General features: G+C 39.5%; 2 protein-coding genes, 1 long non-coding RNA gene and 2 other non-coding genes across 5 annotated transcripts; 4 read left to right on the forward strand and 1 right to left on the reverse strand.

Annotated features, from left to right (window-relative positions):
• Window positions 1-14911: 14911 nt before the first annotated feature.
• Window positions 14912-14984, forward strand: trnav-aac (transfer RNA valine (anticodon AAC)). Its single transcript has one exon. It is a non-coding gene; the product is annotated as a tRNA-Val (tRNA).
• Window positions 14985-34123: 19139 nt separating this feature from the next.
• Window positions 34124-34196, forward strand: trnak-cuu (transfer RNA lysine (anticodon CUU)). Its single transcript has one exon. It is a non-coding gene; the product is annotated as a tRNA-Lys (tRNA).
• Window positions 34197-34338: 142 nt separating this feature from the next.
• cox10 (cytochrome c oxidase assembly factor heme A:farnesyltransferase COX10) lies at window positions 34339-66901 on the forward strand. The gene is made up of 7 exons (XM_014970982.2): window positions 34339-34465; window positions 37589-37731; window positions 37854-38244; window positions 39403-39527; window positions 60543-60613; window positions 64700-64932; window positions 66026-66901. The coding sequence occupies exons 1-7, from the start codon at window positions 34435-34437 to the stop codon at window positions 66454-66456; spliced, it is 1425 nt and encodes a 474-aa protein (XP_014826468.2). The 5' UTR covers window positions 34339-34434; the 3' UTR covers window positions 66457-66901.
• Window positions 66902-70527: 3626 nt separating this feature from the next.
• On the forward strand, window positions 70528-93780 carry hs3st3b1b (heparan sulfate (glucosamine) 3-O-sulfotransferase 3B1b). Its single transcript, XM_014970983.2, has 2 exons — window positions 70528-71789; window positions 89870-93780. Exons 1-2 carry the CDS (start codon window positions 71263-71265, stop codon window positions 90486-90488), a joined length of 1146 nt encoding a protein of 381 aa, XP_014826469.1. The 5' UTR covers window positions 70528-71262; the 3' UTR covers window positions 90489-93780.
• Window positions 93781-129689: 35909 nt separating this feature from the next.
• On the reverse strand, window positions 129690-131272 carry LOC148153671 (uncharacterized). Its single transcript, XR_015761504.1, has 2 exons — window positions 130936-131272; window positions 129690-130073 (listed from the first exon to the last, which is right to left on the reverse strand). It is a non-coding gene; the product is annotated as an uncharacterized LOC148153671 (long non-coding RNA).
• Window positions 131273-144179: the final 12907 nt, after the last annotated feature.

The raw sequence follows: 144179 nt of genomic DNA on the forward strand, positions 1-144179 counted from the left end.
TGTGTGCTAATCACCATGTTCATCTAAAAATCATCTAGATCATTATCTTTAATAAGAAACCAAACAGGAAATATCTTCTTTGCAAAGTTGTCTGTTATGTGTAGTCAGAAAATTTCCAAATGTAAGAACCTTTACATGCCCAGATATTTAACAAATTAGAATACTCATTGCTTATTTTTCCTCAATCACTATGTAAAAACACACTATATAGATTAATTATGCACAGACTGATGTTGTAAAGCCTCCATGTTTGCTAGCAAAGAGTATTTTCCTCTAACAGGTAATGAAAAGATGACTTTGAATATCAGAATTTTACATGAAACCAATAAAAACATTTCTGATAAAGAAATGCGGGCCTAATGAAAAGTATGTTTCTCACCTGTTTGAAGGTTGTTGTTCAAGCAGGAAGTGTTGCTTGGGTGAGGATTGTTTCGATTGCCCCTGGACTTAACATCATCAAAACCTAATTATGGATAAGCAGAACACGATGGATGTATTACAACAAGTATGAAATTAATATTTATAGGACTGACTTAGAATCAGTCTACATGAAGGTGTTGTATCTAATCATATATTTCTTTATGTGCATTGAACCTGTTTTGTAAAGTGAAGTAAGATGTTATTTGTTGTAAATTAGCTCTCTATATATATATAAAAAAAATGAATTGAAGTTTTTCTCTCATAAAACCAAGATAGTGTGACCCAAAATCCTATACTTTTTTTTTTTTTCACTTCAACTCCTACATGTCAGTCGAGGGTAACGGCAGCTGTCAGTGCACCAGTCATGTGTTTCACAACAGATGACGACCAACGCGACAAGAATGGCTCCAGATGGGCTAGAAAAAACATTCACTCCCAAAACACACATGCATTTTTTTTTTTTTCCTCACGCTGATTAGGTATTTTGCATTTGGTAGCTCGTATCTTCAGAAAGAATGCACACTGCACATGCTGAAGAAAAGACCACAACAAATCCTTTTGTAAAAGGGGTGCTAAAACATTTTTGGGGGGGACTCCTTGTTTGCCTGCTAGTGTGTACATCACACCTATCAAGACCTAGACTCCCAGTTCACAGAGGAATGAGCTGATGGACATGAGCAGAATGGAGGCTAATGGGGATTATCCTCTGAGTGCAGACTGCCAGTCACTGTGTGTTGTGGTGTAACTCTGAGGTGAAGTGAAGAAATAACAACATGTTAGGCCTTCGCTGTTTTTCTGGCAAGTAGAGGCAACACAAATCGCAAATGTTAATCAAAAGGTAGTGCAATATGGGATAGGAAGGGCTCAATGTTCGGCTTCAATCAACAGTCAGAACCTAATTCCTAAGCAGCCTTGCTTTGCATCTCCGAAAGACTTTAAACCCGTCCAGACTAATCATTGCTAAGTCCGTAGCCAGTGTGAAGTGTGTGCCCTTCCCCGTAGTTTTGAATGCAAGGTTGCTGAGATCGCATCAGGTGACAGGCAGTCTGGTGATAAAGCTGCCACCAGACGGGATGAGTCCTATCTCGTCTGCAGGTCTCAGATGCCACACCCGGTTCAAACACAGACTAATACAAACCCTGTGTTTACAGTGCATATTTATGCACACCTGCAGGGGCACACAACATCCTCAGCTGCCACAGGTCTCGCAGCTGATTCGCCATTAAGCCTTTAAAAAAGGGCTGTATGGGAAAAGGATGGGGGAAGGCTTTTATTATAGCGCGGTCAAGTATCGGCTTTAACTGTAGAAATGCCTTTGACTTGTGCTGATGATACGCTGTAACATCTAATTACTTAATCCTTTATTATTCAATAAAGGTATATTGTTTATTCTACAAGGTGTAATCTTTGCTGCTGCATAGTTAAAGACAGTGAAACACATTTAATTTTAAGATGTGACAGTTTTCTCTCTGTATTTTAGTGTTTCGAACGGCGCCACTTCAGCCTTGTGTTGCCTGTCTTGCTGTTGCGTATCTGCCTTTCATTTTAATTGTGTACAAAGTCAAGACACTATCTATAAATCATGGTCTGGTGTTGCTTAGCTACATATTTGTCACTGTAGCGTACACAGTTTGATCCCCAGGAAAGACAGGCTGTCAGAGATTTTTATGATACAGAGAAAAAATCTGCCACAAGAGTGCTGCAGCTCTAGTTTATGTATCCTGCATGCATGTGCCACTGCCTTGAAACCAATGCAACTGCAACTTAAAAATTTGCAGCAATAAACAAATAACTTTACTCAATCTCTCTGCTGTTTGCACTAATGAAGATTCACTCACCAACTGCGGGGCAGAAGCTTCGCACTGAAAGTCAAACTGACAACTTGACCTAGTTTCTGAATATTCAGCCACTGAATATTTGACCAGTAACACAGGATAATTCAAATTTAATTCCCAGACACTCAGTTAATCCTGAGATATATTTAATGAATCAGACAGTAATGATTCAGACAGTATAATCTGCCAACACGTCCGGACACACTAAGTGTTCCACACCATTGATTCCGATACAGACGCACTATTCAGATTAGACCTATCATCAAGCACAATGCATGTCTTCAAACGGGACTTGATGTTTTACAAAATCAGCTTCGTTTCATCATGTTGGATCCATGTGAAACAAATTCTTTTTAACACACCAGGATACATGACTCAATAGAAAACAGTGTGGCAGCAGCTACAACGGCTCATTTGGGAGGATGGATACATTCCTGCACGCACACAATGATGGGCTTGCATTGTTGTTCTTGGATTTTTTAAAATATATTGTTTTGTCAATTAATCAGCGAGACATTGTGAATAAGTTAGTGGTTGTGCATTTCTCCAAAGTAAAATCATTTTTGCTGCGCATACAAGTGAAAAAAAAACAGTTGTGTGTAAAAACAATTGTTGCGTGTGACCAGTTTTGGTGGTCGCATACATGTGCAACCACCATCTATGCGACCACATAGTAATTTTCATTTAAAAAGGATTAATGGCAGAACTCCTAGTAGCTTTGTTATGGACAGGAGCACAGCTAAACAGAGAAGCTCCTTCAATAACTGTCATAGGAAAATACGTGATGGGATGAGGGACAGAAAGAGATACGAGAGTAAAGTGGTTGAAAATGTTTGTTTTTTTAGCTACTTGGTGCATGTAAACTGTATCGGTCCTACGATGGACGGACGGACGGATGAATATGGCTAAAATAATTCCTAAGCAGCCTTGCTATTCGCCTTCCTTTTGGAACAGTTCAAGTTCAGCTTTAGACTTGCATTTGGACAGTTTCGAACTAGAGTTCATACGTGGATAAGTGGATTAAAACAGATTTTGAAAACTGACTTGACACTTAATAAAACACCAACTACTTCCAGCCTTGGTCTGGACATTGAAAATCCATGCAGCTGAACAGCATCTTCCCTGACATGATATCCCCAGAGATGAGAGTAATTCCTCAAGAGCTCCCTTCTGACCAATTCATTTTATCTCTCCCGTGAGTAAAAGCTCGTTGGATGTTTGCACTTGTCCAGTTTCTATTACCTTGAGTCTCTTCCCACGATGGACAGACACTATCATTTGTACCATCAGTGCAAATTAAGCTAGTAAAAAGGATAAGGACGGTAACGGTGAAACTGATCTTGATGTTGAAAGTGTTGTGATTAATATATATTCTAAAAGATTAAACTTCGTCTTTTGGATGAAATATACTTTAAGGCATGTTTGTGTGACATGATTGAGATGAGTCAAGTTGAATATCTTGTTTTTCTCATTGACTTTGCTTTCACTGTGCCTTCTTGATTTATTTGAATCAGTCTTACTTAAATCAGCCTTTATTACTCAGACGAGCGTGCAGCAGCGCCGACAGATGGAATGCTTCCAAACGCTCCAAAATACTAACTTCTAGACACGTCGGCTCTCCCTAAACAAACGCAAAGGCTTTTGCGTTCGGGCGGCCTTGTGTCATGCACAGCTAGAACTCGTCAATGTCATGCCAAACCGCCTCTCCTCTCCTCCTCTCCCTTCTTGTCTCCTCTTAAGGACCTAATTACAAGCCACATATCAAGGCATAACTTTGATCCGGAGACACTTTCCATGCCAAACCGGCATATTGAGCCCACTAATCCCTGACATGCTAAATGAGTACCTGCTGTGCTAACCTTTGATCTGCCGGGGTCAGGACACGCACCGGTCCAATTACACTGAAACTTTTATGAGAGGGCAACAACGTGCTCTTTCAGAACCACTCGGACTTAAGCTTTTCTTATTACAATGTGAGACTTCTTCCTCAGACAGCTCACCAAAGTTTTGGGGATTAGGCTTTGCAAGTGAAAATTGAGTCGCTCAGTTTTTATTAATGTAAAGACACATTTTGGCTTGTTACAGGGTTTAATTCTAACCCCTGGTCCTTGCGGACCCTAAAAAAACTCACCACAGCCCTGTGCTCAGATTTCCAACATGCTGTTACACTATTGCTTGAGAAGTTGTTGAAGGTAATTTCCATAAAGTGTCTGTGATACCTGGTGTGCTGAAAATCTTTGCACATTTTTCATGTTACAATACTCAAGTAATCAAAAGTTCAAAGGCTCTAGACTAAAAAAAAAAAAAAAAGTAATGCATTATGCCTTTCAAAAGTATTCACATTCCAGATGTTCCTCACATTACAGACACTAATCTCAATGCTTTCTGATGGGATATTATGTAAAAGACCAACATAAAGTGATGCATAACTGATCCCATAGTCCCAAAAGCATAGTGAGAATAGACTGATAGAAGGTGTGTGTGTGTGTGGTAGTGGTGGTGGAGGGGAAGTGGAGGGAGAGGGGCAGCATATGCATTACGGTTCATTATTGAGTGTCAAAAATAGAGACAAACCAATTCTACAAAGAAATCTCCTCATCTGCTCTGTTCGCTGAATTAAGCCACAACTGGCCAAACTAAAAGTGATAAAAAAAGGAAGCTGAGAAGATCCAAGGAACCAATTTCATTTTAAAACTCAATCCGGCACTGTGTGGGATTTGCATAGCTAATTAGATGCTGTCTTGTCTTTTTTTTCCTTCTTCTTTTCCTCCGTCTCCTCCTCTGAGCTCATCTTTGTAATGACAGCACAGGGAGGCTGAGCCCCATCGCAAAGACCTCTGAACGGAGCTTTTCAGGCTAAATCAAACACCATGTTTCTAATGTAAACCATTTTGTAGCTCGTCACCGAACCTCAGTGTCAGCTCAGGCTCTGGTGGTTTTATGTTTTAACTTCAGAGCTGTCACAGCTGGCCTACTTTACAGCTAAGACATGCTGTTGTCCTTTCGGTTGTATTCCGCTTCTGCGTTGGCCGCCATAAGGATTAGTGGTGTATGTTACTCTAGATTAAGCTATTTAATTTTCACTTCAGTAACTGGAAAAAACATCACAAATTGGACATTAGATTTCAATTGAACAGGGTGTGTTTCTGGAAGCATTTACTCTTTTTTTTTTTTTTTTTTTTTAATGCCACTTTCATTTTTATTATTTCGTGGTTTTCTTTTCATGTTTCTCTGTTTTACTCTAACGAGTTTTGTCTTCTCAGTTTTTTCGAAACCATTGTTTTTTTTTATTTTTTATGTGTGTATGTAAAAAGCTTTCAGGACTGCAATGTTGCAAAGATGTGGACCGCAGAACCGTCCTGGGCTATCTGATCACACTAAGTACAGATATAAACACTTTCAGGATGATTTACTCAGACCGAGTTCAGAGGTGGTCTGGGATGCTTTTATCCACTTCTGTTTATTAGTCTCAATGCAAACTCTCCTGGGTTACTTTTAAAGAACACCTAATTACCCCACGGGTCTCCACATGTTCTAATAAACTACTAATGAAAATTTTTGCCTACGAAAACAATGTTTTTTGGATTTACACGGATACGTCGTTTATCATTTGTCTGGCAGAGTTTTTCTGCGGTGTGTCGATTTTGATTGTTTTGGTACTGGCTGTGTTTTCTGTGGTAACGGTAATATACAATATCTTGTTTTAATCACATAAGAACAATTAACTTTTAATGGACAGCTAGAGGCAACCCATAGATCTTCAAGTAGTCTTAAAGAGATACAGTTCATGTGACCTGAAATGAGGGTAGAATTTTGAACAGAGTAGAATTATAAAATACAGCCCGTGCCTTCCAAATACTTAAAAGTTACCCGTCTTGAACTCCCACATTACTATTTAGAGAACAAAGTAACCCGTCAGTTTACCTGCAAATCCCAACAAAACATGCACGTTCCTGGAAAAATCACCAGCATGTTCTGGGAAAGTAACTTTTCTAACTCAGGAAAACAGGTCTGTTCATTCCAGAGGAGTAACCTGCAAGTCCTAGAAAAGCAATCTGTACATTTTTGGAACGTTCACCTACACATTCTGGGTACGTTCCTGTTTCTAATCAGAGTGGCAACAGAAAAAAGGGGCCAGGCAGCATGATGATAAAACCGCACTGCCCTACAATCATGTCTGAGACGGAGAAGTCAAATGGGCACCACTCCATGTCTGGCATTTTACTTCTGCAAAGCTTTACACCTAATTACCCCTAAATGCTCTTTGGAGCGACTCTCATAATCATAATAGAAATAATAACAGTCTGATGCATAATGTAAATGATGACAGGGAAAAAAACAATATTTGGGACTGAGCAGAAACGGATAATGGGAGTTCAGGAGTTCACCGGGAGCATTAGAAAATAAAAATGTCTGCGTGCTTACGCTGCAACTGCCATTCCACATGAGCAATGGCTTCCCTATTGATTCCCAATACTGTATGCTGGTGTAATGATATTTTAATGATTCCCCAATCGGATAAAGACAAATGTTTACCCCGATCTGGCCCTCCATGTTCACTAAAATCAGAACCGTGGCTCCTTCGTCATCGCTGCAGTTAATGCAAACTGAATCTGCTTTATTCTGTTCTTCCATTGCGGTGTGGCTTCCTTGTCTCCGTGTCTGCCTCTGATCTCCGTCTCCCAATCTGTTTCCACTGCCAATCTTTCCCATGCTTTTTAACTCCCCTCTGATTCTCTTGTGTCTCTCACACGCTTTGCGCTGTGTGTTTTCTTAATCATCTGTAAATTAGTCCCCCGCCGGCGATAAAAATCCTCAAATCCCTTCTGCTTCCATCGAATGGGGCCTGAGTAAGTGCCGCTGGAAAACCGGGACTTTGACACTGTAATTTATTTTCCCCGCGCGAGAGGAAAATATACTCGGTTTCTGTTTGTGGATGTGTTAAAGGCCTGCAATGCAGAGGTTGTAAACCCCCTCCTCGGTGCCGTTAATTTCAAGTTCAACAAGGCCTCTTGTAGCCGACTGCGCGTCCGTTTCGCTACAAGTGCGTGAACTTTGTGGAGCGGCTCCATGCTGCTCGCTCGTGTCTGTGTGGGCCTCCCCAGCTCTCACTCTCACATATCATTCAGTGGTTGTTCCACGAGGCAGGAGTGAATCACTGGTGCTTTTAATCAGACTGAAGCAGCACAGGCTAACCCTTATAAATGACGGGCAGGAACTTTGCTCAACTCTTCTCACCGTTCCTCTCCCATCTGTCTCCTTCCTTTGCTCTCTCTGTCTCCTTTAAAAGACTCTTTATCTTCACTGCTTTCCCACTATCACTTTTCCTCCTCCTCCTCCTCCGCTATCTTACTTTCTCTCACTCATTATCTCTCAGTGTCCTTGACTGCTGCACTTCTCCTGTAAACAAGTCAGGGAGTCGCATTTTGGCATTCTCGAAACAGCACTGGATTTGATTTTTACAACCCAATTAAAGTGGAGCCATAAATTTATGTGTCCGGAGAACATTTCTTCTTCTCCTTTTTTACTCAGTGGGGCACCTCTGACAAGGTTTAGCCCTCCCCTGAGTCGTGAACTAATACGAGAACAGGGGTGCTTTAAAGGAAGTAAAGCTAAAAGCAAGAGACCTCTCTGGAGTGTTTACAGAGAGGAGACGCCACTCTGGGTGTCCTATCTCTGTTTGGAATGCCAGCACACACACACACACACACACACACACACACACACACACACGCACACACACGCACACACACACACACACACATGCTAATCATTCATCCCCACTGCAGCCGCTCTCCTGCTTTCACGCACACTAGCACACAAACACAAAAAGTGACAGACATGAGTGGATATTATGCTAAACCTGTCTCTAAATCGGCAATATTTGATTAATCAGGGAAAAGAATCAATAGTAGAATATCCTCCATTCCACTAGTGTCCCATTAATCTGAGAGTAGATTAAAATGTCACACAAAGTGCCGGCCGGGAGGCTCGACGGAGCTGTTTTTCATGCATCTCGGACAGTAATTGCACGTGCTAATCAATCAAAAGTAAGTGCACAAGTGTCATTTTTCCATTACAAAGACAACAGCTTTACAGGGGAAAATATGTGCTAATGACTTAACAATAACTGCATGCAGATGCTTGGAGGCGTTGGTAGTCAGTGTGTAGAAAGCTTTACATTTAACAAAACTGGATTTCATGGGGACGGGGTTCACAAGCTCCACCTACAATATTTCAAACAGTTTTTTAAAATATCTTTTTTTTTTTCACTCTTTTTAAAATATCTGCATCCACCACGTTGGTAGATTTCAAATAAAAATATGCCACAATACATGATATAGCTGCTGATTACAGTAAGATTGAAAAGATGCATCACAAAGCTGGAACAAATTTCCATAAAACTGCAAAACAGCCGAAACACAGAGTTCTTTTAAATCAAGAGATCATTTTGTAGCATTATAAATGAAACATTAATCAACAGTCTGGTGTGTAAGGATGGCACTTGACAAAATGTAATGCTTCGGCTCTTGACTGTGTGTTCTATGACTTTGTATTTTTGCGTTTTTATGATGTAAAGAACTCCGATCTGCCTTGTTGCTGAAACGTGCTATAAAAATAAACTTGATTGATCGATTGAAATATGGTGAGAATCCGCAGAGTACAGAGTTAAATGTCACTAGACAGAACCAGGACTGCGGAATCAAGAAATCCCCCAAACAGAGCCAGACCGTCAACATCAAGTGGGCAAAAAGATCTCAAAATGCAACACATAGTGCCACACTCTACAGGAATGTACAAGAAACCAACTGGAGAAAAACGTGAACCAGTGGTGAACCTCTCCACAAGTGACCGGAAGACCAAAGTTACTCGGTACATATTCCAGAAGGTCATAAACGGACGCAGAACAACATCCGAGGCACTGCTGACCTGACTTGGTTTGGTTAAGGTCAATGTTCATGATTCAACAATAAGAGATAAATTGAGCAAAAACAGCAACCATAAGGCAACAGTCCTGCTGACCAAAAGAACAGAAATCCATGTCTCATATTTGCCTAATACCATTTTGGGTCCTCAAGACATTTGGTAAATATTCTATGTACTCACAAGACAAAGGTGATTTTTATTTTAAGTGTATCTGTTCCAGTTGGAGTAAAATAAGAAAAAGAAATTATACCAACAGTCAAACATGACGGATCCTGAAGAAAGTCCAATCATCAGTTTGTCACCATTGTTTTGCATTGTATCTTAATACTGTATCTTAACACAGCGCAAAACAATGTTTAGTGGCACACCAGCTGGTTCACCTCTGAATAATTATAAGTAAGTAAGTAAATAAATGCTTTGGACTGACCTAGTCCAGACTACTACCCAATAAAGACGCTGTGGTATGACGGTAACAATTACATTTCCACATACGGCTAGGTTGCTTTAAGTAGTTTCTCTCTTGGTCAGTAAATGGAATCAACTTTTGAAAGATGCTGCTGTCCGATATCAAAATCTGCCTAAAAATCTGATGCAAAAAGAGAAGGAATCTGTAAGAGGTGGAAGGCTTTTTCCACAGAACATCTAAAAGTAGGCACAATCAGAGAAAAAGAAATCTCTCTTTCATATCCGCAGGGCCTCAGTTTTAAACACAGGCTGGCAATGTTTTCTACTGTTTGGAGTTTATAATGAAACGGGGATTTTTCATTGTGGTTTCACACAGGCTACATTAAATGAATGTGATGGTGCTCATTCCAGCAGGCGGTCTGCTTCTGTAGAGCAAAAACACACAACTGCTCCTAGTCTAAATAGTGCTAAAGTTCCCACATCGGAACATTTTTGGCTGCTTTGTCGGTGATGGAGCTACAGTAAGTGAAAAACGCTGAATGTCAGCGCTGCTCTGGCCCCGGCCAATACTTTATGTCCACGATGTTCCATATATTTCAGCCTTTGCCTAACAAAGGCAGCATTATGCTGCGGTAAGACATTGTTCATCCACAAAGCTGCTTTATGTGATGGCTCCCATATATTATCAACCCCTGTGGAAATGCCCGCAGTAAAGTTGAGGGCATCACACATTAAGGTATAGACGAATCAAAATCCAACGCAGCTCTTAGTGCCAAACTTCTGACAAGTACAGGAGCCTTGAAGGGTCTGCGTGAGCAGCTGCAGTTTCTGTCGCATTACTTCACCTGGTGAGAAAAATTAGAAACGACGATTAGCTAAATAGAGCAAACGTGGCTAGCCATTCGTCATAGTTGCTAAAAATGACCTCAAATACTAAACGATGTGTCTCACTAAGCAAAGAAATTCTCCACCTAGGTCAGTTTTACATGCTCATCAAAACTTTTTCTTTTTTTTCCCCAGACTGACGGCCCTTCGCTGGCCGCCCTCTACGGAGAGGATGATGGGGCTCGGGTCAAAAGGCAAGAGGCGCCAGAGAAGCTCGTGATTACGCAGGTATCCCAACAATGTCCCGCTTTGTCTGCAGCAACAGGCAGTCGAAAGCAAGGAGTCACGAAAAGGTCACTTCGCTGGCATAATTTATTTGATAGATGTCTGTCAAAGTGAGTTTGCTTTCCAAAACTGTCAGGCAACGCTTTTACTTTTCTTGATTACTCATAATATACAAGTCAAAAGGTATTTGGTGTGCTTTCCTAATCCGTTGCTGTCAAACATCAGTTAGGCACTCCATCGATCTGCTCTTTGATTTGTTTTTTCAGCTGCAGCTGCAGAAAATTAGCAGAACCTAAACTACGGGAGAAGAATCCCACCTGTGAGCCTGAGAGTGAGAGGATTAATGAATGGTTGGCTTTAGAAAAAAAAAAAAAGTTCAATGTAGGTATAGGTGCACCAGCCTTGTGAGAATGTGTGAAGATATGAGTAATAATTCACTTTAGGCAGGAGATTACCAGATTTTTTTCGGCATTATACAGAACATGGATAAGCTTTGGATCACTGATGAATAGTTGGAAAGTTGTATGTTTAATTTTTTAGTTTAGCTAAAAACAAAAAAATATATACTTTCTTGTTAATTTGATAAGTAGGGCTTGCAGTTTATCAAAACTAAATGAGTTATCAGAGATTTACATGAAATTAATCGGTGGTTTTATTTATTTCTACTTATTTTTTTCTTTATTTCCTGACTGGTTCTTTTTAGGAGATCTTGTAGGCCAATATTTTTTTTTACACTTTTTGGGGCATGCCTAAAATCTATATTTAACTACCATCATGTCAGGATCCTAACCGGATAACCAGTTAATGCAGTACCTTGTTGAATCAGCACTCCAGCCTCCTGTATTGTCTTTCAAGGCTGGAAAGTCCAACACCCTCATACTCTACTCTGTGTTGGTTTTCACATACAATCTAAGTGAAATGCACTAAAATGTGAGGCTACAAGGTGACAACACCAGAAAAGGTTTAAAGCGACTGCATTACGGCTCGTGTTCAGTAAAGGTCATGCATCGTTTTTAATTCCGCACATCTTGCATATCTTTCTAGAGAGAACACACAACCCTTGCAAATCCTTCGGATGTGGCAGTTCTTGATGGAAAGAAAGAAAGAAAAAAAAACACTCTACTTTTAACACCACACCCCACTGAGAACAATTTCCACATTGACATGTCCTCTACGAAGGCGAAAGAGAATTGATCGGCACTTCTTCTGCTCACTTCCTTCTGTCCCTTTTGTCGCAGCCCCTCCCCGTGCTGTTTTGCTTAGAAATGCAGCAAAATGATGATTAATGTCTTTACTCTAATTAATATACAGCTGTGGAGTGGAAACAACAGACTAATCCCTATAGAGGGATCCGAAAGTTAGGCTGTGTGTCCGTGTGTGTGTGTGTGTGTGCGTGTGTGTGGATGCGGACGAGGGATTCGGGGGTAGTTGTGTGAGGCAGACAGGTGGTGCTGATGGGGCTCCGCGATTCACTTTGCTCCTTATTTGCATACATATGACAACCATCTGTGCTAATAGGCCTCTGTGATGTCTCTATTAGACTCAATGCCACACCGTTTTGCCTGAGGACCAAAGCGTTTTACCAACACTGTGCTCGTGTCCATCGGCTGGATGCAGCATGGATGGCAGCTGATGCCATCTCATCAGTGGCAGTGGGCTGGGAATATTCTAATTAGGCACAACACAACTGTCCTTGTGGAAAGGAAATGAGAGAAACGGTTGCTTACAGTAAATTGCTAGTAAAAAGAAAAAAAAAGTAAATGTAGGCAATGTTGTGAACACCTCTTGAAATTGCTTTTCAACATATAATATAATATAATCATTGTACAATACTACCCCTTTAGCTCTTTAGATTCTAAAGCTTTGAGCATTTTTGAGGTGAAGAATGCATTCTTTTTCTTACTTTAAGGCACATGTGTCAAACTCAAGGCCCGCGGACCACATGTGGCCCGCCATGTCATTTTATGTGGCCCGCCCCAGCATTTTATAGGCCGATGATTGACTTAAAATAGGTTTTGAGCACGAATTGACTACAAACTACATCTCCCACAATACATTCCAATTGTTACCAGCCAAACATTACGGCTTCTCGCCACTAGAGAGCAGCAGAGTCACCTCAAGCTGCTTATTGATTTTCCCAGCGAATAAGACTGAGACATCGACAAGCTAACATCAAAACGTCCAAGAAAAGAAAAATCGATTTACAAGTAAGACTGTGAATGAAGATGTGTGTGAGTTGGTGTCAGGGTGGCAGGTGGCGCTAGACTTTTTTTGTTATCTGTTATCTTGACCGACAACATAAAAAAATAAATAAATAATAAAAAAAAATCGGTCATGTACTATTTTTATCCGTGAAATTACAATCATATTAACATCGGCTATTTAGTCGCATTTTATGCGGTTTAGTTAATATTCACCGTGAATCCAGATCCCATCACAGATTAAGCAGATAAATGTATCTACATTTTTCTCGTAGTGACAAAAAACACTGACTGAGGCCCCGATAACTTTTAATAAATTAAATTAAGCAACTTCACTTAAATTAGCATCACTTCACCCGCTGGGGTCTGAACGCACTTCCTCCTGGTTCCCATCTGCAGAAAAATCTGCGCTAATTCATTAGTCAGTTGGATCTGTCTGATCCAAACAGATCAACTGAACTCTGTGAGTGTTTTACCCTGCGCGGTCCGGTGTGCGCTTTTACCAGGATTATTTATTTATTTATTTATTTATTTTGCGTGGTTTTCGCTTCTCCGAAGCGACAGATGTTACGTCTGCAGCTCCTCCAGAGCGCCGCTCTCCTGGGTAACGAGCACCAAGAAGGCTCCATTTGTTAAATCCGCTGGATGAGTTACTTCCAGCGGTTTCTTTCTAATTCCGCAGTGGTTGAGCAGCGGACTGCGCATGTAACAGTCTAATTAACTTTTGCATTGTCATTTATTTCCTCAAGATAAACTACCGGCTCCTCAAATGGATTAACACAATGTTGCGCATTCTCTTTAGTTTTCTGTGGTCTGTAATGGAGACTTGAATTTAACGCGCCATTTCAACAAAAGGTTTGTAATGCACTTCCTAACCATTTTTTATTTGTAAGTATTGACTGAACAGACAGAAACAGTTACCATTATACATTTTGAAGTGTTGATTTTATTTTTGAACCATTTTTTTAATTTTGAAGTGTTGATATTATTTTTGAAACCTTATTTATTGTAAAGTGTTGATTTTATTTTTGAACCCTTATTTATTTTGAAGTGTTGATTTTATTTTTGAACCATTTGTTAATTGTGAAGTGTTGATTTTATTTTTGAACCCTTATTTATTTTGAAGTGTTGATTGTCTGAAAGACGTTACACATGAATTGCCCCATACAGGGTTTGAACCGCTGACCTCAGCATTGCCAGCACGGTGCTCTAACCTGCTGAGCTAACTCACCTACCTTACAAACTGTTGAGTTTCCATGGATTTAAGAAGAACTTACATGATCTTACCACGATGAAGATTTGATAAAAGTGCTTATATTCTAATGTTTTTCAAAACAACATACATAATATTTTATTTTCCAGAGATTTTGTATTTTTAAGTGTTGATATTATTTTTGAACTATTTTTGAACCATTTTCAATTTTCAAGTGTTGATTGTATTTCACAGATATTTTTTATTTTAATGTGTTAATTTTATTTTTGAACCATTTTTTATTTGTAAGTATTGATTTTATTTTTTAGCCATTTAGCCAAGTCTCTGCAGAACCATTTGTCTCTGCTAATGACATCTTTAATACAATTTGTTGATCCCAGGCTTAGTTTTGGACTGTAATGTGAAATTAGGCACAAGTATAAGTCTGACAGTTTGTTCACCAAGTTACTGTGCTCTCTGAGAGGATCTGTGGTATTTGACATCGTTCCATGCTCGTTATTAGTCTATAACAAAATGTGGATCATCTACCAGGAACACTGCAAAGATCCTGAGTTTCTGTAGTGTAGTGGTTATCACGTTTGCTTTACATGCAAAAGGTCTCTGGTTCGAAACCAGACAGACAAAGATTTTGCATGTTCTATTCATCACAGGTGTTTACTAAAGGTCAACAAGGGTTCTGTGGTGTCATGGTCTGTACTCTGAATCCAGGCATCTGAGTGCAAACCTCAGTTGAAATTTTCATGTTGCATCTCACATCATCAACTTTGGAACCTCAAACTGAAACAAACAAGAGAAGTTCAGTTCCTGTAGTGTAGTGGTTATCACATTTGCTTAACATGCAAAAGGTCTCTGGTTCAAAACCAGACAGAAATGGTTTTTGTAGGTTATGCATCTCTTGGGGTGCAGTGAGACAACAAGAGCCTTCCTCTTTCGTGATGGTTCATTTGCCAGTCGGCTTCTTTGAAATCGAAGCTACTTTACTTCAATTACCAATTGGCAGTTCTATGGCGTAATGCACATGTGTCAAACTCATGGCCCCCCAGCATTTTATAGGCCATGGGAACTCAAATGCAATATATAAAACTTCAATACATAAAATCAGTTATTTAACAATATGAGGTGTTTAATTTATTTTTAACATTGTATTTTCATACATTTATGTTAGGGCTGCCCAAGTCTAGTTTTCCAGAGCTACCATCTGCAACTTTAGATGCATTCCTTCTCTAACACACCTGGACCATTGACTCATTATAAGCCTCTACAGACCTGAATGAGGGAAGTCAACCGTTTGTCTGGGGTGTTTTAGCAGGGATGCACTCCTGATTTGTACGTCAATGTGGCCCGTTGAGGGGGGCCAATATGCTGAAGTGGCCCTCGGTGAAATTGAGTTTGACACCCCTGCTTTAAGGCAACAGCCATTTCATTATTTCATATTTTCATTTACAGAGAAAAGGGAAGAAAAAACATGAGTGACATGATGATTTTTTTTTTTCATCCTACTCAATCTATCAGATCAGATAAAGCAGAAGTTTAAAGTTTATTTTACATATTTGAGGATGATTTCCCAATTAGATAACAATAGGAATCGTTTTTGCATTATGATGATGAAATAAAACTTTTCAGAAAAAGATCTGGAGCAGTCAGGCTGCTTTCTCTGTCGATTGTTCAAACCATGAAATAGAACTGACGTTTATTATTATTATCATTATTATTACTGAATGTACCATGCAGAAAGCATTCAGTGAAAACAAAAAATCCATCTAAGTTTAGAGAGGCAAATCAAAATGCTGAATGTGTTGTAGAATCCACAATATTCAAAACCATTACATGCTGCACATTTGTAAAACCTTGAACTCAATGTATGACAGACAAACACTGACTGCAGTCCAAGGTATTTACCCACAGAAGAATGACCCAAACATACCATAAAGGTGAGGAAATAAATGGTGCCAAAGCTTTTAACCGAGTAGAAAGACCAGAGGAACAATTCGCCAAGTGATCCTCTTACAGTGAAACCTAATCAGGTTGACAGAAAACATATTACACACTGAACAAGATTAGTGGGGAAGGAGGACCAGCAGACTGGGAGAGGAAAAGAAGAACAGAGTGCCCCATAAGAGAAGAGTGCCAACATCAGCACCGCGTTTCAAAGGAGAATCGAAGCCATTTCTTCGCCCAGGAAGCCTGCAAAGTGGAAGTAACTCAGAAGTGAATCTGCTGGTTGCACAAAAACTCGCTTAACTTTTTGGGCCGCAGAGTTTTTAAGTTTCACACTTTTCTTTGTCCTTGTATTCCACCCAAATAGGAGGAAAAGAAGAGAGTTTCAAACATTGATGTCATGTTAATTATATATTGTTTATTTTTATTCTTAATTACTTTGTGATCGCATCTGCATCCAGGGACTGGAATAACGTCAAACATCAGGTTTTGAAATAATCCCTCTTTTAAAGCATAGATGTTAGCTGATGTCTTTGACATATTTTTCTCATATACATGAACCTGAGAAATTACTAGTGTAACTCAAAATGTTCAAGTTTTACCAAAACATATACATGTTTTGGAGCCGTGCAATTATTAATGCAGACTTGACTGCATGAGTGAAACCGTTTTCCAATCCAATCCAGAGTTTTTCACACTGATTTTTATTGTCAATTTTATTTTATTTTTAATTTTTTAATTAATTTTGGCACTTAAAGGTGACGTTTAGGTCAATGGGAGAATTACTCTCATTATTCTCTATTGTTGGATTTAAAGGCACAGCCACAGCTCCAGCTAACAGGAAGGTGAAATGGCTTCCAAAATCAGTTCATCAAAAACATCCAGTGGTTTTGGGTCTATTTCATATAATAAAGATTCAACCTGCGGTTTTGGAGTACAACCTGGACAGGTTGCAAGTTCATCCAAATGGAGAACTACACATCTATACACACACACACACACACACACGCACGCACATGCACACACACACACTGAGTTGCTAAAGAAAACTGACAAATTAAGCTAACAAGCATGTTTTGGTCTTTGAGGATCCAAAATTAAACCTCATGTCCATACAACAAAATGCTTGCATGTCACTGGTTTTTCAATTTATGACTCCTTGTTGCTGCTGACTAGTTTACCAAAACATGCTAATCTTGGCCACATCCAGCAAATTTACCGTGGGGTTCAGTATATGAAATTCAACATTTAAACTTCAAGTGATTTTTAAGAGTCTTAGTGATAACGTAAAGGCGGGAAGCACTGTGATAAATACCACAGACAATTTCCTTTTCTTGCTTCTTTCTTTATATCTCCTCTCCCCCTCTCCAGCTATTAAGCTCTTCCTCTTTTTGATTAGCAAAAGCCGGCGTGGGTGTGATGAGTTCAGCACAATGGAGCTGTTCCGTCTTGTAATGTTCTTTCTCACAGATTCTTCTTCTTCTTCTTACTTCCTCGGCTATTTGTTTTCCCACCCCACTGCTTGACTCTGACACTTTCCTTTTACCTTCCTCCTCCTCCTTCTCTCTACCTGCTGGCATATTATGTGGGTGTGATTGGTTGGCGAATCTGTTTCCTGGATTCTGCTTGGCACTTTCTCTCTCCTTTTCACCGCTCTTATTCCTTCTCCTCCTCCGGATTAAGGTGGTGGGATGAGCTTTGTCTGCAGCTGCTCCATTGGCCCCCTCCGTTCGTAATTTGCTCCAGACAGCAGACTCCCAAGGCGGTAATGACCTCTGAACAGATGATGATAATAGCAGCCAGACTAAAGACATCTCATGGCTCATCCTCTTCTCATCATTTCCCTCCCCTCTCTTTCTACCCTCATGCAAAAAAAAATCTGAAGTGTTTAAGACTCAGGTGCAAAGAGCAAACGCCATTTCTCCTGGCACATGTTCCTCTTGCAAGATATCGACGCGTGACAAAAAAAAAAAAAAATGAAGCTAGAAAACCGTGCACCCGCTTTTGCCTGGAAGTGTTTTAATCAAACATCGGTCCAACTTCATCTGCGGCTCCTCCCGAGTTGCTGTTGCTTTAAACCTGTTGAATAATGTTTTCTCGACATTTTGTGCCCGACTTCGAATCAATTAGCGGCCGCCTGCAATCGCAGAATGCAGGCGGCCTCCTGGACGCCATCCAAGTCTGTTAACGTGCTCCTGAATAAATAAGAATTACACTTTCTGCTTTTAGTCTATTGCACGGAGCCTTTATTCCCAGCATCATGCACTGAACAGATACAGTTTTCATAGCAAATCCTTTCACCAATCCTTATTTGATTGCATTCATTCTTCGGGTGGGGGTTTGGGGGGTGCGGCCCACATAAATATTTGTTAATTAAATGAATTTAATTGCTTAATTTCTGGCACTGTTGTTTTCCTCTTATTAAGACGGTTCCAGGTTTGAATCTGGAGTCTCTCTGTCTGCATGGTATTTGCGTAAGTGGGGAATATCAGAGTAAAAATTTTTTGTTTGTTTTACATCACAGTAAATTTCTTTCTGGGTACAGAGATGGTACCAGATGGTAGAAGATGGCTGTTAATTGAATGGCACATCCATCCATCCATCCATCCATCCATCCATCCATCCATCCATCCATCCATCCATCCATCCATCCATCCATCCATCCATCAATCAATTTTATTTATGAAGCACCCTTCATAATAAAAGCAGCTCAAAGTGCAAAGTTAAAGACAAACCCACCCAGAATTTTGTTACTCAAAGGTTCATTTTCACTCTCATCTGACTGAAGCTCAAGTTAAAGTTCCTGTAGAATTTTTCAAACTCAGGAAAAAAAAAAAAAATTCTGTGATGGCAAGATTGAAAAGGCTTTCTGTTGACATACCTCAAACACAACTCATCGGCATGTAGATATAGGAGCTAAATGGCTGCTATGGAGACTTGGGGCCCTTGGGATCACACAATATGTTGCAACAGCAGCAAAATATATATATATATATATATATATATTTTTTTTTACTTTCCATGGTGGCAAGATAAACGTAGGTCCTTGCTGCTTTGTCTGTCATACTTTCAGTTTTTTTTTTTTTTTACTTTTAAGTTATTGTTGTGACTACTGAGATGGGTACCTTTAGGTGAATAGCTCTTCACTGTAGGTTTACTTATGTAGATCTCTGTCCTCTTTTTCACTTTAAAGAGTGGCTAAGAGGTGATGGACCATGGTTTATACCATAGTGAACAAGGACACAGGAACGGGTGACCAATCAAGAGTTTATGGATGTACTTAGTAGAAATTTGCAACTCTATTCTAATCTCAAGTTGACGATGTCATCAGAGTGATTTTAAATGACAAAAAAGGTTTTAATTTTAAAGGTTTTTAATCATGAGATTATGCTTTTGCACAGAGATAATTCATTCTTTGCACATCTTTGCTGCAAAACTAAGTTAGCGAGCATCGTGTGTTCATTTTAAATAAGCTTTCTATAAACAGATGAACAAGCTCGCACAGCTACACTCTTGTCGCTGATGACATAAATGACCCCTCCTGCGGGCTAAAGTCTTCTCTTAGTAGCGTCCGTGCTATGAGAGCCCATAATAAACACAACTGCCTGTGTCTCGTTACACCCACGGCTCCGCGGCCAGCTCGGCAGAGCAAGGGCAGCCAAGCACAGGAACTAACAGGGTCATCGTCCTGCAGGAGGACGGCGGCCTCAAACAGCAGGCTAACGGCTGTAATAACGTCTGCTATCAGACGCCACAACCAGCTGCTCAGCCTTCACAGCTGTTCTCTCCCCACAGCAACAACAGTTGCATCTAAGACCTGAGAACTATTTGGTCATATGCTGCACAATCTGGACCGTATATGCATTTGGTCACAAGAGATGCAGAGATGGTGTCAAACGTGGAAGACGTTTCCCAGACGAGACTCGAATTTAACTTTTTGATCTGTGTGGTTAAAAAATAAATAAATAAATAAAAAACAAGAAAATGTAGGTGGTAGCGTCACGGCATGCAGATGTGCTCTTCAGCCGGGACAGAGAAGCTACGAGGAGTTCGAGCTTTTCGTGTATTTTACTTGCAGAAACTTTCAAAAGTTCCACAATCGAATGTTTATTTGCTTTAGTTCTTCACATAAAATCCCAGTAAAGTACAACGGAGTTTGAGGCGCTCACAGACATATCCAACTTGAGTCTGAAACAAAACAACATCATGGCTGGCTGGCAGTGTGGAGAAATAAAAAAAAAGAGCTTCTAAGGCTGAAAAATTCTCAATGAGAAGTCACTGGCTTTGTTTTAGTTTACACATGAGTTCCCAGAGTGAGGAGCGCCTTCACCAGAAAGAAAACAATTGTGTGATTGTGGGGGAATAAAACCATCAACAATATACATGTGGGAAGAAAAGGAGATGGGAAGAAAGGAGACTGTGAGAGTTTTAATGGACACTTTGCAGGTTTTAAAGCGGTTGATGCTTTTTTAGTTGCTAGTTATTTGGATTGGGAGAAAGGAAAAAAAAAAAAGAAGAAAAAAAACGCTGTATATATTTTGGCTCTTTTGAGCTCAAGAGCTCAAGTTCAAGAAAGAGCTCAAGAAATTATCCTTCAGATCAATCGTTCAATATTAACTTAACGTTTTGTTTTGTCTTAAAAGTTTTATTGCTCCAACAATATGCAAGCGAAAATTAGAAAGACTGAAACATAGATAGCACATATTTAACTAATATTTAGATTAATTAGGGAGTTTTACCCCCTTGAGTCATTCAGGGGGACATACTTTATCATTCCAGCCTGTGTCTGTTTACCGAAGGAGACTAAGCGGTTCAAGCTAAAGGGAAAAAAAAAAAAAACTTCTTCTTCCTTGGCTTTTCAGTAGAGTAATTGAGCAATTACGCATGATTGATTGATACAGAGAGGGAGAAGAGGGAAATCTGGCCAGGGTACAATGAAGAAACCCATACAGTAGCTTTAAATAAGGAGAGAAATGGTCAGAGTTACTGAGGCAGCCAGATGCCTGACTGAAGTGTGACTGGGGACAAGCAGCCGCTTCAGCTCAAAGGAGAGATAAGAAAAAAAAAAAAGTGCATCGAAGACTGTGTGGAAGGTCTGTGTGTGTGAATCTGTGCATATAACTTTCCATGAGAGATATGGATGTGTGGGATGGGAAAGAGAAAGCAAGGAGGAGAAGGAGGAGGAGGAGGAGGGCGGGGAAAGGAATTGAAATTTTAATTAGCCTCTGAGTAATAGCAAAGTGGTTTCCAGCCACTCCAGTGTTTTCCCAGGAACATTACAAGTCCGGCGTGGAATCTTGGAAGTTTATTGCAACTTTACAATGTTAAAGTCATGTAAGATCAGATCAAAAAGACACACAAAAACACACTTTCGGTCCCATCTCCGACAGAACGTAAGGTCGTGTCGGGAAATCCCTCCGTTTGGGCCTCAAACGTACACGAGATTATCGGTTAAGATCTCCCCCGAGCCCGTCCTGCACTCATCGCCCCTTCCTGTCCTTTTTTTGCAGCCAATTATAAATACATGTGGGTATTAAGTGTGACACCTGTGTACAAGACAAATCCCCCACACTGGGTTTCGGCCGTTGTTTAACCAGGAGCGGTTTATCTGCTGCTGGTGGCAGCTGCGCTGCGGAGATTTCCAGCAGATCCTCAGCCCACCCAAGCAGAATAATATCTATGTGCTGGCTGCATCTCCACGGACGCAGGGTCTCACACACATGACATGTATATGTACAGTGCCTTACCAGAGTATTCACACTGCTCCAACTTTTCTTTTTTCCGATTTTGTCTCGTCGCAGGCTCAGTATTCAGTCGGTGCCATTGGGACTTTTTGTAATAATACAACAAAAAAACAGTCACTGCCTTCAAAACTCACCTCATTTGTAAACAAGAGCCCATATCTGTATGACTTAATCTCGGTGTAAATACAGCTGGTCTGTGAAGGTCTCTGATTTGTTAGGAGACAAATCAGAGACACCTGGAAGACCACGGAACGCGGCAGACGGCAAAGTAGAGGACGTTTTAGAGAAGTTTAAGGCCGGGTTAGGTTATAAAACCAAAATCACAAGCTGTCCAAAAATGGACACACAACTGCAGGGAAAGCATTAATCGGAAAAGAAGATGAGAGGCCCGTGCTAATCCTGGAGGAACAGAGTACGACAAGTAGCACTTATTTACTCCTTTTAAAGATGTTACCCGTAAACCAAGTGTTTTTTTTATTATTTTTTTATTTTTTACTTTCAGAGGATTGTTACATACAAGAAACTCATAAAAAACAAACAGAAACAGAGCTTTCATTAAAAACTGGCACTAGCAATTAGTGCAGGTTGTATTAGCCAGTGCTGACAAAGATCTTTGTAAATAATTACACTCTGAGCATGCAGCAGCGCTCGTACCGCTCTAAAACGAATGATAAAATGCCCAATAAAAGCGACAGGTACTTGACATAAAGAATGTGTCAACAGCTTTTCTAAGCCTGAATTAAACATGAGAAGAAAGGCTGAGTAATTCATGAGCCGGACGGAACGGCCAGGATGAAACTCGGCAGCATGGCGAAGCGTTTAAAATGCAAGCGATTGCCTTCGAGGATGATCAATATCTGGCGCAGCCACCAGTGGAGGAGACGCACACAAAGAGGTAAATCTTTTTTTTTTTTGCTTATTAACCATTTTTCTCATCTTGTAGAGAAATCATTTCATTGTATATTTGTTTTCGGGTAATGTCATGTTGAGAGATTGTTGCAAAAATACTTCCACATTCAGAATCAAAGTGTACACAAAGATTGAATTTCATACATAAAATCTATCATCTCATTTAACGTTAAACCTGCAGAGTGAGTGGTTTGTGATCTTGATGAGCTTCTAGAAAGAGAAAAAAATATTTCTTATTAATCTATTGGATGTCATACAGAAGATTGTTTTTAATTATTTCAAACTGAGACCAATATATATATATTTTTTTATCAAGGACATAATTTAAGAGATTTCAACTTCTTTATGTTGTGCCAACATAAAGATTTATAGATTAGCTATATGTATTCAAAGATAAATATATATATAACCGGTTTCTAAGGGAAACTTGATAGTCACACAACATAACTGACATACTTGCATCTTGTTTCCATGGGGCAGCAAAGCCAATGGAGCCTCTACTCTTCAATTTTCATGACCAGAAAGGTTAAACAAGACGTTTTTTTAGCTCTAGCGCTGTAGCAGAAGATGATATGGAAAAAAAAGAAATATCACCAGAACAGATCAGATCCTTGAGGACAAAATCACGGTGGCATTAATAGCAAATTAAACACGTTTTCACGCAGCCAAACGAGATGCATACAATTTCCAAAGGATTTCTAGACACGGCAGGCGTCAGACGAAGGAAATGTCGAATTTACGACCAAACAGGCTCATGTGTAGGTATGACTTTTGCAGTTTCCCCATTTTTATTGTGCAATGCACTCGTTGACTGTTAGTGGTATTCCAGCTACTTGACACGCCCATCATTAGGTGTTGGAGGAAACTCGGTGGCCTGGATCACTTTCAGATGGAGGAGTGGAAAGGTTTAGATGAGGACATGCGGAGCTCGGGAGACAATTATGTCTTCGAGAGGAATGACAGTCCACTGAGACTTCATCCCACTCCGGTGTCTTGCTCGCATGAAGTCGTACTGCCTTCAGGGAGGAAGACTTGCTCTAAAGTAAATTAACGGCTTTGCCAGAAGAGCTTTTAGGGATTCGAGTGAACTGTTTACGTGTTTCTCTGATTTAAAGTGTCTGGTTTTCTGCAAATATTTCAAAACTGGGATGATTATTTAGAATTTTTTTTTTCCAGTGGAAGAAATAACCTATTTCAAAAGCAACATAAAAACAGAAACAACCAGTTCGACAAAGATCTGATATTTTACAGAGTAATGTATCTAAAGTATCAGATACATTTCTTCCAACATGAAGAACAAGAGATATCTTAAAATACCCCAACCAAATATTGATGACCAACGTCGATTTGTTCTTCCATTTCCGAAAGTGATGATGTACCGCTAAAATATCCTAAAGATGAAATTACCCACACAGCCATCTAGGTGAAGCAGGAACGGAATACGCACGAAACATTCATCTGTCTGTCTTGACAAGGACTTATCTAATTTATTTTGCTAAATGGCCATGGCGGAGTCCAAATTTTTATCTGCAAATTTAATTTCGTAGAAGGAAAAAAAGGTTTGAAATTAGAATTAAGTCGCTAAATGCAGGCGCTATCAGATTCAGAGGTAATATGTTTAGGCACATTGTAATTTCACAGTGGAGATTATGTTTTCTTAAAGTTATTAAGGAGGTGATGGGGGACTGCCGTGCAGGAGGAAACGCTGTAGATTCATGTTTCCAATTTTAGATAATAGAAGCACAACAGCGGCGCTGTCTTTGAATAGTAATCAGCAGCTCATCATTCCTTCTGTTTTCAGAGTAAAGATTAGGACAGATGTCTGAGATTATTCTTCTTTAAATCCAAAGGTTGAGATGGTAAAACAGGATAATTTCACCTGGAGAAAAGAGGAGAGGAGACGAAGCAGGAATCCATTATGAATCAAAGTCCATTTTTATTCATTAAAATGGCAGCAATGCGAATCGCAGGTGTTCTTCACTGGATGATACATTTCTCAGGACGAGTAACAAAAGCCCCGCAGCCTTTAACGTATCTGTTTCCTGTTCAAATGTGTCCAGCTGGAGTCACGCTGTAAGCACAAACAGGAAGGATTTGAGTCTAACATCTGTTTTTCATAGAGAGGATGAAACCTGCTTTCTATTTAACTCTCTGTCAAATTAGTCCTGCAGTATCCACAAGGTCCTGAAATCTGAATTTGGACGTTTTTCACTGATACCTGAGGCTGCGTATGCGCAACATATTTGTACTATGTTATATCACTTAGCTGGAAATGCACACAGTGTCACAATGTTAGTGTCACCTAACATTCCAAAAGAAAAAAAAAATCAAATCTGCTTTAGGTTGTGATTATGATGTGGAAAAAGTTACATGGATATGAAACTTTCTCATATCCATGTAAAGAATTAAAGAATTACTTTTAAAAACAGTTTCATATTACAGCATTTTATGAGCTCAGTGAAAACTTGAGGCATGAACAGAAAATGTGTAAAAAACGCCTGACAGCATTTACGATATGAGTAGATATACGAATATTTTTGTTTCGTGTTTTGGATGCCTAAAAATGTATTAATATCACAACAGCCTCTATGTCATAAAGCACTGCAGTAATCTTGAGCATGGAACGCCTGTCTGCTCGTCCTGCAATCCTCCTATGGAAGTGATGCCAGATAATGATTATTCCACCTGGCACAAATGTTGGGGGAAAAAAGAAACAAAAAAGAAATAAATCTATGTAATTTGTTATGCAGAAGTAGATTTTGCACGAGCAGAGGGGTATTTTCACCTGAAAGCTGCGACTGTTTGGCTGATGAGCTTTAACGGATATTCTCCACATCGCTGGGGTTTTTCACCTCCTCACAGAGAGACCTGTTTAATATTCCTATGTAGCAGAGTAAACATTTGGCCATAAGGAAGCACTCGATTCAAGCGGGACGGTTCAAGTCAGACACCGGATGAGAAGGGGGACATAAAAGAGGCCCTTCATGAATCCAACAGGCCCCCTGGGTCAAGTTTCAAACAACCCTCCCTCATCTTCCTACACTCTCAAACACACATTCTTCACGTGTACTTTCACTCATCGCACTCCGCAAGCAAGCACAAACAGGCACTTTCACACCAAACAAGTTGCTCTGAGAAACCACCAAAGTGTCTTTATTGTGGCGTTGGGGCCTCATAATGTCAGGAATTCAACCTCCGAGGCTCAGTTAAAAAGAAAAGAAACATGTCGAGGATTGAAACTTCATCTTTCACTTCACATCTGCAAAATACAGTACTACAAATGTCATTGTATTTTATTTGGATTTCATGCGATCGACTCGACGCACTGCGTAACTGCAAAGTAGACGGACAAAGAGGATTTTACAATTACATAATGACATTCATTTATATCGTGCCTCCTTTTCTGTGACACACCTAAATAAAATCTAGTGCAATTAACTGGCTTCAGTCGTTCCCTAAGTGGTAAGTAAAGCTCACTTGTATATAATTTCATAGCAATATTATTTAATTCAGCATCCTTTTTGTGAAGGCCTTCGAGGTTTGTTGTTAGAGAACATTAGTGAACAAACAGATTCATGAAGAACATAAAGAATGCATGAAGAACGTTAAGGCTGTGGTAAGGTTATAAGATAATCTTCCAGAGAACCGTTCTATCCATTATCTGAAAAATGGAAAGAGTATGGCTAGAAATACATGGCCATCCACTTGAGCTGACAGAAAGAGAGCATTAGTCAATGAAGTGGTCCATGGTAACTCTGGAGGAGCTGTAGAGACCCAGAGCTCACATCCAGAGCTCAGGAAAACTAGAAGTCATGTTTTTTTTTTTTTGGCAGAGCCAATGAAGTGTGTGAGCAGTGTTAACCTACAAGCCTGACTCAGTTACACCAGTTCTGCCAGAAGAATTGGGCCTAATTTCTGGCAAACCGTTGTGAAATGCTTTCGGAAGAATAACAGAAATGTTCAAAACAAGTCATACAATTTAAATTCAATTGTACCAAAAAAAAGTTCTATATTGTTGCTAGAATAAAATCCATGTAAAGGCTGACGAGTTGTTAGAGATCTCGTAAGTGGACTTTAGTGCCGCTCCGCCAGCACTAAAGGAAGAGAACAAAAAAAAAAAGAGAACATAAAAGCAGTGCAAGTTCTTCCTTGGTGGCCCATAGTAAGAAGATAATTCTCTTTATGCAAATGTTTTCTGGTTGAAAAGAAAATATTGATCATAGACCAGAAAGCTGTGCTGCCCGGAAATACAGAGGAACAATGAGGAGGCTAGGGTTGCTATAAATGAGAAAAGCGAAATGAATTATGCAAGTCTCTTTTGCACATCCACCTTTTCCTCATTATGTGGAGCCATCTGAGTGGTAATTAAATTCATGCACTGATAGGATTCCCTAGTTTTCTGCCACCATGCTTTTCTTATGTACTTTGTCATTCTGGCACTTTCGAAAAGAGGGAGGGAGAGTCATATTGGTGGTCTGTGGAACATCATATTTTACTTTCCCTCATTTAGTTTTCAAATGAAAAATTAGCAACAACCTTCTTGTTCTGGAGCAACCAGCGTTTTGATACTTCCTTTGCAAATTAGTATTGTATTAAGATTGACTTCCAGGTAAATAATCAATTACGTGACAAGCTGCCTAATTCCTACTTCGGTACAGTACTGGTGTTGTGTCAGGGGTCAAAAGATGAACGAGGCGCCAAGAAATTGCTTCCATTTGGAAGTATATGAAGTCACTACATATTGCAAAAGTAAGTGACAATCTATAGAAAAATAAAAACTCTGAATTACAATACAGTTTTCAAGGAAGAAACATTTTCTTCGAAAGACCACTTCCAATATTGGCTAAAATCTCCTAAACTCTATCAGAAACTCTATCTGATGAAACCAAACCTGAATTTTAGGTTTGATACAAAAACAGTGTACCATGGTAACGGCAGTATGATGAGCTGAGGCCACAAAGTGTAGTTGGACCTGGGGTTTCTTTCAAGTTTGATAGCCTATTACTTTTTACCCAAAACGTTTCAGGGGGCTGATGGAAATTCCAATTTTCTTCATTGGAAGAAAATTAAAATTTTGGAATGCTCTAATAAAAATCCAGAACTTGGTCAAGCAACCAGTGAACACTGAAGTACGCAGACAGATTGCAGTTAGGTTAGGCTTTGATTAACACTCATGCTGGACCAGAATTAGTTTCCCTTTGTAACATGTTACAGATAAGACTGTGTTCTCAACTTTAAATCTTTTGCTTTAAAACTACAAATAAATTAAAATAATGCAAGTTCACTTGAGCTATCTCCCTCCTGTACTTTCCAATCAGTTTGCATACACCGAGTAATAGAAAGCTGTTAATCTGCATCTGATAAAGAAAAAATGCCTCGAAACCCGACATTACTTCTCCAGGGACGAAGAGACAGTCCATCTTGCAAATGGACTTCTTCAGAAGCTTCCTGCCTCTCCCCCTTATCCTCCTCCTCTGTTGGGAGCTACACACGAGGCAGGAAGCTGCCTTTATGAAGACGGTCGTGGATTTATGATGCGGAGGCAAGTGTGACTGAACAAGGTCTTTTTTCCCATCTGTGCTTCAGAGCTGCTGCTCTGCTGAAATTTATGACGAGGATGACATAGCTGATTACTCTTGGTTACTGGAGAGAATTGGACGTAGACCAAGACGTTAAGTGTTTGTGTTTATGAAAAAGCAAATAGAGGCCCCCGTCGCCCGGAATTGTCAGTAGTCCAACTTGGTTTTCATCAAATTCCCAAGACCTTCATCAGCTCTCACAGACAGACTTGTGGGAAGTTGTTGTGGTAAATGAATAACCAAGACGCGTTAGAGACAAAGGAGTTAGGGAATAATAAAATAAGATGAATAAATAACACACCCAGACTGATGGAAAAAACACACGGAGCATTCCTGCCTATGGATGCGAAGACATGAGCGAGACTTTGCTGTGACCCCATAAACAGGATGCACTGTGGAGTTCCACTTATTCCTCTTGACAAATTTGTGGTATCGGCATTAAACTGTGGACAAAATCCTGGAGGAGAGTTGAGCCAAACCAAACAACAGCTACACAAAGGCTGAGGAGATGTTCTAACCTCTCTGACCCTATCTGGAGTGGCCTTCTGTGTTGTGGAGTTACCTAGATAAAGAACATTTCCGTGAGGTGAGCCGCCGTAAACATTGTCTGAGTATTTATTTATTACACTCTCTGCATTAAAAAGCATCTTCAACTTAATTTGAAACTTGGCGGACACAGCTAATTTTTGTTAGTTTATTGTTAAGGGGTAAAAGACCGTATTCATGTCAAGAAAGACAAAAGACAGACCCAGACATTGCTTGACATCAACTTGAAATAAATGTGGTTTTTCACAAACCGCAGGCCTCTCCCAAAGCCTACTTTTAGACCTTTGGGAGGCTTAACGTCCATTCCATGGGCCTCAGTTTCCTCTGCTGTTTGGATGAGATTTTTTTTTGATTGATGAGCCATGGCCAATTAGGAGCTTAGCCACTGAGGCCCACAAAGACATGGGTGATCTCAGACATAAACATGGCTGGCCATAGGGGCTTGGCGATACCTGTTGTCTGTGGAAATCTTTGTAGCAGCTGGGAGAGTCACCAGGTCTTCCCTGGAGGTTTTGAATACTTGGACCAACTCAGAATATCTTCAGAAAACAAGTCAGCCTGCAGTTCTAATACCCAGAAACAAACCATTCCCAGAGAGAAATAACCAAGGGGTGATGTCAGGTTTCTAACACGGTGCCATCCTAGTGGGGGCAGGGAGTGGTGAGCGTCTGCCCCGACTGACACTTTGTGGTTGATGAGCAACAGGGCGCCAGCCAGCGGGCTCGTTAGACAAACTGTGACAACAAGATGTTGGCCTTGAAAATCAATTATAAACAGGAGAGTGTCTCTGCATCTGTTTCTGCTTGGAGTTATGCAGCTCTGTCTGCCCCCGCTCTGTTTTTCCAAGGGTCTGACTCCGCTGCCACTTAGTGGGTCATCCCTGTGGGATTAGTGATGGCACACAAACCTCTGGTACAGTGCTTGTAAATCAGAGCAGATGAAGTGAGGTGATGACAGGTCTAGGAGGCCCCCGTAATTCGCCGACATTTATTGGAGATTCCTGAGAGAATATTGTTTTTATTGTAAGCTCTGAGCACACTCCCCTGTGTGCCAAACATAAAACAAGTTTTTTTTTTCTTTTTGTTTTAAATAAAAGATTAAGCTTTTCTTTAACGGATAAAAGAAAAAAGAAAGACACATTACTGTCTGAAAAATTACCCCCTTTGCTTAACAACCTGAGGTCTCTGACACTTTTAAATAAATAAAGGTTTCATCTGAAATTAGTGACTTATCTTGAGCTGGAACTGGATTTTTTGTCAAAGTGGATAAAGTAATGTAGAGTAGTGTGTTGAGTTTACCTGTTAAACCCCACCATTTCTCTTTTTTTTTTATTTGACAAGACGCACGGCATTTATACGTATTCCCTATGTGCAGATAAGACAATTATGACTCAAATGAAGAACTTGTTTTACAAGTGATAAAATGTCTTGTGCAAATTATGTTTCACAAACTTTTCTTCAGAAAGACAAATGTAAGTCAATGAGGCCAAAGTCCAAAGGGAAAAAAAGACCTTAAACCATGCTAAAGATCTAAAATCTACTGCTCAAGACAGTTCTAAGAGATTCCAAAAAACCCCTTGTTATCTTAAAACAAAGCTCACCTCATCAGCATTTCTTTCTATCACATAGACTCTGGCCATCTCTTCCTGATCCTGCACCAGAAACACTGCATGAAAGTACTGAAAGTCTGCAATCAAGACTATACCAACCTCCCTGACTTACAGTTATGGCAATGTGCTATGCCGGTACTCAACATCTTGAACTCTTTCATGTTTAATCACTTTATCGACAAAAGCTGTAACTTATTTTATTGTGACATGTTCTCGTACTCAGTCTTGTCACCCTAATACCATGAAATATGTGTATTTATTTATCAAAACAATTCTGAGACAAATAGGTTTGAAATAGAAGTAGCATTGGACAAAATGGTGACACATGAATACAAAATGGTAATGCAAATTTGCAAAAGAACCCAATTGATCCTCAACCTTTCCAAGCAGTGAACAACTTTGTCAGTGGCCATAATGTTTTGGCTCATCGCTGTTTTTATTTGCGTACACTTAACCCCAACAACAACAACAAAAAACAACATGGAGACTTTCTGGATGTCAAAGAAGCAACATGAATGCTGTTTAAGGAGGCGAAGTAGACTTAATGGTCTCCCTTAAAAAATGCTACTGTCCCCTGGCTGACATCAGCCGGCTTTTACCCAGATAAACTATGTCATCACGCAGACAATGCAAGCCCTCATTCCTTTTGTTTCTTTGTTGCTCTCCAGAGAGACTGTTTACAGCCATTTCATTTTTTCCTTCAAGATGCAGTGAAAGCAGTGATAAAAGGCCCTCATAGTGAGACCACCACAAGAGGTAGAATAACTATAGAGATCCTTTCAGAGACCCTTTTGGGGCTGAACAGACCCCCACTAACTTCTTCTTTTGCTTTAAGCCCTTCTTGCCCATCTGTTCTCCAGGTTTTGTCTTTTTACCGACCTTATGGCTGGAGGGCATTGAAGGCACGTTCGGCTTTGTGTTTTGTGCAATCTTCAAAACAAGTCAAGCTTCCTGGCTTGACTTGGAAGCTTGAATCCACTTCACCAGTCCAATGAAGTGGTTTCGTTGTCTTTTTTTTTTTTTTCACCTGAAGCTCTCAGCAACAAATTCTAAAACTCCAGCTAACATGCAATTATGCAGTTTCAGGGTATTTGTCCAACCAGCCAGACTAATAATCAAGCAGTCGGGATACAAGAATGATTGGAGTTACTCCCAGGCCAAAACCAATTCACTCTCACTGGCAGGGGATAAGCTTTTCCTCACAGCAACCAGCAAACATTATTCCACTCTGTTCCAGAGTAGCAGTGGCTATCTTCTCCTGAACGTGTATGTTTATTAATGTTAGTCCCAGAAACCAAGCAGGATGTCAATCATCAACAGCAGTAGCCGACAAATTGCTACACAAAAGATTATGGTTTGACTCGGTGCCTTCAGAGCCATTAACTTGGCAGGTCTGGCTATTCAGGAACGTCTATCCTGCTTCCATGGAAAATTAGTTGAACATGGAAAACTGTAGTAGTGTAACACTGCCCACAGATAAATAGTATGGTGTAAAACCAAGCAATAAACCCCCACTTTCAGCCATCAATTGAAAACCAAATGTAAAGAGGTTGACCGGGTCAGTGCAGTACGAAATCTTGTAGGACAGAACATAATGGGTATCCCATGCAATAAAGGTCCTCGCTAATGCCAGATCTGGAATGGCCTAGTGTATTGTCGGCATTCATCATTCTTAATCCTAATAGTGCATGAGGATTAGATTGTGTATTTGTAGCAGGGAAGCAAGGAGGCAAGTGAAAGAACTCAAATAAAACAGAAAAAGCATCATTATATTGTGTTATTTAAAGAAAAGAACTATGTTTTGACATGAGTCAAAATGAGAAAAAAAATACATAAAATTACAGGCAGTGTTGCGCAATTTTATGATCTACAGTCTTCAACTGAAACAAGTACAACTAGACTTGAATGCAGTCATGATGGGCAGGATATAAGTAGGTACTTCTGTTTTTCTCTTTTTTGTACAGTTTTGTAATTTAGTTCTGGTAATTTATTTCATTAGAATAATTTATTCAGTAGACTAGGCCGCTCTCTCTCTCTCTCTCTCTCTCTCTCTCTCTCTCTCTCTCTCTATATATATATATATATATATATATATATATATATATATATATATATATATATATATGAAGACTAATCTTTTACATGTCATCAATAGCCGCGTTAACTCAGTGAAACTTAGAAATGTAGGTTTTAATTTCGTATATGATCCACAGCAAATCCGCCAAGCTACACAGACACGTTGCCATAGCAACTGACAACAATGCCGCTTCATATTTTAGGATTTAACACCAAAAGAACATTCAAGAATTTCGCACACAGAACAGAACATTCAGTATGTTGTTGTAGTACGCTTAGGCTTAATGTTTTATTAATAAATAATTGCTGTGGTAGATTAGCTACCACGTCTACTTTACTGAATTATTTTGACATACAAACTGTAGTCGACAAAACGCACATTTCATTAAAAAACTAAACAAACACACCTTATTGCTGTCTTACCTTTACTTATCAATGATATCCATGCACCCCTAATTCTGCACAAAAATATCCGTTCATCTAAAGCCAAGTCTATCTTCGGCATGTCTTTTCTACTCCGTTTAAGAATCATGAAACTGTCTTGAAGCAAAACCTTCAGCTCCGGTGTTGGTCTTCCTTTAGTTATTATCTCCTGCTTCAATTGAAAATCCACTTTAGAAAACTGTTTAAGTGTAGAAATGTAGTCTTTCATGTTGACATCGGAAGAGAGGAAAAAACAAATATATCGCTGTACTTTACTTATTTACTGTATGGCTAGCTCCATAGCTAACTCACTGTGTCTTACTCTGCAGTTGTGCAGTCACAATATCTGGGATCATGAGCGCCCCCAGCGATGAGGCAAGAGAACTGCCTGCCTCACCTCGAGTCTGTTCTCTGCCGTTTCTGATCGCTCCTCCGCACACAAAACACGATACATACACAGTTGGTGACAAAAAAAAAAAAAACACTGTACATTATAGACATAAGCTAAATTATGGAAAATCAGTCCATATATTAAATGTTTTTTAGCCATTTTATTGCTGGCGTACAGACAGGACGAACTTGCCCCCATAGAATGGCAGCCAGTGCAGTTAGCGAGAGGTTGCGCAATCCCAGGTGAGGCTCAGCTCTCTGCTGCCTCACCGGCTTCGCTTCTGAGCATTTGAATGGAAAATGCGAAAATCCAGCGATTTGTCAGAAGAAATAATCAGAATTGGTTAAGCTAAGTAAAGAATAGGTACTTTATAGTACAAACCACAGGGTGAAAATAGAAATATAAATGGTTTTATTATTTTTTCCATGATGACAGGTGACCGCACGTCCCCTGACCGCAAATGTGTTTTCACTGATATATATATCTTTTTACAAGATACATACTGTAGTTTTAAGCAAGTGGTCGGACTATATTTTATTTAAATATTTAAGATCCAACAAAGCAGGCAGAATCCACTCTTGTGGAAGATTTTCTTTTTAGAAAAACTTTGGAAACCACATTCTATTTTCTTTCCATATTATGCAATATCTACATCCTGGCCATGCAAGGCAATGGCCAGGACATAGAGTACTATTACTACATTCATCAATAATAATAATAAACTTTACATCGGTACCGCAGGCTCACATTTGACGATTGTTTTCGACATTTCGGTCTCCATTTGTGCGATATCATGAGCCCGGCTAGCTCAGTCGGTAGAGCATGAGACTCTTAATCTCAGGGTCGTGGGTTCGAGCCCCACGTTGGGCGCAAGTTTTTCTTCTAGTCCTGAAACATGAGATGCCGTTTAAAAGCCTAACGGGTTTGGTCACTGAACGTGGTATACAGATAGATTTCAGTGAGAAAACACATTTGTCTCTTCTCTTTCGTTTTGCCGTCGTCACTCATTTGCATCCCGGAAGTGCTTCTACATACGTAACGAGGTCAAAATGGCGGCTCACTGCCTGTGAAAGGGTCGAACCTGAAGGCAGCTTTATGATCCTAAGACATGTATAAAACGCCATGCAGCAGACTGACAGGTAAGGGCAGGAGAAAAATGTAATATTCCGTTAGCCAGCTGTTTACCTTTACAGACACATTTTTGTCTTGCACGCTGTTAGCAGCCCGAAAGCTAATGCAGAAGCTAGTTCAGCATGTAGCTTACTGGTTGAGAGTTAGCTTATAAAGGAGTCTACAAGTGACTTTGTCCGGCTGTCTATTATCGGTTTCTATGCAAAAACATGGCTTTCGCTAAAGACCACCATTCTGCTTTAAATGATACTGTTGAATATCGAAATAGTTGCAGAAATAACACAAGGATGCATGCTTCTATTAGCTATAAGACGTAGCTGGGAGACAACAACAAACATACCATAGCAAATGATAGAAGCTGCACAGAGTAACGAACTGGAAATCTATCCCCGTACTCATAATTTCCTAGTAGATTGACAGAAATATGCTTATTAAGCCTTGATTTACTCCTCCTGATATCACAAAATGTAAAACTCATAATATTTGCCCTAATTTGGGCGTTTTGGACACTTGATCTTTGTGACCGACAATCAATTCGCAATTTCTACGACTAAAATTAAATTGTACCATATACTCATAGTCCATCATACGATAATTTCCCAATATGGCTACTAGAAATTGTATCTAGCAACAGGAGGTTTCTTTGAGATATTTTTAGTTTGATTACCTGTCATCAAAGTCTATCATATTTCATAAGTCTCGGGTGGTCCAAACAGGGGATAAGATACGGAAATGGGGTGCTATACAAACTCTCAGGGAAATTAATATGTATTGTTTAATTGTATTAAAAGTTTTCTGTGCCTATTTCATTTGAAATTAAAACCACTTCAAATAATATGAAATGATTGAAAGACTTCAAATGTCTACTTTTGTAACAATTATTTTTCTGGATGTGTAATCGGAAACAATGCAAGTCAATTCAAGCATGTCACTCATGTTATTTTACTGTGTTTTGGTCATTTCTCCATTTTACCATATTAGTACATTGGTTGTTTGATATTCGGCTTCCGGAGTGGACTTTGGGGCATTTTGCCCACCTTTGAGAAATTTTGTGTCCAATTTTGGTGTTGAGGATTTCAAATAATTAATTCTAAAACCTGCTTATTCTTTTTCTGTAAGGGAATGTGTTTAATTTTGTCCAGGACGTGTTATCTACCAGGATACCAGGAGTTATTTTAGGGATGGGTAGGTGTCATAATCTATCATATTTCAGGAGAGATAGCTGGATTTAATGACATTAGAACCATTACAAATGAAAGTAGGGTGTGATATTAGAGTTATATATAGAGTTTAACTGTGTTCTTCCTGGGACTCAAGTATTTCCATTATTACCTACATAATAAATCTAGAAAAATAAAAGAAATACCAAAATACCTAGAGAAATAAATGTAAATATATGGCTTTTGAAAGGTCTGTATGAAATGGAAGTAGGAAGGGAAAAATGCCAAAATGTGACTGCCAATAGGAAGAAGAGTGATAAAGCCAGAGCCTGTTTTTCTTAGTGGTATTTTTTTTAATAAGAAATGGAGATTAATTGGATCAAGTGGATTATATATTACATGCAACTTATTTTACTTAATTTAAGCTTCCTAAAATGTTCTCAACATATTCTATTTATCTTGTTTCTTATGCCTATTTAGGCCAGTTGACTCTTATGAAATATGACTAATTATGACTTCTGATCAAACCAACAAAACTTCTAAGAGACCTCTTGCAGTATTGGTGTCGTATAACTGTACTTTCTTGCATTAGACCAGAGGTTCCCAAACTGTGGGGCGCGACCCACAGTTTGGGAACTGTGGGTCGCGCCATTGTGATAACAATGGCTTATAAAACGGTATAAGCCATTGTTATCACGTTGTAAGCTGTTTTTCCGAGCTGCCTTTAAACACAACATCAGCGCTACGACGCTCGCACTGGGTTTACACCTGTGTGGCAGCGACGGAGACCTGCTGCTGCTGCACTCAGGGGTGTGTTAGAATCATGGCAGCAAACCAGCAAAAACGCAAAGAACTTTTCACAGTTTTTCCTCCAAACTAACTGACTGAGTTGAGTAAAGCTGTTGGATGCAGCAGTGACGTGCGGTGAGATTCATAGCTGGTGAGGCACTGACTTAATCATAATCAGATTTACAAATCTAGACCCCATGCAAGTTATTGTTTACATAAGAAAATTTTGCGCATGCGGACAATGCTGGAGGGCAAAAAGGCTATTCCTTTACATGCCATCCATGGCCACGCTGCCGACGTGGCCAAATTCCGTTAACGCAATCAAACTTGGACGTAGATATTATTAATTCCGTGCTGTGCTCCAGAGCAAAGGGAAAAATCGTTAAAGAACAACTCAAAACCACGTCTCTCTCGCTCTCTGTATCAGAGCAGCTACAAGCACACTCGTTGCCATAGCAACTGACAACAACGCAACAAAAAATAAATACTCAGATATTTCCCACACAAAGAGCAGAACATTCAGTCTGTTGCAGTAGTATGGTTTTAGGCTTAATGATTACTTTGGGATTAGTAATTAGTGATTGCTGTGGTAAGAGGAGAAAACTATAAATATATCGCTGCACTTGACTTTACTGCATGGCTAGCTGCTAGCTCGCTGTTACTGTCTTGATGTCTGGGATCATGAGCGCCCCCTGCCTTGAGGCACTGGGGGCGCTGGGATGCAGGTAATGTTAGCTAAATGATGACTAGCTAATATCAACACAGCACCTTAAGCTTAACAAGTAGCCTCTAGGCTACTGACAATGTTGTCTATGTTCAGCTGCTTCAATTCATTTTGCCCCCAAAATAAGTCGATCACTCCCCACTCCCCCCACCACTCACACACATCATTCAACCAGGTAGCCTCTCCATTTTGGTAATCCACAAGGGAAGCCCAGAGAATGTTTGGAAACTACAGGGGGGGGTCCAGGAGAAAATGTTTGGGAACCACTGCATTAGACTATCAGTAGATAATGTAAGAATTATTTTAATTGTCAGAAGAGGTTCAAAACTTTCCTCACTTAACAAAAATATGCCTGTCAGTTCAATGGAGAACATAATGAAACAAGTGTTTTGGGAATATTTTCTGTCAGGGCTTAGTACTGTGTTAAGGGATTAATTGTGTTTCTTTTTTTCCCACAGGTTTTCTAGGTGTAAGAATAAAAGAGCGATTGGTTCAAATCGCTCCTCGATGTGACCAGACTGCTCGAAGTCTTATTTACCTCCACAAAAGAAATCCCTCAAACTCGCTGACGTATCAGCATCTTAACTTTCTGAAACGACAGGTATCCTCATTGGGCATTACCAACCCTATTTCTAACCCAATGTGTTGTGCCAAAATTTATCAACCCAACAATAAATCTGTAAACCATTTTGTCCCTTTTTGCTCCTCACTTTGTTTTCATAGTATGTTACCAAAACCAGCAGTGGACTTGAGCAGCGCACGGTCCCCAAGCACGACCCGACAGTTGTCGATGAAAGAGATGCCAGCGTTGAAAGACAGGTGGAGAGAATACCGGCGAATAATGCTGAGCTCGCAGCAGTCGCCCCACTGTCGGAGGATGTAACGCGTGAAACACAACCTGAAAACTTCGCTGCAAAGCCTGGTACGCAAAGTGCGACAACTCCAAAAGGTTCTGCGTCCCATTTTGCTGCAACCACAGATGAGCCTCCGCACGTTCAAGTGGAGACGGAGGAGGCGAAGCAGGCCCGTCTCGACAGACAATGGAAGCCGCTGAAAGTCGATGCGGGTGACCTACCAGATGTCTACGCTAGACTTGCTAAAATCAAACTTACAGGTAGAGTACCTTAAACATCACCGTGTTGATATATACATATACATACATCTCTGGTTTCATTGAGTCTTATTGGCTGTTTTATAATTCATCAAAAAGCTGTATGATTGACAAAATCTTTACTTTTCTCATGTAATGACTGTTTACTGCTATCAACCTATACTGGAGTTTCAATTGGTTGCATTTTCACAACCTCAAAAAATATCATATGCTAGTATAATATAAAAATTATTGTTTTTCTCTGGGCTCTGCACTGTGACCATTAAAGACAGTGAACTGTAGTTGTTTGTTAGATTGAAACAGCTTGGATAGCTTATCTTTTTTTTTTTTGCTTCTCAAGTTATACTTGGCAGAAGTAAGCATGGGTCTGCTGTTGGTATCAAGATATACAAAGTTTTAGAAATGCTATAATGTGTCGATATAATGTTTCCATGGTCTACAGTCCTTTTTATGAAAGACCTGAGAAAGTGTGTTGTTATCCATGCTAACCAAATAAATATGCAAAATTAACTGGCTGAGTATGTCAATTAAGAAACTGTATGTTCAACCCACACTGTTCCCATCAGAACTTCTACTGGATACTTAATCTATGGATATGTAGTTTTTCTACATATCTAACAAACTGATTTTGCAGTCTAAAATTTCACTCCCGTTTTGCACTGCCAAATGATGAAGATAAGATAGAGTTGAATATGTTGGGAGATTTCAACCTGAAATATAACCACTGTGCACAGTTTACATATTAGATTATTGATCACACTTTTACCAGTTCATAATTATCATAGTAAAGTTTCCAACACTGTCTAACAAATCGAGCCTTCCATCTGGAAAAGTTTCCAGTTTTCCAAGCAAACCTAATTTTAACATTCAGTATGGCTGCCCCATTTAGTAAATGAGGCAGCCATTTGCTAAATGCACAGTAAAGGTTGCAGGTATGAAAAATGCATTGTTACGTCTGGTGGTTTTTCTCATTAAATCTGTGGCACACTGATATTTCTGCATAGCCTTTATGGATGAAAGTCTTCATTTAGTGTCGGAAAACAAAATGGAGAGAAATAAATGATTACGAGTATACTACTAGCACATAAATTAATTAAACTAAGGAATTATTATTAAGTGATTTTTAACTGGGGGGGTATTTCTTGTTTTGTCTGTTTTCAGCTCTGGTGGCAACAACTGCAGCAGCCGGTTTTGCAATGGCTCCCGTCCCTTTTGATCCCGTCTTGTTTTTCGTGTCTTCTCTGGGAACAGGCCTGGCATCCTGTGCTGCCAATTCCATTAACCAGGTCGGTTGCTTTCATATTGCTACCCAACATTAAGGTTTCTTACAGGCTGTAGACATCTTCTGAAAGTGGCAACTTTGAGGAAATCTTTTGTGATCTTGTCAACTTTTGTCAGGCGTAGACGGATATTTGTTGACCTCCAACTGTTTTGTAATACAAACATAAGGTAGCTGGACGACATGCTTCTACACGCAGCTGTCTTAGAATAATCAATCATTTTCCAGAAACATCTGCAAGAACCATCATCCTCACCTTTTGTTCTCATCCGCTCCACATTTCTATTTAAGCTACACATCTCAAAAATGCATCGAGTTGCCTGCAAGTTGTCATTATTTCTCTCCTGAAAGCTTTTTTTTTTTCATATCTGTAAACAAAGGACCTTTTTTTCTATAGAGGCACTTAGAACGCCCTGAGTCAGTAGAGCCTCCCTCCACTGTCTTGTGTTGACGTCTTACGTCGGAATTTGCTCTGTGATTTGAGAATTTTAGCATAATGGGTGAACTCTTTGCTAGCCCTTGATTGAACTGTGTTTAGTTGTGGTTTTAGCCTGTAATTTTGCAGAGACCTTGATTATACTGTGAGTTGGTGCCCTTAAGGCGAACCTCCACCTGAGCCTTCACCATATGTCTCATCTTCTGTTTAGTAACTAAATAGTTGAGTATCTGTAGAAAATAATGCAAAGACCTTAGACGAGTCACTTATAATTTTTGGAAATGTTTTGACCCAAAAACAGAGCTGGCTGCTTTGCTTTTTTTACGTCTCACACTTAGCAGAAGTGTAAATATTTTTAAGATGTTGGAAAAATGTCCTTGTCTTAACTGAATAGTTAAACCCTGGTAGACGTTTGAACAACCCAAAATAAAAGAAAAACATGTGTGCTATGTTATTTAATCGAGATAGCTTTGCATCTAACAGACCATTGAAGGAATTTCATAAATATCCCCATTTATGCATCAAAGAGTTTCCAGAACCAATCACACTCACTTAATACATGCTAATGCATGCATCGGTTCTAATCCATGGAAATTTAGCTGGTTCCTGCCCTGTTGATGCACATTTCAAATGTTTAACCTACAAATACCTTTCAGATGAGTACAAGCGTTCAGTCTGGAAATGTAGCAGTTAGTCATCCAGCTATTAGAATTAAGACAATTTTCTAATAATTTACTGTAATAATGGGGATGTAAATACATACTGAAAAATCAGAGTTTTTTTTTATCATGACTTAGAATTCCCACCATTTCATTCTTTAAATGAAATGGTACAGCATGCATCTGTTTTGAGTTAAGTGAAATTAAGATAAAAGATGGTATGTTTTTGATGCAGGTAAGGATAAAACCTTGCAATCCTTATCTGCATTTTTCTAAACTGGTCGTCCTTAAAAAGAGTAGAAATTGTACAACAAAGAACCTCCTGTGCATTTCTTTTTACCTTTATTGTGTTGTAGTAGAATGAAATAAAATCATAATTTGCAGCGTATGCCTAAAGAAAAACTGCATTGTACATGAGCATTGTGAGTATTTTTAGGATTTCGTATTTAATTTTGCTCTAACTGGCAATTATGGAATCCTGCATTGTTTCTGTGGATAAATATATACCGAAGTGAAAAGAGATCCTTGTGGAACCTTTGTTTAAAATTTCTCTCTTTTTTTATTTCCACAATTGCCTCTTTGAGTCTTGCTTTAAATTCAGCTTATGGTGCATGATGCCAAGAAGTGTTTTTCTGTGGCAATGTTGTTGGCTTGTGACCCTGAACCTCTACATGAGAGAGAATCTCTCGCAGCTCTTTTCTCCCTTGCTCTCTTTAAGTACAATGTCATCGGAGTCTTAATTGGAAATGGCTGGGGATGGGATGGGGATCGTGCTTTCAGTCTTAATAGCCACCTGTCTTGATGTGGAGCTGACTTTGATGTTGGTTTTCTTCTGGAATCAGGAAAGACAGAATAATATCTTGTTGGCAGAAAAAATGAAATTGCAGTGCCTTGCAAAAGTATTTTCTCATGACCATCTCAATTTTTTCTCACTTGGATTTGACTGGGCCATTTATTCAGCTGAGTATGTTTTGATTGAAACCTGTCTATTGTAACTCTGTCTCTATTGACACCCATTTCGCTTTAAGTGTTAGTTTTTGTCAACATGGTATGTTTGTACTCTGACTGTATTAAAAAAAACTAAGCTTGAAATATCTCAAATTAAAATGCATTTAGAAAAAGAAAAGTGACACCTTTTCTTTCTACTTTACTGTTATAAACTACAGTGTGTTGGTTTGCTCCATTGAAACCCTCCATTGTAATGTGATAATTGTGAAGAAGTCAAGGGGTGTGAATACTTTTGTAATGTGCTTGAACTTAAATTCCTTTTGCACATAGCTATGCATCCGCAAAAGAACAGTTTGTGTTGATTATCTGTTTTATCCTCGACTGTCCACACACAGTCGCAACATTGTGCATTTTTCTAAATTGGTAATCCTAAAAAGAGTAGAAATTGTGCAACTCTAACTTCAGAGCTGCTGCCTTTGGCTTTTTTCCCCTCTCACTCCCTTTCATCCCTAAAATGCCAGCTTTTCAGTGTAAGTTTAGTTTGGGATGATCAAAGACCGTTTTTTTTTCTCTAATACACAGAAAATCAAACAAAAAACCTGACAAATCAGTGCAAAGATCAAGCGAAGATGACTTCCTAAGGATTTGGTGCTCCACGCTAATCCCTTAATGTTCTGCATCCGAAGAGGCAGAGCAGTGTGCGATCTTGTGACCGCACAACTGTCAGATTTCCTCGAGAAACGGAGCGAGGGAGAAATTCATAACGATTCTACTGCGGTAGTCAGAACTTGGGATTCGCTGTGAAAAGCCGAGGCTGCCATTTGTCCCATTGGGAAGCACCCATAGGCCAAAAGGAAATGTTGTGGTTCCTTCTCCAAACATTCATTTATTTTGGAAACTGACCCAAAGGAACTGGAGTATAATAGCCGTGGTATTTTAACCAGAATTCTTTGGGGTTACAGTCAAATTGATTAATAGTCAGAAAGAAAAGCCATATGCAGCAACAAAGCTCAACTTCAGAGTTTATATTTTTGTGAGGAGTAGTTATAATGGGACTTCTAAATTATTTGAAAATAACTAACTTTGTTATTTTTATTTTTTCCCCCCAAGTATTCTATGATCCTAATGATAGCTAAAATGTTTATAGCAAAATCCTCTGCAGGTGTCCCAGCCATTCTCACTTTCAGTCCTGACCTCCACTTCTTCTAACTGGATAATTGGGTCAGATGAAAGTTTGAGGCAGGATGCCTGAAAGACCCCAGGGAGGTCTCAGGGTCCTTGGCACTGTAAACGGGACCTAATGAAGCTTTTGAATGCCGGGCGGGGGGGGGCCGCGGGAGGTGTGTCTTTAGTGTTTTGACAGCATCTGAAGCGTAAGTCACACCACGCTGCTTTGCGTGTTTGTTTAATGAAAATGCAAACAGGCTTGTTTTTGTCTCTTGACTTGTGTCATTTCTGCTGTCGTGACGAAGGCAGCTCGTTTCTGTTGTGTCTTTGTCTCATTTGTGGTGAGCTGTCTGAGGCTGGCACGCACACCGAGCCCCCACACGACTCCCCCTCCTCCTCCCCGCACCCTCAACCCCATCCACTGCTTACCACCTCACGCTGCACCCTGCTGTCTTGTCCTGTGCAGACATGCATTATTTACCGTCTTGCGTGCTTTCGTGTCAGTGCATCTTGGTCGGCCTTTTTGACTGTACGGGTGGGATGATTGAACAGGGACACAGGTTTTACAGACAGCTGTGTGTTACCAGCTGTCTGTAAACTACATGCTTCTTTCACTAATCTTTTTATTTTATTTTATTTTTTTATATGAAAGTTTGATTAATTTAAATACATTTTCATTTCATCCAGACCAACCTGTACTTTATTTATTTTTAGGGGACATTTAGTCGTTTTACTTCTGTTGGAGCAATAGAGGAGCGACTTTTACAGAGAACTAAATTGATCTGTGCAAAAATAATTAAGTGAACTCCACGAACCCAATGTTTTCGACTTAAACCCATCAAAGTCTGACGACAACACAAACTATTCCTCTATGAACTTTCTACAATGTCAGTTTTTTTGATATATATATATATATATATATATATATATATATATGTATATTTTTTTTTTTTTTTTTTTTAAACATGCACATAAAGCAAGATGACTCTTTGAAAATCGCATATGCAAATTTATGGGACTCAACTGTCCCACACTGAAGATCTTTTTAAAGCCAAAGGAGAAAAAAGCAATCCAAAACGGCTAAAGATAAAAATGACTAAAGATGGGGACAGAGGCTTCTCTTCCAGCAGGAAATCAATCCAATTTAACCAGAGCTACAGTGGGATGGTTCAAAATAAAACATATTGATGTCTTAGAATGACCTAGTCAAAGTTGAGACTGCCACTGTATTTTTTTTTCCACCCTTGCTCTTTTTTTGTTTGGAGGTACTATGTTGAAGACAGCACCTCTTGAGAATGTCATAAGTTGTAACAAGAGCCTGTAGCTCCTAAAATCCCACCAACTGTGACACAAAGGACTACAAACTCATCCACCAACACTTTTGCCTGATAAAAGGAACAAACAGATAAAAACCCCAAAAGGAAAGTTATTTGTCGTCCATTGGTTAGTATTGTTGGATATCGTCACAATATTTATGATAATTGTAGAATTACATAGTAACTTAACTATTCTGAACTTCACCTTTTAGCATTTTCGGCGTGATGAATGAATTAGAAACTATTCATTCTTACCTTTTTAATTGTCTGCATTTGCACAGATATTCAATAATGCTTCATATTAATGATAGATTGTTGCTGTAGTTTGCCTCGTAAAGGCCTTGGAGAATGGCTGTGGGGGGGCTTTTTTAAGTTTAAAGGTCAGGCACATCAGAGTGTTCGCCAAATGGCCGGTTTTACATGAAAGGAGATCCCTTCCTTGCTGCAGATGCTGCCCTTAAGATCTTGTTTTCCACCAGCTTAGTTAAAACAAAAGACTGAGTTGATCTTTGACTTTGAGGCTTTGTAGATTTCTGTTTTGATGGTCTCCAGCAAGCTGTTAATTCAGCCTGAGAGAAAAGATGGACATTTGCTTTTTAATTGCCCTGGAAACATGGCAAAAATGACTCTGTGGGTATCACCCAATCAGATTAGGATTAATATTTAACCAGCCAGCCTTGTTTAATAGTTAATTTCTTCAAAGCCTTTTGTTTTTGTTCACTGTGGGATGCCGGTCCATTTCCAAATGTACAAATGAATTTCTTGTAGCCTCAGACGGTTGACAGATGGTTTCCTCTGATACTATCATGAAAGGAGTGATGCGCCTCACATTGTCCCTAACAGAAACTCATAGTTACCCAGGGCAAATATTGTTGCTAAGGAAGTGTTAGGTTTCAATGCCGTAGTGTTGATGACATGCTAGCTTCTAGATATGTTGTTGTTTCTGGAAAATCAAGCAGAATTGTAGCAGGTTAATGGGCCCGCTTCAGATCACAGTTTCAATCTGCAGCCTTTACACGAAACATTGGATGAGGGGGTTGAAGTTGACCCACCCCCTGTTACACCTTTGATCCATTTCTGGAGGTAGTCACAGTGCAATAATGTCCCTGAGGGGAAGATGGGACTGTATAACGAGTGAGATTTAGTGATATGATACAAATCAAGAGGAGATAGAAAACAGTGAATTTACTGACATTCTTATTGCCAAATTGCAACTTTTAATTATGGTATTGTCTCTGTAGGATTTACAGGCTTTTCCTGTGTTTTCCTTAATTTTTATTCAATTTCTCTTTTTTTTTTTTTTTTTTTTACAGAATATTGCATGAAAGCATATTTAGGATAAATTTGTTTCTGCTATCCGACACAATTTATCAATGTTTCTCTACATTATTCTCTTTTTTGTTTTGTTTTAATTTTTTTTTTTTTTTGCATTCTTAGTTTTCAGAACTAAACTTACTATTCTTCATGTTAGAATAGTGTAAAACTGAAACAAGGAAATCAGAGGAAAATAAAGTTAATATGTAAAACTATGAAAACACAAGAAAAGCATTTCATTTCAACAGATTAGGGAAAAATTTTAAATACAATTCACATACTATAAACATTCTGATACTTGCATTGGATTCTTTTTATCAGTTGAATTCTTCAGCTGCATTCACAGTTTTTGCATTTAATCAAATGCAACTTCTTCCAGTCTCCCTGTCACAAGACATGTTGAACTAAATCTCATTATATAAAATCAAATTTCATGTTGCAAATGCTATGTTTGTCATGTCAGTTGATTGGATGAAATTCTCTCAGGAATCAATTTATTTCTTATTAAATACGGTGTTTCGAGTTGTGCTGATAGTCAATCAATAAACTGCTTTAGGCTGTTGGAAGGAAACACATGGTGTATATGCGCTTTGTGTTCCGACTTTTCCTCAAGTCTTGACAAATTAATGTAACGTGACCTTACTTCAAAGGAAGATTTGGGCAGAGAAGAAAACAGTAGTTTTCCTGCAGTTGCCAGCAGTATGTCATCATTCTATTAAGATCACGCCAAAACGACTTACGGTGCTGTCAGGGCCACATCTTGTTGGTGCAAACGTACCTCACCACAACGGTCACAACATGAGTCATGAAACGGGACAGACTGATGGAGAACCATGTGGAGCAACCTCCCTTATTATTAACCTTTACTTTTTTTTTTTTTTTTTTTTTTTTTACAAAACTAAGTGATTATGGGCTTCGTGGCCGTCTAGGGAAGTTGCCGACAGCTTCTAGAGACGAGTCAGAGAGGAGGAAACTACTCAGCAGAAAGCATTCTGGCTCCGGTCCTGCTCTCCAGCCAAGTCTGGGTCTGTGTTTTAGTAATCGCTGATCTCCTTCAAACCGAGCAACAGCAAACCCACTCCATACAAAAATGATGTATTTCATTTTTCTGTCAACAGTGCTGCTTCTGGCAGGATTTAGCAAGATAAAAACACAAAGTGGAAAATAAATCACTACTATAGTACTTCTAATAGCTTTGTCATGGTCTCAACTAGGTCAGCTATTAATTATAATTTCTGTCTTCTATTTGTGGGCTTATTTTATATTGCAAAAAAAATATTTTTCTCAAAAAAAAAAAAACATTTTCTTTAACTTACTACTTTTACAATAGACTTTCGTATTTATGACATTCCTCAAAATAAAATGTAAACAAAAATTTCCAAGTGACCCTTTCATCAAGATAAAAATGAATAAAGTGAAGATGCAAGTTTTGTCAATGATAAAGTTTTTAAAAGTTCAAAAGTAACTAGATTTAATTGTAAATATTTTTGAAGCCTTTAAGATGTGATTTATATTTATTACCTGCATGTGTTATTCATCTATCTGTCAAGTGTAAATCGGATTTATTTAGATAATATAGCTGTACAGTTAAATGTGATTAAATTAGGTCAGTTAAAAATGTATTTGGATAACTTGCGTAATAACACAAAGAAAGGTTATAGACTCACTATTGCAAGGGTTTTATATTTTAAATTAAATATGCTCATTTTGACCACCTACTGACACTAATATATTAAATACAAACAGTCTTTAATATTTTTCTGGCATGGATCTGTTCACCCTAATGATCACAGAGCCCCTATATTTAAACGAGGGTCCTTTGCCTGACATAAAATCTTTGTGTGGTTAAATATTTTTGCAAAGTAGCAAAAGTTTCCTCTTTTTTTTTTTTCTTCTTTCAGCTTTTGTCTGCAAGTATTCAAAACCTGAAGTTGTTTTTGTTTTCCGTCAAGCCCCGTTTCTCCAAATAGCCCATTATGGCATGAGTATACTTCAACTATTCTGACAGTAAAATGAAAAGCTTCTGCTGTGATGCAGAAGATCTTTGCTAACGCTCATGTTAGTCAGATGAGTACACGCTGGGCTGTGATGCGTGGGACGGTTACTGCTGTGAAATCTGAGAGAGAAGTAAAGAGCAAATTTTCGTGGAATGTCCTGCTGTTTTGTGTTGAACTGAGACGTAATGTTTTCTTTTTTCTTTTTTTCTATTCCTGGTTTTCGTTTGTTAAACTTCTTTGGATATGATCACATGTGTAGATGTAATAACAGAGCGCACACTTTGTATTTAAATCTCCGATCCCTTCAAAATGGTAAAAACAACCAAGTGATGTTTAACGGATTGGGTTTTGAAGAATGTATCTGTTTCCCTTAATGAGGCTGGTTAAAGTAAGAGAAGAACATACTTACAGCATTTTCTTGTGACAATTACAGATTTGTTTACATGTTGAGCTTTTTTTTTTCATGAAGCTCAAGTTTTCACCCTCTATTTGAAGGTAACTTAGCCAGAGGAAAGTAGGAACACTCCTTTGTAATGCTGAGATCCGTGGATAATTAACAAAAGCAGCCCTGTTTATGGTGTGCCCATGAGCCAATACTGCATGCTAATTAAATTCAATCTGAGAAGTTTTTGGGGCAAGGGCATTGCTGGAAAACAGAACGATTACCGGCAAGTATTTTCTTTTTCTTTTTTCTCCAAGTTTTGTGTGCGTCATTTATTTTTGTTTTCTGGCTCTGCCTGTTTTTGCTCAAAATCACATTTGGTTGTTTCAAAGGGTTCGACGACTTATTCAGCTTTAGAGGCATCATCCGAAAATGGAAGTCCAAGCTTTATGGTTTAGTTTATTTTCTCCCCCAGAGTCAATTTGTCGTATAGCCGAGCAGACAATTAAATAACGAAAAATAAACTAACACCGCCGTATTTAAGACACTTGATGTACAGATGTGTAATTTTTCAGTTTCTACTTGGGCAAATCAGCCTCATCAGACTGTTGAGGCTGATTTGCACCGCAGGGCATTGCAACTAAGAACAGATAGCAGCAGGATTTCACTGCCATGAAAACATCTGCCTTGTAATTTACTGAAAGTTGCACAGCATTATCTTACATCTTCGGCTAATACAATCCACTTTAATTATTTAGATTGACAAGGGTGATAGTTAGATCCACTACTGAAACATAATATTGGGTTCAAAAGAGCAAGGTAACTGTGGTAATACTTTTGGGTGAGCTAAGAATCCCTCTATTTTTTTGCATGAATAAACAGAGTAACAAGTCCCAAACTGTCCTCTATCCAGGTTTGATTGGTACTTTTATTGCAATTTCCGTGTTTTTCTTGTGGAACTTAAGGTTCATTAGACTGAATCTAAAGTTCATCCTAATGTCAAAAAGAATTGAAAATGCTCCTTCTATGCGTATTAACAAAACTAGGCAAGCTTTTTGAAATCTTGAGATGTATTTTAAATAATCTATTTTCAGTGTAGACTTCTTTAATTTAGTTTTAACTAGTCTAAATAAGTTGCATAATGTAAGACTTATTAGAACCGTGAAATAGCCGAGCTCCTTATTTTTGTTGCTTTGAGCTTGTCCAAAATGCAACAGCTTGTCTTCTAATTCTCATCAGGCAGGTGAACATGCATTACTTCTCTTCTGGCTGCTTTGAATTGTTCTGTTTTGGATTTTTCAGAAAGTCACATTTTCTCGCTGAGTCTGCTTCACATCACATGTTATAAATTGGAGGAATCTTCCTTTTGTAAAATCTTCTGTATCGGCTCGGCATTGTGGAAACATCACATTAACAGCCAGGCGCCTCACATTTAGACCAACTCTCTCTACTGCTGGTTGAGTAATTGTGTCTGCGCTCTCACCGTCTGCACATATCTGAAATTTTAAAAGGTCTGGTCTCCAATGATGGTTATTCAGACTGTATATTTTCTGCTCTTTAACCACCATCATTGTCCTCTGTCCTTCATTATGTAACCAACAAAGCCCATCCTGACGAACTGAAAAATGCCACGGCTGATATTTAGCATACGAAAAAGGTTGTGTTTTGTGTGACCATGGGTGGCCTTTTAGTTTTACTCATAATAGTCTCACTAAACGGAGAAATATCCTTGAGGCTTCAGTTGTTGCGAGGCCTGTTGGCGTGCCAGACCTGATGAATAGTTGGGTAGAAAGAACTCAAAAATATACTCTTGTTCTGAAATTGTTTTTATCAATTTCAATTAGCACCTGTGTTAATATATATATTCTTTAAGCACAAATATTGGGAAAAATATCAGACGTAGGAAAAGACAAAGTCCTCTGTGTTTGAAATGCAAATTTCCTTAATATCATGTTCCTATTTTCTAATATTGCCATAGTATACATTTTTCTGCTTCAAACAATACCGGCAATACTTCAGAGGAATAGATTAGTCCATCTTCCGTTTGTTCTTCTTTCTTGGTGTCTCATTAGGCTTATCCTTTCCACGTGTTGATTCACCTGCTGGTGCTCCGCCTCTCGTTCGACTCACTTAAAGATGGAGCGCTGCTTTGCTGGGTGAGGATCTCTGTCTGACCGAGATTCGCTGCAGACGCTGATGGTAGTTAAAAGGAGTCTGCCAGGCTCTGTCGTGTAGTAACTGCTCATTAGTGCTCAGAGAACAGTTCAAAGTGTGTGTCTCTGGGTGTGTGTAACAAGTGCATATATATTTACTCAGGCGCTGTGGCCTTTTAACTTGCCCCTTTGTGCTGTTTTTTTTTTCTTTCTTCCTTTCTTTTTTTGTCTTTTGATCGAGAGCAAAACATAGGTTCTGTGAAATTACAGTTGTTTTTGCTGTTTATGTCTAAAGCTCAACATTACCTTGCACCTAATAAAGTAATCCTCATTGCACTGGCAACCACTAATGGCATTTCTTTATTTATCTGCTGTCAGCTTTTTTTATTCGATTGTGCTAAACCGCTTATGTTTCCTCAATAAAATGATACATTTTCATTATTCATTTTTACATTATGTTTTGCATTTATTCACAACCACAAAATGAAGACGTTACCAAAGACTAAACACACTTTAAGGTATAAAATGCCGTCTCCTGTATGATAAAAAAAATAAATCACTATTTACATAGTAAAAGTAGTAAATAAATAAGTATATTTTATTTAAAAAATAATAAGGTGTGAATAATTAGTATGAGATGAGACAGAAGTGGACTTATAAACAACTAGAACTTATTTCTGTTATCAATTCAGCTCCAAATGAAAAAAATAATTGTTTCCCTGAAACAAGTAACAATAAGAGCATTATTTATATATATATATATATATATATATATATATATATATATATATATATATATATATATATATATATATTATACACACATACAGTTAATCAGAGTTGCATTTCTTTTACACGAAAGGTTATTGATGAAGCAAGAGATCAAGCAGAAGTTGACTTTATTGACCTCCTGCAACAGGAGGACTAGCCTAAGAAGTCAGTGTAATTCCTTATTCAGCAATAAACTCTGTGTTATTGCCTGCATTCAGTCTCAGTGATAACCACTTGTTTTAAGATATATGGGAAGGAATAGTACAGGGGATGAAAAATCCAGCATCCAACTGCAGCCCGACACAATAAACTGAACAAACTGCTAGAAAAGCATTTCTTCTTTCTAACATCTGACAACAAGGTTACCTACTTTCAAACAAATGTCCCCGTGATTCTTTCCTGGCTCCTGTCACGATGGATATTGATGTAGTGCCAATTCCAAACAAGCACACAAGGAGATCAAAGAAAGTGCCATAAATTCAGTACAGGCTTTTTGTTTTTTATTCCGGATTCTGTTCACACATGAGTTTCACAGCAAGAGACTTGATGCTACTCTCACAGTGTGCAGTGAGAGAGTGAGTTTGTTTCATTTAGGTGGTCAAACATGATGGACATGCTAGTGTAGAAATAGCTATTTTAGATTAAAGCAAATTAAGAATGATTGTTAAGGTTCCCAATATGTGGGTCAGTAAAATCTTCCCTGTATAGATTGCTCCCCAATAAGATATGGCAAAAAATATCCCATGATCATATAATCCTATGATCTTACTGTCATTTCTTGTTTTTATTGAACTGTACATACTGCGTTTGGTCTGTCTTCACTTTTTTCTAAGTTTTAGTTGGGATTTTTCACCAGTCCACTTTAACAGTACACTGTCCAGACACAAAATAAACAAAGTGTCTTGTGGCCCAACCTCTGAGAGTGCATCTTCATTATGGGTAAAGCAAGAAACAATATTTAGGGAGAGCAAACTAAACACTCCACTTTAAACAAACTTTCCACCACCTGACCATCCATCTGGATGCTATTATATTTAGTTATTCACCCTCAAAAACAACTGGTTCTGTGTTTAGGTCATCAATTGAAGTAACCCGACATGAGCTAGCTCTCTATTTATTATTCATTTATTTCTTTGCTTATTTACATTATGCGTATTGGCTCTCATTGTGAAATGATACACATATTTACTCTTCTTTTCTCCCACAAATTGCATGTTAATATGTCCAACTTCCTTAAAAAGCTGCTCTGCCATACACATGTCCCTGGTTTTGTTGTGGGGAAAAAAAAAATTGTTTGAAAGTTTGACTGAAAGCTGTTTTTAATTCTGGCCACCTTAACTAATTAATTAAGTTCATTAGTTAATACAATTTTCACTCACATAAAATCAAGACATTTGATGTTTAGCATGTTTAGCTAACTATATTGCAAACTTTTCTTTTTAAATAACTGATCGAAATACAAACTATATGCATATATAAATTGTGTTCTTTTTATTTTCCGTTTTATTAAAGAAGCATGTTAAAATTATCAGTGGCTAATAAACTGCTCACCAAATCCCGATGACTTTTATCCATAAGTGAAATTTGCTGTTGGGGGATAAATGAGTGACACACAGACTTTAAGAAATCTGTACTCCTTCCTCTGAGGTCCTCATCATTTTTGATTTGATTGGCCTGTTGAATGAGCTTGTCCAAACGAAGGAAAGGTTTTATCCATGGGTCATTGCTTGGAATACAAATCTACCAGAGGTGCTGACGGCTGCTGTCATGTTTTGGTGAACAGCGAAGGACTTCATAGGCATCCTGTCTTTTTTCCCAACGTTGAATTTCTTCCAGATCTTCCAGACTAGCCATATCGGAGCGCTGTTGAGGCTGACTCATACGCATTCCCCTCTGCTTCCAGGCTGCTTGTGGTCAGACACAGCTGCAGATTGAAAATGTAAACACTCACGTTCTCTCAAACATACACATGGCCATGCTCAGGCCTTTGTTTCAACTGTAGAGAGGCTTTCAAACTTCACGTCATGTCAGTCACACCCTCACAGTTATTTGCAAAATGACCCCCTCACGGCGGAAAGGACCGTTTATTTCTCTTTAAACAAGTGACCACACACACAAAGAGGGTGCCTAATTCTACTTGCTCAGCTTTTGCAGATATGTTTTCCTTCAGCTTGTGTGACTGAATAGAAAGCGGTCAACTGTCTGCACAACTAATGGCAATCAGAAATGGCTAAGAAATGGCCTCGTTAGGCCAAAACATTAACTTATCAGACTCAGTCTGGAGATATGGAAGGTCATTCCAAGGATATTAATGCTGTTTGCACAGTTTATATGTTTAGTAGAGTTAAAGTGATTGTCTGAACATGATGCAGCGTCTGATTCAGTGGTAAACGATACCCAGTTCTTTTCTGCAAACATTTACGTGTTTTTTTTTATTCAGTTATTTTGAAAAGGAACAGTGTATGGTCATGAACCTACTTAGACCCTCTTAATCTGCCAGATTTAGCCACCATGCTAAATTTGGTATCAAACCATAAAAGAATGAAATAAAATATACATTATACCAAGGAACCGGCAACCCTCAACCTACTGAAATTGAATCAATTAGGGAAAAAAACGTGCCAAACACAAGTGTAAGCTTTAATAAAGACATAAAATAAAGAACACTGTTAAAGCTGGTGCTAAACTGTAAAATGTAATAGTTTTGATCTGACTTATGAACATTAAGGTTTAGTTCAGAGTAATATCAAGATATGAAAAATCAGTTGGCCGGAGAACCGGTGTGAGAATAAAGATGCTTGTTGGACAACTTTTGCACATGCATCATGAAGCATACATTTTGTTTTTAACTTTTGTGCAGACGTCTGATAAAAAGGTCCTAAAATTAGTGGTCTGGGAACAGAGCCTTGCGGGACCTCTACTGGCAGTCAGTCTGGACAACTCGACCATGATGACAGTATCAAATGCCTCTCCGAGCCTAAAAAGACAGCACAGACACCACTACCCTTATAGAGTAAGGGTTGAATTTTTCCCCACATCTTTTCTACCTTAAATATAGCCAGACGTACCCCCGTTGGTTAATGGCGTGATGTCTCACTTTTATCATTGCGTTCAATGACAGAACCTACTCCACTTCCCAGGCAGCTGCCTTAAAAGAAAATGTTAACTCAGTGTGATTATCTTAACTGTCAACATATTTAGCTTTGTACCTTTTCAGTGAACCTATAATTTTTGCCACTTTGAGTTCGTCTGTTCCTTCCAGTCTAAGGGCAGGCTGTGTGGTTTTAACAGAGCTTTAAAAAAAAACATCAGATTGTGTTAAAGTTATGTCATCCCAATGCAGTGAACAAATGGCTTTAATATCTCGTCAAGCTTTTTTCTTTTGTTTGTAATCCAAGTCTTCCCTCACACCAGGAGGCACTGTGGTCTTGTCATTGTAACGCATAAAGAATAAAAAAAAAAAAAAAGGAATTTAACAGATCAGATCAAAACCATGACCCTAAGCTTTGCCTCACAGCTTGAGACTGAGCTCCACATCAATTGGATACAAATTACTATCATTTAGCTTTTGTTGAAGTTATTAATAGAGATAAAGCTCTTGCTGGCAATCTCTCCTTTGCTCAGGTCAAAATGTTATGAATCCTCTATCATCTTCTCCCTTTTAAGATTTTTTTTTTTTTAATATGGTTGTTTCTTTTAAAACCGCTTTCTAGCACACCTCTGCTTTTCCTTTTCCTTTTCCTGTCAGTATCTCCAAAGGAACAGATTATCTTCAGGGCAGAGGCAAGGCGGCTGTGCTGAGCATTAATTGGCTGATTAACATGAGGACAGTTTAGCACTTCACTGTCCCGCACTCAGCCCATTAATCAGGAGCGAGGCCGTGCCAGCTGAACCGCTGCCAACGCTTCCCGCACAGACCACTTTAAAGAGCGCTAGAAGAGGTTGGGGTTCAACACACAGCTGAAAGCGAGACGTGATCCACTCTTTGGCAAGACAAAGTACTGCACTGTGTAAAACGGGGCCTGTAAAGGAGGAATCAAATGAAAACAGTGTTGTAAAGCAGCAGGATTGTGGAGCTCAGGTGCTTAGAAAAGTGAGAAGAACAAAAAAGAAAGAGTCACTTTTTGAGGTCAGATGTTAAATTTCTTATATTCTAACTCAGAAGGCATTCCCAACTGTGACCTTAAGATGTTTGGATCACATGGTAGTGGGCTACTTGGTTTTGTTTTTTTACTAAACCTCTTTGATTTAGAGTCTTGAATTAGACAGAGAAATGTTCAGCTTTTCATTACTAACCAGATGAGGTTCTCCCCTTTCATTTCATCACACCAGGAGATCACAGAGGGCAACGAGTCCCAAACACATCTGCTGGTTGCCATATGTACCGTTTCAGGCACAGATGGGGGGCTTATCTTTCACCTCTGTTTGTAAATGGCTTGATCTAAGTATTAATATTTCTCTGAGACAGAAATGAAGTGACATAAATTTGATCAGGTCTGTTCCTGGTTTTGTTTAGTCATTCAAAAATCGAGGACATCTCGTTCCCCTGCTTCTGTCTGGGTCACCAATTCCACAAACTTCATTCAGTGCCTTGTAAACATATTCACAGTTCTATCGATTTGTGGTTTTCAAAAGTGTGCTGTAGATTTGGACTTGTCCTCCTCTCCTCTGTTGCTACCTAAATAAAACCTGTTTCCAATTATCTACAAGTGTCAAACAAAATCCCAATGAAATACATTGTTGTTTTGGGTTGCAAGATGGGGGAGGGGGGGGATGTCAAAATGTTCCAGGAGTGTGAATACCTTCAAAGGTACAATAAGTCAACATTCATCTGCTTTGAACTGTCCTCACCTTTCCCGGCTTTCCTGTTTTTTAATAACGCTCATTTCATCACTCGGATATGCACTTCAGTTCATGCTAACAGTTTAATAACTACCTTGAACATCGCAAACATTTTTTTTTGGTGGCATGACTTGCAATCTTGACATTGTTCACATATCTAGAACAGGTTTTCTTTCACTAACCGTTCAGCAGAACATAAATAGCCTTTACCTGTTTAACATTGTTTGTGTATGTGCACCGACTTGCATGTATTATACTTTTGTTTTCTGCTGTTTTTATTTTTTATTTTTCTTACTGTAAAAAAAAAAAACAAAACAGAAAATTGGAGTTCTTGCCAGCACCAGAAATCAGGCTTTCGAGAAAAGCTTTTGCTGCTTGTTTGGATCAGAGGCATTTCACCCGTTTAGCCTTGAAGTGACGCTTTTCAGATCCATTTCTCTTATCCAGTTTTTGGAGACTTGCCTCGCGTGCAACAGAGCACCACTCGCCCCGGTGGATGTTTTGAGTGCGCAAAACAGGTGACTTCCTGACAGGTGATGACTTGTGGTTGTTGGTTTTAGCCCATGCACCTGGGGTTCCCTCAGCAGAGCCACGGAGAGGCAAGCGGTGTTTAGGCCAGCTGATGTTTCTGTGAGTCAAAGGTTTACAGCTGCTTAGCTGGATCTGTTGCCCGGTTCCTGTGTTTAGCTGCACTCTTGCCGCTCAAGTAAACAGTAAAAAGATTGTTGTTACTCCACCGCTCCTTTCTGGCCTCGCCTCACTTCCTCTTTTTTCTTTAATGGTGGGTTTCTCATATTTTAATCAAACATAAATCACTTTGTAGATCCCCCATAAATTATCTCCTGATGCAGAGCTGCTTTATTGTGTTGGAAAAAAAAAAAAAAAAAAACTAGAAAGGCATCCTGCAGTCTGTTGTCAATTTAGACCTGGTGGTTGGCATTGAATCACGCTCCTTCTTTGATAACTCGGAGGATCTGGTAACTTAACACCCCCTCTGCCTCACTCCTTGCTTTGGTCTCCTCTGTTTTCCGTCCTTATCATCTGGCCAATAATTTTCCCTACAATTAGGGGTTTTGTGTGGTCGTTTGTGTTCATAATTGAAAACAGCAGTCATCCCTCCCCAACTTCCGTTTTTTTGTTTTTTGGGGATGTAGATGTTTGACGTTTCAAAAACAATAGACTGGTACTGATTAATTGAGTTTTTAAGAGAATTATAGGGATAATGTTCACCATTATTTTTGGATTAACATAAAGTAAATGATTAATGAACTCTGCTTGTCTTAAAGCAAGCAGTAGCCAATATTCTCAATTAGGTTTGTAATTTAAGCCAAATGACTTCAGGATGAAACAACTAATCTTAAACCTTAAAGTAATTTTTGGCTCAAGATTTCTACATTATCCATCCATATGAAGCCCCTATTAAAATGAGTCTAAGATCTTCAAATCCCTGATAAAACATCAAGTATTTGCGATGTAAAAGATACCACCTTTTAACATACCATATCTTGCATAAGTCAACTAACCAATAAACTGAGGAAAACATGTCGATTAAAAGAAGAGCCTTTTTGGATAAGTGTGTAGATTCATGATACTAACTCGTTTAGTTACAGCCTTCCTAGTTAACATCTGTCTTTTAATTATAGGATATCGGATGATGAAGCTGAAATAAAGTTTAAATGGTCTTGTAAAGATGTCTGAATCCTTTAGTTAAAGCCAAATTTTGCATAGAAGTTACAAAGTAAAGCAGTGAACAAACACAGAAAAAGTTTTAAATGGAAAAAAAAAAACTGACACGGTTGACGCCCGACAAAGAGGCAAACGGCAACACTGAGGGCGCTGCAGAAACGAGGAGTGGTTGTGTTCCACATGTGACAGTAATCTTCTGAATTTTCCTCTTGTTTTAACCACATTCTAAAGTTCGAAGACCGAAGCCTTTTATTCCAAATAAAATATTCAGGCCTGACAAAAACCTCCTAAAGCCGTGTGGGAGAATGTTCGATAACACCAAACCTGCACTGGAAGATTGTAGTGACAGCATCATGCTGTGGCGTCATTTTCTTCTGATGGAGCCGGGGACTGTGTCGAGATAAATGGAAATATGAAAAGCTCCAAATGTCAGTCAGTTTTAGTCTTGAACTGTCTACTAAAAAAATAAAAAAAATAAAAGATTAGGAATTAAAACTTTTGCACTCCTGAACTAAATCGTGCGTGTTATATTGTCTATGAGAGTTTTTACTTGATAAATTTGAAGAACATTTGCAAAGTTCTAAGAGCAGACATGAACAAGTTGTGATTTTCCACCTTATAGATACATGATAGATATTTTTGTGCATTCAATGCAGATTCATTTTATTATCATTCTCTAATGCTCGTTTTTAAAATCAAAATGACGTTTTAAGGGGGGTGCAAACTGTGGGTCCTCTGAAGAGTTTCTAACTGCTTTTATTCAAGAGGAAGTCTTTTAAAGTATTAATGTCACCTCAGCAGGCATTAGAATAATGTCTTTCCGTAGCAATGTCATTGTAAATAAATGTTCTCATGTGGTCTAACATTACTGCTCTAAGTCATACCCGTTGACCTCCATCAGTTAATTACAAAGTCAAGTTATCGCGACTTAAAGCGACTGAAGACCTGCTGCAGCCTCTGGACTTGCCCCTAGTAGTGCCTCTGCATGCACACCAAACACAAGTGGGCCAATTATTTCATTGCCATCACTGTAACACATGGCAGTGCTCTGTGTGTATGTGTGTGTGTGTGTGTGCGCGTGTTTCGGGATGGAGGCTAATCACACTGGTTTAGAGAGCCGCTGATGTGAACCAGATGAGGAACTGTACGGCAACCGGCAGAGCTGTAGGACCAAACCCGAGCGGGGCCGGGCGTTCTGTGAAACGACGGCATGTTGCACCCAGGGGGGCCGACAGAGTGACCCGTGCTCACTTTAAATCATCATCTGACAACAAGCGTGACAACCATCCAAATGATGGCAAACATGTTGATGGGATTTCCCTAAACTGTTTTTTTTTTTTTACTATGCATGAGAACTGTTTTAAACAAGAAATTTTTGCCATTTAAAAAAAAAAAAAAAAAGTTACAATAATGTTTTTGGAAAACCGTGGATCCGTTTTATATGAGCCGGGCTGCAGCAGCAAGCTTGGCCCTAGGCCCTCTTTGAGGCCTGGCTCAGCTCTGCGTGGCTTTTCTCTCGCCTGGCCGCAAAGTGCATTTCTCTCTCATGCGGCCCCTGACCTCTTGACGCATTTCCTGACCCAGGAAATAGAATTAACACCTCAGTCTGGGCTCCGGGGTCCGCCAGCCTCTCAGCCACAGCTGTGCGTCAGACCCTGTGGACTCATACAACGCCGGACCTTGAGAAGAAGAGCTTTTTTGCACTTTCTATTTTTACGTCTGTGTGTACCGTTTAAGACTTTCTGCTGCGCCACCTTCAGCCAAAAAAGGATATTTGACCATTTTTGGTTCTATTGCAAAGTCCCGGTTTTCTTAACATTTTTGTTTTCCAACACTTGTGTCATTTGATTATGTTTAAAGTCAGAAATGTCAATAAATATCTTCCCTAGTGTCATATTAAATCTGACAGATTCATTGCTAGGATATATATTTAACAGGTTAGCTAAACCTCCACTAAACCTCTTCCAAGCATGTACTATCATCCATTTATTTTCTATTTTTTAATCTTATTTCTCTTCTTTTTTCTTTTTTTTTTGCCTTAAATGTTCTACAGCGTTGTGAAAAAGAATTTGCCCCCTTGCTCATTTGTTCTGTTTTTGCTTCTCCGTCACATTTAGACATCTGAGGTCATCAAAAAATTATATCAGAAAAAGATAACTTTGGAAAGTACAAAATTATCATTTTATTCATGAAAGGAAAACTCTTTTAGAAGTCCACGATATGTGGCGTTAACATAACTCAGGATTTCAGATGAACATTGCCACCTCCGAATGAACAAAAAGAACAAATTGAAGGTTTTAGAGTGGCCTACGCAAAGTTTGAACCTACATTTTGGCTCATTCCCAGTTATTTTTTTCAGCATTGGAAGCTATGTCATGCTTCATACAAATACTACATCCACAACATCATAAGGTTCTTAAAAGCTAAACTGTGTGTCAACTGTTGTGGATCCCACCGGGGCCTGAAGTACTGTGTTATCTCAGTGTTTTTTAGAAGAGGAAGTCTGAGGACTCTTTTAAAGTAAAACAAGGGCAAATAGTCTGTTAAATATTTTAGTGAAACTATAAACAGAAGCGACGCATCCCGCAGCTCTGTACTGGCAGCGCTTTATCTGTTTTGTTCATTAGCCGAAGGCCTCAATCGAAGAAGGTGTGTTTCCACACATCCAGAGATTAGCCAGTTCCTGTCTTTAAGCACCCCATATGTTTGCGTTTTAGTCACACATTGCCAGTCTCATGGGAGCTCTTTGAAGCTCACTCCTCCAGAGCAGATCATAAAACAGGCGTATACGTAGTTTTTACAAAGTTGTATCCCAGAACAGTCCTACATCTCCCCGTCCCCCCACCTCCACCACGGCCAACGGCTCACTGCTTCCACCTTGCAACTCAAGTTTATTTACTCATTGGGAGGATCACTTGACTTTGACCATGTTTGACTTTTTAAAAAGCAGACAATTATTTATTTATTTTTTTTCCCCCTGCGTTTCTGTGTGGTACACTAATTGTTGTCATACCAAATCACTGACATTTCTGTACAAAGCAAGTGGAGCAATATCTGTTGCATGCAGACAGAAGTAGAAAAGAAGCCATGGCAGCTGGGTCTTTCCATTCCTGACCTTTATTTGCATCTGTGTGAGGCAAAAAAAAAAAAAAATAAATGTTAGTTCTTTTCCAAGCCACATGTGTATCTTTGCAGGTGTCTTGTATGTAAGAATTCCTAAACAGCCAAAACTGATAAATGCTATAGTACAAAATGCACTTTAGTTGTCCCTCACGTCTTGTACTTTAAGGAGAATAACATTTGTTTATGTGTCTTCATCAATAACATGCCTTTTCGTTCTGTCTGTCACAGTACTTTGAGGTGCCCTTTGACTCCAACATGAACCGAACAAAGAACCGTCCCCTCGTCAGAGGACAGATCAGGTACTTATTTCTCAATTTTTTTCCACATTGGACTTCTGCTTCTTACCTTTATTTCTCGTATTCTCTTAAAATTTACAGGTGTATCTCAATGCATCAAAATTTCATTGGAAAGTTATTTTGTCTCAGTAGTTCAACTCGAGTTAAACTCGGAATGGAATCAGTTTTAGGAGATTTTCCCTGTACTCTGTTGGTGAATTTTACATTTAGCACTTTAGCGCTTTTGATAACTTTGAAAACATTTCGTGCACTTGATTTCCCCTAACTATATATTTTTCCAGATTCATTCAAAAGTGCTAGTTTTCTTGACTGTCTTGTAAGCTTTTAGTTTGAAAAGATCATCTGCATTGAAGTTTTGGTTATCTATTGAAGTAGTTAGACGTTTATATTCAGGCTTCTATTTCGAAGACTATTTACGCAGTAGCTCCTTTTTCTCTCATCATGTTCTCCGTTTTTTCCCCCCCATTAACTTTATTTTAAACAAGAAACAAACAGGAACAAAATAAAACCAAGATACAAACATAAATACAATATTTAGATGCGTTATAGAACATGTCAAATATAATGTCAAAATTAAATTAGTGCTCAAGGGCTGTCGACGGCTAAGAGCAGAAATAATTTGAATTGAATTTAGCGCTTTTAGCAGCAGCTTCTGCTAAATACTGTGTTACTGTAGATCTTTGGCCTGTAAACTAATGTTTATTATCAGTGCTTTAGGATTAACACAACTAACATTTGTTTTATTAGCTTAATTAGCTTACTGCTAATGGAAATACTAAAATTCTGTACCTCAGACAATTAGCATAATGCATCAAACAAATAAAAAAAAGTAAGGATAGCCCACAGAAAAGTTTGTCCTTGTACTGTATTCACTCAATATTTGGTTGGGGCTCCTTTTGCATGAATTACTTCATCGATGCAGTTTGGCATGGAGGCCTGCGGTTGGTATGCATTAAGTCTTGTGTCTTTCGTCATCATCGAGTATAGTTATACATGGTCATTAAAGCAGATACTAGAACTTTTGGCAGTGTGGACTGGCACCAAGTCCTGCAAGAAAAATCATTATTTCCATAAAGCTTGTTAGTAAAGGGAAGCATAAAATGTTCTTCAGTTTCCTAATAGACAGCTGTGCTGACTTTGAACTTGGTTTAAAAAAAAAAATTAAAAATTAAACAGTGAACCAACACCAGCAGAGGACAAACTTTCTTAAATCATCATCATTGTGGAAGCGTCACACTGGCCTAGGACTGCATAATATATTGCAAATTTACTGTTGATGGATTAGTGCACAATATCCATATCTGGAAGAACTAAATCGATGTTAGCTAGTTACTAATGTACAGTACAAAGCATCATAAAAAGCGGTGGGAAAAGGTCAGTTCATTAACAAACTCCAGCTGTCTTGTTCATTGCCAAAACGATGGATGCTGATCAGAAACCACCTTTTCCATAAAACCTTGTTGTTGAGATAGAAATATTGATTTTTTTTTTTTTTTTATTATTGATTATTTCTTTTCTGGTTTTTAGGCTTTAGCTATACACAAGGAATGTGACAGTTGTTGTCGATGCCCCTGATACTTTCAGTCTGTTGTAACTCTTGAATGGGCTTTTGCTCCACAATCCTCTTAAGGCTTGTGGACCGTTTTTACTATCACACTTTTTTCCTTCCACTCAACTTTTTTTATTTTTAAACTTAGCACTCAGTGAAAAAACACTTTATTTTACAATCACATTGTCTTTTACTCTCCTTATGGAGGGTGTCTACGGCTGTCTGCTGGAAAACGGTCAAAATAACATGGGAAAAAAAATCTATTTTCAATTACCTGAAGCAAATTTAAATTTTCGATGATATTCTCTTTTGTACTGAGATGCACCTGTTTAACGGAACACTGTGTAGGAGGCGTAACATGCAGCCTTGTTTGGACTAGGCCACCCAGGTTCTGTTTAGTGTTTGGTGGTGAATTGTGACCAAAATGCGTTTGATGTCTATGTCTGGTGTGTTTGCAGTTAGATTTGCACTGATGACTGATGAATAGCTGTTTGCTGACTTATTAGGGTGTTGTAAGAGGAATAAACAGATGTGAGGAGTTAGTTGTGCCCTAACCCACAACTCTCTTGTTTAGATGTAAGATCACTTTTATAAACCTGTCGTGTTGCCTTTTGCCCACAGATTTTTCCCAGGGACTGGATACATATCAAGTTATATCTAAGCAGCTCATATTTAAGTAATCTGCACAAAAGTCCTAATGGGATATTTTCAGTGCTTACAGGTGGCCATGTAAAATATTTTGTTTGTGTAAACATTTTTCCTTGAACTTTTCTCTAACAAGAGAAGTTATTTATATATCTGTCTGCGAATCTGAGCAATCAGCCTTTCCTCCTTTGTGTCACACATGCAATGATGTGTGAAGACAAGAGAGCATATGGGTTGGCTGACGTTCCTGTCAAACAAGCCATTCTTTCGCCACATTCTATGGGTTTAATCTCAAAGTCAGAAGAAGTGTGGAAATTGCTTCAGCTATCTTGCACATCGGAACAGGCAAGGAAGAAATGTGGGAGAATATTTGTGTTGCGGGACCGTAATTCTCTTTACCGTTGTCTAAGTGATATAGATATGAAACACTACAAATAATTTGGTCTAATCAGATTTTTTTTTTTCTGTAAACAGACATCTGTCCAACAATCCATTCATCCAGCCGTCTGGGCAAAATCAGTGCATCTGGCTTTCTGTCCATGTGCCCATTGATGTCTCAATTTATTGCTAAAAAATTCATTTATTTATTGAGAGTTATTTCTTTCCATCCACCCATTCATCCATCCATCCATCCATTAATTCCACTCTTCTGTCTGAAACATAAACCCTCTTTGTTTTTTCTTCAGTGGCAGGAATATGGGTCATATTTTTATCTTGAAATTTTTCTCAAGCAAAGGAGTCTTAAAATCTTAGTCTGAAGAAACATCCCAGATCTGTTTTACCCTCCATCTTGACTTTAGGCTAACCGTTGCTGTCGGTTTGCTTCTAATCCATCTGTGCTTCTAAACTTAGCCTGCATGGTTTATACTGACCAGTGTTCTCCCACCTTTTTTAATTGCATTATATTTAGTTGCAAGTTTTAGAATTGTTTTGGATGTAGCTTAAGAGCAATTAGCAGCTTTTTGCCACGTAAACATCTTACACGTTTTCCGTGTTCTTGCTTCATGTTTGAATTTCAGGCCTTAATTGGAGCCAAACAAACTTGCCACCACTGCTTCCTCCTGATGTTTTAAATGATGATTTTTTTTTTCTTTTCCGTCTTCTTTTTGCTAAACTGTCAGCATCAGGCAGCAAACCCACCTCTGACCAAGTGACGCACCTCCTTCCCCGACCCCCAGCTGCTGTCAACAGCTCATAGGCAGCCTGAACGGCTCCACCTCAGGCCACATGAAGCAGCCACAACACCACTGATCACATTAATGCTCTTATCTCACTGCGTGGCCACCACACCAAAAATAAAGACCCTGTTTGCTTTTTGAAGAAGAGGCCTGCGTTTGGTCAAGATTTTAATCTCCCCTCTCTGTAATTTACGGATCAGTTGGTGCTGAATTTGAACCAGGCCTTACCATGGCTGCTGCTGACGAGGAGGAGAAGGAGGAGGAGGAGGAAGTTGTCTTCATCCAGCCATCAGGCTGAGCTGCTGCGGTTTTTCTCAGCCCGTTTTGATCTCTGGCACGCTCCTTCATCTCGCCGAGGCCACTTTTTTTTTTTCTTTTTTTTTTTTTTTTATCCCTGATGAGCTCTTATCAGATGAGTTTCCTCTTAAGCTCCCGTTTTGAGACGCAGCCATGCTGGCTCTTGGCCCCTGTGGGTCTGTTTGTGTCGGTGCTAAATTCGTGTGGCTCTCGTCGTCTTATCTTGTGTTTCCACAAGCTTGCGAAACTTTATCATCCTTTAGTTCCCAGGATAGCGATGGGCTCTTCCCTGAGCTCAAATCTTTGTAATTTAACTTTTCTTTTTAAGCTTTTGTCTTGTACGTGTTTATCTCGCTGATTTAACTGATTTGTTTTTCTTTCTTTTCTTTTCTTTTTTTTTTTCTCTTCTGTTCTTATCAGCCCGCTACATGCCGTGTCATTCGCTCTGGCCTGTGGCATTCCTGGAGTTGCTCTTCTCACGCTGGCAGTAAACCCCTTAACAGGCTTCCTGGGCGCCTTCAACATCTTTCTGTACACCTGCTGCTACACGCCGCTCAAGAGGCTCAGCATCGTCAACACCTGGGTGGGAGCGGTGGTCGGAGCAATACCCCCTGTGATGGGTTGGTGCGCTGCCACAGGCAGTCTGGATCCAGGTACGACCGGCACAAGTGTAACGCCTATTCTTTCCCCTCCTGGCTTTTCGAACAGCTCCTTTTCTTTCGAGTTTCATTGCTTTCAGAGACGCATTGATCGCTGGTTTCTCAGCAATGCTGCGAGTGTTCTCGTTTTCTGTCATCGTGTTTAACCAGAGGTTCATTGTGGTTTGAATAAATGGAAGATATGTTACTTCCAGCTAAGAAACGCTTAAGTGTGTCATTTAGAAGACATATCAAATGTGTCATATGTGGTTCAACATCGCTGAGAGACCCGACGGTCAGTTTTGTGCTGCATGTTTACGCTGAGCCTTCATTTTGCTTATGAAGGTTTTAAGGACAAAGAATTTAAATTGAATTTAAACAAAGCAGAATTTTTTATTGTGAAGTCATCTCTTCATTAATTCAAAGATTTATCCTAAAACTGCTTGAAGGGGTGAATTTCTGTAAAATTGACAAGGATTGATTCTTTAGTCCTTCAACCACTCAGCTGCTGTGCAAACCTCTTAGGTTGGACCTAACGCCGCCTTCGAGGACAAAAGCTCCTCCTCCGAACTGCAGTATCCAAGCTTGCTTGATTGTGCAATAAAATGATACTATGTGACTGGAAAACACAGAATACTGCCCCCTTAAAGCAAAGTCAAACATTTACATGATTGGTTCTTGATCTCAGTAGGTTCTGTAGTTCTGTTTGAACCCTCGACAGGATTTGGAAACCAAGTGACTCATTAGACCACACAAATGTTGACATGGTGGGGAGAGCGCGGTGAAAGTTTTCTTAGTTGTCTGTGCTTTTAAACTTCAGATTTCAGTCAAAGTTAACAACATTTACTGTCACCCAGAAGATGTTTCCTGAAAAAAAAAAACCAAAGGGGAAGAGAAACCCAGCGGGGAATTTGCATTTAATGTTTGGGTTTAAAAAGGTCGTCGTACGATGACATTAGTCAGACGTGTGTCTTCTGAAGGCCAAGTGCATTTTATCTTGATACAACATAAAATGATTGCATTGCGACATCTGGTATTCAAAGTTGGACAGTTATTTTATTTGATTTTGAATCCCTTCGTCTTCCCTCCTTGCCCTCCCCCCCACCAGGTGCTTTCGTACTGGGCGGCTTCCTCTACTGCTGGCAGTTCCCGCACTTCAACGCTCTCAGCTGGAACTTGAGGGAAGACTACTCGCGCGGCGGCTATCGCATGATGTCCGTCACTCACCCGGGCATGTGCAAGCGAGTGGCCCTGCGCCACAGCCTCGCCCTGATCCCGCTGACGACGCTAGCGCCCGCGCTGGACATCACCACCTGGAACTTCCCTGTCGTCTCCTTACCCATCAACCTGTACATCAGCTACCTAGCCGCCCGCTTCTACTACCAGGGGGACCGCAACAGCGCCCGCAAGCTCTTCTTCTGCAGCCTGTGGCACCTGCCCATGCTGCTGCTGCTGGCGCTCACCTGTAAGAAGTACAGTCGGAGTCCGGGGGACGCGGCGGCAGCGGCGCCTCTGACCCTCGTACCGTCTGCGAAATAACCGGGACCCTCCTTTTAACCGCAGTACTCCTGGGTGGAGAGATGTTTGCTGACGCACTGCTTTACAGAAAACACACCAAGTTGCAATCTTTTAATTGTGTGTTCTGTAGTTATGTATATTTATTCTTAAAGGGTCCCACCAGTTCTTGTGTCTTATATCTGACTGAGAAATGACTGTACTGTTTACACCGCTCTCACGGAAAGCCTCAGCCTCTGCAGCTCGTTAAGGTGGAAACCATGTTGTCACACAGGGTTTTTAGAAAGTGGTAAAACAGGACAGACGCGATGATGACATGTTACTTGACAGTAAATAAACCTCGTTTTCCTTTGAAACAAAAAAAAATGTGTATGAGGTTTAACTTCATAAACCTGCTTTAAGGGATCATTTATCCCCCTTTGGACAAAAGGGCAGCTATCCTCAACCAATAAATATAGAATGATTGTAACTATGTGCTCTGTGTCATGTGTGATGAACTCCTTGACGTCAAGCATGTAGCACACTCCTATCAAGCGGAAAAACAAAGCAGCTCATTAGGTGACGCTGCCCATTATATTTGGATTCAGGTTTCGGCTGTAAACCCCGATGGATACGCTCAGTTTAAGCTCAAATCGTCCGCTCTATTTAGCGGGCCACCCCTTACACCTGTCATTCAACATGTGCTCCATTTCCACCAAAGTTTTGGGTGTTTGGTTACATTTCCATCGCCGCACTCAGAGCCGCAGACAAGCGCCTCCTTACTCCCCCGTGCCCCCAGCGGTACCGCCACCCTCGCTCCATAAAAACCGGCAGGATTTAGCCTAGGCCGAGAGACGTGAAACGGCTCGATGTCCTCGTAAAGTGTCTGACCGGATGCGGAGTTTCATATCAGAGGGTGGGAGCGGAGCAGGCCCGAGCCAGCTGTTATGGCCGGATAAGAAGTATACGGAGAGGCAGAATGCTGTAGGGCACCTCAAAGGCTCGACGTGATGAGTCCTGACGGGGTTTATAGCGCGCGCGGGGGAATCTCCTTGTTTAGATCTACGTGTTGTGGTGTCGCTGCATATTTCTGGCTTGCACACGGGAGCTCAGAGCCATTCCTTTTGAGAAGTGAAATGTCTCTCCTACGCTGGTGGTAAGGTAAGATTTTAAATGATCAGTAAGAAGATGTCATTTTGAAAGCCTAAACTTCATCGACAACACAAAAATGCTTAAAAAAAAAGGCAACTTTAATGTATTTTTAATCAGTTTTTATAACACAAAGAAGTGAATACGTATGCCATGGGGGGGGGGAAGTGAGTTTAAAATGTTAAATTTATGAAATGCAGTCTCGATTATATGTGGAACATCTATGAGCACAATTAAGTTTTGCCACAGTTTCTCAGTTGAATTTAGGTCTGGACTTTGACTGGTCCATTCTTCCATTTATTAATTGCTTAGTTTACACCATGTAACTGTGACATGATGCTGCCACTACCGTGTTCCACTATGAGGATGGCGTGCTCAGGATGATGTGCAGTGTATGTTTCCTACGGAACTGTTTTATCTAAAGGCCAATAGTTTAGGTTTGGTCTTGCACATGCTTTCACATTTTCGTGAAAGCATGTGCAATATGCAAGTTTGTGGAAAAATTTCCAAGGGATGTGAATATTTTTACAAGCTTCTCAAGGTGAGATAAAAAAAAAAATAAACCGTTTTCCGTCCAATGGGGGAAACTAAGGTGCAACATGAAGAAATATGAAAATAAATTATTCATGTTCATAATAAAAAAAAGTTTTTGTTTTTTTTAAATGATGTTGAAATGAAGAATGATCAGATAAAGCCTTAGTAAATTCATTTGTGCTTTCATGTTAGCTTTAAAATCTTTAAATTGGTTTAGAAGGATTTCAAGCTGAGATATGTAAACTGTATAACTAAACAAAAGCAAAAAAAAAAAAAAAAAGATTTCCAGTATATTTAAAATATTTAATTTGAGTTAAATTTTCTGAATCCTTTAGTCCAAAACAAGCATTGTAGAACTTTATGAATAAAATGTGCAACTGTAAAAGCGACAAATCTGCAGATGTGTGGTAACATCAGCTGAGTTTCCAAACCGGATTGGAGCTTTAGGGAACTAAATAAAGGTGGAATGGTGATGCCATTATAAGGAAATGTTATGTGGCCAAACCACAACATTTCCAGTTCGATTCTTCAGTGCAAATCTTTTATGGCGACACGATGATCAAACCTGGTTTAAAAAACGTTCTGTTCCCACCAGGTTTAATCCCATTATTTCATTTTTAATTTTCCTATAGTGACTCAACAGAAAAGGTTTGACCCAGAAGAAACTATATTAAACAGACAGTGAAAGAAAAACACATTGAATTACTTATTTTCAGTTTGGAGATGGAGTAGAACTTTATTTTATTGAAGGGGTTAGGGGTGATTTCCTGCCACACTTTTCAGATTACATTTGTACAAAAATGCTGAAAGCAATGTGTTCTTTTCCTTCTACTTTCCACAGTTAAACACTGTTGATGTGATGGACCCATACGTCCTAGTTAAATGTTTTATCTTAATGTGTCGTTCTTCTGACTCAATAGTATTTTTTGTTGTTGCTGTTGTTGAGAAAATACACCTGAAATAAGAAAAAAACAATGAACCAGAATAGAAACATATCACACAATTATTCATGACCACAGTTTCAGATCATGCGCTTGCAGACTTATTTTGAAATTTAAAGTCGCATTTTAAATCAGCCACAGGAAACGTTTGCAGCATTGGCGGGTCACTGCTGTTTAATGCACGTTTGTCATGGGAAGTGGTGGTTAGGAACGAGAGTGAGAGAAATGAAGTTTTTACTTTAAAGATGATGATAAATTAATATTAAGTCAGTGCGCCAGGAAATGCAGAAAAGACATTTTAACTTTTAACTCTCAACACCTCTTTCTGTCTTCAGAAACATATAAACAGTGCAACAAATTTCCTGTCACATAAGCGATGTATCGATGTCCTGAAATATAGAAGTTTGGTTTATAAAAGTAAAGTTGGAATGATGACATAACATGAACAAGTAATAGATGTTAATAAAATGTTGTATTTGTCAGGGGCAAAGAAATTGAGACAATTGTCTTCCTTTGCTTTAATCAGCTAATTTTATATGTGTGTTAACTGGTAAATAAATACACTATCAAAAAGAAATGGGGTGTGAAATTTGAGCTGTTACTTTTACTTGTAAAAATAGTTTTTCTGCTTAAATGTACCTCCAGATGTTGGTTCAGTCGATTGCTGTGTACGGTGTGTGACGTCCAGCAGTAGGACGGTGTGGCTCATATTCTCATGTGGATTGTATTATGAATAAATGTAGCAAACGTTGACAATTGTCATTGTGGCCAAGAAGGTTTTTGCACTGGAAGAGAGAGGGGGCGCTTATCCAGCTTTAACTAATTTAGAGTCAAACTTTTTGTACTTGCTCGTTGTGAGGCAGTCATTTCAGAGAGCAGCACGTCCTCTGGTTGTCAGGGGAAAAGGGTTTATATTCCATTTTTTTATTTTATTTTATTTTATTTTTAGATTTTAAACATTTATTGCTATTTCAGACAACTTAATTCGGCTGCTTTGGAGAATCCAGCTGAGGTGTAACACTAGCTCTGTATCCAGAAAACAGGTCTTTTAAACTATTAAACATTTATGTTTTAAATTCACAATTAAAAAGATGATTATGTATTCAGAAATGTTCTTATTCTGTGTATGGACCTCCTGGAGATCATACACATATTTGTTTATTCATTTTTAAAAATACAAATACAAATAAATACTTATTGTCTGTTTCTAAAGTTCAAGTCAACAAAAACAGAACAGTTAGAATCAACTTTATTTTAGTAATTATTTTTAATGAATTATTAGTGACAATAACAATGTAATTTTACTAATTATGTTGAGTAAGTACACTTAAAATAACTAAGTCATCTGAGTTTATTTTAGCTGTTAAGCTTTCTTACGTCTTTATCTGGATAGAAATCTAGATCATTAAATGTTTGCAAATTGGTGAACCAGTTAATAATTCCAAATTATGTTTTTATTAGTGTATAATTAGTGACAGCTGTAGGTAGCGTTTGATTTGCATTCTAAGCATTTGCCTGCTTTTGTTGCTTAAAAAAAAAAAACGGGTTATTTTGTTGTTAGCAAAGCAAAGTCAAACATGTGTAGACAAGTCAAAATAAACTGTTAGGTTTCAGGTCGTCTGAACTCATCTGAACTGCGTGCCTGCGGGGAAACGCGTGAAAAACCTCCGTTTAATTGCCAAATAAGAAAAGTTTTCCAAACTCCCTCTCAGCAGTAGCCCAACACACGCGCACGCACACGCGCCTAATTACCATACCTAGGATCCCACGGCTCAGAAACGCCCCCCCTCCATCCATCCGATTGGTCCTCTTCTGTAAACAAGCGGCTGCATATTTAAGCTCCTCGCTGCTGATTGGCTGAAACCGCCGTCACTCCGGTTTGCGGCTCCTTATAAGGTGAGCGGCTCCGGCAGCTGCTGTCACAAAGCTGATGAGATGAAGCTGCAGCAGCAGCAGCACCGAGGAGCGACGGGCGCAACTCCACAGTTTTAGCCGTAACTATGATCTCCTTCCCGGATGTCTCCATCTCTTCGAGCCCCTTCACTTTAGTTATGTGTTTTTCTTTGTAAACTTTTTTTTTTTTAATTATCATTTTAGTTAGTTTTTTTTTTTTTTTTTTTGGAAGGGGGGGAGCATGTATTTAATTTTGCGGGGATTGCAGAGGTGCCAGAGGGAGTGAGTTTGGGCACTATGCGCCGCTGGGATCTGATTTGCTCCAGGAAGGCTTATGGAATATTGTAGCCCGGTTTTCCACAACCTGCATGCCTTCTGGTCCAGCCCCGTGAAGAAGAAACTTCTCCTGCTCAGCATCATGTTCGTGGTCTGGGTTTACATGCTCTACTCCTGCGTGGGCTACTGCTCCACCATGCCCGGCTTGGTGATGGTGGACACCCCGCGGGGCAAGGAGACCGCTCCGGCGACGGGCAGGCGGTCGGACCTGGTGTCAAGACTGCTGGCCAAGCCTCAGCCCTGGGAGGACGTGGAGAGCGACTACGAGGAGCCGTCCATCAGGACCGCGGCGTCCAGAGACCTGCTGGACGCGGATAGAGACAGAGTTCCGGATCCGAGCGCCATGTCCAGCTTCTCCAACGGCTCCGGGAGCAAGAAGCTGCCGCAGGCGATCATCATCGGGGTGAAGAAAGGAGGCACGCGGGCTCTGCTGGAGTTCCTGCGGGTGCACCCGGACATCAGGGCCGTGGGAGCGGAGCCGCACTTCTTCGACCGCAACTACGAGAACGGACTGGAGTGGTACAGGTAATAATAATGATGATGATAATTTCAAAATTCGTTATTAATTAAGAGATAAAATCTTAAATAGCTTTTGTGGGCTTATAACACTATGGGAAATTTAAGAGATGGAAGACGTTCAGTGGGGGGGAGCTTGTTTCTGTTACTTTTTACGCACAGCCGCATATTTACATCTATCAAGTTTGGCTTAAGAAGGCGCAATTGTAATCTTTATAATAAATAAGACGGAAAATTGAGCGAATGAAACTGGAATTTAATTCCGATCTCGGCATAATAAAATGAGCAGACTTGCGTCAAATGTGACCTCTGTTCCGCTTTAAGCATTTTTAGCCTCATTAGTGAATCGACGCTTAATTTTTCCGGTTCTCGTAAGCATGTAGCTTAGTTATGTTTTTTTAAACATATTTTGACGCTTATATGAAGCTGCTGCAGCCGTCTCGGACGCCAGTTCTGCGATGCGCAGTGATCTCTGTTGGACGCGGCGCAACACTGCACCTCCACCCTCAAGGCGCTTCTGTGTCAACTTTTTTTAATAGTCGAAGGTGTCGCGGCCCAATTCGCTGCACTTCCGCACGCAAAACACCGGGAGGTTGAATAAACGCGAGTTTATGCTGACTAAAGTTTTGGTGTTGCAAACTCGGACCCTGATTCTGCGATACGAAGCGTCATGTTAACTCCAACTTTGCGTTGTTGATTTTTTTTTTTACAATTGGATTGGATCTATACTCATAAATCCTACCGACCTCTTTTGTTCTTTTGGAAATTTCATAAAGTAAATATCAGGCAGATCAGGGCTGATTGAAACTTGTATGAATTATTCATCATTCTAACATCCGTCAGGATCCTTGATTGTAATAAACAAGCTGCTGACAGTAAATTTATCTCTTAATTTATATAATGAACTGGAACAAAAAGTGATTACCCTTTGACATAGGTAGAGCTTTTGAGGAAAAAAAAATGTTTTCTTCACAAACAGAAATCATGAAGTTCATAGAGACTAATTTACATTTAAAACATGCAGTGATTTTTTTATTTATTTTTTTGCTATTGTGAAATATTCTATAGAAACAGTGAAATACCCTGGAATTAACACAATTGCAGTACTTTAATAACAAGTCATGATCTTTTTAAGCTCATGTAGACTTCATTTCTGAATTATGATTTTAAGATAGCTACCACATGGCTCTACCTTGTTTTAAAGAGCTACTACTATCACCAACTCTTTGATAAGTGTCTACATTTTAAATATCTAATATTATGCGAGATTTGAATTGCCGTGCTTCATGAGGGGGAAAAAAACAAACAAATCCAGAACCTACTCACCCCTGAGTTTTGTTTGTGCTCCACAAGACCCTGTCAGGAGAAATGTGTGATATGAACTGAGCTTCCACCGTTGGAGTGAAAAATGTGAATTGCTTTGACTGCAGCAAATGTAAGCTAATGACATGGGTGCCATGCAGTTCATGCTCACTGAGCCAACGGTTTGTTTTGTAGTGTGAGGCAAATGCTCCAGGAAAGCTTCAGGCTGATCTGGTAGAAAGTCATCAAGAAACTATTGCAATTTGGTTTTCTATTGCATAAGCAGCAACTGTAGCCAGATGCCTGTTTATCAGTAAAAAAAAAAAAAAAAAAAATCCAGTTGTAGTTTTTTAGATGAAACCAGATTCGCGTATAAAACCTGCGTTGCATTTGCAATTAGAATCTAAATCACATTTTGGCTAACTTGTGCGTGTGCAGCGTTTCTTGTTCTGAACTTTTTCTAGTACATTTGTGTTGGAGCATGGCCGGCTGCACTTATCGGTACAAAACGGCACCATGCATGAATCTTTAATCTTTACTTATTCCTTTCTTTCTCTTCCTGGAGCTTCCTGTAATTATTTCAAGTGAATCTTTGGGCTGTAATTGTTGAAATTTGATCAGATAATTTTACTGGGGGCAGATGCGTACTGGAACACCCCGGTAAAAAAACACAAAAAATGGGCCCGGCAACGCCTATGTTTTGGGGGGAAGGAGGGGAAATAAAAGAAAAGTTGGTGCGCTCTTTCATCCTTTTCTACTGTTAGTATGTCAGTTGGTTCCAAACAGTGTAAAAAGGGGGATTTAGTGAACAAAAGTGAGGAGACTTTGTAGAATAAAACCCCTTAAACCAACTTTATCCTGTTCATTTACATCATAAAGTGTTAATGTGAGGAGCTGCAGCACTTTCGAGCTTAATTACTGCATTTGTTTGCGCTCAACACAATCAGACGCCATTTGTCTTTAGTAGATTTCACTTATTTGGTCTTTTTTTCCCTATTGTGCACAGGTTTTAAAGCCTAATTAAGGTTAAACTGCGGTTTTTAATCCTCATCAGTTACTTCGACCGTTCGTAAAGCAGCTACTGAAATTACTTGTACATTAAGATCACCTTCTTTTTTTTTTTCTTTTTTTGTCTCCACACGGTTAGGGTTTTGCAGGAATAACGAGAACCACCTCGGAGGTTAATAATGAACAAATGGATGTTTAAATATCCAGAGTATTACGCTTCAACAATGTAGAGAGGGTGGAAAAGTTTCCGAATTAGAACCAAATGTTGGGAGCATTTGAAATGGGGACACCAGTCCCTGGCCTGTGTGATGCTTTGTGCGCCTGCTGTGATACAAACTTTGATTTACTGCCACCAGTTTGAAAGTTTTGGGGACTGTGCAGGCAGGCTGCTATTTTACTGTTTCCACCTACGGAGTTTGCAACTGCATGTGGAAAAGCGTCTCTGCAACGTCTCAGGCCGTGAAATCTAATACTGATCTTAAACTCTGGGAAGAAGTCAGGACTTTAGCTGTTTTTTTTTTTTTTCCCTGGTTGCTTTAATTTGTGTTTTAGATTCTAAGTTTACTATAAGAAAAGTTATTTGAAAAGCATTTGAGTTGAATTGGATGTTTTAAGGAAGATTTTGTTCAAAGCTTCTTCAGTATAATTGAAAGTGAAATCTGTGATGACATGTTTTTTTTTTATTTTCTGGAGAGAAGATGGACAGTGAAAGGAAATCATACTTTATTCATCACCAAGCCCTCCTGAGGGTAATATTAGGATCTGATACTGGAGATGACTTTGGGGAAAGAGATGGAATTTTCCAGACAGAAGGAAAACAGGAAAGAAAAATACAAGAGCTGCATGGCATTGAAATGAAATCTATGGCAATCTGATCATTTGGACAGAGATTGAGACAGTTATTAGTGTATCAGGGGTTGTGCAACTATCCCTCCTCTTGTTTTGTTTGTTCATTTGGACAATCTCCCAACCCGTCCCCTCCCTCCTTTCCGGAGACGCGTTTATAGCTGGAATTCCACAAAGCGAGTGTGAGAGAGGAGGAGGTGGAGATAACAACTCTTATTGTGGATTTCTGATGTCCTCTGACAGTTTTTATTTGTGCCGAAGACAAAAACATGTGATTCATGCGTTTGACCGAGGGGTCCTCATATCAGGAGGTACACATTTTCACTGTGTGGTCAAGCATGAACCGGCCTAAAGGAACACACATACATTTACAAAGAGGCCGTTGGAGCTCAAAGGGTCACAGTGTGAACAGAAACATTGATTCATTAGTTTCTGTTTGCACCTGTTTCACCATTATGCAATATGTTTTTCTTTAGCTAAAACAAATATGTATTCTAAAATAATTTATTGGAAGAACTCTCAAAAATTGTGTGAGATGCAGATAAAAGTTTATTTTATTGAGTTTGGACAGTTAAAACTCCTATTGTCCAAAACACAGTCATAAACAATGATAATTACAAACAATTATAAAGACAAATAAAACATTTATTTCAAAGAGTAGTTAAAGAAAATGTTATCTTGTATTAAACGGTTAATAAATGTATAGTACTTTGAAATCAGTTTGTAACCTAACTTACAAACTGAAATACATGGAGAAATTTGAGGAAATTGTAGTGTAAAGAATATATTTAATTAACACAAAACAAAGACTAATGGAAGTCTACGAATTTGTAAGAGAGCCTAAAAAGTGGAGATGTTTTGATTTGTGGTTTGACAGACGTATCTGTCTTGTGTTTAGGCTATGAAGGAAGATGAACTGCCATACATATCTGCTGCTGTAGGGGGCATAGTTCATCGTTGCAGAATTGACACAACTGAATCTACAAAAAAACTGCAGCATCGACCAATTATAACATAACTTAACCTCATGCTGTGCTATGCGGGGGCTCTGTCTACACTGATAAAGATTCACTCACCTCTCTATACTGAAAACACATGGAGCTTCCAATTTAGAACAGCTTGTTTCTCTCTCACTAATTCAGCTTATAATAATCTATTTGTGTGTGTGTGTGTGTGTGTGTGTGTGTGTGTGTGTGTGTGTGTGTGTGTGTGTGTGTGTGTGTGTGTGTGTGTGTGTGTGTGTGTGTGTGTGTGTGTGTGTGTGTGTGTGTGTGTGTGTGTGGAACATTAACCTCTCTTTCTGAGATGGCCAGTTGATAGTAAAATGTGGAGAGTGGAATTTGCATCCTGATCTGCAAAATCCACCATTTATCCCAATACACATGCGCTATTCAGAGTGGGAGCACATCCCTATGAGCACCAGTATTTCAAACATGACAGGACGCTTCCAGCTAGAGGTGTTTTTTTTTTTGTTTTTTTTTTAATGCTAACATACTCTGCAGGATGCAGAGATGTACTGTAATACCAAAACTGTATTGTGTAAATGTTTCTTTTTTAAAATTTGGCAAATTTTAATGTTAAATGAAAAGGCATGTTGCATATTGTTTGAGAGACAGAGTGGTTTTAAGTCCAACAGAATGAAATTTACAGAATTAATTCTACCGTCGAATCAATCAGCAAAATATTTTTATTCAAATCAGATGAATCAGATTTTTATAAAACATTCAATAAGACTGAAAATGGCGAGAGTTTTCAGATTTGATGCATTAAATTGATATAAAGTAAAAGTGTTTGTATACAGTATATCATTCCTACTTCTGGCTGATCGAATATTAAAACTCCATTTTATTCTTTTGACAGTAATGCCACTCTGAATCATCCTTCCATCACCTGAACCCCCCCCTCACCCCCCAACCAAATAAAAAAAAAAAACAGCTGAAACATTTTTCCAAAGAGTTAATTTTATTTACTCTCACTGACTGCAGGCCCTTGTCTGTCAGCCTGTGGTCTGTGTTGCTCTTTTCATATTCCATTTAGCCATATTGGCTCAGATGGGGCTTTGATATATAACTGCTGCTTTGTGGTCTTGCTGTCGTGTCGTGGGCTCTGGTCTCAGCTCGCAGTCAGGGCCCAGGCTGACGCTCCTCCCTTTAGATTTAAACCAGAAGCCAAGTACATGTTGGGGAGGGAGCGGACGGTCGCATGGACTTGTTTTACACAGTCATTTGTGAAAGTATTCACACTGTATGAGCTTTTTTTTTTTTTTTTTTTTGAATTTGGTCATGTTAAAACCACAAACTTTGTTTGTTTTTTTGTTGGGATTTTAAGTGGTAGGCCAACGCAAAGCAGAGCATAATGAAGGCGAAGGACAAAAACGACATGGGTTTTCAAAATTTTGAAATCTAAAACATTTGTCAGGTCCTTTTTATTCCACTCACCCACAAATAAAAATCCATTGCAACCAATTGCCTGGTAGTAGTCCACTTGGTTGATTATTTAATCTCGGTATGAATTCATCTGCTTGGTGCAAAACCTCAGATGTTTGTTCGAGACAATTAGGGAACAAACGGCAGCATAGGAACCAAGGAAAGCAGCAGACATGGCATGGAGGTTCATCTTACACACAGTCAGAGCTAAACTGGAATGGTTTAGATCAAAGCTTGTTCATTTGTTGGAATGGCCCAGTCAAAGTCCAGACCTAAAGCCAGTTGAGAATCTGTGTCAAGACTTGGGGAAAACTAATTCTGATGGAAAAAAAAAAAAAAAAAAAAAAAACTCACATCTGTTTTCTACTTCGTCAGTATGCATTACCTTGTGCTTAGATGTGACACAAATCTCAATAAGATGCAAAGAAATTTGAAGTCGTGAAGCGACAAAACCTCCGTATGCAGTGTTTGCGCTGCTGAGAAGTTTGTTTTTCACTGGAGCACTTAGTGGTTTGTCAGTCATATGCTGGTTTCTGCTCTGAAACATCACAAGAGTTAATGTTCATGTCTGAGCTGTGCAGCTTCTGTTCCTCACATAATGCGGTTCGAGGCTCCGGCTGTTGTCAGGAGTCTGCTGGGGCTGAATTGGCGCCGTGCTGAGCAGGATGTCTCTCGGGTCTCCCTTTTGTATCTTAGCTGTGATAAAAAAAAAAAAAATAAAAAAAAAACTCTGTGGAGGTAAACAGACCCACAAAGCAGCATCAGCAGAAGCTACTTAAGGTGCTACAAAGGGACAAGTGGAGCATTGTTGGAAAGGAGGGAGAGACACTGTCAGACTCGGTCTGATTGCGGAAGTCTGCGCGGTTTGAGAGCCGTTATCTGTCTCCTCCCTCTCTGATAGTTCTTAAACCGGTGTCGGGTACAGTTCTGGATGGCTGCACGGCCTTTTATCAGCTCGCTGCAGGAGCTCTCCTGTTTCCACGTAGGTGACCCGTCCGCTGTTTTGTTGCCACGCTGACCTCGCCCTGCTTCCTTCCTCTGAATGGCCAAAAAGGCCACCTGGTTCTATAGAGTGTCAGTGAAAGGCATCAAGCCCTGAAGAAGAGAAAGGGGGCTGAAGTGGGGAGGGTGGTGGAACAAAAAGTGTGTATTGCTAGTGTTTTCATACATTGGGGAAATGTTGTGGGGTGGCTTGGACAGGCTCAGCTGTGGAACCACAAATAATCTTCGTCTTCAATCACAAAAGGCTGCAACAGTCAAGACGGCGAACACAAATGTCACAGCGACTCGGCTCCTCGGGGATGAGGGGTATTGATCGGTCAGGCCTGATTGGAGGTGATGTATAGAGATGGGTTAAAGGCTTCGGACTGGGGGTCAGACCCACGACTGCTTGCTGACAGAGGCGGCGTGTTGACCATCTGCAGAGATACAGGAAGCTGCAAATCCCTCCATGGATTTTTTTTTTTTTTGGCAACGTGGTTTTTAAAAGCTTTACGGAATTATGCAAAAAGTTTTAAATCGCCACTGTTCGGAGTCAGACTCAGTCAGACGTGGTCTCAATCAGCGGTTCTCCGGAGGCTCTTTTAAGAGTCCCCAGAAACCCTGAATGAGTATTGATTAAAAACTACTAAGTGCTCAAAATATGTAAAGATTTTACCACACTGACATCACAAACTTCAATGTTCGTTCTGATTTCAGACCAGCACAAAGCAGCCCATAGTTGTGAATTTAAAGAAAAAGCAATTCATGGCTTTTGGATTTTGTGCATTTCAACTGGATATAGGTCTGGAGTTTAACTAGGTTGACCATTTCATTGGAAGTATGGCTGAATGTTTAGGATTCTTTTTCTGCTGGAAGGGAAATCTTTACTCTTGGTTCAATTATTTTGCAGCTTCAGGTTTACTTTTTATCGCCTTGATTTGGCTCCGTCCGTCAACTCTGACCAGCTTCCCAGTCACCGCTGAAGACGAGCGTCATCAGAATACGATGCAGCCACCGTGCCTCTTTGTGTGGTTTGTGCAATCGGCAGGATGTGCGGTGTTTGTTTTTCCACCACACATGGCGTTTTGTAAGCTGTCTAATCTGTGTCCACTATGTGGATTGTTGCAGATTGATCGTGGGACTTTCTTCAAACAGTTGTTTTGTTGTCGCCACTCTTCTGATGCTATATTTATGAAATCCACGACAAATGGTTGTCCTGCTCAGATCCTTCCACCTGAGCTGTGGCTCTCTGCAGCCCCTCCAGGGGCACCATGGGCCTCTTGGCTGTTTCTCTGATTAATGCTCTGCTTGTTTAGCTGGATGACTCTTGTTATTGACTCTTTATCTATGCCCTTTTAATATTTGGATAAGAGATTGAAGTGTGCCCTGTGGGCCTGGCCTGTTGGTTTAGGTGGGCAGCCATGTCTTGGTAATTTTGCGGTTGTGCCAGACTCTTTCTATTTTCAGATGGTGGATTAAACGGCACTCTATGAGATGTTGAAAGCTTGGGAATGTAGTTTTGTAACCCAACCGTGCTTTAAATGTCCTCCCCAAACAGACCTACCCCGTCCTCTTCATAATAATTCCCTATTTTTTTTTTTCCTCTAGTTTGTTCATTATCATATAGAATAAGGGTGAAAATTTAAAAGAAGAATCTCTGCTAAGCGCTGGAGCGGCGAGCGTGTAGGTGCTTCTTCCAGTTGTGGAGAGGAAATCCTGAATCTGGATGATCAGATACTTTAGATCTCAGCTTGTTTCCTGATTCCTGGAACTCCTCGGCTCCTCCAAGACTCAGCCAACCGTACAGCTGACAGCAGGTTCACATTCTCTGCTCAAACCCTCAATAACAACACACACACACACACAAAAGAGAGGTCCAGCTCCCAGTTACTCCCTAAAAAAAAAAAAAAAATCCCTTAAGCCATCCCCTTTATGAAAACTTGCTCTCCACTCTTCCAGCTGTGCACTTGTGCCACTGACGAGCAAGAATAGTGTCACATGTTGCGCTCGGTTTGTCCATTCCTGGGCGGGGCTCGTGGGCAGGCCTCGCTGCTCTCTCTCTCCTTTTCGGTCAGCGCGGAGGCCCTCTTTCCCCGCTGCCTAAGCTGGCATGGCCTATTTAAAAACACACACGGTGACCGGGGGGGTAGAGGAACGGAGAAAAGGCGCTTTTCAAGCCTAAATTACAACCAGTTAATAGTGAAAGGAGAGACCTGTGGAGAGGGAGTGGCAGCACTGGGGTATGTTGTTTCCCCTAAACCCCCTGCTCCTGTTGTTCAGAGAAGACAATGTGGAAATAGGGGAGTTGGGGTGTGTGTGTGTGTGTGTGTGTGTGTGTGTGTGTGTGGGGGGGGGGTGGGGGGGTTGACAGGAAGTTTCACACCTTAAACCTTTCATCGTGCTTAGAAATTTCTCATGTGACAACACGCTTTCTAAAAGCTTCATAAAAGTAGCTTTTTGTGTACAAGCAGCGAACAAGCCGTCCCTCTGTGAAACGTGTGAATCAGGCCCTTTTAATAAGGCGATAATTTGGATGTTGTTAAACATGTCAGAACAGATCCAGACGCCCTCCCTACGGAGCTGTTGGTCATTCGTGGCAGCCAAATAAACACTCACTGGCGCATTAGAGCAGCCCACCTGGAGGAGGAGAGAAAGAAAAACTCGTGCTAAAGATAGCTCGGCAGAGGAAGTCCTCGCTCATGTTCTGGGAAGAGAACCTGCCTAGATGCCACACTTGTCCCAGGTACAAAGTCCCAGAGGTGCCCATTAGAGCGCTGCAGAGCAGGTCTGCCTGTGGGAGAGAGGACATGCACGCCGGGCTCAGGCTGAGGGCGACCGAGGTCCCCTGAGGTTTCCATTAGCCTGGCAGTAAAAGAGCAGAGCTCATTAGAAGCCCCCCCCCCCCCCCCGAGTCACCTCTCCCCGCCTGATTCACACTATCGCTTTCTGCTTTTCCACATAAGAGTCATCGAGTTCCCTCGTAAGCGCTGTAAAAACACTTTGACTTCAGGTCAGACAAGCTGGCTATACGCTCCCTCTTCACGCCAGTTGTTGTGCTGCGAATCGCGCAAGTGGCACAAATAACACGCAGGCAGCATCATATTTGGTAAACGGAGTCAAGTTATTCTATTCAAATACCTCCGATTTCAAAGTCTCACGTACACTCTCGTATTTGTGACAATCGAGTCACCATTTTTAATTTATTTTTATTTTCTTTTGATACCAAAGTATTATCTATATTGGACGGCTGCTGTGCATGGATGGATGGATGGATGGATGGATGGATGGATGGATGGATGGGTAGCCAATTGACAAATTAATGAATGAGTCAGCCGTCCTTTCCATAATTTAATAATACGAAACTGAAACACAAAAACATAACCTAATCAAAAATATGCAGTAAAAAAATACTAGAAGCAACTTAGGCGTAAATCAGAAAAACTCAACACATTGTGTTTCACTGTAGCCAGAAAGATATATTTTTAATGGCTATTGTCAATGCATTACAACAGGTAGGCTGAAATGTAAAGGAAAGCATAGGATTACCAAAGGAATGTGGATGTTTCCCATTTTCCTCTGAATGCAAGCAGGTTAATTGTCAAGACTGGTGCTTTCTGACTCCATGCAGCTAATTACATGTTGGAACGTCAGGCTGTCTTTAGGAATTTGTGAAGCATTAACCTGCAACGACAGCTGCAACGCGAATGGAAGCAAAATAATAACCTCAACACACGGGGAGATGTGAGGGACATACTTTAAAGAGGAAATCCCCCTCTTCCTGACACACACACACACACACACACAGTATGTAGTTCACCTGTCTTCAAAAAAGGTGTGCATGCCGTTACGGCTGACAGCCAATTCAAACAGGATGCAAAGCAGCTCCCTTCACTGCTTCTGTCTCGGCGCGTCTCGGGAGAACGGAGGGGGTGGCGACATGTATGTTCATCTCGAGTCTGTTTCATCTTTTATTCATCTTCACTGCAGAGAGATCAAGGAGTCATGTGCCTCCTGGTGCATGTCAAGTGTCAGGAAATCAGTCAGAATGCTTGATTCTGCCCACACACACAAATGCTACCACGCATAAGTCTTCACCTGGAGCTTCTCGTTCCTGGTTGCCCGTATTGTTTCCTTCTCCCCCCCGCCCCTACCTCCATTCTTTCACTGTCCATCGGTTTTTTTGCATCCCAGCTGTCAGCCACCCCAGTGCTGATGGAGAAGTGGAACCTGTCGGCCATAGAGTCTGGAAAAAGTATTCAGACCTACAGACGTTTTACAAATGTGTTTTATCAGGGTTTTATTTGTTACATCAACACAAAGTTTAATTGTGAAGTGTAAGGAGAATGATTTGTATGTGTGTTTATTTATTTGTATTAATTTACAACAGAAAATTGGAAAAGTGAATCCGGCATCTATATCCATTCCGGTTTAGTCTGACATCCATTAATAAAATCCAGTGGAATTGATTATCTTCAAAAGTCAGATTTAATCCAGCTGTCCTGGATTGGCCTTAAAGGTTTGTCAGATTAGCATCTTGAAGACCAAGGCACACAGCTTGTGGAGTTTAGTGAAGGGTTCAGTTACACACACAAAAAAGTCCCAAAACCTCTAAAAATAATAATAATAAAAAAATAAAAAAAAACAGCATGGCTTGACTGTAAACCTACCAAGACATGGGCATTCCCTGCACTTTACGAAGAAGATATCAAGAAACTACGGCTCAGGTGAAGGAATCGATGGACGGAAAAGCTGTTAGACAAACGCTAAACAGATCTGGGTCTTGTGAAGGAGTGGGAAGATGAACAGCATAAAAAAATAAATTTTTTTTTAGCTACGTTATGCAGGGGTGACATAGCAAATTGATGCAAGAAGGCGCTGTGATCAGCAGGCAGCCAGAGCTACTACGAAATGTGTTCAAATGGAGAAAAATCCTTCCATTTTGCAATTTTACCTTACTTTATGTTGCTCTATTTATATATAACTAGGTAGAAATACTTTTGATTGACATTGTAGCTCTGATCCCTCAGCAACACCGATTGGCGCCAATTACGAGTGCTGAACAAATTGGGTGGTCGGTCTGAAATTTTGCATTGTTTGGTCTCGCATCACGTCGGACAAACTCCAAAGATGTTGTTTGAGTGTCGGCAATGAAATGCACCCGTCATTTATGTTTCAAACCAGCAAAGCTTTTTGGGCAACCGCTTTAAAAGGCAGAAGAGAAAAATGGACGGTACTTGTGAAGGAATGCTCCCCCCGCCCCTCCCCAATTCCCCAGGGGACAGGAGGAGGTACTGCTATTTTCTGCTCGCTGCCATCCCTTTCACCAACTCCTCTGTTTTATTTATGCCACATGGTGGGCTGTCTCACGTCTCTGCAGAGTTATTAACGCTCTGTAATTCCACGCAGGCCCGAAAGATCCTTTATGGCTCTGCACATTCTTGGTTTGCATCCCAAAAGGTGCCAAAGAGCAGCAGATATACTTAAAAACACATTTTGAGAGAGCTCTGTGCAAAATTGAATAATTTGTGCTCGCAGACCGCGATAGTGTCAGAGAGGAATGTCTCGTGCGGCAACAGTTTTCTGTTTATTTCTTTTACTTTGCTATGTCTGATGTTGCCTCCAGAAACCAAGCTGGTTTGATCCCAGAACCAGCCGGGTTGGTGTGTGACCGCAAGCCCTGACTCTCCTTCTCTTGTTGTTGATTCATGGGGCCTGTTACTCACTTTCCCTCCCCTGCTCATATACACACGCACACCCACACGCATTCAGACTGTATGAAGCTCTACTCTGAAGTATCAGACTGCGATTTCCTGATTTCAGTTAAGAAATGACGGATGGACGGTTCGCGTCTGTTTTGTTTACTCCGCGGGTCGGCGGATTCTCATGCCGTTCTGACTTCGTGCAGCTGCAGAACGAGGTTCAGGGGGCTTCTGGGAGCCGCATTCATCAACCCAGATCAGGACTCCAAATCTAAGCCTCGGAGTTTGAGTGTCAAAGTGTCAGCGAGTTTCTTTTTCTATTTTTTTTTTTTTTTTTTTCAGTCTGGGGCCGTTTCCTTCGAACTCCCTTCCTCTTTCCCATCTGATAAAATTGTTATCCATTGAAATTATGCACACACTGTGAAACAAAAGCGTGAACACTACCTGTTCTAACTCCTCACTCCGAGCCAACCCATGTATCGGTGGCCACAGTTGAAAATAGTCAGCGGTAGCTCCAGTCAGCCTGACAGGAACTTTTGACAACAAGTAATCGGAGGAGGAATTTAGCTGTCAGATGGCTCTTCTCACTGTGGCTGGATGATATTTTCTCTCCTATATGCAGCGTCCTGAGTCTGTGATACTACGCCAGCCTGAATTATTAATCCTTTTAGCAGACAGATGACTTGGATGGGGGCTTCTGCGCAGCCACTCTCTTGAGTTTCCAGTGACACCTTTACTCAGTGAGGCCTATAAATTTGAAACCTCGGTCTGATCAGGCTGATGCGTCTGTGGCGTTGCATGGAGGTGCCTCATGTCCATGCAAACAGAGGACAGGCGTATTATATGGCAAGCATAGAGGTAGGCATGCCTCTGCTTTTTGCATCTGCAAACCGCGTCAGAATGAAAAGCACAGGCCCACAGATCTCCTCCATCCATCTCTCTTGCTGAATGCTGCAAGACGCGAGTTTTAAAGAAGGCAAGTCTGGTTCTCCTCAGGGAGGAAATGAAGTGTCAAGAAGCTCTCCGTGGTGACATGCTAACACCTGGGCTCAGCTTCAAGTGCTTGAAACAGAGCAAAGATGAACTGTCCTCATTATTCCTTTAATTTACAGCCAGAGTTGTGCTCTGCAGTTAGATGTGATGTCAGACGCAAAGCGCCGTGAGCCCATATTTCAAAACGCCTGGCTTCTGTGTGCGCTTTCCAAACATTTAGTGAGCAAACGGAATTGTGTGTGGCTTTCATCCGTACGTGTTTTGTTTGTTCGTGCAATGCAGCTCGAATGTTCTCAAGGGTTTTGGAATTCAACATAAGGACACCTATATGTGACCGAGCAAGTTTTGCTCAGGCTGCTTGTCTGTCAGTGACGTGCAACTTTCATTTTTAGGGAATGAAGTTATTTCCTAATAATGCTTCGTTGCTTCATGAGAAGGGCTGAGTTCGGAGAACTGTTGAAAAGAAAGAGCTCCTTTCAGAAATCCTATCCCGATTTCCACCCTCCTCTTCTTCCTGTTTGGGAAGTGCCCCTTTTCTATCGAACTTCAAACCCTGATTCCAAGAGGTCGAGGGAACCTTGTAGATCAATGAAGAGGGCAGAAGGGTGAGGAACATGAGGAAAGTTCAGGACTTTCGACAAAGAACATAGCAACTGCCCGATTTTTCTTTTAGATTTTGTGTATTTTATCCTGAAAGGTTGATTCGGCATCCAGCTAATTTAACCACGCTGTTGTTTTAGGCGACTACACCTCCCACGAGAGTGCAACTCTCACTTCAGGGTTTTCCATTCATAGAAACATCTCCAGGCAACCTTAAGAAGCCCGCGACACTAAAACCGCACCCTCTCTTTGCTCGCAGTAATGAAACACCCTCCGATTTGTCTGCATTTAAATAGACAATCCCTAATTTGAGATTCAAATCATTTTCAACTTCCCTGACATGCGAGACACTTGAAAACATTTTACATTGACGAGAACAATTGTCAAATGGCTTCCTTTCAGAGAATGATGCTGTGACACGGGGAGCTCACTGGCAGCCTGTTATCGTCAAATCAAACATGACAAGTTTGCGGCAGAGGCATCAGACAGAAATAACCCTTTTCCTGCCTCCCGTTTGGCTCCGGCAAGACGACGACTCTTTAAAAAAAAAACAAGGGGCCAAAGGGCCACGTTGATGTCCCCGGTGTGAGGCCGTCATTTCACTGGGCCTCTGTGGATTCTGTCTTATCATCGTGTTTGGTATGCCTTTCAACTTGGAAATACCCTCAGAGAGGCGGTTTGGAGAGGCAAACAATGAGAGAGTTCATAGTAAAGCAAATGAATTGAAGAGGGTGATGGTTATTTACAGAACTACTCTTCCTCAAGCCAGACAGTTGGACCCAGAGGAGTCGTTGTTATCTTAGAGGAGCAGGGTGTTGTTTGCACGGTGATTCTGGCACACGCTTCTCTTAAGAGCTCTCCAAAAGGTTTCTCTCACTTGATTTTGAAGGATGGAGAAGTGGTCCACTCATCCTGCCATCAGCACCCGCACCCCCTCCTCCCCCTCCTCCTCCTCCTCTTCTTCTTCTTCTTCCTCCAACAACTCCTCTTCACCCTGCCCCCATCCCTGCCCCTCTGCCCCTGACCACTGCCCTGCTCACCCCTGCGCTCAGGAACAATGGTTCACTCTGAAAGAAAAGCAGGAAGAAAGAGGATCCCAGTGTCACAGAATTGCCTGTTTGGCGACGGAATCTCTAAAAGCAGCACCTCATAAATCAAAAAAGAACATAATGGTCATTGTTTTGCCAAGAGCTACTTGTTCCTCCGAAATCCACCCCCCCCCCCCCTTTTTTTTTTTTTGGCAGAAAGAGTAAGCAAAGTCAGAGGTTGGGATTTTTTATTAGTGGGGGTCCTTTTCTTGTCGATTTGGCGCTTTTAGGAGTTTCCTTACCACTTTTCTTTCTCTCTTGCTGTCAGACCCTGTCAGACCATCCCCTTGCTTTGTGCTCCTTCAACCCCCCTACCCCTCACCCCCCCCCCCCCCCAACAACTAGATGTTTTTTTTTTTTTTCCCTGACAAAAAAAAAGGCATTCCCTGAGCTTGGATCAGCATAATCTGTCACTTTGCACATTGTAACTCAGGCCTCCTCCCTATCTCCACGCTGCATTGTCGCGTTGAAATCGGATTAAATGGGAAGCCATTTGCCTTCTCTGGTTAGTCGTGGACTCTTTTTGTATGTTGGCACAGGGAATGGCGAAAAGCTTGAAACCGATATCGCCATTGTGCATCAAGAGAACGACAAACAGTCAGGCATGTTTGGGTCGCACTCCTTGATGTGCTGCATAAACAGTTTGAGTCTCGGTCCTGCAGCTTTTTAAAAGCATTTTATTTATTTATTTTTTTATCTGCAAAAATGGGGTGTGCTCCTTCATAAAAAACATGAACCGGATCTGTTTTGATTACAATGGGCTACTAATGAGCCTCTGCATTTGATTTATTCACCCCTCTGATGTGTCAGCAATCAAGATGATGTTATCATAATTAGATCACTGGCGCTGCATTAGGATTACACAAATCTGCCAACACCATTTCCATAAAGCATTTTAATGGCTACCTAGCAATACCTTTGACCCTCCCCATCCCCCCCACTCATAACAGAATCTTTTTCATTGAGATTGTTGCATGCTAATCTTTGCTTTGACAAATGGCTAATGCTGTATGAATTAGCCATTAGCTAGCTGGACACGAACTAAATTTAAGTGTTTTTCATGTGTATTTTGGAGCAGCGGCCCAGGCTCTGGGGACAGATTGCAGGATAGTGGGTGCACATGAAGCCTCCATTTTTCACCTTTCAGTCAACATACATTTTAGGACTACAAAAGGATTAACTGTATTTGTCTCTACAGTGGTGTCAAAACAGTAGAATATGAGCGTTAAAGCCTTGGACAGGATGGAGCAGCAATCTTATCTGTGACCGTGTACAACCCGATGTCGGCGTTTTCTGTTTTCGCTAACATACCATCTTTTTTTTTTGTCCTGCTAATTTTTTTGATTGTTCCTTGTTTTACTTAAAAGTCACAAGAAAGCACTTAAAGAAGCTGATACGTTATTAGTTGTCACCAAGATCAAAAGACCCGCACATGAAGCGTAAAACAAGTTATCTAATCAGCAAATTTGGTCTTCAACAAAATTTGCAACAATAGGTGCTAGCATTAGATAATAAAGTCTTCATCAGCAACCTTTACAAACATTTTCTGGGTTTTATGAGGAGGCTTTAGAGGCCTCTGTCTAAAAAAAAGGATTTTAGAGACTTGTTATGCAACACTCTGGGTACTTTACTGAACTTACCAGGTTACTTTTAGGGAAATTATTGCTCACTCCTTCTGAACTCACTAGGTAAATTCAGAGGTTACTGGAAACTGCCTGTCAATTTCCAGAAGAGTGCCTGGTACGTTTAAGGGAAAGTAATCAAAACACATTGGCCGAGTACGGATGGTAACCAGTAAGGTTGTTAAAGTAACCTTTAAGTTTCCAGAAACTACTCTCTAAGTACCTGTTAAATTTCCCTAAGAGAGTTTCTGCTAGGTTATGGGAAAGTAGCCAGAATGTTCCAAAGAGAAAGCTCTAATTTTAATGAAAGTTCAGGCTTTATTATAGTAGTTTACCACAGTGTTTGTACATTTAGACAAATTTACCACAATACAAAACAAACTATGAGAGAATACACCAAACTAGACCTTGAAAGAGTTTTTTATTATTATTTGTTTGGCCATGTCTTAGAAAAATCAGAGAGCTCATACCTTGAACCATTTTAAAAAAAAAAATAAATAAATAAATGAATCATTCATGCTACATCAAAGTATCTGTTCCTTTCTGGTCTAGTTTATCAAAATGGGAAAAGCAACTTGAGATACAGGACAGCTCTTAACACTGTCATCATATTGAAGCCTCTGCTCTTAGTCACTACTTCTGGCATCCAGTACGGGGAAAAAAAAACAAAAAAAAAACACTTTCGCTTTTCCTTCAAGAGTAGTGTCTTTCAAGTAACACTTCATTATTTCTTCACATTTCAAAGCCTTCCAAAGAAAAAGCCTTCTCATATCAGATAAAATTAAATCCTTTCTTGTGTGTGTATGTGGCAACGCTATTAACTTTCATGGGTTATTTCTTTTTCTTTAAATTATATTTAGTTTTTTTTTTTTTTTCTTTGGTGAGACACAATTGCCTGCAGGCGAGTCAGCAATGCAGATTATCTGGTGTATAATGTGGAGCAAAGCACTTTTGGGCATCTAGTAAATGGATTCCACAAAACTATAATAAGAAGAGAAAAATATTGTCATTCTAATGTTTTTCTTGGTTTAACAAAAATGTATTAGGCACATATAATTAGACACATAATTGTAATTCCTTCGTTTTCTGTTGCTTTCAAAACTGCTAACTCTATCAACTGATCTGCAGTACTTACATATCCTTGTGCTTAGAATATGAATTGGAAATTGACCTAAAAGAAATCGGCATCAACGAGTCAAAACATCTCTACTCTAAAAACGTTGAACTCCAGATTGGCCACGTTCAAAACCTTCCACAGCAGCTTCACTGTGGTTGGTTGTGCTGTAATAACAGGTTTCTGTCTCTTGTCAGAAGCGAGATATCTTATGAGTGACTAAGCTTGTTGATGTTGGAGAGCTGCCTCCACTAATAGGTTTTTAAGCCCTACAACAAGGCTAAACAGGCTCAGTGAGTCATTGATTACAGAACGCGGAGCACTCCATCAAGTTGATTACATTATGCAAGACCTTTCTGAGATTTGTTTCCCCTCTCTAAACATTTTTTTGTGTGCTTTTTCTTCTTCAGGGATCTGATGCCAAAAACCCTGGAGGGCCAGATCACCATGGAGAAAACGCCCAGCTACTTTGTGACCAGAGAGGCCCCCGCGAGGATATCGGCCATGTCCAGGGACACCAAACTGATCGTGGTAGTGAGGGACCCCGTCACCAGGGCCATCTCCGACTACACGCAGACTCTGTCTAAGAAGCCCGATATTCCCTCTTTTGAGAGTCTCACCTTCAAAAACAGGACTACGGGGCTCATTGACACCTCTTGGAGCGCCATCCAGATCGGCATCTACGCCAAACACCTGGACAACTGGCTGCAGTACTTCCCCATGGACCAGATCCTCTTTGTGAGCGGCGAGCGTCTGATCAGCGACCCGGCCGGAGAGCTGGGCCGCGTGCAGGACTTCCTGGGCCTCAAGAGGATCATCACAGACAAACACTTTTACTTCAACCAGACCAAGGGATTCCCATGCCTCAAGAAGGCAGAGGGCAGCAGTAAGCCCCACTGCCTGGGAAAAACCAAAGGGAGAACCCATCCGAACATTGATCCCGAGGTGGTGCAGAGGCTACGGGACTTCTACAGGCCCTTCAACATGAAGTTCTACCAGATGACAGGACATAACTTTGGTTGGGATTGAAGTCAAAAAAGACTTTCTTTTTTTTTTCTTTTTTTTTTTTTCTTATAGGAGTTTTTTTTCTATGTAATTCATTGGCAAAAAAAAGGTGGAGATATTGCTATATATATGTAAAATGTACAGAAATCTATTTTATAATAATTTATTTTTATTTCTAAGCAATTAATTCACTAAGCTGCCTAACCAGATTTGTACATAACATCTGACCCATGTGTTGTTTTAACATTCCTCATCTTAGGTTGGATTTCTCTGGCTCCCCACCTGTAGTCCTGTAAATTCCTGGTGCTGCACAACGCAGTCGATCAGCAACGACTGTAGTCGAAACTGTTTTAGAATAACTACTAAGGTAGAGATGCATCTATCAGTCGGCAGAGGTCAGAATTGCCAGATCGATTCCCTTGATCATCTCTAATCTGCGATCGGCAGGTCAAATACTGAATTTGATTTCTTTTCCCCTTATTAATTAAATGCATCGTCGCTAAGAATTCCCTCTTTTAAAACCCAAAATGCACAAGCAGACTGTGTATTTTGATGCAGTTTTTGTTTTTGTTTTGTTGCCGTTTAAAGATAAAGATTGGAGATACATGGTTTTATCCATGAAATGGGAACATTTTATAATCCCTTTATTTTCTTTTTGTTGGATTCAAAACTGCTACCTCTGTTTTATAACTTTTATGCGTTACAACCCCTTTGAAGAAAAAATCAAGATCAGCACGTCAGATTTAAGTAAATATCAGTATCGGCTTAGAAAAGCGCGATCGGTGCATCTCTATGTAAAAAAAAGCGCCATATTACGGGTACAGAGTGCTCACAGACGTGGAGAGCACCTATTTATGTGCATTCTTAGTTATAGTTGTAAAACTTCATCCTGTCACAATGTGCTTCAGTTCATTCATACAATCCGGTTTTCAGGTTCCTTGCATAGGCCTGAGCAGCAGAACTCATCCTTTTCCACCCGGTAACTGGTTGATCAATAGACCTAATTGATACTCATTGTGTCACTCACGCTTAAAGTATACAGCTGCCCTTTTATTTTCAGTACTCCTGCTGTCTGCTCTAATGAGTGACCCATCCATCAAACAGTAAATCCCATTTCGGACCACGTAAGGCTCCATGTTAACATTATGCTAATCGGGTAAAGGTAGCCGGCAGATCGATCGGGCCTCCCCGTTCACTGCTCCGCTGGCTCAGAGCCAAGCTCCTGCCCTATCTGCTCAGAGCAAAGGTCACGCAAAGTCTCAATCAAATTTCCTTGATTTGTTGAGGAGAGGGAGGCGGGTCAGAGGGAGTGCGTGCCTTTCTTTTCACTGTGAAATGGAAAACCTTTGCAGGTGGCCGGAGATGCATATCTGCGAGAGCTCTAGCATACAGATGGGAGAGATGAGAAACACAAACGCCTCGCTTAAATGCCACTTGTTCCAACAGAAGAAGTCCATGTGGCGTGGTTTTTGGTCGCAGACTAACCAGTTCAAAGGAATAAAAGATTTGTTTTGTTGTTGTGAAGCACTCATGCCCCAACACGAAGAGTCGTGCAGAGTTTCCGTGTCTAACCTGTGATGTCATCACAAAATCCCATTTTCATTCATTCATTCATTCATGGCTTACATCTTCTTGCAGAAGTATTCATACCAGCTTTTTTTTTTTTTTTTAAGTTTTCACATTGCAACCCCAAACTTTTATGTGTTTTTTTATGTGACAGACCAACACAAAGTAGTGGACAATTGTAACTTTCAAAGAAAGATGTGTGATTTTCAAAAGTTTTACAGGTGAAAGTTTGTGAAGTGTGACGTGAATTTGTGCTCAGTCCCTTCTGAGTCAAAAACGTTGTGCAAAAATCTTTTGCTACACATCGAGAGAATGACTTTTACCCACTTCTCATAGCAAAATGACTAAAGTTGCCACCATCGTGTTTCAATGTAGGTATAGTGTGTTCGGTTATGTGCGTTGTTTTATCTCGGCTTCATATAGCCGTTAGCTCGGATACACACGGCACACTTTTCAGATATCTGTAAAATCAATTTTTAGTTATTTTTCAATCATTTAGCAATCATTCACTACTGTTTGTTAGTCTCACACATTAGAAAGTGACGCTAATTATTTTAATGTAACCCAATATTTCAAAGTTCAAAGGGTATAAATACTTTTGCAAGGCACTAAATATACTTTATGCCTTATCCATATGTTATATGTTCACCTTTCACCAACTCATCTCAAATCTCAACTTGTTGCCAAAAAAATCTTTTGAGTTGCTGTCCCGTTTTATACAACTTACTCACTCTCTGCTTTTTTTAAATTATTTTGTTTTTTATCTCCCTTTAGTTTGAGTTTTTGTCTTTCTACTTGAATTATTGATATGCAAGATTGTGAGGATGTAAAGTTACCAGTCTTCGACATTCTGCAGCGAGGGGAATGCTACTATAAGGGCACAGAGTGGCATTTATGTGACCTACTGTGCAAAACTATGCTATGCACGCCTGGTGTAGTAGTCGTTTTTGTAAATGCAGGAATTATAGGAAGGGATTGTCGGCATCCGGAGAGGGTTTTATGTGTTTGCATAGAGCTCAGGCTGAATGTACACAAGCTATACTCACATTAACTTTGAAGGTAATATTGCCACTCCACCGCCCAGTTTATCCAGTTTTTTTTTTTTTTTAACGTTTTGTGCCTCTCTAACCAACACAATTAGCCTGTTTCATTTATTTAAGAAAATGGTCACTAAACTGGTTACTTCCCCTTTTTTTCAGTTGAAACTAGCTGTCTCCACCCAACAGCTGTTAGGAGGGGAATTTTCTTTTTCTTGTACTTTCTTTTGTGTTCACTCTGAATGAGTAATGATACTCCAAGTGAGAATTAGTCTCCACAACCCTTCACTAGTGCAAAGTTTGAGCATAATTATTGATGACTTCTCCTATCAAACCGTCCTGTTCCGGAAGGAAAAGCCAGATATTTTCCTTAAGACTTAAAGGTGTACTGCAGTTAACTCTGGAGGATAAAACCAATGCAGTCATATGTGACCTTCGGCTTGCTGCGTTATGGTTGAGTTTTATTCAACCTGTTCTAAGATCTAAAACTGTTAAAAATGTTTCTTATCTGCATATGATATGATTTAGACTAGCAGATCTGTATGTACAAAAAAAGGAAAGACATGAAATTCAAGTATTTTGTTGTATGTACATCAAAGGAATTAATTTTACACAACAAAAAGCAAAAATGGAACAGATGTTTCTAGATGAATCGATAATGAACATTCATAATATTTCTTTTTATGAAGAAATAAAGTATATATTTTACCAAACTATCATCGAAGTGACTTTTCTTTCCTTCATTTTCCTACAAAATGCAAATAAGTTGAGTGCTGAGTTTTAGCACAGCTTTACCAGAGGTGTCAGTAAATGTGAAAGGTGCTGTTGACGCCAACTATCCCTGAAATTGAAACCGACAATTCTTTGAAAACGTCTAAAAATTTCCCCAAAAAATAAGGGGCATATCAGCAGAATTGGGGTTTTTACCTATGAGAGCCCAAAGTGACAGAAGCACAATGAATCGTAATGCTCTGTAAAAATTACACTCCGGTTAGTTGAGACCGACATTGAACTGCTAGGCTTGCATGCAACACACTATAATTGGTTGAAAGCCAACACTGCACATCACTATGAACATTCCATCCATACAAATACTCTAAACATGGAGCCAGATGCCGCAGCTGCTATGAGGTTCATGTCCAAGAACGTTTGTTTTTGCTTATACAAAACGAGTCCTTTGTTCTTGTAATCAGACACACGCACAGATACGCACGCACGCGCGCGTGCACACACACACACACACATATATATATATGTATAATATATGCACTTTCATATCAGCAATAACAGCTCGCTGTGTTTTTACAGACTTCTTTTGCATTCTGCTCCTAAGGAGCTCCGCACCAGAAGGCCACACCTGGGCATCACCTGTTGACTATTTTCCAGACAGTGGAATGACTTGCATCAAATTCCTTTGGGACCTCTTTAAATTTACTCATAAGCTGCAACCACCGTCTCTCCAAATGTCTCAGACAGCTCTTTTGATCTTACCATGGTGTTTACTCTTTCAGTAGTTGGGAGGCATATGAAGCTAAATGTCTGAGGTTTGAACAGGGCAAACCTCCTTCAAAATGCTAACTAATGATATTCTAACTATGTGCATCGTGACTTAATGCTTAAATTCTGTGTCACCATGAGATAACAGGCAGGTTTATGTTACTTAGTGGTACATTGTCCCTTAAAAGACACAACTAATAAATAAATAACAAATATGATCTAATTTGAATGCCACTGTGCAATTTTAGATATGTTAAAAGTGGGTAACCTGATTTATTACAAAGTAAAAAAAAATAAATAATAAAAGTAATATTAAAACTGACATTAAAAAATACAGTGACAATGGGCTGCATAATTAAAGGATGTATATTTTCATTTTTTTTTTATCAGGGATGGAGGTGAATCCATAAGTAGTTTATACACTTAATTTCAATCGCATGCGCAGTAAAATTTCAATCGCATACGTAGAACTCCCCTCTGCGCATGCGATTGAAATTTCTGCATGAGAAAATATCGTCACAATGTCCACCGCACAGGCCACAAAGCAGCTTCAAGTTGTTTCTTCAGACCGCTACGCTTTCATTGACCATATTCATAAAGGTAGGATGATTTCAGATTTTGCTTTTTGTTGTACGACGACAACATAATATCTGTCAAACACGAAACATTTTTCTCCCAACAATCATACCATTTCGATTAATGAGGGTTCAGTGTCCTAATTAGTGTTATTGGCAACACCTGTTTTACCGGCGTACGCCGTAGGTAAATACGCCGGTAAAACAGGTCAGACACTATAGTTCTCTATCGTGACTGAAACTGACAAAAAAAAAGAAGAAAAAAGCTTTTTTTTTTTTTTTTACAACCTCGGCTTTCCTTCGTGTTTACAACTGTGCTTACCAGTAGTATATTCATATATAAAAAACTAATGGTTTTATTTACACAGCATTACTTCAAAACCTATGCTCTGATGCAGCTTAATACATTTAAATATAATCAAATGGTGAATTTATGTCAGTGCTGCACTTACAAGTCAGTGATGTTTTATACTTGATATTTATTTACATGTTTATAAAAAAAATCAGCTTATTTAATATTTTCTTTCAGTGTTTCTCGCACAATTAGAATATGACATAAAGATTCTTGAGAAAATATGTAAGTAATATGGCATTTAAATGATGCTCAACTGGCACGAAGTGGTCAAAAGGGTTTTTTTTTTAAGTACCCCCTACATCATTCTGCCTCCACCACCAGTCAAACTGCAGATACAAAGCAGAAGCAGGCAATGTTTTTCCAATCTGTTATTCTGTTTTCTCAGCTCCCAGCAGTAGCAATTGGTGCGGTCATTCGCATTTTCATCTGAATGACTGCTGCTTTCTGGCTTTCGCTCATGCAGGGCCGGTCTCTGTTAAATACTCAGGACAGCCCGCACCAAGAAACTTTCCACATTAAAATTCACTAAAACGTCCTTCTTCCTATGATGCATGATATAAACTGAAGCAATTCATCACCACTTATAGATGCATAAGATGCATTTAACTCCTGCCCTGTCCCAAAAAGCAATTGAAGAGGTGTACCTTACAAAGTGTCTGGTGCACCTATTGTTAACACTGCATTTCTTGCTGTTAGATATTTAATTCAGCAGCTCCTTTGTGTATTCTTTTTGTATTGTATTGTTTGCTATCAAAGTCAAATCTTTTGTATTAAGAATACAAAATATATATTTTTTATTATCTATGCAACAAAAACTAAATTGCATTACCTTTTCATTTTATTTATATCTGAAGCTGGACGAGGTCCGTGAGCATCAGTTCATGGATGTCAAAGTTATTTAATAAAAAAAAATGCTTTAAACTAAGAAATTTTAACACTGATTTATGTCTTGATATTTAAAATCATGACTACTCGTAAAGCTGTAAAAATCCTCCCTAAACATGCTTCGTTTGATGGAATAAATGATTTGGGCTAACATTTTGCCTGGCTTCCAAAATGTTTTGGCAAAATGGTTTTGTTTTCCTGTTTACTGTTGAGTAAGTGTGGTCATGGAAGTGGGGGGGTCTGTGTGGCTGACCTTGACCCAGAGCTGTGTGGGAGGTTTGGGCAGCTAGTAGTTGTGGGTCTGCCTGGATGTCAGAAGTGTACATCTCTGGTTCCTCACACCTTCGTTCCCTGTAAAAGCTACCAGTGTTTTTTTTTTTTTTATGGCTCATAATGAAATACCATGGCTGTTTGTTGATGGGGCTCTGAAACACCTTAGTGTATTAACAGGTCTTTCATTCACAGTATCAGAGGTGATGCTGCTACATACCTGCTCACAAACAGAGATGTTAGTTTTGAGTGTTCAGCAGTCTTCTTGGATCAAACATAATTCAACGGATAAAATATCATTTCAAAGCCTTATTGGCTCAGATCAGTTTCAAACAGAGCTCGATCCTATGTGACAATATAACTGTTCTGTTTGTACCAGATATTTCTTGTAATTCCTGACCGAGGCTGGACAAGAAAAGGTTCACAGTGAGGTTCTTGGGTGAAAAGTCCTGCTGGACAAATTAAATAGAGACCCAGCTAGCATTTCCCTAAAAAAACATGATTCCCCCCCCAAAAAAAATATTCTGTGGATGAACATTTCCAAAAGTGGAATTTTTTTGGAAACTATATGTACTGTCACATCTGACATAAAACTAATGCAGCATTGCAGAAAAGAAAAAAAAAGAAAGAAACATACCCGCAGTGTAATGATTCAAGTACGAATCGAACCCAAAACCCAGACCACAACCCAAGGAACAGCTGAAAGATCTTTATTTATATTTCGGTAAATGTGTTAGGTGATCGGCTTCCTGATCAGACTCTACAGAGCAAACAGAGTAGTGAGTGACGGGAATGAAAAGTAATTTTGCCAAGACAAGAATTAGTGGATTAACCATCAGAGGTGGTTTTAGAGGAACTCATCCATGGAGAATTGGACCAAAGTGAATTTCTATTCCTGGAACTGTAGCTGTAGAGGAAAATAAGTTGTCTGTTTATTGGGGATTGGTTCACAATCATGACTGTATGGAGGAGTTAACTCTATAAGCTGCAAACTGAATCACTTTTCAGGGTCCAGTTCTCAGAGGTTGTACAGCAGAGCACACTACAAGTCCACCTCTGAATGGGATAAAAAAAAAAAACAACAAAAACAAACAAAAGCCTGAATGAAGCTTTTGAAATGGCTCGGTCAATATAATACAAATCAGACTGAGGTACTTTGGTGGGATCTAAAATAAGCATTTATGCTCAACTGTCCAGTGTGGATAATGTCCATCAATTCTGCAAGAGTGGTTCAAACTACCGCTGCTGCTTTACAAAGACAAATTGCCTGATAGTACAAATGATGGTAACTGCTCCTCCCTAGAGTGGTAAGTAGGTTTAGGTTACCTTTTCTCTTAGGGCCACGTTGGTATGGTGAGCTTTTTCTTCCTTAAATAAATTATCATTTGTATACTTTTTATTTTTTATTCTGAAACTTGCAAGTGTGACAAAAAAAAAAAAGCAAAAACAAGAAATCAGTAAATTATGTTCCACAGTCCTGTATTTCCACTTTTCAAAGAAGTTCTGATAGGGAAATTGCATGATATTGAGTGATTGGCATGTGACTAATAGCTTTACCCTCATTAGCAGCTTTTTAAAAAAAATATTTTTCGGGGTGATCTAGATTTTTAAAGTTGCCTTTAAATCATTGTTTTCTTTTTGAGGTCTCAGGGGTAAAGATGCTCTATATCTGTCTGCTGGATTGTGCTGATTGTGTGTTCCTGCGAGACTGCCTAACACAAACCCAACAAAGGACCCAGCAGCAGCACACTTCTGAAAACGTAACTTATTCAAATATGGAGGAGTTAAAATGTTGAACCATATCAAATAATGAAGCTAAAATGAAACATATTAAGTTTTAAATTTACTGCAGCAGACTTGGATGGAAAAAAATATATATATCGTTAGATGTAGCTGGATCTGGCCCAAATTGCATTTACTGAACATACTACAAAGACATGTTCCCACTCTCCAAGCCCCAAGGATGATATGGTCTGTAATGAGTGGAACATGGCAGAAATCCCCCTGCATGCATGCTGTTTTCGGTAAATAAATAGGTGGGTAAAATTGAGTTTCTCATCAGTCACACTTTACCCAAAGGGAATAACAAACATTAAAGCAGAGAAGGTTTTCAGGGAATTTCCACTTTATTTTTCTGCCTTCGTCATTCTCATATTTTATGAAACTTAATTTTATGCACACTGGACCAAAAACAAGCGGACATTACATGATTTTAATCCTGTTAGGATGCCAATGTCTGAATAATGTCTGAACTGAAATACAGTTAGTCCCTGTCTAAAACAAAAAAAAAAAAACTCATCGCTGTGTGCCTGGTAAACTGCATGCTACGTTTCTGAACAACTTAACCTCCATTGAAAAGAAAGAAATTAAACATCATTCTGTATTACAGAACAGCTTGTGACAGTGCAAACAGAGCCATTAGGGGATATTACAGAATAGTTAGAACGTGATATTGAAGCCCAACCGTTTTCTCGAATCAAAGACAGGTTCTGACATGCTGTGCTTCGCAGTTGATCACCTAATGTGAACAATTCAGGAACGTCATAATTGCTCAGCTGGAGTACTGACAGACATGCCGGAGAAGAACGCAAACAGGATGTGGCTGGAGCGATGAAAGCGTTTTTAAACAAAAAAAAAACGGCCCAACCCCGGCACGTTGGAGGGACGTGCGTTCTCCTGGAGCGTATCCAGCTTGTTCCCTGAATCAAAGCCACTTGAATTAACTCCTGACTAACCTGATTAACCTGTTCATGGATCCGACAGATGCAGATGCAGAAATGATTTTCTGGGCTTGCAGCCAAGCGTGCCATCTTGAATGAAATGGTTTGTGTAATTAACAGAGAGGCTCGGCAGAATGACAGGGGGTAATTGTTGCGCCTGCAGATGATGTCTTATTGTCATTGAGAGTGCCTCCCGGGCTGTTGAGTACAGGCGGCTGCTGCTTTGGGGTTTGGGATGGGAAGAGACACCTGGCAGCTTTACACGCAAACCCCCTGTTGACTCTCCTCATTCTCTGCCCCCCTCCCTTCCCCGATCCAAACCCCAGCCCTTCCTATCCCTCGACATAACACCTCCGGTGAATTTTGCCGTGTGGTGTGTTTGATCACATTACCTTCAAGATGCTGCAAAGCAGTTGCACAATATCCTTGTCACATCGACTGGAAACATGACGGCGAAGGCTGCAAGGCAAGCATTAAAATTTAACCTGATCTCCACATGGATGAGCCGCAGAAAATGCAAACTCTGTGCATGTCGCCACACACCTCATGCTGTCCATGAGTATCTTTCGGAAATTTAAAAGGAGCAAGTCACTTCTGATTTGTTTTGTTTTCACAAAGTCTCTGAGACTTTCCTTATCAAGAAAGGACTTACTTATCTTTTCTTGATAAGGAAGTTTCTCCTGGGCTTCCTTATCAGTAAGCCATGAAGTCAGAGTTGACCCTGGAACCTAATTGTCAATATGCTTTTTGTGTCAGAAAGTGTGAGTTATAAAGGGGCAAGGACAGGCATTACTCATATTTTCTGCATGCACTGAGGGCTGTTCACCTAAAACATTCTGGTAGTTGTGTCTGTTTGGAAAAAACAACAGATGCATTAACCAATTAACCAAAGGGAGGAATCCTTTAAGTCCTCTGTGATCAATAGCTGTTATAAACTTAGCATCCAACAACATTTGATGCACTTGTGTGGAGCTGATTTTAAAATAAAGCTTGAAGACTTGTGAATTGATGTCAAAACGGGGATAATTTATCTATTTTCTGACAGATTTAAAACTACTGCCTCTAACACGGGATCTGCAGCTCATATTTTTATTTTGTGTCAATTTGCTTAGGTAATATCAGAAGTAAACAGGACTACGGCATTGATAAACAAAACCTGATTTATGCATCTCTCTCTCCCTTGAAGCGGTGCAGTATTAGAAAATCACGTAATGGCATTATTTAAAAAAAAAGATGTTAGTAAAAACAATAAAATATATTTTCTTTATCACTCTATGTCTCATCTGTGTTTCCAACACTCTGAGACCTTTAGCATTTTGGAAACATCTGTATAAGTTGTGTTATATAAGTTGTACTCCAATAAGCTATTTAACATGCAGGTAATCTCAGGAGACTTGGATTAAATGATCCAACTATTATTGCATTTCAAACAAGCCTTAATATGGATAAGAACGCTAAGGCTCTTAATGTTGCACACACTGATGTTATGATTATAAATTTGTGACGCATTGCGCAACCATACTTTTTTATGCGTTCCCTCCCTGGGGGTTCCTAGTTATTGTAACTCCAGTCCTGCAGAAACTACATAGACCTATTTTAAAGTAAACAGCAGTGATGGTAACTGCGAGGGGTAAATCTACAGATGCATTTCCCAAACTGTCAGACGGGAAGGAAGGAAAACATAAAAAGGAGACTTCACACTTCAGAAAGGGCTGTATGGTCTCAGTGGAATTTCCCACAATAAACAAAACCAGAGCAGTGATCTAAAAAAGGACCCACTGTTTCATCATGAATACATTTGAATGAGTGTTTTTGATTACAGGATACCGAGCCTCCAGATTTAGGTTTGACAGTAATGTATATGTTATTTGCAGTATTGGGTCATATAGTTAGTTACTTGGGTAACTTAAAAAAAAAAAAAAAAAATTTACTTGTAGGAGTAGTTTTACTACACCATGCCGTTTACTTTTACCTGAGTAATATTACTGTGAAGTATCGCTATTCTTATTTAAGTACAATTTCTGGCTGATCTACCCATGACGGATAACTCCACTGAATGAAGAAACAACATTTTTAACCAATAAAGCACCAATCACAAACACACACCCTTACTGTTTGAGTGAGACTTTTTTATTTTATTTTATTTTTTACAAAATCTATTTTTTTTTTTTTTGTTTGCTGAGCCTACTGTGCCATTTGGAAGTCAAGTTAGTCGGACAAATTATAACTAAAAGTACCTTACCCTTTTCTATGTTTTATTTTCATAAGTTTTAGTTTAAAAACATCTTTTAGATTTTTTTTCTCCTGTCTGAATTTGTTGTTTTGAAAACATCATTTATTAGCGTTTTGTCTTTAGACTACCAAAATTAGCATTTTTGCCTGACATTTTTAAATAATAAATCATATGTTATGATCAGTTAATCAGCTCCTGTGTAACGTTTTTGCATGGCCACTTTGTACTTTTACTCGTGCAAAACGTATGTCGCTCAAGAAACATACGTTTTTACTTAAGTACAATTTTTGGATACTCTACCCACTTGTGGCTATGTGCCAGAACCAATCTCCTTCCCCTCAATATGTCTAAAACATGCTCCCCTTTGCTTCTCTCCCCTAATCTTCCTCCCCATTCTGCCCCATCCACAGATGAGACAGAAGATAGGACATGCTCAGACAGGCTGCACCCTTAAGATGTTGCAGTGAGAGGAAACGAGGGGAGTGTGTCCTACACCACAGGTATGAAAACAGATTAGCTCCCTCACAGTCGCTGTATTATAGTGGAGAGCTGTACAGTTTTACAGTATGGTAATAAACTAAAAAAAATAAAAAAGAATTGCTATGATTTTGCAAGGCAGGAAAAATGCACTTGATATAATTACTGTGAATCAATATTGAGATTGAAGAACGGACCGGTAGACTGCATCCACGTTACATCATGCTCTCTCTCCTCCTGAAAGCTGACTAATCATTGTTTGGTGTCTGTGCGATTTCAAGGCAGGACCCGTGACAGAAATAGCATGTGGAATACATGTGTAAAACCTCCCTTCTCATCACATGAAGCATACGGTAGCTCTATAGATGTCTCTGTAATGTGCCTTAGACACGACTGTCTGATAAGAAAGGAAGGGGAAGCATGCAAGAGCAAAGTTAGAGTTGTAATCTGATGGACTCCACTGATTAAAGGGGAAGAATAAAATAAGTGTATTGATGCATATCCAAGGGCTGCTTTAATTTTTTTTAATTTGACCTTTATCTATACAGGTCATTTAAGCCCCATCAGTGCACACATATCATGCTGAATGAGATAACTTGACCTGTAAAGGTATTAATTGTTGCAGAAGCGTAACGACTATCATACATTAAACTTCAGCTCTCTGTTGTTGCGTCCTAAATAAACATCCAACATACTTTGAGACATGTTGGCTGTTTTCTCTTTAATAGCTTCTTTAAGAGTTTATATTTGCTTTGATTTTATATTTGAACACTTCACTGATGCTGATAATACCCAACTTTAAGCCTTTTCCCCCTCTGTAATTATCCACACTGAAGAGTGTTATTATTGGAATCTGGTAGATATTGGCTATGATTGGATTTTATTTTCCTGACCAATTGGTCACCAGTTTCTCAAAAAAAAAATGCTAACCATCTGATTTCTCATTCTTAACTCAAACTGCAGTTGATTGTATATATTTCAGTTTTTACTAAAGACACTCATAAATGATTGCACATGCATTTATTTTTCTTCAAAATGTCCTGGCAGCTGTGCTTGCATCATGATCTTCATGCTCAAGTCTTCCAAGTGATTTTATTTTTTTTTTTTCCTACTTTTTCTGTTGACATCGATAGTTGCCGTGACACCAGCCTGACTTCATATTTTTTTTCCCCTTTGCAAGGTGACCAGGGAACAATATCGCCTCACTCTGCTAATGATAGGCTTAACCTGATATTCTTGCCCTATCCACTGTCAACCCTGCTGTGTAATTCATAGGCCAATTGTGTAGCACTTTTCTCATTAATATTAAGTAGCATTCCCTGGCCACTTTGCCTGAAGAAAAAAAATTACATGTCTTGCCGTCTGTTAGTGAAGCATGAGATGTTACATGTGCTGACTTGATTGTCGGACTTTAACTCAAACATTAGTTTTCTAGGGGAGATGAATATGTCTTGGGAAACATTTGTTGCTGCTTTTAAATCTAATTGTTTCTTTGGCTTGAAAGTGAGAAGAAATTGTCAATCTAGAGAATTTTGTCTGGAAATGTTTTCAAATCAACTGGGATTTTACTTGACACAAAGTTTGTTTGTGTTAGGACTACAATTATAAAGGTTCGCATGAGCTTACTTTTACATTTTTGGATGCTGCACAGCCATTATTTGGAGCATTTCAATAACCAATACATCAATACAATCCTTAAATCCAGGTCTTTCATAATTTATATGTTATTAATCCATAACAACAAAATAAAATGCTAAAAACTGCAAAGAAAAATCACAAAAACATCATTCGGTTCGTAATTTTTTTCAATATATTGCAAATATAACAATTTCCTAATATTCTTTTGGAAAGTTGTCAATATAAAGAAGTTGCTCTGAGGCCTGATGAACCACATAAATTGTATTTTGAGTTTTTGCAAAAGTTAGTTTTGCACATACAGCCAAGTTTATAACATGTATCCAAAGCCAAAATAGAAATGTTGTGCGTCTGTCTAATTGATTTTGTGTATTTTTTCGTACATTTTACATCGTTTAGGATGTTTGTACTGTTACCGTTTCTCAATAAAGATCTAAAAAATAAAAAAAAACGTGTACCGCACACGTGGCTCCATTTTGTATGCCAGGTGGCACTACGTGGCACTACGTGGCACAATGTGAATGGTACAGCACACTGTACCCGGAAATAAAGCCTGATGGGATATGCAGTCCTGTGAAAATATCTCACGATATCTTACTCTGTCGACGTGAGAATGGGAGATCCAAACCAGGAAGTGATGGCGCAGATCTAAAAACCATGTAGAGGGATGCCATGTATACATGTGCCAGGCATGTGTGGCTCCTCTGTTTATTATAAATCTTTGAAGTCGTAAGTGCAGCATGCAGCGCTTCTGGGACATGTGGATTGTCGGAAAAGTAAGTATAATTCTTACGGTTTTATATAAAAAAATAAATATTGTTCTACCTTACGTGGTTCGAATTCTACCGGCATTTGAAAAATATGTATGCATCTCGGATCGCCGGTGATCCCGTAGTCCGTTAAAAGACAAGATGATTGCAGAGTTCACATTGCATACTGTCTTCAGTATCTACAAATTTCATATCTCAAAATAAAAGGAAGAAACTTAGCTGAATTACATCCAGCCTTCCTGTTATCTCCTGACAGTCTGTCTCTCTCTTGCCCTATTGCAGTCTCAATGAACCATATTTAAGTAACTGCATTTTCTCTGACTTTATTTTTCTTCTGTATTATGAATCGTATACAAATAGCAGACGGTGTGTAGTTGTTGCTTGTTTTACTGTCATTTATTACATCTCACACAAATAACGCAAGTCAGATAAACATTCTGGTTGACAGCAATTTTCTGGTTGTGTGTCAACTTCACTTGCATCTTTATTATCAAAGCTGCTGTTTGAAAACACCTCAGGGAGCCCGAGGATTAGATGAGACAAATTAATTAATTAGGAAACTCTCAACATACTCTCTTGGAGGAGAGAGAAAGAAATGAAATGGGACAGCATATTAATTATTCAAACTCGTCACATTTACCAGCATTAACTCATGTGACGGGGGCTGACAAGGTTGTGCTGATTAGCTATTTACCTGCTGAACCTGCCTTTAAATTTGACTAAAAAAAAACAAACAATTACACACCCCTACAAAACAAGAGACAAGCAAACAGCCTGGAATCCAGGAACAGTTCTGTTTTAAACTTCTGTAATAAGAGCATGTCGGTTGTCTTTATACGCATCGGATGTCATGTGAATATTTGTTTGCCTGAACACATCACTTGTGAGTGCCACTTTCAATGTGTTGATGGAAGACACGAGCGGGTGCACTGAAGCAGCAGACAGTGCTGTTTGTGTGGCTGGAGTTTGATTACTGCTCCCTCCCCCCCGCTGAGACACTTAAATGCGGTCAGACACATACCGACTGATGGCCATCAATAATGCACACGAAGGAGGATCCAGCAACCTGCGTTAACCAGGAACTCTGCTGTGTCCCTGCTGGAAGATTCCTCAGATTGATGGCTTCAATTTTCTTTCTGATGAGGCAAGGAGAGAAGAAAAAAATCAGACTAGTCTGTGTGGGAAAATTGTAATTTGATCTAATGCTTGATTATTAACATTGGGTGGAAAATTAGTCTTTGTAATGGTTAAAGCATTCACTAACAAATGAGGTAATATCTAACAGTCTATCAGCAGGGGGTCCTCTGCCAGCTGTTGGCATAATAATGTGTTGAAGAGAAAATATACTCAGGATGCCAGGGATAAAGGAAGTCGACTTGGAGAAAATCCCCTAAAATGCTGAGCTTCTGCACATTGTATCTAATAGTTACCATTCTGTCATCAGCCATTAAAGCGTATCCACATTCACACAAAAATGAAATCACTTAAAAGGAGTTTTTAAAAGTCCAAACTGAGAATGTTTGGGAATTTGGGCCTATTCATTTTTTTTTAAAGAAATGTATTATCGTTGACAAAACTAGCTGTTTCCATCTTACATGCGTGCCTTACATCAAAGAAAAATGGCAGCATTGCTGTGTGTGTGTGTGCAAGTGTGCAATTGTGGGCTCATGCGTGCGTGTGCAGTCTTGTGAGCACAGAGCTACGTTTCTTCTTCGCTTAGTCGATGTCTCATTCAAACCTCAGTGGTAAGACTTTGTGCTCTACACTCAATAACTACCACATCAACCAGGAAACCATTGCCCAGCCACTTCCTTGTGTTGGTCCATCACCAGCAGCCCACTCACAGCCTCAGTAAGGCCTTGATGTAATGGACCAGAGCATTCCTGTATTGTGGAGTAGCCAAGGCGGTTTTCTGGGACAAAAGCGGTGGAAGCTCCATGCCTTCCCAGTGATTGCATAAAAATTTGAATGGAGCCTAGCTGAGGCTTTTTCTCTGCAGACTCGTGGACACAATGGCAGTTTGGGTTTGCAGGAAGCAAGATGGTCGGTTAGACAAATGAAAACATCTTCCGCATTGAAGCAATTTCTTCTGCATAATTTCCTCCATTCCCTTATTGACTATTACAGAAATTGCCTGCAACACAACAGCATTTCAGCATCACTTACAGTTTTAGGGTCAATACATTAATGTAATGAATTTATTCATAGCTGTCTCCCAGTCTGGAGCTGGTGGGCATTCTCTTTAATAGTGCTGACATCTGTGTGTGGACATTGCCCTCCGAGCATCGTTTCTCACAAACGGGGACCGGGGATTGTTTCTGTGTATGTGTGCGTGGGTGCGCGTGCGCGTGTGTGTGTGTTTGGTGTTTTTAGTGGTAATGATAAACACAGTCGTGGTGGAATATTTGACTTCATACCATAATACATGAGGTGCACAAGTCATCGAGCAGCCGCCCGGCCGTTCTGAGTCGTACCTGTAGTGTGTTATTCACCATGTGACTTGAGATTCTCCACATGTCACCAACACTTACACATTTCATGCTCCATCAGACACGCACGTAATCTGATGGGGTCAGGTAAATTGAAACATGCAGTGGATTGTATCGGTATGTTTTTTGTTTTTTTTTTTCCACATTTTCCATTCTTTTCTTATTTCCATTCATTAGGAAACAGGATGCAGTGTTTCTAAAAAAAGATGCTTGCAGCCTGTATATGAAGCATAGATAAAAAGCCATTTTTCCTTTCTCTGTACTATGAGTTCCCATTTTGATCAAAAGATGGGAGTTACTCATCGCTCATCTGACTGAAGCTATCCTCTCCACTTTAAACATTCATTTTCTTGTCTTCAGGGCAATGGCTTCCCTTGCACTTGTTCAAAGACAGAAAATCAAATGGGGTTTTGCATTTAATAGTAACTGAATCTCAGAGAATGGAATCATGTACATTTGACAGCTGAAGACATGGAGTAGAAGCAGAGTGGGTGGAAAAAAACTGCATTTTTTTTTTCATTTCTTGCAGAAATTTTCCAGAAGTATTGCATTCAGACGTGAAACCTGGCGAAAAGTTGAACTGTTAAAATACATTGGTGTGAAAAAGTGTTTGCCTCCTTTCCTGATATTGTATTTTCCTTGCATGTTTGTCGCACTTAAGTGTGTCAGAATATGAAACCATTTTAAATATTAGTAAAAGCAAAATACAGTTTTTAAATTAAGGTGTTCATTTTTAGTGGAGAGAAAAAATCCAGATCTTTATGGCTCTGTGTTTAAAAAATATATGTATTCATTGAGATACCAAAGAACTAGAAATGACTTGGTAAAACTTTGAGCACAGAGAGCCATTAAGTGACTGCCAAGGATGAGGAGAGTCAAAGTTAAACTTAATGAGGCAGCTGTCGGCCATTAACCCGATACTGTATACAGTCTTCGATTCATAGTGTTTACAGTTTCCAGACTGGTGGATCTGTTACTTTCTTTCTAATTTGTTACAGAATTTCTTTAGATTTCCAGTTCAAGTTCCAAAATACTTTATTGATCCCAAAGGGAAATTAGATGTTGTAACTCATATGAATTCAAGATTCTTCATATTGCATCCTCTTAATTACCCTAACCACTCATGCAAGACATGTTGTACCGGAAACGTATACAACTTGTTGACCATAAATATATTTATAATGTGTTGACATAAAATAAAACATGTTTTCTCATATGTTAATTTGCAGTACCAGAGTCTGGGTAGTTCACTTTATTAGCTTTTGCCTGTTTAAGTCCACAAAAAACAAACAAAAAAAAAAAAACAGGTTCAAGCTACACAAAGTGTGGACAAACTCACTACACTCCGGTACTCTGAGCATTTCAACTTGTGTTAGTAATAAAATAAAACTTGATTGGAGGAAGTTGCTAAATCTACACTGGAGGAAAAATATAAACAGTATATGCAGATGTGCCATAAAAATAAAAACCAGAAGTAAATGTCCAGGAGCAAACTAGCAAGGGCACTAAGGAGGTAGTCTGTAGGTTGCCACAGCTAAACTCGGCGTCCTTCTTTTTAAGTGCCAATAAAAGCTGGCAGGCTTGTTGGTGATATAATGGCTTTCAAGGAGATGCCCTGCAGAAGTGCAAAGAGGTGAAGAGTCTATAGAAATAGAAAACGTGTTGGTAAACTTTTATTTAGTTGTCGATAGGTGTTTGAGAGTAGAAATGAAATCTGCATTAAAAGAACGGAGAACATCAATGGGGAACAGCGAAATGTTGATATGCATATTTTACAGCTGCTGCAGAGTGCAGGAGGTGCAAGGGTGTGTAAGTGGTGGGAAGACATGGTAGAGGTGCCTTTGATTTCTTTCCAGAGTGAAAAGTAAAAAAAAAAAAAGAAGAAAAACCTTAACAGTGCAATGGGAAATGGGGTTGAGGCTACAGAGGAGAGATCTTCCTTGCTACCATATTCTGTCCATTAGTGTGAGTGGAGCTTTTCAACACCATGGTTACGGCTCTCTTCAAGCTGACTTAACCCTCTTGAATTACGCAAGAGTGGTCCGAAGGCCGCAGGTGGATTTTGAAGATGGAAGTAATGGAGGTTGCCAGTGGTGCCTGGTAATGAGAATCATTACCATCACTGAAGGTGTTATCCGATTCTTATTCACTACCAGGACAGTTTCTTGGGTTTTAAAGAGCAAAATTACCCTGACAGGCAATGAAAGGGCTTTTTTGTTTTTTAATTCCCCCTGATAAGTGAGCGCTTACTATAGTGGCAATAGCAGCACTTAACCTTTAAGAATGGCTGTTGATGAGCTTTCTGTTCATCAACACATTCTTTGACTGAACTTCTTTCATCCGGGAAGAAAATAACTGATAGGAGCTGAAGGCATTAAATGATAGCATAAGGTCCTGAACACCAGGCGTCTTATCAACTCGCTATACCCATTAAAATCATTTAATGGAAAAAAAAAGTGCAGAATTCTCCATAGAAATAATAATAATAAAAAAATCATATAACAAGCCAAATTTATGTTCCACTATAAATTAAGCATTTAGTTTAATTCATCACATTATTTTCCCCTTCAACACCAGTAAAAGTGATTGTCCACTGTTTATTTTGCTCTTTGAAGTCAATTTAATATAAGTAATTGAGTACATGTAAAGTACTAAACCTCAAAGTATTGCTTACAACTTGTGCCAAAATATCTACATCCGCTTATTTGACTGCAGTCAAAGTTTGCAGGTTGTGTAACTGCAGCTATTTACTCAAGTGGAACATTAAACACATAAAGCGGGTCGAAAGCTAATAGCCCTCACATGAACGAGAAGTTTGTTCAAGATCTTTGGAGGTTTGCACAGTTCATGAACGTAGACAGACTTGCATACACTAGAATGTTGTACTTAATTTTCTTTTTTTACAATTATCATTATTTGTAGGCACTTTTTTGTGGAGACAATTACCCTATCTGGGTATTTTGTGCCGGCTTTATTTTGTAAATTGTGAGTTTTTAACCATACTGCTTTGGGACTGGTGTAGATTTCAGGGATTCACAGGTATTGTTGAGGGGAAAAAAAACCCTTCAGACAACCACTTCTAAAGTTTTTACTTATCTATATTGGCGTACATAATTACAGGTCCCACTTTCCCACATGCAGTGCCATTGGTGGCTGATGTGTGGCAGCCAATGGGATGTAACTCAGATGTGCATCAATGGGATCCAGATTGTATTGCAGACCCACCACTTTTCGATCCAGATGAAAGAAATGATGTGTAATTTATTTAAAAATAATCCTGTGTATCAGATGATTGAAATGCTCAGTCTGGTGTTGAGAGTTTTTTTTTTTTTTTTTATTGCCTTCAACTCATTTTGCCATTATTTCTGTGTTTGGTGTAAATCTCCCAATAAGCTTCTCAATTACCTCTCAGTCACTGTGACAGAATAATTGGGTAATGCTGCTGAAATCACAGCTTTGAAGTCCGCGATGTAAGCATCACTCCCACTGCTAGCGACAGGGCGGACTCTTAGGTACTGCTGCAGTGGGACGAGTTGCTGCTCAGCACCTACTGAAAATGTGGCCCGGTTCCTTAGTTAAAAGATACCGTCACATAAAAGCAGCAAATTTAAATAAAAGTTCCAGCATTGAAGATTTTGGTTCTCGTGTCAAACTGTGTCTGCATATAAGATGCTGGAGAAAAAAATAAATAAATAAAAATCTCATTAGGTTTCAAAAAGACATAACGCATACAAAAAGGAGAACCAGACTTCTTACTCCTGAGTCAGCCAAGACACGGTTGTACTTCAGTGTCACTCACTGGCTGTTGGATTTCCACAGGGACTGTCCACACTAAAATACCCACTCCAGTCACATTGTACCCATGCGGTCCATTGCTGCTAAGTCCATATGTAACACAGTGGATCAATGTCAGTGATCTTTCTCTTTCCTGCTCCCCGTGTGTGTTACCTGCACAGTGTGCATACCTGTTTATTTTATGTTCATACAAGTGTGCATGTAAGTGAAAAAAATTATACTTGGCCTGCAAACTGGGCAAGACAAAAAAAAAAAAAAAATCTCTCAGTGAAGGCAGAGTGCCCCTTAGGAGAGAGGGGAAGGACAGGGCTTGACTGTACATTTACAGATGAAAAATTTATGACACTAAATCTAGACAGACTTTTAGTGTCAGTCAGGATTACAGCAGCAGTCTGAATACTCATGAATTTTTAAACTGGGGAGTGAGATCCCTGGTGCTTGGACCAGATAAGAAAAAAGTGTGTGAGAAGAGGAATCGGGTTATAGGTAAATAAACAGATCAATACATGTGAAAGAAAAGGAAATCAGTAGGCTGGAAAGCCAACATCCACTTCTTAAATTGAAACTAAATGCCGCGGCAGTGAGCATGAACCCTGGCTCCTGGATGTCAGTGTCTCTTTGTGTCTGCTCAGCTTTCAGCATAAGAGCTCAGTGTGACAAGACGAGGAACTTGGGAGTGCTTGTGCTTATAAACTGGGGGTTGGGGCTGCCAGAGAAATGCACATCTAATACAGAAACCTTTGCCACAGAGAGCTGCGGTGCCATGACAACCACCAGTTTTACTGTTGTCTAACAACAACAAAATGGGTCAAATGTCAGTCAGCTGCAGAGTTTCATTCACATACTTTAATAAATGTAAGAAAAAAGAATCACACTCATCACACATGAAAAAAAAAACTCAATAAAAGGATAGCAGTGAAAAAAAATATTTACATGCACATTCAGAGAAGAGTATATACCAATTAGCAGCAGGGTCCATTTGCTCACATCAAAACTTTGTGTTGACATTTTTTAAAATATGGTTACAGGTTTCTCCCTCCAATTTAGAAGTATTTTTGTCATGAAAATAACTATAAACTAATACATGTGTGTAGCTTTTGTATAATCTGGTGAAAAACCCTTCATCTTGCAAAAGAATTAGTAAGCCCTGGACTTTTCCCCCTTTTGTCTCATTATAATCGGTCTTTGCATTTTATTGGAATAAAATGCAATAAAATTTGCATTTTCGCATAAGCGAAAAGTGGAAGTAAATCGATCCATGTCTCTTTAAAATTGTGTACAAATTAAAATTCTATTTGTGCATTTGTATTCAGCCCAGCCAGGTCAATACTTTAAAGAGCCACTGTTTGCTGTACATGCAAATATTAAAAATGTTGTCCCGAATTGCTAAATCTAAAGTCCAGCTGGTTGGATCAGCTAAATTCTCAAGTGACATCTCAGATTTTTAACACCCTGAGTATGATTTTACCCAACTCTTCCATCTTATGTCTGGCTGTAATTTATCATTTTTGCCCTGCAGGAAGTTAAACCTCAGTCAGGGTCTCAGGTCTTTTGCAGCATCAACAGGTTTTTGCTCCATTAATTTTGACGTTCTTTTCTCCTTCTATTGGAGAAAAATATCACCGCAGCATGACGGGGCCACCACTGTGTTTCATGATTCCTAAAATGATGATGAGGAATCATCATTTTAGACTTCTAAAATTTTTGTGACAGCTTTTTGAATGTAGGACCTCATCTTTTCTGATAAAATCATGTTGTTCAGTGTTTGCTGTGTCCATTACAAGCTATGTGGCAATATGCCTGCATTTTTTTTTTAAAATTCCAATTCAACAACTGTGTTTTTGCCATTTACCCATAACGTGCAACTCGCAAACAAAAGGCGTCTTGTCAACAGATTTTCCCAAGTGAGCTATTGCCTCCCTACATTTGGGTCAATTAAAACATTACTAATACAGCTAAATAAACACTGGACACCACTCTGCTCTCCGTCAGCTTTTGCTGTGGCAGCCGTCCAGAGCCAGGTGAGATGACACCGCCGTATGTGTCTCACTGTTGGAATGTCAGGGAGAGCACTGTTGACCCAGGCGGAGCTGCCAATCAGTATGTGCACACGTGTGTCAGTGTGTGTTATTGGAACAACAGGGGTGGGATTTTGGTGAGGATTTAGCAGGCTTTGCCCCCATGAGGCTCCGTCTGCTGTTTCCTCGGTGGCAGATGAACTCCAGCAGAGTGTAGACAGGTGCAAGGTCTGGATTACCGTTTTGAGTTGTCCACTGTCTTTACTGTATTTTATTTTCCCTTGCACTCCCTATTTAGAGACTATTTTTCTCCTTTTATCCCTGTTTAAGGGGCTGCTTTTTAGCACAAACTATGTGTTCATACATAACTTGCTATGCATACTTTCAGTATGAGTTAATATAAAAATAATTCAGATTTATTAACCAAATTTCATGTTTGCTATTCCAAAACAGGGAAAGTAAAATACTGACTGAACTGGAAAAGTGCAGCACCTTACAAAACTATTCATACCATTCACATGTTTTTATTTTATCACATTCCAACCATAAACCTGAATTTATATTATTGGGATTTAATGTGGCAGCCAAACACAAAGCGGCACATAATTGTAAAATGAAACAAGAAGAAAGTACAAGTAAAATACTGAAATGTATTTTGTGCAAATACATCACACCTTCTTTATTTCCTAAATAACATCCATGCCTCCAGAACTCATCTGATTATAAGAGTCCAAAACAGGTGAATATATTTACAAGCTACTGCAGCTAATAGCTGAAATTCAATGTGAAATGCTACAGAGCAGCTAGCTTTATAAAACTACTATATTGATGGATATGGTACTTTACTTTTGACTTGTGCTTGTAAAGTCACTTTATTACATTTATAAAATAAGCAGTGTAGCTGCTTTGAGTTTTCCTTGCCCAAGAAAAAATTTAAAGAGTCCAGTCAATGTTGTCACAGGTACACAGGACACTGAAGCACACTTGCCCTTGCAGTATCAGCATGTGCAATGTCAACATCACAAAGGACTACTTTAGATGTATGGCTGTGTAAAATATTCCAAGAGCTACGCATTAGCTCTCTGCATACAAGCAACATTGCTTAGCAAATTGGATGGACTCTTACTGACCATGTCTGTTTTTGATGATGGCGTCCAAGAAAAGCGTCACACAAAAAGTTTTGGGAGCAACATATTGACGAATGACTAGGGGAAGAATGAGAGAAGTAAATATAGGGTTTCAAAACTGACATCGTTGCAATTTTCAACATTTGTATCTTAATTTCACATTTTCTGAAAACATGTATCTATGATGATCACTACCAGGATTTAGCAATTATCACCTGTTGCCTATCAACTCCATATTGACCAACTGACTCTACTGGAGTGAAAGACTTCAAGTCTTTCTTTACATATATGGATGGTGTTGTAGTATCAACTGTTTAACCAAGAAGTTACCCAAATTCAAAGCTCACGGTCAAAGCGGGTGGAATGCTTGGGAGTAATTTAGATCCCAAGCCACACGGCACCAGGTGACACATTTCTAAGATGGATGTGGCACGTCTTTTGCCATCTGCCATGCTGATCTTTAGATAAACTGTCAAGCTGGGTTGGGACTCATGTGCCCCTCTTGGTTTTACCCCTCCTCCTCAGGTGTTTCTTTGTCTTTCCGAGATAGATATTAGATTAGATTTCAGGGTTTATTGTTTGGGTTCGGCACAAGAATCCCCAAATGATCAAGGTCGTGTCAAAAGACCACAGGTCCTCGTCCCTTGTGGCTTGGCATGAAAGGTCAGATGATGCCCATCACTGCGTGCAGTGCACATGCAACACATTCATATGTGCATGTAAATGACTCTTTGTTTTCATAGGATGTGTTGTCTTGTGGATCGTATGTATGTCCCTAGCACAGTTGGCGCCTCCATGCTGTCTCGTGTAAGAGAACATTACCTACTTTCTGACATGTGTTCGTGGATCTAGCCATCTTCACACAGAGCTGTAAGCGAGGCAACTCACATGTTCAACCCGTGCTTATGACAGACTGAGACATGTACTGAAGAGGGAGTGTAAAATAATGCACAACAGCATGTAAATAAGACCAGCGATTTGTAATGTGAATGTGATGTATTTAGAGAGAAGTGTGAAAATACACATTTGTCTCTCTGCTACATTTTATAATAAGCCATTTATCCTATAACCAGAAGGTTGGAGGATTTGGTACCTCTTCCCCCACCAAGACCCTCAATGATATGAGAGATGCAGATCTAATCGGCAACATTTGCATAAATATCAACCTCGGAAAAAAAAATAAAAAATTGGTATGAATCTTAATGCCAAAAATGACTTGTTCAGAAGTATTTTGAATAACAGTCATAAAATCAGATTTAGGTCACACATCTAGAGAATTACAGTCCACAAATGGAAATATTAAGCAAACAAAGGGGATAAAAAAGGTCAAAGTTAAAACATTTGTTTTGGAAGTCCTAAATATTGTAACAATTCATTGATCTAAAAGGAGCATTTGACCACGCTGCAGGACCTGCTCAATAAATCTCTTATCTTCTCCCCAAGGAGAGACTTGGCTTTTGACCCCCTATGATAAGATATAAAGAAAAGATTAATGTTGGAAGTGAATTTTGAAACCCTTAATGCAGGAAAAAGGGAGGTTGTGTGACCCGTTTTGTAAAACTCTACCATTCAGACTTCTCTAAAAAAACAACTTTATTGGCCTTTGAGAGAGTGTTTTTTTTATTCGTTTAACCGTCATCCCAAAATATTTATTACAAAGCAATGATTCTTCACAAAAACAATAGGTTATATAGCTGACTTTGACATGACTAACAAACAAATCAAATTCTTGATTTGTTTTTACAGGTATAGTATTTCAATTTCCCTTGGTTCTATTGACATTTGTTCACAGATGCACATAAAGCCAGTGAAAGAACATAACCACCAGTTTTTTTTAAAAATGTTACATTTTTTAAAATCAGTACACACTGTGTGGAAAGACCACAACAAAAAATTGATCACTTATCATTCAACCCTCTCATCTGTTAAAAAAGGGGGAAAAATTCAAATGTGATCATTTTAGTATGTCTGTCACTATATTTCTGTTTCCTTGGACCATGAGCCAATTATAGGTCAAGTGAAAGCACATAGTCCACTCTGACATCACTTCCATCTGTCTTTTCAAAGCTGAGGGACAGCATGATATTTGACAGCTGTAATTGTTGCATTAGTTGGAAAATTAGTCAATATTTTTGTCTCACATTTGGCCAGTGTGAGAGCTAACGACAATTAAAAATCATATAAAGAAATTGTAAACGCAGAGTTTACTTTATGATCAATTATGCACAATAGTTTGTAACCAAATGCTCTGCTGTTTCATCTTTTTTGATTTGATTCAGGACAGTTTTGTCCTGCTTTAAAAATGAAATTAACATCTCCATAAAGTTTCATATCAAGATGAGGTGCTTCATAGCTTCATGGTAGACATGTGTGCTGATTGTCTTTTAACTTGATAAAACACTGGGATCAACCCCAGCTGTTAACATGGCTCCCGTAAATCATCACCAACAGTGGAAACCATGCTGGACCTCCGAGTAACTTAGATTTTGTGACTCTTCATTCTTCCTCCAGACTCTGGAATTTTGGTTTCCTAATGAAATGCAACATTTTATCTAAACAGATGAGTTTGCGCCACTGAGCAGCTAAACAGTCTTTTTTTCACTAGCCCAGTTAAGTCTTTTGACATGTTATTGGGGGCTTTACAGAAGCATTTCCTGAAAACATGTTCCAGCCATGACCGGGAATTTCTACTGCATTTTTCTCTTCCACTCAACTTTCTACAATATGCTTGGATACAGCAATTTCTACAAGACTAGCTTCTTAAGAAATTACCTTTTGTTAATCACCCCCCTTGTGGAGGGGTGTAAATGACTGACCGCAGGTCACACTCAAGTCTTTATAGGCCATTAGATGGTCATACAGTAACATTTGTAGTAAAATATGTTATGATTTGTCTTATTATCTGACAAACTGATTTTTCTGCCTCTATTAATCATAAACAAGTCTTAAATTGTCAGGATGAAATCCTTGATCTGTGAGAAGTGAATCTATATATCTTGTTTCACTTTTTGAATTTTACAGAAATGAACTGACTATTTGAGAACTTTGTAATTTGTTGGGATTCACATGTTTTCTTCATGGCTTTAGTAAAACGGCCTCTTTCACTTGGCAGGAAAGAAAAAAAAGTTGGGGCCAGTGGAAAAGCTGTTTATTTTCTTTGAAGTGTGTTTTGATGGAGATGCCAGAATCGCTGACAGGGTGTGAGAGTGTAACGTGGGCAGATTGAACCGGGAGAGGAGAAACGAGGGAGAAGTAAACTACAAGCTGGTTGACAGTCCCAGGGCTTCTCCGTCACTTTACAGCCATGTTCAGAGTTAGCTCAGCTGTGCAGCACCCTGCGGAGCCGCACCACTGATGGCAAGTGAGAGAGGTGTTGTCACCTCTTTAAACAGGGGGGCGGGAAGGCATTAGTGGCTGTGGAGAGGTGCGCTGACTGTTCTCTCCATGACAGGAAAAGGAGCAGATAGGAGGTGATGGGAGGTTTTCCTTAAGGACGTCCTATGGTGGGAGTGAAAGGAGGAAGAGGTTTGGGAAATTACATATTACCCAAAGAAGCCCGAGGGTGGTTCACTTTGGGTAAAAGTGTGCACGACAGCTTTCAGCATGGCGAAGCAATGTGAATAAAGTATGGTGCAAGAAGAATAGTCGAGGGAATTTGGGAATTCCATAAACTTGTAAAAGAAGATCCAAAAATAAGAAAAGGAAAAAAGAAGTAGCATTTTAAAACTTTGAGAAATGGAAAGGGGCTAGTGAATGTTTAAAGTTTAGAGGAACGGTGCAAGACGGCGATAAAATTTGGAGATTAAATGCTAAAAATAATACAAAGAAGAATAAAGAATTGAAATGTCAATTGAAACACGAAGCCATCAAAAGAACGTCAAAATGAAGAAAACTGTTTTCTGTTTTGTTTCATGTTTTTGCATGAAAAATGCAGTACAATGGATTGACATCATAAAAATACACTAATAAAAAAAAGACAAGAGCATGAATGACATGAATAAACAAAAGATCCAGAGTTACAGAATGTGTAATAGTTCATAGATTTTACTGGTGATTGAAATATTTAAAAGAACCACTCCAGACTAACTGTAGCTTCATGTTGACCACCGTCTTTGGGACGGGCCACTGCCGAGGTCAGATCAGCATCAATCACTGAAGGGTGACCACACAGATCGGGTCCCGCTCTTTAGACCATCACAATGGGTCCACAAAAGGCTGTGGTCAACCTCTTCTGTCCTAAATGTGGGGGGTTGGGGTCAGACAGTCTGAATGACCACTGGTCAAAAGTGATCTCATCTTTATTGGTCTGCTGGATAATGGACAGTGGCCGGTGACGTTGGGGGTTGTGGGAACTGACTAAGCAGTTGAAGTGATGATGATCTGGATGGATTTATTGACAATGGGTGGAGTAACATATAATCTGTATTCTCGGAGGGCAAATATGTGGCTAAATGCATCACATTTAGAACCATCATCATCATCATCACAATCATCAACAGTAGAACCGTGACTATATGCAGACAGATTATCCAGCTAACCTCTCTGATGGTTTTCAGAACTGAGAACATTGAAGCTTTGTGCTGTGACTACATTTATTTATTTCAACCTAGAATCCATAATGTTGCCAATCGGTCTATGAACCATGATATTTTACCTTTCCAGTGTGTCGGCTCTGAGCAGAGCTTCTGAAACACCTGATAGACCCTTTGCTTCCTCTCTTGGGCATTTTGGTTCTTCCTTTCAGTGTTTATATTTTATGTTTAATCAAACTTATGTTTATCCCGGTGACAAAATTTCCTAAAAGAAATTCTGTAGCTCTCAAGTGAACTTGAGGCATAAAGAATACATTTATATCCTTAATTGAAAGTTTGATCTGAAAGAGACCACTGACTATGTATTACCATTGTTGCCTTTTTATGTACCGGTTCGTACATAACTACATTGGCTTTGCTTGAACGGCGCCTCCTAGGACTGTGGATCTCTTCCACACAGCAATTATTGAAAGCTGCGGTCTTTGACTTTGCATATTTGTCATTTTTGATGAACCATTGTAATTGCAGTCCTAAAAACACAAAAATTCTGGCAGATATTTTACAGTACAGTCTTGTGACGGACTAGGTTGCACCATTATGTCTTTTTCTTTGGTCCCTTCATTGTTCCCTTACCAGTGTATCTTGAGTTACTTTCATGCTGGAAGATTCATCCATGATCCATCTTTAGTTGTCTCATCCTAGATTTTACAGCAAATGACCGATTGTCCCTGGGATGTGGTAAAATCACCTTGTACCCTAAGCAGAAAAACATCCACAAACCATCATTCTTCCGTCATGTGCTGGACAGTTGAATTTTTCCGGTAATAATCATCGTTTGTCTTTTTCCGAGCATGGTGGGCTGATCTGAGCTGCGAAATTGCTCAGTTTCAATCTCAGACCACAGCACTTTCTCCCATGCCTTTTCTTAATCATCTAGATATTAACCAGAAAACCTCAGCAGTTCCTGCCTATAAAAACAGTTGATCAAAAAGTTGACTCGCATTAATAAATGTATTTTTTTTGTCGCTCCTTTAGGAATGCAAAGGCCAGTATATGAATTTATTAAACATATTCAAATATTTTTCAGCCTTTTGTTTTTTATAATTTTGATAATTTTGCTTAGAGATGACAAAAACCCACAATCCAATGTCATAAAACAAAATCATATTTTAAACAAAATGTCAAGCTTCTGAAAAGTATGTTCATTTCTATGCACTCAAAGCTTGGTTAGGTTCTCCTGTTGCTTGAATAAATGCATCAGGAGGCGATTTGCCTGTGGTACTGCTGAACTGTAAAGGAATCCCAGATTGGCCTTATAATGGCCTGCAGGTCATCTTCATTGCTAGCAATCAGTTTTCATGTCGGAAATCCTGTTTTTTTTGCCAACTTGAAATTCCATTTCTGTCACTACTTCCATACTCGCGATCAACACCAGGAGCAGAAATCACATCGTCAACTTCAACCGCCTTTAAGTAATTATGTTTGGATGAAAGACAAGCGCGAAATAAGTAAAGAAATATATAGCGCCAACCCAGTAGATTGCTTTCTTCCCGAGCATGCTTCAGATTTTCCACCTCATTTCACATAATACATCTAAAGGAGGCCACTCCTTTAGATGTAATAGGATGCTGATAGATTGACCTTAATACAAATCTGGCCTTTACCTCAGATCCCATTGCTTCATAACCTCCATTATTTTGTCTTGTGTTTTTGAATTTGTTACAAGAGGAAGTGGGACAGCTGGTGTGTAGTTGCGAGGTCCAAAGTCTCCGTTCCTTTGTTTACCTCTGACAAATACGACAGAGTTTAAATCTAGATACTCACAAATGCTTTCCCTTGGTAAATAATGTCAAAGCATAAACCTATAATTAATACGTCCATACACAGCAGCAAAAAGCATCTACATCAAGGGGCCATATAGAGTTACTGGGCTCTATTACCGAACGTGCATATTGATGGTACTCTTCTCATTCAGGCAGCAAGCTAAAAATACAGGCTAAAGCTTCAGGTTCAGCAGGAGTTCAGCTCAGAAGTTCCCTCTGAGTGTTGCCTTTATCAAGAAGTTAAAATTTTCTTCGCCGTTTGCTTTGATGCATCATCAGCTTATCTGTAGTCAGGCCTGTCACTGCAAATTGTTTGCTTCTCCGTATGAATTCTGTGCAAGTTTCCAAACTTTAAGAGAAAGTGAGGCACTCTGAAATATTTATACAGTGCATGCTGTTACTTCTGCATGAGCGGATGTTTCAAGATGAGATGCAGTTAATTTGAGCAGAAAATACATGGCCTATTAATATGTGTACATGATGAATTTTTTAATGCTCTGTTAACTTGCGTCTTGCACAGGGGGCAGGTGATGTAAGCCTAATGGAATGAATATGACAGAAGAATGAAGGACCCTTATCTATATTAGCCAGTTTCTCATCTCTCTTTTTTTTTTGCTTTGACATTTAGCAGATAGGCTGTGTGTTTTGTGTAGTCTGAGCCCAAATCTGCTGGGCATTTCACTGGCAGAAGGCATTTGATTTGGCTAATGTAAAACACACCAGTCGAGCCAAGGGGCCTCCCCAGTGAGATTAGGATACCTCACATTTGCCTCCTAATCCTCCTGATTTATAGTCAAGTTAAACCATTGTTCATTAACCAGCTTCTATCTTTTTTTTTTTCTTTTTAACACTGTTGTTTATGAAAGTAATCCTAATTTGTTCACATGCATTACTGTAGATGTCTTATTTGAAACATCCCTTCTGGAGCTTTGACTGTACTATTCTACCAAATAAATCTGTTTTGGTCTAGACTATTTTTCTGTATTTCTAGCTGTATATGTCTAGAGTGATTGTCCTTCTAGAAAGCAAACCTCTACTGTAGTCTCACATCTTTTTTTGCAGCATTTACCAGTTTGTTTTTTTCCTCAGGACTATGCTATATTTAGTGTCACTGTTCTTCTCAGCCACTCCAGCTTCAATGTCCCTTGTGAAAAGAAGACTCCCTCTATAATAAGGCTGCCTCCACAATTTTCAGTGAGTGTTCATAGGGATGTGCATCGTTTTATTCCTGCCACACATTGCATTTTGCCTCTAGGCAGGCAAAAAACAAGAAAAAAAGAAAAAAAACAGTTTTGGTCCCATCTGACCCCAGTGACTCCTTTCACATTTGGTTCTTATGGAACCAAACGTTCAACAATGGCTTTTGCCACTGTTCCTCAAAATCCAAATGTCATAGATTCTGTGAAACCAAGTATACAATATGACCTCCTCCCTTTTTGTGATCCATCTTGGGCGACCAGGACTTTTTTAGTTCGCTTATTTGTGTCAATATTTGCAAATCCACAACTCAAACTCTATTAAACTGTTGTTGCTCTGGCTAGTAGTGTGTAATCTACCTTCAAGGAATTTTATGTCTTGTGACCTTTATCACTGTTTTGTCTGACTGTCTGACTTTTTAGCCACTGCCTATAATACCGTTGATGAACTTGTAATGCCATTACTTATATCTTTTGGTGCCCATCCAAATAGGCCAGCTCCTTCCATATCAAAGCAAATCCACTGCTGGTCTGGATGTTTACCAAACCCTCTGAATTATTTCCTATGGTTCCTCCTCTCGTTTAGTCATGGAGTGTATATCATTCGGTTTTAATGGTCTTTACAGATGAGCAAAAAAAAAAAAAAATCCATGCCAAATGCATTAATGCAAGCCATTGAGCTGTGGACTGAAAAAGAAAATTGGATCAACTTTGAAAACATGTAAAAACAATTTTTAGTAATGGCAAATAAATAAAAAATGAGAGTATAAAGAATAGAGGTGGTGTCTTTTCTACCATCTAAGAGACATTAACATATGCTAAACTTTTTGCGGTATGTTTTATACAAAAGGTTTACCTTTTAAATGTTTAAAGTGCTTTTGATTTGCTGTTTAATTATACTTAAACCACATGTGTTTACAAGCTGTTATTATGCTGAGGAAAGACACAGTGCCTTTATGAAGAACAGTCTTCCAACATCTCATATTTTGGAACTCTTATTTTGTACGTAACTTTTTGACAAGAGGTAAACATTCAAAATACAAAATACATTAACAAATGTACAATGCAATAAAGCAAAGAATTTCAATTTAGGACAAAAAAAAACTGTTTCGATGTGAGCTGTATCCATTTGTCTTTTTCATTTCTAGCTTACAATATACTGTTAATTGCTTTCCTTTTTAACTTTGGCAAAACAAATCAATGCCAATGTTATGTTTTTGTTGTTGTTTTTTTACAACATTTATTATATGGTTTTCTTTTTCAATCCATTAATGCTTTCTATTGTTATTTTCCTAAAAATCTGCATTAAGGCTGTATTTATGTTTGAGGCAATGTGAAAAGAGAAAATAAAAACCTGTATTCACAAGAGGTGGAAGATGTTTATTTCTTCAAATAATCACAATGCATTCATTTTTTTGACCAAGACAATAAAAGGTACACATGTTGAACATTTTCTGGATATAAAATCTGCTCAAAAACCAACCATAAAACACATTTAGTCTTTGGGCCAAGTCATGGTATAAAGGGAAAAACTGGCAAACATGGATCTGCAATACTCTCCTATTGTTAGGATCTGTGTTTTCTGTGTAGTTTTTCTGTGTTAGTCCAGTTTCCCCTGTGAATCTGTCTTCCCTGTTGATTGCTCCCAGCTGTATCCCGTTCCCTGATTACCTTCCCTGTGTATTTAGTCCCTCCTGTTGTCAGTGTTCCTTGTCGGATCCTCGTCGTGCTACACCCTCGTCTCACGTCTGTGTTCTGTTCCTGTGCTACCAGTGATTTTCTGTTCCTCCTGGTTTTTTTTGGTCATTAAATCTTCTTATCATCATGACTACCTGGGTTCCCCGGCGTCTCCCTCACCACTCACAACCACGAATCATGACAGTAGGATCCGACCAGAAAAAAGGTGAGGACGCCAGCGTGTGGGGTAGCGAGGCTTGGTTCCAGCAGCAGTTGGAGTTGGCTCAACGGGATCTCTACAAGGACGTAGAGATCTTGCCTTCTCCGCTGCTGCTGGAGGAACTTGGTCTCGCCTCGGACCTCGACGCACCCAGGCAACGCGGACCGCGACGGAGGCGGCGGCGGGGATCCAGAGCGGAGGAGTTCTGTGGCGGAGCTCCAGCCAGCCTGAATCCCTGGGTGGGAACTCGGCTGGCGTTCTGTCCGCCGGGAGTCGGACCCCGCCGTTACTGCAACCCTGAGCCGCCGGAGATCCCGGCCCCTGGGTCACGCCGTTTCCGCCGCCCTGAGCCGCCGAAGATCCCGGCCCCTGGGTCACGCCGTCACCGCAGCCCTGAGCCGCCGGAGGTCCCGGCCCCTGGGTCACGCCGTCACCGCAGCCCTGAGCCGCCGGAGGTCCCGGCCCCTGGGCAAAGCCGTCACCGCAGCCCTGAGCCGCCGGAGGTCCCGGCCCCTGGGCAAAGCCGTCATCGCAGCCCTGAGCCGCCGGAGGTCCCGGTCCCTGGGCCCCGCCTGCAGCTGCCTCCGGTCCCCGCACCGAGGCAGCGTCTGTCCCCGCTGCCTCCGGTTCCCGCGCCGAGGCGGCGTTTGCTTGCTCCCCCCGAGACTCCGCCTCCTGAGTCTGCTCCCCCCGAGACTCCGCCTCCTGAGTCTGCTCCCCCCGAGACTCCGCCTCCTGAGTCTGCTCCCCCCTAGACTCCGCCTCCTGAGTCTGCTCCCCCCGAGACTCCGCCTCCTGAGTCTGCTCCCCCCGAGTTTCCTGAGTCTGCTCCCCCCGAGTTTCCTGAGTCTGCTCCCCCCGAGTTTCCTGAGTCTGCTCCCCCCGAGTTTCCTGAGTCTGCTCCCCCCGAGTTTCCTGAGTCTGCTCCCCCCGAGTTTCCTGAGTCTGCTCCCCCCGAGACTTTAGAGTTTCTAGTGCCTCCTCCTCCCGAGTTTGATGACCTGGTCCCTTCTCCCGAGCTCCTGGTGTCTCCAAGCCCTCCTCCCGAGTCTCCGAGCCCTCCAGCCGGCCCACCCGAGCCTGCAGCCGGCCCTCCAGCCGGCCCACCCGAGCCTGCCGGCCCACCTGAGCCTCCGAGGGTCCGCCTCCTGCGTCGGCGGAAGAGACCGCCGGACCCGCCCAAGGGGTTCCGCTTCCTGCGCCGGCGGAAGAGACCGCCGGACCCGCCCAAGGGGTTCCGCTTCCTGCGCCGGCGGAAGAGACCGCCGGACCCGCCCAAGGGGTTCCGCTTCCTGCGCCGGCGGAAGAGACCGCCGGACCCGCCCAAGGGGTTCCGCTTCCTGCGCCGGCGGAAGAGACCGCCGGACCCGCCCAAGGGGTTCCGCTTCCTGCGCCGGCGGAAGAGACCGCCGGACCCGCCTCCGGGACTCCGTTTCCTGCGCCGGCGGAAGAGACCGCCGGACCCGCCTCCGGGACTCCGTTTCCTGCGCCGGCGGAAGAGACCGCCGGACCCGCCTCCGGGACTCCGTTTCCTGCGCCGGCGACGCCCGCTGGACCTCTTTCGAGGGGTCTGCCTCCTGGGTCTCCGCCCACCCTGATGGGTGGTTTTTTGTTCTGGACTCTGGCCCTCCTTCCATCGCCCCTCCGCCCACCCTGATGGGTTGTTCTTTTTTGTTTTCTGTTGGGCATCTGGTAGCTGCCCTTGAGGGGGGGGTACTGTTAGGATCTGTGTTTTCTGTGTAGTTTTTCTGTGTTAGTCCAGTTTCCCCTGTGAATCTGTCTTCCCTGTTGATTGCTCCCAGCTGTATCCCGTTCCCTGATTACCTTCCCTGTGTATTTAGTCCCTCCTGTTGTCAGTGTTCCTTGTCGGATCCTCGTCGTGCTACACCCTCGTCTCACGTCTGTGTTCTGTTCCTGTGCTACCAGTGATTTTCTGTTCCTCCTGGTTTTTTTGGTCATTAAATCTTCTTATCATCATGACTACCTGGGTTCCCCGGCGTCTCCCTCACCACTCACAACCACGAATCATGACACCTATGTGTTTGTGTGTGATCAGTGTTAAGGAAGATTTTTACTTAAAATTGTTTTAGAAACATGCAGTTTAAGAAAATAAGCATACATACAATATAATCTAAACTTGCTTTGCATTTTGACACTTGTAAAGCTGCACAGACATTTTTTTTAATCTTCCTAATTCTTCCAGATTATCCCTTAACGATCTTTGTTGTACTTCCATCTCAATTTTTTTTCTCTTTTCCTTCCCCATCTCTCCTTTCCGCTGGAGCCTTTTGAAACTTAATCTAAGGTTCAGTTGTCATCTCCTTTCCTTGGTAACTCGTGCAGGCCGCTGCCTCCTGTCTGGCAGCCCCCCACCTCTCCACCCAGCTGACCCATCTCGGTACTCCTCCAGATACTTACCTCGGCTCCCCTGCTTGGGCTGATTAGCCCCCAGCTGATGGGATCAGCCTTCTTGTCTTATTGTAGAGTTACTGTATTGTGGAAAGGAAAAGGCCTTTGGATGTAGGTTGAGGGAGATTACTGACCAGTTCATGTGAGGGCAGGAAACAAATAAAATGACCTTAAATATCTTCCGTAGGAACAAATGGGTTTCATATTGACCCTGCAGGACACACGAGTACTTATTGTATAGCAGTTGCTCTAGCTATGGTAAGATAATGTGCTTTTTTTTTCCATTAGTGCACTGAAGCCACGTAATATAATTGTCTGACAATCCAGAAAAAGCTACAATTCAATTGGCATCATATGGGAGAAAATATTGTATTTTTTTTATTTAAAATGTATATATTCATCATTATATTGTTAATATTGTGTGTTTGACTTTTCATGTTTCAACTTTATGTCATAGTAATTTTTTTCTTGCCAAGTAATATATCAGGATGTGTCATATTAAAAACCCCCAGAATAAAGCAAAACAATTAATCAAGTCTTACAATTTGGAGTCTTAGTAATATCACATTTTATGTGATCTTAGCCAAAAGCAGAGAAAAGCCAGTAAGCTCATGTGAGTTTATTTTGTAAGCTTATTTTTTTGTATCTCAGGACTTTAGTGAAACAGAACAAGAAGATCAAGTTGGATAAATGAAACGGCACAGTAAGGGCTACACATTATGTGTCATTGTTTCAGTGCTGATACCGATGCAACTGGGTGATGTTTGCTGAAGTATATTGTTCAAAAAGATTTCTTTAAGTAAATTGCTACTTGTTTGTGCTATAAAATGACACTGTGCCTGGAAATTACATAATATTGCCCCTTTAAATATCTTAAAACCCACTTTTTAGAGTTTAGTTCAATAGTTTTATTTTTCACTTGTCGCTTTCAGCTTGATTTCACTGCCAGTAAAGGATCTGATAAAAATAATTTGGGGGTAATCAGTTAATCTGCAATCAGAGCCAAACTACATTGAACTGCAGCTGAACAATTTTCAGCTGCATGTTTTTAATATAATTGTTTTTCTCTTTTTTTATATACTTCATTCTTACTCCTGAAATTATCTTTCGCTCTCTTTAAGAATTTTGGGTTTGTGTCTGCACATGTAGGTCTGTAGATTAAGGAAAACATTCCAATTAAATAGTTGGAACACCTGACTGAAGCTGAGGAGAGAACACATTAAAAAGCAATGTACTCTCTCCCCTGAAGGAATTATGATCGGATGTACAGAGGAGGTTCTGGAAACACGGGAAAACCCCAGACTTTGTTCAGCAGGTCGAGCATCCTGAGGTTTTCCTCAGGGGATGTGGAGAACCAGCACACCTGGAATGACGGGACTGACATCAACACGGAAATTTGTAAAAACCCGAGTGCACAGGTTTTAAAAGCAGCCATGAAAACGATTCAGTCATTTAAACTCAACAACTCTACAAACTCTACATGTTGCTTGATTGCACACTGTTGGATGTGAATCTGGGCCAGATTGCTCTGCGTTCCTCAGGAAAATACTCCCGATGAATGACTCCCTGCAGATATTTTAAGTGCCTCGCTGTGACCATGAATCAAATTAGCAGGTTTGGAGTATCGTATTAGGAAAAATGTATTCATTCTGGGGAGCAATTATCTTCACATGTAACATGAAGTCATTTCACCAGCCTCTTAAAACACTGGATGTTTTTGTCATCTTGCTAAACAAACCGGATTGAAGTTGGCTCTCCATAAAAATTCTACACATGAGGACTTTGTTGGTTATAAAACATCTGCTTTGTTTTCATCAGCCATAGGATCTCATCAATCATGTGTCTTAAGCATGTTATTGGCTCATCCTGAGGGAAATTCCCAAAATTTAAATGAAGTGAAACAGTTTTTTTTTTTTTTCCAGGTGAATGGGGAAACCACTCCAGTACACTTCTTATGCTTCCTTTTCCTGTCACCTCATTACATATTTTTACTTGTCTTGTTTGTAAACTAAAAATACTCTGGTTTTTCTGACTTATGTAAATTTAAAAAACAAAGCAAGTTGAATAGATTTTTAAAAGAGCGCGGTTTATTTTCTTGTCCATAGATTAAACCACTTAATTGTCTCGTCAAAATCTTCCTCGAAAAGAATCAAAATTAAAGATGCACTGAGAACTTGACTGTTGACCCTCGCCAATGGCTAGTTGAAACCTCAAACATTTTTAGTGGTTTTCAGTCAGTGAGATCACCATACCTAAAAGCTAACAGACGGCATAAAGCACTCTTCATGTGGAACTTGTTACTGCTGGAGGAAGAATCAAAGTTGGCCAATTTCAGTGCCAGTGAGATCTTTAAAGATGAAGTCAGAGGAAACACAGAAGGTGTTAAAAGCTTCTACAAAGGAAAACCCAATCTATGAAGGCACAATTGGTTGTTAATCTGACGAACTGCAGCGGACTCGATTATGGTGGGTTCTGGTCATTTCATCCTTTCTCTCTTTTGTCATTTCGTGCTTTTGCAGATGTCGCTTTATGCTTGACTTTTTCAGATACAGAAAGAAGCTGTGACCTATAAGATGTCAACGTGATGGGACATTATTAATTTCATTATTCCACTTCAGCAGAAAACGTGCAAAATGCATTACAACAAAGTTGCTTCGTTTCATCCTTTCAAACCTTCAATGTCCTGCAGCACACTTGATTTTGAAACAATAACTTCTCCGTGGAAAGCTTAGATCACTGTATCTTTAATATGCTTCTTACTATCCGTAAACCAAAGCTCCCTTTGTATATTCTCATCACAGGAATTTAAAGTGCATGTCTAAGATTTATTTTAAACTTCTCTGCTCCTTGGAATTGTTCATTTTTTGGTCACTGTGGGGACTCGGCCTATCCATCACCCCTGTCAGCGGACAAACTAAATCTTTGCATGAGCTACCACAGACACATCTGCAGAGAATAAGCCATGAAATTGTGTGGGGCCATCGCCTCCTCACCAACTTCTCTCCTGCTGTCCTCTGGGGCTCCTCGTCAGTAGGACAGTGGCATCCAGCAGGCAGCCACCTCCTTCTGGTGAACTGGGTTTTTTTTATATCCTGGCAAGTTAATATAAGTCAGAATATTTCCATAACATGCCTTAAAAATCAATCACTAACAACTAAGGCTTTTAGTTATTATTGTTTGTATTTTCAGAGTTCAAATTTGATATTGCATGAGTAAAATACAACGGACAGGTGGATGGATGTGCATTATTGCTAATACACTGAAAAAAATAACTCTTTGGATTAACATAAAAAAATCATGGAAAGATTTTCCACCTGATTACTTTGCTTTATTTCAGCACTATGTAATTTTGTTACTCCGATTTAAAGGAAATGTGTTGGCTCAACTTAATTTATTAAAGTTATTCCAATTTAAAGCAAATGTGTTGGTTCAACTTAATTTATTAAGGTTATTCCAATTTAAAGGAAATGTGTTGGTTCAACTTAATTTATTAAGGTTATTCCAATTTAAAGGAAATGTGTTGGTTCAACTTAATTTATTAAGGTTATTCCAATTTAAAGGAAATGTGTTGGTTCAACTTAATTTATTAAGGTTATTCCAATTTAAAGGAAATGTGTTGGTTCAACTTAATTTTTGTGGTTGATTCAACTTATTTACTTTAGTTGGACCCAATGTAATTTAATAGAGCCAGCCTAACTAATTTTACACTGATAACTTCACACTACTTAATTAAGTTGATCCAACTCATGAAAATTAAGTTAGCTGAACAAACATGCTTCATGCTGAAAGAAAGCTATTTAATCGTGTGGAAAATCTTTCCATGATTGAATTATGTTAAATCAAAGACATTTTCTTAAGTGCTATTAAATTAAGTGTTTTAAGACCACACTGAAAGAAGAAAGAACACTCAACAATGAGAAAAAGTACAACATGAACTGTATTTTCAAAATTGTTATCCATTTTCTTTTTACACAGCACAAAAAACAGCTGAGTTGAAAGTTGAAATAAACAACAAAAGGTCAGTTTTGTTTTTCCAGAAAAAAACTGGGCTGTGTTTAGCATAGATCAAATTCTTAACAACATAAAAAGTGTCAGTAAATTCGCTCAACTTTGCGAAATGTAACAGTTAAAATTTAGTTTTCCATTGCGGTCTTTAGAAAAACATGTAAAGATAGATTGCTCAAGTTGTTCATCACTTCCACCCCGTCCAGGAGAATCCCAACATCCTCAATGGCATCGCCAGGCTCTGCACTCTCCGGTCGGATAACGAAGATTCCACAGACGGTCTCGGCCATTTGTGCACCTTGATGATGGGAACATGGGTGGGGATTTGGGGAGGAGAGATTTCACATCTCATTAAATAAAAAAATAACTTTACACTTGTTTGGCTGACTCACCAACAGCTAAGGTCCATCAAAGATCTGTCTGTGTTAATTGTGAGTCCAGTGGTAAGATTTCCCATTTAGAAAAGGTACCATATTTTCTACATTTTCACAAAAATCGTCTTATAATGCGGTGCACCTTGTGGTGCGGAAAATACGGTATATTGTCTCATATGGAAAAACATGAAGAGAAGGGATGAATCCCAAATAGGCCCCATATTCCATGGCCTGTTCTCCTCAATTGAAATGACAGTCTGAGGATCCACCACACAGACTGTCATTCCAAACCAGTCCTACTTATGTGCAAACAAAGCCCTGACTCTGTACACAAACCAAACATCTTATACATGAAGAACCTGTCTTATTTCCTGGATGGAGGAAATGTCATGACTATGTGTGGTAGTTATTTCCAAATAGATCAGTACTAACATCTTAGGTAAAGTTAGTTCATATTTTTGTCTGCATATGAAACAATGCTGTTAGAAAATAAGGCTAAATAAAACAGGCCAAAGATCTTTTTGTGGAGTTTAACTCACCTAAAAATCCTCATTTTAAACCCACTTAACAATAACTGTAATTATATCAATCTTACTAATGATTATCCTTTTCTGTGGGAGAAATCTAAAAGCATCTCAAAAGTCAAATTAAAATTGAATGTACCCAAGTGAAAAAAAAAGTTTTAATGATCTTCTCTTACTTTAAATTTATTGGTAATTCACAGGAAGTCCAATTAACTCCAACTATCATCACCTCTTTTGTGGACACAAAGATAAATTAACATACCATGTACTCTTTCTCCAGCTTCTCTGGATCTTCATCCAGGTATGCACACAGGCCTTTTAGGATGCACCCTCGTCTGACTTCAGCCGTGTTTTCCTAAATATGCAGATCAGAAAACAATGAGAACAACCGCAAAAATCCAGCAGTATACTATAGGGTCACACACTTGAAAACTTAAATTCAAATGAAGTCACAACGAAAGTGATCAGTGGCTTGCAGCCTATTTGAAAGATCTTTAAAATTGTTATTCTCCTTTCATTATGCCATGACTAAAATTAAGTTTAACATTTTATTTAAACTTCTAACTGAAGCTGTCACCTAAGAAATATTTATGTCTGAAACAAGGGTTCAGTATAGGGGGATATACTGTGAAAAATCTATTTCCTCTGCCTTCTCCCAGTGCTAGAAACAACCAGTCAGTGGCAGGAGAGTTTTAGTGCTGTCAATCACAATCTCATGTTGCTGCTCATCCTTCTTCCCCCTTGCTCTGTACTATTCTGTAGCTAGCACAGGGCTGATAGCAGCTCATATCTACTAGACAGAGAGAGACAACACTCCTTACAGTTCCACATCCCCACGCAAATAAAGACAAATAAAACTGACTTGCCAAATACAAGTTTAGCTGAACCCTTATGATCGCTCTAACACTAGATTCAGTCATTTTAGATCTGGCAAAACTTATCATTAGCCACTGCAATCTAAAACTTGATGGCCGATGACCCACTTCACCAGTGCTTATGTAGGTGGATAACAGACGGGTGATGTTCTGAAAGAGATCAGATTTTCAAACATTAAAATATGTAATTCACCCTGAGCAGAGTTGTATCTGAACATTCAAACTTTTAGTACAAGTCTCTTGAATGGATCATGAATCAATCAATCAAATTTTATTTGTACAGCACATTTCAGCAGAAAGGCATTTCAAAGTGATTTACATAATTAACAACAGAAACACAGAGTCATGCAACATTTAATATACAGTGAAACAGATAAAAAGTAAAGTCAAAAACATTAAAAACATTGAAGACATTAAAACCGCACTAAGCCTAATTTAGCTAAGCAACTCTAAACAGGTGGGTTTTAAGTTGAGATTTAAAGGCACCCAGTGTTTCAGCTGTTCTGAAACTGAATATAACCACAAGCATGTATGTGCAGAACAGTGGTGACTTGAACATGGTAGAAAGCAATGAAAATATAAAACATAAAAATCAAAACAAAAACCTCAACATTTCAAAATTAAACCGATAAACTTAAAAATTGTTTTTGAACTACAATTATTTATGGAAAAACAAGTACAATAACAAAATACATCTTTAGAGCAGAGGAATATATGTATTTAAAAAATAAGAAAGCTCAAGTCTGTTCATGGACTAATAGGAATAATGGACAATCCTCTGAGTGTTTCAGCCAGAAAAAAATACTAGAAATCCATAGCTAGCAGGTGGACATTTATGTGGACATTGCAAGCACATTTAAAGCTCTAACAGCAAAGGTTTCTGCAGGTTCCTCTGACTCAAATTTAATACTTTTTATTATTAATAAATGAAGAATCTGTATTACGATAGAAAGCCACAAAAGTGTGTGTGTATCCAATGTCCACTCTGCATTTACCTACATAATAACAGTACTGAAATAAAATAATAATAAAAAAACATTTAAATAGACTTATGTTTGGCCCCATTGTTTACAATCCACTAAACCTCAGACTTCAGAGTTTGTATGGCACCAGATGCTGAATTTACATCAGTCCAACTTTTTTCCAGGGAGTTTTAACAACCTCAGGAGGAGCCAAACTGTAACATTTATGGGGTCCGTTTTTTGTCTTGACAGCAGCTTTGTGATCCTCACACTGCTTCATGTGATGTTAGCATGATTTGAGTACATCAATTACATAGAAACGTGACCGAACATGGAAAAAAATGTTTTTTTTTTAAGTCGGATGATTTCAATTTGCATCTTTTTATTTCGATTTTTATTTTGATTTAGACGGATGAAAATAGACTGAATCTTACCTTTTTCAAATTAAGCAGATCCAAATCAGGAATCTTCCCGCTTCTCTTGAAAGAACAGTTTGAAGTTTTCCCAGACACTAGATCTCGCGTGATCTTCCGTAATTTCGCTAGCATCTCGCGTGATCTTCCATAATTTCGCTAGCATCTCGCGTGATCTTTCGTAATCTCGCCAGTGTCTCGCGTGATCTCCGGGTCTCGCTAGACCCTCTTCGGCGGGAGATTAGTCTGACTAAATTGAATCACGTTGTCTCAACTCGAATACATTTTATTAACGCTAGGTTGTTGAATTTTATGTTTATTTGACGTGATTTTGTCATATTTGCATTTGAAACATAAAATAATTCTGTTAAACATGTTATTTTTTATAAATGCAATAACCACTTCAATTCAGTTGTGCTTTGACACAAGCATGGAGCAAGCAGGAAATGGTGCAAATGTTAGAAAAACGCTGATTAATTACCAGCTAACCATCACTTCATGTGATGTTAACACATGTTAGCCACTGACATGAGTACATCATTTACATAGTGTGAAGGTATCACTGTTAAATAAGTTGGTTTCAACTAAATTTGCATTCATCTTAATCAAGTAAAGTCAATTATTTGGTCCAAAACATTGCAAATTAGTTGGTCTGGTTCTATTAAATTACATTGGGTCCAACTAAAGTAAATAAGTTGAATCGGGATCTGCCGTGATCTCGCTCGTCGCCTCCAGCACAAGATCAGTCTGACTATAATGAATCGTGTTATCTCAACATGATTCAATTTCATAAACGTTAAGTTGATGAATTTCTTGTTTGTTCAACATGATTTTATCACGTTTTTGTTTAAAACATGAAATTATTGTGTTAAAAGTACATGATATTTTTTTATTAATCTAATAACCCCCTAAGTTCATTTTTTTGAGTGTAGGGTGAAGGAAAAACCCTAAAAAAGAGGGACAAAACCAAATATAAAATATGTTTTTCTTTATGAGATTATGTGTAGGAATGGATATCTAAAGCAAGTTAATCATTTGAGATTTCCACATGATTTCTCTTTTTAATGTTCGGCGGCGACAAACATAGAAATGTCAGCATTGGAACTAAACCATGGAGCAATAGGATTAGGTGACTAGGGCTGATGAATCACATTCTTCTACATCACATGGATGGCTGGGTACCTGTGTGTCCATTTCCTAGGGAAGATGTAGCACCAGGATGCATTATGGGAAGAAGATGACCCAGTGGAGGAAATGTGACATTTTTGGCAATTTTCAGATTGAAAACGTCGGGAGTTACTGTCCATGTGGATGTTGAAGATTGTTGCAGATTGTCTACTACACCATTTAATGAAAACTGTATATCCTGGTGGCTGTGGCCTCTTCCAGGAGGATCATTTTGTCACCAAACAAAAATGTTTAAAGAACGGTTTGAAGAGCATGACAGCGACCTGATCGAGGATTTGTTGAATGTCTTTGACAAACAAATGTAATCCATAGCTTTGCCTCTTTGCTCACATGAGTAAAGGTGTTTTGTGTTTATTTTATCCATTCGTCAAGTCTTCTGTCCATCCATTGTCTGTACCCGCTTGTTCTTAGATGCCAATGCTCTCGTTGCACTCATCTCCAGTAGTCGTTGCGAGAGAGGCAGGGTACACCCTGGACAGGTTTATTTTATCATTAGATTGATTTTTATACATATATATGTTTTGGAGTTGCACAAGTTTCCTTTTCCCCCTTCGAGTCCTTAGATTTAGTCATTTTCCAGGAATCAATCATTCATTGTTTTGCTTTGAGACCCACTTGATTCCTATAGTGTGACAAGTTGTGGTTTTGTCTCATTTGTAATTTCCTCAAACATGTGCTGCTGCTGCTGCTGCTGCTGCAGCAGCTTTTTTTTTTCTTACCACCAGTTTCTTGAAAATGTTACTGCATCTTGTAACAGACGATTGTTAACCTTTTGCCTAATGGGTCAAACCTCATTAGGTTTTTATTACATGCCCTAATCCGTTTTATATCTTTCTGAAAGATGGAATCTGCCTTGTTCTCATCTTTGTCTCAGCTTGAGTTGTGGGCTGTTGTTAATAACCGATGTTTCTAATAGAGTGCTGTAATTGAATAATAACGGGTTATGAATTTGGCACATCTGGCCTGAGACTGCTCTGTTATCTGCTCAAAGATCCTGAGGCCAGAGTCAGCTATGATACACAGCCCAACTCTTCAAATCGGCTGGAGGGATAAAAAAGGAAATAAACAACTGGAAGGCATTTTTACTGCCTGTCCGTCTGTATGTGGGTCCAGGTGAAAGACGGGAAGCTAGAAACACTGGAATTGAACAATCCTTCCTTCATGTCAAATCAGATTGAAACATTCTTGGCATTTCACGCAGCCTAGTCTGTATTAATTTGGAAGTGTAGGAAAAGCAATCTAGTTTTGCTGTGGGGAATGATGCAAGCTTGACCCTAACCAGTTCAATGACTGGACTCCCTTGTGCCTCTGTATGGGGGTGTTATGAGAATACTTACACTTAAGCTTAACATGGTTAGGCATTTTTATTATTCCTTCTTAAACAGTCTGTGTTTTAGCTGGAACCTGAGAGATCTCCAGGGCGCACGCCTCTTGTGCTTAGGGTGTCTCACCTCTCTAGGATTTGCCCCCCCCCCCCACCTCTCCCACCACCAGTTCTCTCTTTCACGCAGCACAGCGAGGTATGTGTGGTTTGGTAACAGGATCAAGACTCTGTGGCCAACCTAAACAATGGGGAAAACCTAAATCCAAGTTTACTGTCTGAACAGATAATTCAAATCCTGATTTCTCTCGAGTACCATTTGCTGTTTTTTTCCAGTCGGGGTGGACTACTATTACCAAAACTTTGTGGAGGGAGTTCCACTTGATAGCTTTAAGTATGCTGTAGTTTATGTCCTTTTCTTTCATCTTTTTGACGACCGTCTACTGAGAAATTGGGTTTAACTAGTTTGATTAACCTGGACAGTGGCGACATTACACTAAGAGATCAGATCGTATTTAAGTTTGGAGATGAAAATCAAATGTGAACAGTCAGTGTTTGTTTTGTCATCACATTAGGTTTTTCCAAAGCCAAGAGAACATAGTTTTTTATGGAGTTTGTTTAATTAAAGTTTATTTTCAAAGTAAAATTACCGCTGCTCGAATTTAAACAGAATCAAACTCAATTTTGATACAAATTATGGGCAGTATTTTGCCATCAATAACCAATTAATGCCTTGACAGTAAATAATAAATAACAGAGAGCAGGGATTAAACTTGCTGGTAGGAAAGTCTCTTACAGGTCACTGTTGTCGTTTTTGTTCAAGAAATTGCACTAACAAGTCATTGTCATGCAGCCTTTTATGAGCTATAATTATCAAAATGTACTAATGTTTTAGAAATACTATGTTTACAAAATGTTTTGTGCACAGATAGTTCCTGTGATTTAGTCGTTTTGACAGGATGGCAGAGTGTCAGTGTCTAAAGTGTCATAAAGTGTAGATATTTTATCAACTACAATTTTACTTTTATTTTATTGGCTTTGTAAATAGGGCCCCACAAGTCTAATCATTTATGCTAAATCGGCACTCCCCATTCATTGAATAAAAGTTCTGGTTATAAAGAAATTGTTTAACGATAAACGATCAAAGCTATTTCTCTTTCTGAATGCTCCAACCTTGTGAAATGAAATGTTGTAGAAGCATACTATGGACCAGTGTTGTATAGTAACGAAGTAAAAACACTTCACTACTTAAGTATATTTTGGAGTACTTCATACTTTCCTCGAGTATGAAAATTTTTGATAACTTTCACTTTTACTTCACTATATTTCCAAACTTAATTGCATACTTTTACTCCCATACATTTTCAATGTGTGCTTTAGTTACTCGTTACAAAAAAGCGAGAGAGAGAGAAACGCTAGTGCTTTGACCCCACCTACTGATTGACTGCAACAAAGTCGGTAGCCTACTTGCCTGGGCTTGTTCATCACCACCAATAGGATACACCTGTTTCGCTTCTCCCATTAAACACAAAGCAAGTCTCGCGATCAGCAGCAGCCACATGGAGGAGGAGACGGAGACCACAACGACTGCAACTACGTCGGACACTGCTCCAGGGGAACCGCCAGCTGGTGATGAGAGCCCATGGGCTTATTTGAACACAATATACTCTTTCGTGGGTGTTAAAGATTCGTCGTACCGCATGAAGTGTATGTTATGCTTCCCCAAAGATGTGGAAATTTTATCTTACAAAAACTCCCCGTCCAACTTGAAGAAACGCATCGAGGTAACTTCTCATGAAATGGTTATAATCCTCGTGTTTCAGTAACTATAGCTTGGTCACTAGGCACTATTGTGAAATCTTGAGCATAACGTTGCCTGTATAAATGAACTTTGTTTGGCATTGTTTCAGTTCCACACGTGGTGCATTTAGCTTAGGCCTAATGTTGACTCTAGCAGGCTACCTAGACTCCTCTGTTCAAGGGGGGACGGAAGCCATAGCGATATTGTATTTAGTGCTTAAAGGTTTTAGAATATCTTAACTTGACCTTTGCAAGGCCAGTTATCTACTTCACACCAATAGTTTGTGAAGTAGAGTAATGATAACGGCTTTTTTTCTTCATGTTGGCTGCATTTTCTGTACTGACTATTTATTTTTCTCATTTTCAGCACTGACCTTACTTGAAGGGAAAACTTAAGGCTTACAAAAACTTTGTATTTTCTGTCCTGGAGGGGATACTAAGAAGCTGGTTCAGTTGTAAAGCAGGTTAAGTTAACCTTGTGGTTTAGGTAAAGCACCTAATTTTCTTAAATAAATGATGCCTGCAGGTATATCTATTAGCAGGTTTAATTTTGCCTGCACTTGGTTGTGTACATCATTTTAATTGTATTTGACAAGTTTACCAAAATATAAAAAATGTCATTCAAACTTCATTTGCTTGTTTTACTTTTTACTTATACTTTTCATTTCATTACTTGAGTACATCCGTTTTTACAGCAATTTCCATATTTAAGTACGAGACGTTTCAGATACTTTAAGACTTTAACTCAAGTAACATTTCAGTCAGTGATTTGAACTTTTACCAAAGTCATATTTTGGAGAGGTACCTATACTTTTACTTGACTCTGAGATTTCAGTACTTTATACAACACTGCTACGGACTGTCCTGTGGATTAAATGGTATTTTACAAAGTTTTAAGAGCATGGGTGCAAACAAGTGTGGAACACCTTATTACAAACATCATATATATATGTTTTTTTCCAGTGTGTAAATGCTCTTATTTGAAGCTTTAAGTATTCAGTGTGATACTGCTAAAAGACTAATTCATTGTAATTATTTTTTGGAGTCTGCTTCCATTAATGATACTTGTAAACTTAAATAAGCAGCAAAACCACATTAGAGAACAATTTTTAGAACATGAAAGTCTTTTGACCCTTGCTGTTTAAATTGTTTGAAATGGAACATGAGTTTATGTAAAAGTGGAAGAAATTTGACGCAAAGGTTTGCAGTTTTTCCACTTTAAGCAGGAGACGTTTTGACGTATTCCACTGCAAACTTGAACCAATTAGTGTTTCAAATTTAAAAATCAAGACTACCTCTGTAATGTTAGAAACTAAATGTAAAGGTTTTCCTATCAAAATCTATAAACAATGAGCACACAACCTCCTCTCCACACCTTTCATGGGTTAATGCCTTTAACCTGGAAAGGTCCACAAATTTGTCACAGTTGGTCTTTTCATTGTTGTCTTTTCCCTCCTGCCCCCATCTTCCCCGGCATTGCACGCTGCAGCTAAAGTAACTGCACTCTTCTTGTTGCTACAGTCCTGTCTGCACCTGTCAGTTAAATTCCCAGGGATGTCAAAGTCTCCCTCATCAAAGCCCTGCCCTTTCCCTGCACCTCATGCATCATTCTGCTGCCCTTTCTCCCACCTCCACCATTGAGCCTTCACACCGTCCCGCTCTCTGACTCGGGGAATCGTCAAGCCTATGATGTGTGAGCCTGAAGGTTTTTTGGAGCTTGCCAGTTTGTCAGTGTTTTATTCTTATAGATTCTCAGCGGTCCCTTTTTTTTTAGTCCGGTGTTGTTTTTCTTTCGTGCTGCTCTGTGGGCTTGTTGTAAAACTTCCCTTGCATGCCACAGATTTCTTCTTTTTTGTTGTTGCAAAACAACACACACCATAAAATAATTTTCCTTTTATTGGTAAGTGAACCATGGTCACTGTGTCGATGCCTTTAAGAAACCTGGCACCCACTGAGATAAACAACAAGAGACCAAGATCCAGAGAGAAGAAATGAAGCATTCACTGCACGTTTCCATGTGTGATTTCCACCGCAGCTCTCATAAACTTGGCACCAAGTGGATTTTGTGTACAGCTTACAGTGAAAAATCCTGAAAATAAGCTTTCTTGTTCTGCAGCTTTGATATGTAAAGGATCCACCGTTTGGTTTCTTTTGAACTAAATTTAGCATGTATTCACTTGTACCCCGCAGTGCACTTGATGCTCATTGCTAACCCTAAAAATGCAAACCAGAAAACCACTTGTGTTACGTCTGCTGTTTTTAAGCAGCAGTCTGGAAATGTGATCGGCAGCAAAGTAAACATGAACTTAAAGTGGTGTCTGGTTGCTTTCTGCTTGATTTCATTTCATGTATGGTGGCACAATGAAACCGTCTGCCTACATGAGCTTGAATGTAGATAATATTTCACTGTGGATGCTCATACAAGTCAGTTTGTTGGTCAAATGAAAAGATAACTCTGGATTTTAACCATGTATGCAACAACAGGCTTTCATTGTGTTTTGTTACCTCACTAGAAACTATCACCCCTGCATATATACCAAAACAAATCACTATTTCTCTCTTTTTTATAAGACTGGGTTGACATAGAGGATATGCTCTCCTGCTTCCAGTTTAATGGTGCTGGGAACCTTTCCCGCTAAAAGATAAAGGCACACTCTCATTTGACTTAAGTTTTCAGCTTTTGCCACCAGAATTAGAAAAACGTATAAATCTGTTTAATATTCATTCTTTCCTTTGATATTGGAGCTCTCAGCTTTTTTCCTGGAAACTAAAAATATACATTTCATATTTTATGAATCCGCTCCCTATGGTTACCTTTCCCGATCTGCTGATTCGGCGCTGTTGCGAAAACATTTTTTTGCCCTAAAGATTAATAAGCCGATAAGATTGCTAATGAACCTCCTTCATACCTATATGCACACATAATAACTTGAGGGATCCAATCCACGTTGGTACACACATAAATATTCCCAACACTCTGAAATCAAACATTTATCTGAATATCTGATGCTTTCAGGGAAGTTTCTTCTAGATAGTTTCCTCAAAGGAAATACTTTCTGTGTTAAAACAGTACAAAATAAACACTTTGCTCTTCAGTAGTCTTTCACATAACACCAACATTTGCTCCTCGGTGTCTGCTGACCCTGGCTGCCAAGTGCAGATAGTGATGGAGGGGACTCAGGCAAACAGCCCAAGGCTACAAGACTAACGAGTGATAGCTGCTGGAGTTGGCATGCGGCTGACGAGCTGCAGCGATGCCCACCTGGCTGGCCTTGGCTCCTGCTCCGGGTGGGGAAGAGATAAGCCCTGAGAGACGGCCTTTATCCTCTTCAGAGCCCTCGGGGGCCCCAAGAGCTCCAAGGCTCCCTGGAAAGGAGGCAGAAGGTTTTATCAGCCTGATAAGCTCGCACAGGAACCACAACTGTAGAGGAAGAGAGAAGGTCAGTGTGATTAGGGGGTCCGTGTTTGGTCTTGTTTATCCGAAATGGTACAACTATTGAAGCTTTTGCTAGGTAGAATGATAAGGGACATTATTTTTATGGGACATTCTGCTAAAGTGAAATAAAAAATAAATAAATAAAAATCACTTTTTACTTTAATCACTTTTCAAATTGTAAAGAAGTCACTCAAGAGTGTTTTTATATCAATGGCAAATTGTAAAACATAAAACAAAAGACTACTTGTAGGAAATGGAACTTCCCAGTCTAGTGTTATAATCAACATAAGAGAAGAAGAGTGTCTTCTACAAATGGTTAAATTGTTTTCCTTTGTATTAATAATCCAAGTGAATCCTATTTCACTCCTTGTCTTTTTAACTTAGCCTTAAACCTAAATTTTGCTTAGAGCTGCTTGATCGTGTGATTTTAGAGGAAAAGAAGTGGTATTACTATCCGACCTTACAAATGAAGAATTTCCAGGAACATTCCTCAAAGAAAACTTGGTGTCACCAACAAAAAACTGACGTATAAAATGTAGTTAACATCATTACAAATAGTCAACGTGTTTAACTCAGTGGCCGTCTGGTAAAAACACAGTGCTTTCACAATAGCAGGTGTAGCATTGATAACTATATGTGTAATAAAAAAGTCAATTTTCTTTTTAGTAGCTCAGTTCAAATTGTGAAACAGATTTATAGAAACAGACATATATTATAGCCTTCATTGTTGGTGTTCTTGATGAACATGGCTTATAGCGAGTGAAGACGCTGCAGGCAGAAGTGTGAACTGCTGGAGAAGTAAACCAGAGTCTCCGTAAAACAATATGAACAGGCTGAAGCATGAAGTGCTGCAAGAATCCCTGACAGATGACCGCGCTTACTTTGGACTTTATCAAATACAGTGAACCAACACCAGCAAATGACAAAGCTAGATGGTGGTGAAAACTTTATACTGGACCTAAAACAAAGTGGATTAGACTTCTTTTTTTAATGGAATGCACATTTTCTTTCATATGAAAAGAGGAGTCTTTAATGAACAACAGCCCACTCCGTTTACTTCTTATCCCAGGTAAGATTGCTTGTGATGTCATATCCTATTAAAACAAGAAATTTGATTGCTGGAAATGTGAATGTGAAGTGCTTTGGGGTCCTATGGACTTGACAAAACGCTGTACAAGTGCAGAAGGCTTACGTAGCATGGTCTGCGGAAAAAGAAAGCACTTTATGCACTTTCTTACTTCCACTCAATTCCCATTAATATGCTACTGTTGTCTTTGAATCACCTTACTTAAGTCAGCGGTCTTGCCCATGGACGATAACATGACCATAATTTTTATATTTTACTGGTCTTAGATAACGATTTTTTTTTTTTTTTTCTTTTTTGACAGTTTTGGGATTTCTTGTGCTGAAAGCCATGACCATAAATTTTATTTTTTTTTTTAAATCAGAAAAGGCTTTTACAAAAGCAAAATATGACAAAAATGTGTAATTCTGAAGTGATGTTCTTATTCATAGTTAATCAAATACTTGTATAAATGTTAAACCTGTCACTTCATTTCAACTGTGTAGTTCCTTTCCTTCCTCGTGATTTTAACATCCGTCTAAATCTATTTTATGGGCTATGTCAGACTTAATCAGAAACAAAACAAAACCTGAGTATATAATTAATTTGGAGGGGCTTATTTCCAATCCCACTTGCATTCTTTACTTTTTAAAATGCCTAAAAAAAACTAAAAAAAAACTATGAACATTACTTGAATAAATGACTAAAGATTTCAGGATATGTTTGATGTGACTACCAGAGCAGGCATAAATGTGTCCATCATTCCTGGGAAGAGCCAAACCATCACATATTTGAGGATTTCCCTCAAGTGATTGAGAGTGATTTTTTTTTTTTTTGTCTGCAGTTGTTGTGGATACTTTCAGACTAGGTATTTCCCACAGTACATGAGCACCATTAAACTCATTGCAGTTGATATTGAGGTATGTCTGTATTTTCGTCATGAAATAGATATAGTAAATAGAGCTGACATTAAAATCCAGGCCAGGCCACTAATGCATACCCACAGACCCGAGCGCATATGTTTGCCTGTGATAAATCATCATCGAAAAGCTTGTCATGGCGTTAGCATCGCTTTCAGAAAGCATTTATCCCCTTTTACTGCTAGAATTAAAGTCAGAAGCCTTTGACGTTGCGCCAGACAAGTGAAACCAAAGAAAAAATTGCGATATTGGCGTCCAGAAACAGATGTGGAATAAAAGTCGAACACGTGGATCGTCCCATGAGCGAAGATAGATGAGAAATGTTTATTCCTTGTGTGCGAAATCTAGAAAGTAATCAAATTTTTAGTTTTTACAGAACTTAAAAGTACGTGGGGGTGAGTGTGGGGGGCGGGGAGGGGCAGGCCTAAATCTATCACTTTTTCTGAGAAATTTATTGAAATTAAAGAAAAAAAATATATATTTTTCAGTGTTTTACCTGCCAGTTGTCAATCAGATTGGATCAAGGAAGCTTGACAGATATCAATCTCTCGCGTCTTGACTGTTTCTACTCTTGGGCATAGAGTAGAAACAGAGACAAAAAGAAGAGTGGACTAAAAGAGAAGTTAAATCATAAGACCCACCGCCAAGCCAAGGGTATTTTCCATCTTATGTTCCTGAAGGAAGACACTGCAAATTTATTAATTACAGATCAGCCCCTTGAGCGAAGTTTCCAGTCTAGGAATTCTGCTGTGGATTTCCCTTTTATCCTCATAAGCCAAAACTGGAAATAATTCTCTCAGGTCCTAAACCTTTTTTCTTTTTTTCTTTTTTTTTCTTTTTTTTGCAGCTTGCTTTCTCTGTACTAAATTTATCTTAACATTCTGAATACTTAGTTGTTCAGACATGTTGCCATTTCACAATAATGAAGATTTTTTTTTTTCAAAATGTTTTGTCATGATTAAATAGCACTCAGTAAAAATGATTGATCTTTTGTGCAGATTTTTTATTTTTTTATAAATAACTTTGTACAATGATTTGCATTGTTTCTGTACTGGAAATATCGTATTAAGGGACATGGAATAAGAGTCTCTTGACCATTTTCACTCTAGAATAATTCTAACATGAATACTAACCAAAGCTGTGGGATGTCTCTTTATATTTATTTGAAACCCCTTTTGAGAAATATTTTTTTGTGTGTTTTCTGATTCTGGCTTGATTCTGAGACCTGAGAGAAGAAACTGTATCTCTGTGAGCATCATCATATCAACTATTGGCAGTTGTTTCCTCAGCGACTCTGATCCAATAATTCAGTTTGTTTTGCAAGATCCATAATATAGATCTGATATGAAGAGATCCAAATAGTATACACAGAGTGCTGAATTGCGTAAATCCTCCCATCCTAATTCTTGACATTCATATTGTCATTTGTCTTGTTAGTAGTGCCCATTCTCGCTTTCTCAGTTTGTCATAATGGCAGCTCTTCGTATTGCTTAGCTTTATTTAAAATCAAACAAAATCCTGGTATTTG

This window comes from Poecilia mexicana, unplaced genomic scaffold, assembly GCF_051168715.1.
Source record: "Poecilia mexicana isolate PSO_F unplaced genomic scaffold, ASM5116871v1 scaffold_19, whole genome shotgun sequence".
Classification (NCBI taxonomy): domain Eukaryota; kingdom Metazoa; phylum Chordata; class Actinopteri; order Cyprinodontiformes; family Poeciliidae; genus Poecilia; species Poecilia mexicana.

Coding starts and splice junctions, on each gene's coding strand:
- cox10 (XM_014970982.2), top strand. CDS start 34,435: ATGTATAAAACGCCATGCAGCAGACTGACAG. Junction 34,466..37,588: donor GCCATGCAGCAGACTGACAG/GTAAGGGCAGGA, acceptor TTTTTCCCACAG/GTTTTCTAGGTGTAAGAATA. Junction 39,528..60,542: donor CTGCCAATTCCATTAACCAG/GTCGGTTGCTTT, acceptor TGTCTGTCACAG/TACTTTGAGGTGCCCTTTGA.
- hs3st3b1b (XM_014970983.2), top strand. CDS start 71,263: ATGGAATATTGTAGCCCGGTTTTCCACAACCTGCATGCCTTCTGGTCC. Junction 71,790..89,869: donor AACGGACTGGAGTGGTACAG/GTAATAATAATG, acceptor TTTCTTCTTCAG/GGATCTGATGCCAAAAACCC.